The following is a 116,790-nucleotide window of genomic DNA, read 5'->3' as shown; positions in this document are numbered from 1 at the left end:
AGAACCTGGATTCGTCCGAAAAATGACGTTTTGCCTTTCGTGCTCCCAGGTTCGTCGTTGAATACATCATCGCAGGCGCTGCTGTCTGTGATGCAGCGTCGAGGGCAACCGCAGCCATGGTCTCTGAGCTGATAGTCCATGCTGCTGCAAACGTCGTCGAACTGTTCGTGCAGATGGTTGTTGTCTTTCAAACGTCCCCATCTGTTGACTCAGGGATCGAGACGTGGCTTCACGATCCGTTACAGCCATGCGGATAAGATGCCTGTCATCTCGACTGCTAGTGATACGAGGCCGTTGGGATCCAGCACGGTGTTCCGTATTACCCTCCTGGACCCACCGATTCCATATTCTGACAACAGTCATTGGATCTCGACCAACGCGGGCAGCAATGTCGCGAAACGATCAAAGTCGGAAACGTAATGGTACGCATTTCTGCTCCTTACACGAGGCATCACAAAATCGTTTCACCAGGCAAAGACAGTCAACAGATATTTGTGTATGAGAAATGAGTTGCAAACTTTCCTCATGTCGGCACGTTGTAGGTGTCGCCACCGGCGCCAACCTTGTGTGAATGCTCTGAAAAGCTAATCATTTGCATATCACAGCATCTTGTTCCTGTCGGTTAAATTTCGCGTCTGTAGCACGTCATCTTCGTGGTGTAGCAATTTTAATGACCAGTAGTGTAAAATCTTCAGCTGACCAGATACGTCATCTAAAGCCTGAAAACCTTCAGTGAGACTGTGCTGTTGATCCATACGAATGCAGATTGAGAGCAGTCCCCTTGCAGTCGCCGACAACGTGGAAACCGTCCTTGGCAGGCAGGTCGTCTTTCCCCTCCCTCCCCCCCTCCACAATACACCTCGCTCGTTAGGAAGCTGGACTGTGGCTTAAACGCGAGCCAGCCTGCACCCGAGCACACTGGCCGCTCTGCGCAAAGTTGTCCGAGGTCACCACAGCGGCAACGGTAGCTGAGCACCACGCACCACCAGTTGCTGCCGTCGACACGTTGCGAGGAGGTGGGCCAAGTGAGTAGTAGTATACAGCTCAGCAGAGCCTCCAAAAATAACTTAACTGGTTTAAACAACCGGTTACTGAGTATTTGTAGTTAGCGAAATAACAGGTTATCAATAAAAAAATGTATTCGCAATTGGGAATACGATTAGACTGCAGCTGTACTAATTGTTAGAAACATGAAAATTTTTGCCGAACCGGGACTCCAACTTGGATTTTTCTCATAACGTGTGTGGTCGCCCTAATCACTTCGACTGTTCGAGTGCACCTCCCAGACTGACTCAAATCTCCATGTGTCACCATGTGTACACGCCCTGCAGTCGCACATTTATTGTGATCCCCGCACGTGGAGAGATGTATTATTTACGCTGTACGGCTAGGCATATAATATAATAACACTATATAATACTAAGAAAGCATGACTTGAGAAAATTGCATGCTACACCGTAAAACACAGTCTCTGGAAAGAGAGTCATTTCAATAACTGCCAATATCGCGAGCGCATCATTGCCACCGCCCATACGTCGTACTTCCCTCCTTACGCTTCAGTATCGCTCCTTCTTCCCACGAATAATGAATACACTAACCACGTGATGTTCGTGAGCGCCATCTGTTTAACTAATAATGCACTTCTAATTAGGTCTCGTTCTATCTGGCTATAGATAAATCACAGTGACATTAAAGATATTCTTACTTCCGTGGAAATTACTAATGGAATAACCGGATATTTCCGAGGTTACTGATAATCCGGATACTGGATAATTGATGTCAATTCCAGATTCATTTGTCGAAGACAATACAAGGATGCGCTTTTACTACCGACGGCGTACTGACATGATGAAATCCAGAACCAGCCAAGTGTGGAAATACTTCACTATTTTAGCCGTGTTCGCGTAAACCTTGCACAGGAATAAAAGGCTCTACTGTCTCATTACCACTGTTACTTGTGTAGTACTTCACTATGCCAAACAGCAGAAATTAAGCTTCGAATCTTGTTTACATAACATATTGATCAAACTTTAAACAGCGCTTATTAAGAATTTCACTTCTAATGTCGCATTCAAATTTTTCGTGGGCTGTATTTTTGAAACTAACTTCGTGGGGCTCCTTACATGACTACACTTTACATTAGATCACAATCCCCATCTTATATGCTACACCGGTAACTTCTGGAACATCCTTAACTGAAAAGTTCTGCCGGCCGGTGAGGCCGAGCAGTTCTAGGCGCTTCAGTCTGTAACCGCGCGACCGCTACGGTCGCAGGTTCGAATCCTGCCTCGGGCATGGATGTGTGTGATGTCCTTAGGTTAGTTAGGTGTAAGCGGTTCTAAGTTCTAGGGGACTGATGACCTCAGATGTTAAGTCCCATAGTGCTCAGAACCATTTGAACCATATTGAAAAGTTCTGGTAACCTCGTCAGCTCAAGATCGCTACATGTAAGTAGGCGGCACAACTTGACACTATGGCACAGTTCAGCAGGTATTTCTCCTAGTTACTAATATCCGCAGTAACTGCTGTTTGTTCTGTGACTGATACACTGATAAATGAAAGCATCAGCGATAACTTACACCAGATGTGGTGGTATGCTATTGGTAGATTTGGTAATACAAACAAGTTATTTTTGTCAGTTATTTATAACTGTTATCAAACCGTTACCGAAAAATAACTGCGATAATTGATATCTGTTGAGCCCATCTCTGCAACTGAGTCGGCTAAGAAGATCCCTGACAGCTCCCATCACTGCTAGCTTTTAATAGCCAAGCGCAAACGGCTTCAGGCAAAACAGTAGTCACCTATAGAGCTGCGACAATACTGCAGTTTTGCTGTAGTGAATGGTTGAGATAGGCGCTTCGAAAAATGGTTCAAATGGCTCTGAGCACTAAGGGACTTAACTTCTGAGGTCATCAGTCCCCTAGAACTTAGAACTACTTAAACCTAACTAACCTAACGACATCACACACATCCATGCCCGAGGCAGGATTCGAACCTGCGACCTCAGCGGTCGCGCGGTTCCAGACTGTAGTGCCTAGAACCGCTTGGCCACCCTGGCCGGCAGGCCTGCAGAGGACGGCGCCTAGATCACTTGTAGCAGGCTCTAATAAAAAATGTAATTAGATTATAAAAATGAGTAATAAAGAGATAATACTTAATTACGTAAATGATGGTATTCTGTATTTAAATGTGTTGAATTTGATGTTGTGATACCTATTGATACAGTTCTACAATACCATCATTTAGTCCCCAATTGCAGCGTAATTAAACAGGCTGCCTACAGAGTATTTTTTAATACAGAACTATTCTCTGTTGTTATAACTTTTGTTATACAGTTATGACAGTACCTTGTATTTCTCAGTTTGTCTAAGAGGCGATGACTTTTGAATTCTTCGTCAGATCCAGTGCAGAAATTTTGTCGCCGTGCAATTACATATATTTCATTTCCCCGTTGCGGAATTCTTTTTCTCTAAGGCTCTTCTGGACACAACTTGAAATAATTTCTGATACGCATTTTCTCTTCCGTAACTCACTTATTATATCATTTCATGGAAGTTTAAACTTCAGAACAGAGTGCACAATTGTAATTATATATAACACGATCGACATTACCTTACATCACCATAGTGCTCCTCTAAAGGGCCCCACACGCGCTTCTGCATGCTTGACAATCACACTTGCGCAAGCGTGCTTGCTCAAGCGTGCACAAATTCCTCGCGCCTCCACACGGCTCAAGCACGCACGTGCAACCATCAGTTTGTTTACCACTGAACAGGTCCGTAAACTTCGTCTGCTGCAGCCCCTGATTTGTAAGTGTTGTCACGTTTCCTTGTTTCTCGTCTGCAATTCATTCGTAATGTAATTCATTTTTTAATAACAGTATCTTTAGTTGCTGGTGCCTCTATTTCTTTGTACTTTGTGAGAAGCACCTCATATGCCGCGTCTCTTTTCATTTTATCGTGATATTCTTTGCTTTTAATATTCCATAAACATGGGTGTCTTTCGTAGCACCTAATAAATTCCTCCAACACCGGTCCTTCATCAGAACGAAGAAGGAAACGACACAAAATCTAAATAAACGCGCGCTCTTCGCAGTTTGTGTCCGAATGACAGATGGAAGCTTCTTCAAGCCTCCCTACTCTAGGCACACACGAGCAAGCATGGACACGTTTGGAGGCTTGCACAAGCACGCACAATCGAAATTCGGTTAAACGTCAAGCTGCCTGTGCAAGCCTGATGCTTGCGCTAATTTACCCTACACACGGTCAAGCAAGCTTGCACAAACACGCTTGCGCAAGCGTGATTGTCAAGCATGCAGTAGCATGTGTGGGGGCCTTAACTGGCAGTCCGTAGCTCGTGGTCGTGCGGTAGAGTTCTCGCTTCCCGCGCCCGGGTTCGATTCCCGGCGGGGTCAGGGATTTTCTCTACCTCGCGATGACTGGGTGTTATGTGCTGTCCTTAGGTTAGTTAGGTTTAAGTAGTTCTAAGTTCTAGGGGACTGATGACCATATATGTTAAGTCCCATAGTGCTCAGAGCCATTTGAACCATTTTTGAACCTTAACTGGCAGCTAGCGACTGCAAGTCCGTGACGTCTGCCAGGGCTCAACAGCCACAACATGAGCTCAGCTCAGAGATGTTGTTGTTGTTGTTGTGGCCTTCAGTCCCGAGACTGGTTTGATGCAGCTCTCCATGCTACTCAATCCTGTGCAAGCTTCTTCATCTCCCAGTACCTACTGCAACCTACATCCTTCTGAATCTGCTTAGTGTATTCATCTCTTGGTCTCCCTCTACAATTTTTACCCTCCACGCTGCCCTCCAATACTAAATTGGTGATCCCTCGATGGCTCAGAACATGTGCTACCAACCGATCCCTTCTTCTGGTCACGTTGTGCCACAAACTTCTCTTCTCCCCAATCCTATTCAATACTTCCTCATTAGTTATGTGATATACCCATCTACTTTTCAGAATTCTTCTGTAGCACCACATTTCGAAAGCTTCTATTCTCTTCTTGTCTAAACTATTTATCATCCATGGTTCAAATGGCTCTGAGCACTATGGGACTTAACATCTGAGGTCATCAGTCCCCTAGAGCTTAGAACTACTTAAACCTAACTAACCTAAGGACATCACACACATCCATGCCCGAGGCAGGATTCGAACCTGCGACCGTAGCAGTCGCGCGGTTCCGGACTGAGTGCCTTAACCGCTAGACCACCGCGGCCGGCTATCATCCATGTTTCACTTCCATACATGGCTACACTCCATACAAATACTTTCAGAAAAGACTTCCTGACACTTAAATCTATACTCGACGTTAACAAATTTCTCTTCTTCAGAAACACTTTCCTTGCCATTGAGAGTCTACATTTTATATCCTCTCTACTTCGAATATCATCAGTTATTTTGCTCCCCAAATAGCAAAACTCCTTTACTACTTTAAGTGTCTCCTTTCCTAATCTAATTCCCTCAACATCACCCGACTACATTCCATTATCCTCGTTTTGCTTTTGTTGATGTTCATCTTATATACTCCCTTCAAGACATTGTCCATTCCATTCAACTGCTCTTCCAAGTCCCTTGCTGTCTCCGACAGAATTACAATATCATCGGCGAACCTCAAAGTTTTTATTTCTTCTCCATGGATTTTAATACCTACTCCGAATTTCTCTTTTGTTTCCTTTACTGCTTGCTCAATATACAGATTGAATAACATCGGGGAGAGGCTACAACCCTGGCTCACTCCATTCCCAACCACTGCTTCCCTTTCATGCCCCTCAACTCTTATAACTGCCATCTGGTTTCTGTACAAATTGTAAATAGTCTTTCGCTCCCTGTATTTTACCCCTGCCACCTTCAGAATCTGAAAGAGAGTATTCCAGTCAACATTGTCAAAAGCTTTCTCTAAGTCTACAAATGCTAGAAACGAAGGTTTGCCCTTCCTTAATCTTTCTTCTAAGATAAGTCGTAAGGTCAGTATTGCCTTACGTGTTCCAGTATTTCTACGGAATCCAAACTGATCTTCCCCGAGTTCGGCTTCTACTAGTTTTTCCATTCGTCTGTAAAGAATTCGTGTTAGTATTTTGCAGCTATGGCTTATTAAACTGATTGTTCGTTAATTTTTACATCTGTCAACACGTGCTTTCTTTGGGATTGGAATTATTATATTCTTCTTGAAGTCTGAGGGTATTTCGCCTGTTTCATACATCTTGCTTACCAGATGGTAGAGTTTTGTCAGGACTGGCTCTCCCAAGGCCATCAGTAGTTCCAATGGAATGTTGTTTACTCCGGGGGCCTTGTTTCGACTCAGGTCTTTCAGTGGTCTGTCAATCTCTTCACGCAGTATCGTATCTCCCATTTCATCTTCATCTACATCCTCTTCCATTTCCATAATATTGTCCTCAAGTACATCGCCCTTGTATAGACCCTCTGTAGACTCCTTCCACCTTTCTGCTTTCCCTTCTTTGCTTAGAACTGGGTTTCCATCTGAGCTCTTGATGTTCATACAAGTGGTTCTCTTATCTCCAAAGGTCTCTTTAATTTTCCTGTAGGCAGTATCTATCTTACCCCTAGTGAGATAAGCCTCTACATCCTTACATTTGTCCTCTAGCCATCCCTGCTTAGCCATTTTGCACTTCCTGTCGATCTCATTTTTGAGACGTTTGTATTCCTTTTTGCCTGCTTCATTTACTGCATTTTTATATTTTCTCCTTTCATCAATTAAATTCAATATTTCTTCTGTTACCCAAGGATTTCTACTAGCCATCGTCTTTTTACCTACTTGATCCTCTGCTGCCGTCACTACTTCATCCCTCAGAGATATACCTACCTTATTCAAAGACTGCTTGTAACTCGTTCTTAAACCGTGACAGCACGGTTTTCTCTGGCGTCCTCACCCTCAAGTTGAATGTATCTATATACTATTTCCGATTATTTAATAGTATTTAAATGAGAAAATAAAATAATTAAAGAAAGAATTACGTAGATAATTTTTCCTTCAGGTCCAGATAATTATTTCTTGGCATTGCGACCTAAAGTCCCACTTCACATTGCCACTATCAGGGACCTTTTTTCACCGATTGTATTGCTAGCTGCAACGCTACCCTCGACAACAACAGTTTCACTTGTTTGTACCTCAGGAACTGCACCTTTTTGCTCTTTGCAATGGTCGGTTGGAGAGTTTAGAGTCTATGTCAAGAGACTGAATTTACAACACCAATATGCACGCAATAACACGTCAGAGCACTAAAAAGTTCTGCTTGAGCCGAAAGACTGTTTATCATTCTAAAAACATTATTCAAGAAATAACAACGACTGGTCATAAAAAAACTCATCTTAAAGAGTTCAGCTCAGACAGTCGTTGATAAGCTTTTTCGCTTTTACGAAGATGTTCATACGTGTTTCCATTAAAAAAGAATAAAATGGAAATAAGAATTTGTGCTGTTATGTCTAGAGTTGAAATGAGACCGTGCCTTACGAAAGTGTGTGTTTGTGTGTGTGTGTGTGTGTGTGAGAGAGAGAGAGAGAGAGAGAGAGAGAGAGAGAGAGACAGTTGGAAACCTTTGTCACCCATTCACACTGAAACTCCAGGACAGATTTGGAAGAAATTTACGCCCAATTAACACAAAGGCTATCTTATGATAGGTAGGTCAGGACGCGAGAATACCTACACTTTATTCATCCACTATTTGGGAATGAGAGCACATTGTGACTTACAGTAAATTGCACACAATACAAAGCTTTACGAAACTTTTTCTCGCTGACAACCGCCATAAATGATGAAAGGAAAACAGTTTATCGCTTGCTATATTTTCGCTGTCCACGCCCGAACGATGACATTTTAATTTGTTACTTCTTTGCTACTAACTGTATTCTAGAGACATTTTGCAGACAGCATTCAAATATACCTCTGAAAGTACCGGCAAAATTATATTGTACGACACGTAATTCCGGAGATATGCTGTCTTAAAAACCGAGATGCCTGAAAAAATGCCGCATCATGTGTGCCATTTGAATTTATTACTTGTTTGACACCAACTCTATTCGCAACACATTCCGCAGCCAGGATCCACATATGTCACTAAATGTACCTACAGAAACATATTACTGAACGACACATAGTTCAGGAGATATGAGGCCAAATGTGTGGAAAACTGTCGTATCGTGTATGACGTTTTAATTTATACTTCTTTACTACCAACTCTATTCAGAATACATTTCACTGACGGTAGGCACATTTATATCTTTGTACGACTGGCACTTCACGAGATACGAAGTCACAGACATTGAGTTGCGTGAAAGTGATACTGTAGGGCGAAATTGTTAGAAATACAAGTCAAATACGTGCACGAATACGTGATAAATGTTCAAATGTGTGTGAAATCTTATGGGACTTCACTGCTAAGGTCATCAGTCCCTAAGCTTACACACTACTTAAGCTAAATTATCCTAAGGACAAACACACACACCCATGCCCGAGGGAGGACTCGAACCTCCGCCGGGACCGCAGCACAGTCTATGACTGCAGCGCCTCACACCGCTCGGCTAACCCCGTGCGGCGAATAGGTGATAAACATTAGATACACCTGAAATGTATTTGACATGTATGTACGCGGTCAAAGCCACGAGTAAAAGGCTCATTCTAAGCCCCTGGAAGGATATCAACCATATTTGGTTCACTTATTAGCTATGATATGAAAAAAGACAGTGAGAGGGTAGAGGTGGACAAATGGAGGGGGCGATGGAAGTGGATAGGGAAAGGGGGCTTGAGGAGGTGGACAGGAAGAGTGGGGTGATGGAGGTGGGCAACGAGGGGGTTGGAGAAGGTGGATAGGGAGAGGCTGTTGGAGGAAATGGGCTAATGGAAGACTGGAGTAAATACGTGGTTGGTAACTTTTTTTTAGAAGCATCTGCTCAATTGCAGGTATGGAGATAATTCTTTTACATAGAAGTAAGACATCAACCAGTCACCGTTACTAACTATTTAGCAGGAACACATTGCGCCATTGCAGGTTACGGTTTGCGCTGCGCTCAGGATGTTGGCTGCTTTTCGTTATGACGGAAGTTTTTCGGGCTGGTGATGCCTGGCAGAAAAAAAATATGTAAAAAAAAAGAACTACTTTGTTGTAATTGGCCCTAATAATACTGTTTTAATTGGCTGTCAGCTTCATTTTCAGAAAATTACTATCCCAAAAAATTTTGAGCCACAACAAAAATAGCCAATATCACATGTAAAGCATAAAGTAAACGTGACTTGAAAGTGAATGGATGCTGCATTTATTTTTCCCTAAAACTTTCGTTTATAGCACATGAATGAAAGAATCTGCTGTCTATTTACTGGCTGACTAGTTTCGGTTTTTGCCCATTTTTGCAAGTCATGTATTTCTATTTAAGATATCTTTGGCGTGGAGACTTTTTTTTGTCATCACAATTAAATGTACCTCATATCTCCATAATACAGTATAATGTTCTCTACGTGACAACGTAATTTTAGCCGGCCGCGGTGGTCTCGCGGTTCTAGGTGCTCAGTCCGGAACCGCGCGACTGCTACGGTCGCAAGTTCGAATGCTGCCTCGGGCATGGATGTGTGTGATGTCCTTAGGTTAGCTAGGTTTAAGTAGTTCTAAGTTCTAGGGGACTGATGACCACAGATGTTAAGTCCCATAATGCTCAGATCCATTTGAACCATTTTTGAACGATATTTTATATATAACAGAGAATTTGTTGTCACTGGATTTCACTGCGTGGCATACAGGCTGACTTATCATAAATCTTAAATAAATATACGCATCTACGATATACGAGCCAGCTCGAAAGAGAGTGTAATTCAATAAGAACAAATGCTCCGTTATACGTTCTAAGAGAGCAAAAGCGATGCACCACGAAGGAGTTATTCAAACTGGTCACAAATTGATATTCACACAGGTATCGACGTAAAATAGAAAATTGTAAGATTCGGCGAGCGATAGATGAATGTGTGACACTGCAGCGTAGTTTCACCGCGCAGCTAGTAGGAATAGTAAATAGGGGACACGTCGATACTAGGGCGTAAAGCCTTTCTGAACTTCGTTCCGTGTGCTCAGACAGTAACTTTATTTAATTTGTTTAATCGTACAGATCGGACCCTCCGTGCGGAAGACCTTTCGCCGGGTGTGGGTCTTTCAATCTGACGACACTTCGGCAACCTGCAGTCGATGAGGATAATAGGATGAGGACAGCACAACACCCAGTCCCCGGGCGGAGATAATTCCCCGACCCAGCCGGGACTGGAGCTCGGGCCCAGAGGATTGACAATCCGTCACGCTGACCATTCAGCTACCGGGTGGACATAGACAGTAACTGTGCTTTGCAGACATGATTGTGAACAATATACGCAGATATCAGCACTTGAGAACGCCCGTTAGAGTAATGAGCGAATCGCTCGACATTCGACTAGGAGCAGTGGCGCTATTTGAAGTCGTTGTCAGGAGTGGGTGAACCATGGGGGACACACTGTCAAGAAGGATGCGGTCGACCTAGAGAGATGAAAGAACGAGAAGACCGGGCAATCGTGACAGAGGCATGCAGAGACCGGATTCATCATCATCATCATCGGAGCGCCTGGTCACAGTCCGTGCGTCTTCCCCCGTCGGAGGTTCGAGTCCTCCCTCAGGCATAGGTATGTGTGTTGTCCACAGCGTATGTTAGTTTAAGTTAGTTTAAGTAGTGTGTAGGCTTAGGGACCGATGGCCTAAATAGTTTGGTCCCATAAGACCTTACCACAAATTTCAAATTTCATCAGTACTGGCGCTTCAAGAGCTATTACAGGGGTGTCAGCTCACGGCACCCCTTGTGCCGACTGCTATCGACCTCTGTACACCAACGGTGTCGGAAACATTCGGCCTCGAATCTTCTTGATTGGAATAGAATAGTCTTCAGTGATGAGTTTCACTTCGAGCACAGTCCCCGTGCCGAGCGAAGACGTGTCTGGAGACACCCAGGCAACTGTGGGTCCTGATTGTCGCCCTCTACACGGCCCAACAACCGGGAGTGATGGTTGGGGTGCCATAGCATTTCATAGCAAGACCCCTTTGGTTGCGATATACAACACACTTAGAGCACAGCGACACGTCTACGATATTCTACGCCTCATTTTGTTGTCCTCGGGATTTTGATGGCATAACGAGCCAATTGGACAGAATTTGACATGACAATACTCAGGAGGACATCCAATAACAGTGTCAATCAATGGCAAGTCAAATAATAGCGTGCATAAGGGCCAGAGGTGGACAAGTGCGTTGTTGGCTTGCTCAGTTTCTGAAGCTTTGCTGGCCGCTGTGGCCGAGCGGTTCTAGGCGCAGTCCGGAACCGCACTGCAGCTACGGTCGCAGGTTCGAATCCAGCCTCGGGCATGGATGTGTGTAATGTTCTTAGGTTAATTAGGTTTAAGTAGTTCTAACTCTATGGAACTGATGACCTCAGATGTTAAGTTCCATAGTGCTCAGAGCCATTTGAACCATTTGTGACGCTCTTTCTTTTGAATAAGTCATTCAATTTTTCTGAAATTGTAATAATTTTTTTGACTGTACATAGACATCTCGTTTACAGATTCCCGTCCCGTTCGAATAATTCCTTCACTATTCATAGCTTTTTTTTCTTTTTTGTCTTGGGGTATACGTAAAATTTGGTTGTCGCGTCGTTCACTCCATGTTGGATAACGACGATAAGAGATACATTTCAGTGTGATGATATAAATAGAACTGTCCACACCAAACATACACTGAATACAAAAATTGGACTTGCGATAATGGACAAAGCTCGAAACTCAGTAAATGGACAGCAGTTGTCAAACATTTGAAAACGTCTTTTGTTCAGTACTCCCCTAGTTACTCTCACATCACATCAGACAGATACGGACGACACGGAATTGCTAGTAAGGTCTCCCGATCTGAATCCTATAAAACAGGGCCGTTGAAGCCAGTGCTTCGTATATCAATTTCGACGCAGCTTAAGTCTCTTACTGAAACTCCATCACGAAATTACTTTAATTTCGGAATTACACTACTGGCCATTAAAATTGCTACACCAAGAAGAAATGAAGACGATAAACGGGTATTCATTGGACAAATATATTATACTAGAACTGACATGTGATTACATTTACACGCAATTTGGGTGCATAGATCCTGACAAATCAGTACACAGAATAACCACTTCTGGCCGTAATAACGGCCTTGATACGCCTGGCCATTGAGTCAAACAGAGCTTGGATGGCTGCCCATGCAGCTTCAACACGATACCACAGTTCATCAAGAGTAGTGACTGGCGTATTGTGACGAGCCAGTTCCTCGGTCACCATTGACCAGACGTTTTGAATAGGTGAGAGATCTGGAGAATGTGCTGGCCAAACATACACTAAATACAAAAATTGGACTTGTGATAATGGACAAAGCTCGAAACTCAGTAAATGGCCAGCAGTTGTCAAACATTTGAAAACGTCTTTTGTTCTGTACTCCCCTAGTTTCTCTCACATCACATCAGGCTAATCAACGTGGTCGAACTGTTCGTGCAGATGGTTGTTGTCTTGCAAACGTCCCCATTTGTTGACTCAGGGATCGAGACGTGGCTGCACGATCCGTTACAGCCATGCGGATAAGATGCCTGTCATCTCGACTGCTAGTGATACGAGGCCGTTGGGATCCAGCACGGCGTTCCGTATTACCCACCTGAACCCACTGATTCCATATTCTGCTAACAGTCTCTGGATCTCGACCAACGCGAGCAGCAATGTCGCGATGCGATAAACCGCAATGGCGATAGGCTACAATCCGACCTTTATCAAAGTCGGAAACGTGATGGTACGCATTTCTCCTGCTTACACGAGGCATCACAACAACGTTTCACCAGGCAACGCCGGTCAACTGCTGTTTATGTATGAGAAATCGGTTGGAAACTTTCCTTATGTCAGCACATTGTAGGTGTCGCCACCGGCGCCAACTTTGTGTGAATGCTCTGTGAAGCAAATAATTTTCATATCACAGCATCTTCATCCTGTCGGTTAAATTTCGCGTCTGTAGCACGTCATCTTCGTGGTGTAGCAATTTTAACGGCCAGTAGTGCATATCTCTGAATTGCAACCAAAAGCCGTAACGACGCAGGCATTAGGAGTGCATCGCTGGTGCCAATCCGTGCCATGGCGCATGTTTTAACTTCATTATTCCGTTATTATCAGTCGCATGGATGATCTAAGGAGCGCGGTAGGAATTCTGGTTTATACTCCTGGAACTGGTATTTTATTGCATGAACAATATCATAGACTGCTGTAACAATTAAGCTTTCGATATTTGAGCCAGTGTAGACGGAAAATTGATTACTGTATGGGTACGCAACTTTATAGGAATGATGTTCAGACGGGATTTGCGTTGTTAGTAGTGTTAGTGTCATAGCTTGCCGTTAGGCGCCGGACTGGTACGATGACGTAGGGTTGAAACACAACCGACACTGTACGTTCCAGTTGCAGACAGTCAACATCGGTCTGAAGAGAGCCAGGCAGGGGTTTACTCGTTAGGCTGCTTTATCAAATCAACAACAACAGTGCTGGTGCTCTTCGCGAGTATCGATGTATTAAAGGAATGCAGGTTCGAATCCTGCCTCGGGCATGGATGTGTGTGATGTCCTTAGGTTAGTTAGGTTTAAGTAGTTCTAAGTTCTAGGGGACTAATGACCACAGCAGTTGAGTCCCATAGTGCTCAGAGCCATTTGAACCATTTTTTTGTGGCATCACTATTCCACAGTTCAAGCTTTTCGATCCATTTTCAATTAGTATGTAATATCATGCTCAAAAGTATCCGAACTCCCAGAATTGCATTACGCATGATTTTCATGCAGCCCACAAAAGATAACTTAAGGATCCTGTAATCACTTAACTCATGATGTAAACGAATGACACAACACTACAAATATCAGGAAACCGCTTATTAGAAATGAGACAGTTGGTAATGCTTGTATACTTAAATTTTAACAATAAACGACGTTTCTAACATGTATCACTTTCAGTGGTATTAAAGACAACTAGTGGCATTAACCCTACCACATAAATCGTTCCGTAATCCATACTCAAAACTAAATTTATTTGCGAATAACACATTTCTTTAGAATGAAGAACAAAAGTTCTATGAATACTCAAAGTATTCTTGCTTTCTGGGACCACAATTAACGATGACAGGTACTGCGAGACTCTGAAAAAACTCAAACGGGCAATTCAGAACCGAATAAGAGGAATGTTGAGCAAGGGCGTTCACATTCTCCATGACAACGCTCGCCTACACATTTCTCGGCAAACCGTTGCTCTCCTACAACAGTTTCAGTGGAACATAATCACCCACTCACCCTATAGTCCGGATTTGGCGCCCAGTGACTATCACCTGTTCCCTAGGTTAAAAGAACATTTGGCCGGAAAGAGATTCACCTCCGACAACAGAAATGGTGATTATATCGAAAAATAGGTAAAAGTTCAAGCTGTAAACTGATGTAAACCATTGTAGAAATAAACAGGTCTATGTACTTACAAACAATAGGAGACCTTACTTGTGGGATTACCCTCGTATTTCCTTTGAGATACAAAATGTGAGGTGTTTCTAGTGTATAAAGATACCCACAGAGGCATCAAGTGTAAAAGATTGGATTCAAAATCAAATAGAAGTTGAACACTTTGACATTTACAGCAAAAATGTTAAAAACCGTATAGCCTATAATTAATAATCATGGAATATGAGATTTAAAAAATATACGAATTTCTTTCAACGATAAGTAGTGCTGGATTACAGTATGTAGATGTAGAGAATAGCACCCATACTCATCACAAAAACTGTCAATGATATCTGTCGGCCTATTTTATTCCCAACCTTCTGGCAACAGAACCTTGTTTTTCAGCATTATCTCTGTTCAATGCGACGGCCGTACCCCACCTCACGGTTAGGGCCTGTAGGCCCACATGGTCCTCTCTGCCGGTCGACGTCGGAGCCAAAGCTTTGCTGCATCGGTAGCCTCTCCGTCAATCACATACTGCTTCACGCGGAGTGTATCCTTCATTCGGCCAAACAGAGGGAAGTCGGAAGGTGTGAGGAACCAGGCTGTATGGGGTTGATGGCAAAGAACAGTCCAATAAGCTTTTTCGAGTTGTCGGATGTGCAGGCTTGTGTGAGGCCTTGCGCAGTCATGGAGAAGAAGTTCGTATGTATTTTTGTGGTGACGAACACACTGAAGTCGTTTGTCCAGTTTCCTAAGAGCTGGTAGCCACTCTGGAGGTCGGACGGGTCTGCACGACCTTGTCGCGAAGCTGCCAGTCTCATTGCCCAGCAACTCACCGTGCTTTTTTCACTGCTAGGTTTCTGTAAACATTCTACAAGTCCCATGAATATCTACTATGCTCTGTTTTCCCGCCAAAAGAATACAATGACACCTCTCCGCCTGGAGCACACCAATTTCATGAAAATATAGAGGCTGAAGTGGGAATACACCATCATGTCCCTCAACAAATTCCGCATTTTCTTCAATCGAAACCGGGCGAGAAATAATGAGTTGCATTATTTATTGGACGCCCCTCGCACTTTTTGACGATCATTTCTACGGTACTCTTAATTCTGAAGATAGCCACAGTCATTAACCTTTTCTCCAAATGCCTTAGCCCCACAGAAACATTAGTAGTTTCAAAAGACCTTACCTTTTCCCCACTCCCAAATTCCACCATGCTGGACTTGCTGAAGAGTTTCTCTCCTCCAACCGCTCCCTACAATGGAAACACTTTTTCGCCATCAACTCTACCAATCAGACTCAACCTAAGGTCAATGTTGAATCCTGCTTGACTGAGTTCACTCCTTCTTCCAACCGTGATTCATTCCAAAAACCCCCTCCCCCCCTCCGTCCACGTCCAAATCACCCCCTGTTAACTTTCCAGAATTTATTAACAAGGAACAGCAACGAATTGTCTTGCAGTCGTTCAGAGGGCATTGTAATGTCCCTTTCTAAAACGTTTGTTTTCCATAGGTGTGTATCAATGTTTGTGTCGATAGAAATTTCAACAATTTTGTATGTACATGCCTGAGTAATAACACAAGGCGGAGCTTTCAATTCTTTTTAGAGTGCACCTAGGAGAAGCCTGGCTGTTTGCATTTGTCTTTCTGTATTCATCCGCTACAATGTAAGAATCATGGTTAGAAGCTGAAAAAGATTTCATAATATTTTAAGTTATTTGAGCTATTACTCTGTTGCTTATTTTATTAATCCACTATGTCACACGTTTAAATGAATATTCGTTGTATTTTGAATTGCATTTTTCAGTATTTCTAGCAAGAAAGACGCAACGCTTCAATCTGAACCGATCCGCCATTGGGTGATTTCATTAGTGACTTACAATGTTCATTTTTACGTACTGTGTGGCGGAGCTTGCAGTCACATAGAGAAGAAGTCCAAGTTTTTCAAATCAAACATACAGCATAGAGCGATTACCATATCGCAATATGCGGAGTACATTTTTTAAAAATTCAGTCAGTCCACATCCTTCGTTGTGCCATTCCTAACAACAGTGTGGCATTACAATCTTCATTCTGGTAAATACATCCTGAAAAACTTGAATTGGTGGAGATGGAAGTCAATTCACAACAGAGACCTGCATGTTCCAGCATGACATTTTTCTAGCTAGTCTCTAAGCTTAGTACCTCAGTGAGAGTCAACTCAGCGACAGCACCAAGAAAAGAGCAGTAAAGGATGTCTGCACTGGATGTGATACTGAAGTTAAAGGGACCTGTGAAAAATTCCTAGTAATAAAAACACAGGATACGTTTCTCTCTTGCAAGCACATTGGCTGAAACTGCATTTGTAATAAATTTACTCAATAAATACTGCAATGATGCTGATGTACAACAGTCCATTTATCACTCATCGTGTCGTGTAGTATAAACAATGGAACCGAAGTGTGGGAGCGAGAACGCAAGTAAGCAATTACAAGCCTTTACTGTCACAGAAAAAAAATTATTGCTATAATTTCAGGTGCAAAACCAAGGATTTCGTATCGTGATTTTTTCCTTAAGAGCGGGATATTAATCGTTACAGCTATGTATAAGTGTAAATCGATCATGAGGGTATAACACTCAAAGTGTCAATTCTGACCTGCCCAAACAAGACAGGAAACTAAGATCAGTTTAATCGCGTGAGGCATAGAAAACATATAAACCAACTGTAAACAGGACAGAGGCTGAATATTACACTACCAAGTTCAATCACATCTCTCCTCACTGCAAAATTTTAAGCCAGAAAGACTAGTGATTACCAGCCGATAGTAACATTTCATATAGGCTACAGACGTGTGCAGTAGACTTACTTACTGTAATTACTCAACATTCAGTTTGGTTCTCAATCTTTTTTAAAATTAATAATCTTGAATGTCTCAGTTGTAAACGGGTAATGTTTATCCTTTCAAATCTAGTCTTTCATATAAGAAGTTAATAAAATAACGATTTCAGAAAAATTAGCTTTGTATTATACGATGTTGCGTAAATTTAATAATGGGTTCGTTTGCAAAATAACTTTCTGCTACCCGTCACGATTTGCTCGTTATTACCCGGAAATGTGTCCCTTCTTGTGATTTTTATCGCGTATGCCATTTATTTGAGACGGTGTGTATGTGTGAGCCGCTGCATCATTCAGCTGCTTTTGCTGTAATATATAAACCGTAAATATATAAATAGCGGATGACAATAGGCTTTGAGACTATCTGAAGAGCAATCATTAAACATAATATTCCATGTTTATAGGTCACAGAAAAGATAACTAAACAATGCAGCACCTCACATCGGAAACATATCTAATAAATTTGATAATACACGAAAAATGCACTTAAAAATAGGAATCAAATTCCGGAAATCGCCGTAAACAATACAGAGAAGAATGAAATCGCAGTTGGCAGCATAAAAAAGGTAGGTTATTTTTATTCGCTTGCTAACAGAGCACCAAGTTTGATACATGGATAATATGGACATGGAGAAGTCAAGACGATGGCAACCAACTTCTACCTAACTCGATTCGACCACGAAATTCGACAGCAGTTGACAAGAGTGCTAGGTTCACATGGCCGACTTGCGTAAGTCATTTTGACATTACTTCCGAGGATACGGGAGTGTGTGAGAAGCTAGTATTAGGCGACACACATAACGCGTACAAGTCTGGTGTAGACGACGCGCCGTACAGCGGCAGAGCGGGTGAAGCTGCAGTGTCAGCAGACGGTTTGTCTGCAGGGGAGAAATAGGAACAGTTCCATTCTGCCGTGGATCCACGCACGTGCAGCAGACGGTTTGTCTGCAGGGGAGAAATAGGAACAGTTCCATTCTGCCGTGGATCCACGCACGTGCAGCAGACGGTTTGTCTGCAGGGGAGAAATAGGAACAGTTCCATTCTGCCGTGGATCCACGCACGTGCAGCAGACGGTTTGTCTGCAGGGGAGAAATAGGAACAGTTCCATTCTGCCGTGGATCCACGCACGTGCATCAGACGATGTATATGCGTGCATCCGCAGAACGCAGCATATGGAGCCGGCTTTTTGCTTCTTGTTTTCACGAGTGGTCAGCACAGGAGAAATACGTGAGCTCTGGCTATTGAGCGAGATATTCTACACATTTTTCCAATGAGTAATTTTTTTTATAAATACAGTAATAAAACAATTGAAAATTCTGTTTTGTTTGTATTACCGTTAAGAAAATCTGTATACCATATCTAATAATATCTTCTTACCGTAGAAATGGAATGAAACAAAGTATAAGCACGCTTGTCGAGGCATACAGCGAGGAAAGGTGCCAATCAACCTATTAACATGAGACTTCTGAAACCGGATTTGGTAAACAGATTCCCCAATAACGCTTGTGGTTGGCCTTGTAAACATTCCAAAATCGGTCCTGGAAATCCGGTTCTAGCTGCCGGTTTTCCAATTCCACACACGATTTTCGCTCCCGTGTAAATCCAAAACTGGTTTTGAAACCTGCGTGGATTCTCATGTTACGTCTTGTTAAAAATATTCGGCTAATATGGACGGAGTGACTTTTTGTGCAGTGAAGGAGAAATAGGAATGTTAGACTGAGCGTGAAGTTGTCTACCTCTAATATTTAACTGGAGAGAAGTGGCGATTGTGCTGAATATACCAGAACCTGGAACAGCTACTTTCCAGATACCGTGTTCAACTGGGCTGGCAAATACAATTCAAGCATTAACACGTAAACACGACAGCGAGAAACAGTTTCTGAAATTCGATTTCCGTCTTTTGGAAGATGTGTCACATGCAAAGGTAGTGTATATGATCATCTGGCTACGCTTACCATATAGTAAGGTACGTCTACGAATGTTTAATTCTGAGTTTATATGTTTTACATAAATGTGGATATAATGTTACTTTAGATGTGTGCACGTATCGCCTTGTGAAAGTACCGCATCTGTTTGATTTGATTGCATATTTTGCAATATTTCAGCATGTCAGGAAGTACAATGCAGAGAGAATAGCCGCAAAGATTCAGTGCAGCTGATTGGTGCAATAATTTACCAACAGCCGAATGATTTGTAGAAGTTTATTTTATTTTATGAACTTCTATGTGCTGCTACCAGTTTCGGCATTACATTAATGCCATCTTCAGGCCCCACTCGTCATAGTAAAAAAATCGCTAAACACGTTCCAGTTATATGGCTCGTTCCGTGTATAGCGATTTTTTGACTAAGACGAGTGGGGCCTGAAGATGGCATTAATGTAATGCCGAAACTGGTAGCAGCACATAGAAGTTCATAAAATAAAATAAACTTCTACAAATCACACGGCTGTTGGTAAATTATTTGCATCGAGAAGTTTATGCCAGCCGTCGTCCCACGATCCATAATGGATCAACGAAGACCAGTGCAGCTGTGTCGGCCGCGACCAGTGAGGACTGTAAAAGCCGTTTTGCATCTTTGCGGTCGCACTATTGTCAAATAGAGCTTCCGCCATTACTTTGTCACTTGCTCGAACCATGTCATGTACGATCGACAGGTCACATCCAGTCCAACAAACTTCATAAATTCCTGTGGAACTTTGGGCCTCAGCCCCTTCATTACAGTAACTCTGAGTGTATGTCCCTGCCTTCGCCCCTCGTCCCCACTCCTGGCATTACGTCGTGGTCCTGCTCAAGCGGATACTGTCACGGCAAATGCTACACAGATAATTGCGTCCTCCGTCTCTAAAATGCACTGAAACGTAAACATAGACAACTATTATTTGATTGTACCAGCACCTCATAAAACAATTTGGTCCATGATTCATCTACATCTACATTTATACTCCGCAAGCCACCCAACGGGTTGTGGCAGAGGGCACTTTACGTGCCACTGTCATTACCTCCCTTTTCTGTTCCAGTCGCGTAAGGTTCGCGGGAAGAACGACTGCCGGAAAGCCTCCGTGCGCGCTCGAATCTCTCTAATTTTACATTCGTGATCTCCTTGGTAGGTATAAGTAGGGGGAAGCAATATATTCGATACCTCATCCAGAAACGCACCCTCTCGAAACCTGGACAGCAAGCTACACCGCGATGCAGAGCGCCTCTCTTGCAGATTCTGCCACTTGAGTTTGCTAAACATCTCCGTAACGCTATCACGCTTACCAAATAACCCTGTGACGAAACGCGCACTGATGAGCAATACTCAAGTATAGGTTGAACGAGTGTTTTGTAAGCTACCTCCTTAGTTGATGGACTACATTTTTTAAGGACTCTCCCAATGAATCTCAACCTGGTACCCGCCTTACCAACAATTAATTTTATATGATCATTCAACTTCAAATCGTTCCGCACGCATACTCCCAAATATTTTACAGAAATAACTGCAACCAGTGTTTGTTCCGCTATCATATAATCATACAATAAAGGATCCTTCTTTCTATGTATTCGCAACACATTACATTTGTCTATATTAACGGTCAGTTGCCACTCCCTGCACCAAGTTCCTATCCGCTGCAGATCTTCCTGCATTTCGCTACAATTTTCTAATGCTGAAACTTCTCTGTATACTACAGCATAGTCCGCGAAAAGCCGCATGGAACTTCCGACACAATCAATTAGGTCACTTATATGTATTGTGAAAAGCAATGCTCCCATAACACTCCCCTGTGGCACGCCAGAGGTTACTTTAACGTCTGTAGACATTTCTCCATTGAGAACAACATGCTGTGTTCTGTTTGCTAAAAACTCTTCAATCCAGCCACACAACTGGTCTGATATTCCGTAGGCTCTTACTTTGTTTATCAGGCGACAGTGCGGAACTGTATCGAACGCCTTCCGGAAGTCAAGGAAAATAGCATCTACCTGGGAGCCTGTATCTAATATTTTCTGGGTCTCATGAACAAATAAAGCGAGTAGGGTCTCACACGATCGCTGTTTCCGGAATCCATGTTGATTCCTGCAGAGTAGATTCTAGGTTTCCAGAAACGACATGATACGCGAGCAAAAAACATGTTCTAAAATTCTACAACGTCAGAGATAAAGGCCTACAGTTTTGTGCATCTGCTCGACGACCCTTCCTGAAGACTGGGACTACCTGTGCTCTTTTCCAATCACTTGGAACCTTCCGTTCCTCTAGAGACTTGCGGTACACTGCTGTTAGAAGGGGGGCAAGTTCTTTCGCGTACTCTGTGTAGAATCGAATTGGTATCCCGTCAGGTCCAGTGTACTTTCCTCTGTTGAATGATTCCAGTTGCTTTTCTATTCCTCGGACACTTACTTCGATGTGAGCCATTTTTTCGTTTGTGCGAGGATTTAGAGAAGGAACTGCAGTGCAGTCTTCCTCTGTGAAACAGCTTTGGAAAAAAAGGTGCTTAGTATTTCAGCTTTACGCGTGTCATCCTCTGTTTCAATGCCATCATCATCCCGGAGTGCCTGGATATGCTGTTTCGAGCCACTTACTGATTTAACGTAACACCAGAACTTCCTTGGATTTTCTGTATAACAAAAACGTAATTTCATTATGGTTGCACAAGATAACAATATGTAATTGCTTTACAAATACGAAGCTAAAACTCCCAGAAGTTTCAATATGAATAAATATCACATTTACAAAAGCATCAAATGTCACACCCCACATTATAACCGACGTAAACAGGCCTGTGGTTCATAAGATATACTGTTGAGGCACTGGCGCAGACTTAACGTGTTATGTGTGTTATGTAATAGGGCCAACAAAAACATACTAGTTCGGACTTGTTCGCCTGGTGCTGGTGTAGACTTGTGTACGATAAGAGTGTGGTGTAAAATCGGCTTAGCGCTACCCGTGGCTAGGTCGTGACCGCTGTTTATCTGACGTGTGATGCAATCATATCTCCTCTCGCCTTGCTGAGAGATTTAGGGCACCTCTTTATCAATAGAACATTGGCTCAGTATACGCGGTGACTTTAAGGTAATATGTCTGTATGATTATTTGAAATTTGTCTCCTATTGTTGTGTGGGGTAACAGATTTCTTATTAATGTGTAAGTTATTAACGCTGTGTTCTTCGCTACTGATAAGGTTAATTGTTCTGTATAGCTTTTTTTGGATATCAGATAATTCTTGTAATCTTCGAATGCTGTTCTGTTCTTTAGAAAGCAATTCTTCTTTATGCCCTTAGACTCCCTGTTTTCCTCACAGCCGACACTGCCTACAGAGATATCTCTGCCCGTAATTTCGTGAATACCGTCGTCACTTTACTTGGGCATGTTTCATTACCTGTAGTACTCTCTGAAGGCAGTTATACAGAACCATTGAACCATATTTTTCACACTTTTGTAGATGTAGATTGTTCATAATGATCTGCGCAGTTAATTTATTTGAGCACAGTTCACTTGTTGTTGTCGTTATGGCTGGTTTGATGCCGCTGTCGACGCTAATCGTCTTCTGCACGCCTCTTCATCTCTGCATAGCTACAGTAACTTACACTAAGGTTATAAGTCGCGGGATACCTCCTGATGCAGTGCCGGACCTTCTTTTGTTCGGCGTAGTGCAGGAGCTCGATCTGGCAGGGACTCAACAAGTCGTTGGAAGTCCCCTGCAGAAATATTGAGCCATGCTGCCTACGTAGCCGTTCAGAATTGCAAAAGGGTTGCCGGAGCAGGATTTTGTGCACGAAATGTTCTCTCGATTATGTCCCATAAATGTTCGATTGAATTCATGTAGGACCATGTGGGTGGACAGATCATTTAGCTGAAATTGTCCAAAATGTTCTTCAGACCAATCGCAAACAACTGTGGCCCGATTACACGGTGCATTGTCATCCGTAAAAATTCCATCGTGGTTGGGGAGTTGAAGTCCATGAATGGCTGCAAATGGTTCCCAGGAGCTGTACAGAACCATTTCCAGTTACAGATCGGTTCAGCTTAACCAGCCAGTCCATTCCATGTAAACACAGTCCACACCGTTAAGGAGCCACCACCAGCTTGGACAGTGCGTTGTTCACGGGTCCATGGCTTCATGGCGTCTGCGCCACACTACAGTACTACCATCAGCTATTAACAACTAAAATCTGGCTCATCTGACCAGGAGACTCGTCTAGGGTCCAACAGATATGGCCATGAGTCCAGGAGAAGCGCTGCGGCGATCTCGTGCTGTTAGCAAAGGGACTCGCGTCGGTCGTCTGCTGCCCCCATTAAGGCGAAATTTCGCCTCACTCTTTCAGCGGATATCTTCATCGTACTTCCCATATTGATTTCTGCGGTTATTTCACGCAGTGTTGCTTGTCTGTTAGCACTGACAACTTTACGCAGACGTCTCTGCTCCCGGTCGTTGTCCACAGTGACAGGTATTGCTTGAAATTCTGTATTTTTGACATTGTAGCTCTCGGAATATGGAATTTACCAACAATATACGAAATACAATGTCTTGCTCCAACTACCATTATGCACTCAAGCTCTATTAATCCCCGTCGTGTGGCCATGATAACGTCGGAAACTTTTTCAGGCAGCAGTAGCCGGCCGAGACACAAGCAGCAATAGGGAAGTGACCGATATTGTGACTTTTACGAGTTCCCAATAAGGAGCGAATTTTATAATAGCACCAGTTTAGTTTCTTGAGTTTCTGTGTGTTAATGAAATGTCTTATAGCCACAGTTCTCGCGTTTTCGTTTGCTTCGGAAAGTAAAATGATTTTGTGACATATTACAAGTTCCTAATCGATGCGAGATGCATACAACAGTTTCCACAACGAAACTTTGTCTCGAAACCAGGCAGAAAACACAAAGGTCGTATCAGAAGTATGTTAGCGGCAAGAAACAATCAATGCCTTCTCTGCGCGATAGCAATGGAGATACTATCGAAGACAGTGCTGCAAAAGCAGAGTTACTAAACACTGCCTTCCGAAATGCCTTCACAAAAGAAGACGAAGTAAATATTCCAGAATTTGAATCAAGAATAGCTGCCAACATGAGTAACGTAGAAGTAAAAGCCCCGGGGTAGTGAAGCAACTTTAATCACTTAATAAAAGCAAATCTTCAGGGTTCCTTTCGAAGAATCCTGATGCATTAGCTCCATACTTAACAATCATATACAACCATTCGCTCGACGAAAAATCCATAACTAAAGACTGGAAAGTTTCGCAGGTCACACCAGTATACAAGAAAGGTGGTAGGAGTAATCCACTAAATTATAGGCCCATATTATTAACGTCGATATGCACCAGGATTTTGGGACAAATATTGTATTCGAGCATTATGAATTACTTCGAAGAAAACCGTCTATTGACACACAGTCAACATGGGTTTAGAAAACATCGTTCTTGTGAAACACAACTAGCTCCTTATTCGTATGAAGTATTGAGTGCTATTGACAAGGGATTTCAGATCGATTCCGAATTTTTCGATTTCCGGAAGGCTTTTGACACTGTACCACAGAAGCGGCTCGTAGTGAGATTGCATGCTGATGATAGTCTCAGTTATGTGACTGGATTTGTGATTTCCTGCCAGAGAAGTCACAATTGACGGAAAGTCATCGAGTAAAACAGAAGTGATTTCTGACGTTCCCCCAAGGTAGTGTTATAGGCCCTATACATAAACGATTTGGGAGACAATCTGAGCAGCCGTCGTAGGTTGTTTGCAGATGACGCTGTCGTTTATTGACTAATAGTCATCAGAAAATCAAAACAATTTAGAAAAGATATATGATTGGTGCGAAAAGTGGCAGTTGACCCTAAATAACGAAAAGTGTGAGGTCATCCACATGAGTGCTAAAAGGAATCCGTTAAATTTCGGCTACACGATAAATCAGTCAGATCTAAAAGCAGTAAATTCAACTATACCTAGTATTTACAATTACTAACAACTTAAATTGGAAGGAACTCATAGAAAATATTATGGGGAAGGCTAACCAAAGACCGCGTTTTATTCTCAGGACACTTAGAAAATTTAACAGATCTACTAAGGCCTAAACTACCCTTGCCCGTCCTCTTTTAGAATACTGCTGCGCGGTGTCGGATCCTTACCAGATTGGATTGACGGAGCACACAGAAAAAGTTCAAAGAAGGGCAGCACGTTTTGTATTATCGCGAAATATGGGAGAGAGTTTCACTGAAATCATACAGGTTTTGGGCTGGACATCATTAAAAGAAAGGCAAAATAAGGGAAATCAGAGCTCGTACGAAAAGATATAGGTGTTCGTTTTTTGCGGGCGCTACACGATATTGGAATAATAGAGAATTGTGAAGGTGGTTCGATGAACCCTCTGCCAGGCACTTAAATGTGATTTGCAGAGTATCCAAGTAGATGTAGATGTAGATGTAGATGTAGATATGAATCATCTGAGTTCAAACGACTGCTCCGCCAATGCTCTGCCCTTGTATACCTCGTGTGCGCGCTGCTACAGCCATCTGTATATGTACATATCGCAATCCCACTTCTTTTGTCGCCTCAGAGTATATCCATGTGAATCTGCTAACGATAGTCAAGCCCAGGTCTCCCTCCACAAATTTTAGCCAGCAGACTTCCTTCCATTAACAAACTGATGATTTCGTGGTGCCTCAGGATTTGTCCTATCAAGAGATCCATTCTCTTAGTCAAGCGATGCCATAATTTTTTTCTCTCAGTTAAATTACTTCTTACAGGAGGCCAGAGATCAGGCAAAAATCTCTAGAAAAGACATCCTAATACTTAAGTTTATATTCGATGTTAGCAAATCAAAACAATTTAGAAAAGATATATGATTGGTGCGAAAAGTGGCAGTTGACCCTAAATAACGAAAAGTGTGAGGTCATCCACATGAGTGCTAAAAGGAATCCGTTAAATTTCGGCTACACGATAAATCAGTCAGATCTAAAAGCAGTAAATTCAACTATACCTAGTATTTACAATTACTAACAACTTAAATTAGAAGGAACTCATAGAAAATATTATGGGGAAGGCTAACCAAAGACCGCGTTTTATTCTCAGGACACTTAGAAAATTTAACAGATCTACTAAGGCCTAAACTACCCTTGCCCGTCCTCTTTTAGAATACTGCTGCGCGGTGTCGGATCCTTACCAGATTGGATTGACGGAGCACACAGAAAAAGTTCAAAGAAGGGCAGCACGTTTTGTATTATCGCGAAGTAAGTTTTGCCTACTGCTTTGTCTAGCATTACTGTTTTCCAGCTTACTTACAACTAACATGTGTAAAAATTTACACGTATTGTGCCGTTTATTTACATGTCATTCTTTGTTTCCTTGACCTAAGTACTAGGAAGTCATGATGCAAGTTTTGTTTACCTTACTTGTCTCTAAGGTGGCTTTGTTGTATCGTATTTACATTGTCCTATAACAGAATGTGTTGTGAATCAACGACATCCATACATTACCCAGAGCTACTCAGAGACCTACAGTACAGTACGATGGAGCAGTACCAGTACAGTTTCGCAGAACTCACTTGTGTATGGGGAAATATGAGGTTGCAATGCTCACGCTGCCGAAAAGTTGTAGAGGAAGCGATTTCCTAATGGGAACCACCCCTCACAAAGAATGTATTTCTCTCGATCAACGAATGCAGAAGCAGATTCATTGGAAAGAAGAAACGAGGGACCCGCTTTTGAAGAGGAGGTTATGGAATGTGTTACACAGCGGACTCCACTAAAAGTACTCGTCATATTGCACGTGAAATCGATGATAGCGTGTGGCGAGTTCTCCACGAACAACGATTACATCCGTATCACCCACAACAAGTACATGCAATGCTTGTGAATGAATTTGCACCAAGGATCGCATTGTGTCAGTGATTGCTGCAACAATGGATTGATCGACCAGACTTCCCTTGATCGTGCTGTGTACTTCAAATAGTTCAAATGGCTCTGAGCACTATGGGACTTTACATCTGTGGTCATCAGTCCCCTAGAACTTAGAACCACTTAAACCTAACTAACCTAAGGACATCACACACATCCATGCCCGAGGCAGGATTCGAACCTGCGACCGTAGCAGTCGCGCGGTTCCGGACTGCGCGCCTAGAACCGCGAGACCACCGCGGCCGGCGTGCTGTGTACTGACGAGGCATCATTTGATCTTGATGGTATTTCGAACAGCAGGAATGGCCATGTGCGGGATGAGTCAAACCATCAAGCACCTTTTTCTGTGAATATCTGGGCCTGCATTGTAGGCGACAAACTCATTGCCCATATCTTTTTCCTGGCCGTCTGAATGGCCACCTGTACTTGAAGTTCGTGCAAAGAGTTCTACTTCAGTTGTTGGAGAACGTACCCTTCGCCGTTCGTGAGAGGATAAGGATACAACATGGTAGTGCAGCGCCTCACTTCAGTGTGGATGTCCGCAACCATTCCAGTGCTGTATTTCCTGGTCGCTGGAATGGAAGGAGAGGTCCTACTCCATGGCCTGCGAGGTCCCCTGACCCGACTTCCCTTGATTACTTCCTATGGGGATATGTAAAGTAATCGGCATATAAGATCCCAGTGGATATGGAGATGGAATTAGTTACTAGAGCTGTAGCTGCCTGCGATAATATTCGAAACACACCAGGAATATTTCTCAGGGTGCTTCAGAATCTTGTTCGTCGATGTCATGCTTGCATTGAGGTTGATGGCCGTCAGTTTCAACACATTTTGTAAGATACAGTACAAATGCTGTGTTCATAGTGTCAATGATGGCATTTGGAGGTAACTGTAACTAATGTAAATAAAAAAGTATACTGTAGTATCATTTTATTTTAAGCTGACTTCTCCGATCCCAAGTTCCCTACCTCAAATTGTTCTGTGGAGCGTCCTTTATGTTCTGTTAAATTTTTGCACGCTCTTACGGAAACAGCCTGTATATCTTGCCCAAAATCTGATCCCGTACATTTCATAGCAGCTTACTCACTTTGCTATTTTCTTATTCATTACTGCATCTACAACTTCATTACCAATATTTTATTTTGTGTTGACAACTCCATACCCTTATCCTCAGTAGTCCCAGTCCTTCTGTCACCGAACTACACTAATTCCCACAACATCTAAATTCAGCCTATCCATATCTGTTTTTGTGCTTTCTAATCTACATACCCTATGAAGGAATGTAACATTCCACGATCCGCCCGGTAGAATCCCAGTTTTGTTTTTTCTGATGACGACGTCCTTCCAATTAGTCCTCACCCGAGGATACGAATAGAGAACTATTTCACATCAGGAATATTTTACCCACGAGGATGTCGTCATCGTTAACCCGGACTGTGTAACTGGAAGACCTCAGGAAATATAACGGCTGTAGTTTCATATAGTTGACATTGCGTTAGTTTGGCTCTGAGCACTATGGCAATTAACATCTGTGGGCATGAGTCCCCTACAACTTAGAACTACTTAAACCTAACTAACCTAAGGACATCACACACATCCATGCCCGAGGCAGGATTCGAACCTGCGACCGTAGCAGTCGCGTGGTTCCGGACTGAGAGCCTAGAACCGCTAGACCACCGCCACTGCGTCAGTTTAGTGAGACCTATACATATGTAGGCAGCAATTTGATCCAGTTCGCCGAAGAAAAAGGAAAGATATGGAAATTTCGTCAATAGTATGTCTTACTCACGGACAAGGTCTCAATGTACCGGGTGATCAAAATGTCAGCATAAATTTGAAAACTTAATAAACCACGGAATAATGTAGATAGAGAGGTCAAAATTAACACGCATGCTTGGAATGACATGGGGTTTTACTAGAACAAAAAAAAAGTTCACAAAATCTTCGACAGATGGCGCTGGAGAGCAGGTTACAATTATGTTAAGTATTTAATATATAAATTAGTTATAGGCATGCCACCATTTAACGTCTGAATGACATTTCCCGCTACATGTAATCTTTCTTGGTCGACTTGAATGCTTCGATAGGGGTTTGTTTTCAATTTCCACCCTTGGTATTCACATACGCGTAGGGAATCCAAGGTCGAAATTTTGTGATTCTTTCGTTAGAAGAACAAATATAGGCTCTGTGAGCAGTGACACTGTGTGTCTAAACATTTCCAGCTACAACAACGAGATATGTTGGTCGTTTGGGCACGCAGTGCGGCAATTGTGGTTGTAGTTGAGAGTCAGCCGGTCGTTAAGATAAACTGACGTGACAAAAGTCATGGGAAACGATATGCACTTATACAGATGGTGGTAGTATCACGAACACAAAGTATAAAAGGGCGGCACTTTGACGGAGCTGTCATTTGTACTCAGGCGATTCATGTGAAAAGATTTCTAACTTGATTATGGCTGCACGATGGTAATTAACATTTTTTGAACGCGGAAAGGTAGTTGTAGGTAGACGCATGGGACATTCCCTTGCGGAGATCATTGGGGAATTCAGTATTTCGAGATCCACAGTGTCAAGAGGGTGCCGAGAATACAAAATTTCAGGCATTACCTCTCACAACGGACAACGCAGTGGCCAACGGCCTTCGTTTAACATCCAACAGTAGCTGCGTTTGTTTATAGTTGTCAGTGCTAACAGATAAGCAACACTGCGTGAAATAACTGCAAAAATCAATGTGGGGCGTACGATGGACGTATCCCAGCTAAATCTGGCGTTAATAGGCTATGGCAACAGACAACCGGCGCTATTGCCTTTGCTGACAGCACGACACGATGTACATAGCCTCTCCTGGGGTAGTGACAATATCAGTTGGATCCCAGACTACTTGAAAACCCCCTGGTCTGATGAGTTGCGATTTCAGTTGATAAGAGCTGGTGTCATCTTCGAGTGTGGCGCGGACCCCTAAAGCCATGGACACAAGTTGTCAACGAGGCACTGTGTCAGGTGGTGATGGATGCATAATGGTGTGGGCTGGGTTTACGATGAATGGACTAGGTACTCTGGTCCAACTGAACCGATCATTGACTGGAAACGGTATAGTTCGGCTCCTTGGGAACCATTTGCAGCCATTCATCACTTCATGTTCTCAAATAACGATCTCATGTAAACGAGCCAGCGTTGTTCGTAACTCGTTTGAAAAACATTCTGGACAATTCGAGCGTAAGATTTTGCCACACAGACCGCCTGATACGATTCCCATCGTACATCTAAGGGACATAATTGAGAGAACATTTCGTGCACAAAATCCTGAACCGGCAACAGTTTCGAAATTATGGACGGATGTAGGGATAGCATAGCTCAATATTTCTGCAGGTTACTTCCAACGACTTGTTTATGCCACGTGGACCTGTTGTACTACGCCAGGCAAAAGGAGGTCCGACACGATATTGGGAGGTATCTCATGACTTTTGTCACCTCAGTGTAAAGGTGCCGTAATATGTGTTCAGCTGCGTGCCCGAATAATTTTTAACGTTATTGCTAGCGTATGAAATGTCGTCGCAGAATGAGTAATTTCAAAACGCAATGTGTTATTAGAATCTCGTGGCACGTTTTCATAAATTTAATTTCGTAATTGTCATTTACAAAATCATTAATAAATCAGTAGTTTGCGTCTTTGTCTGTTGTACTTATTAATTGAGACGAAGAAAGCGAAAGTGGGGATCTTGTTCCGATGGCTTCCCATGTATTTTAACACATCAGTAACTCCTATTTAGTAAACATACACTCAGTGAATGGAATGGACAGTGTCTTGAAAGGAGGATATAAGATGAACATCAACAAAAGCAAAACGAGGATAATGGAATGTAGTCGAATTAAGTCGGGTGATGCTGAGGGAATTACATTAGGAAATGAGACACTTAAAGCAGTAAATGAGTATTGCTATTTGGGGAGCAAAATAACTGATTATAGTCGAAGTAGAGAGGATATAAAGTGTAGACTAGCAATGGCAAGGAGAGTGTTTCTGAAGAAGAGAAATTTGTTAACGTCGAGTATAGATTTAAGCGCCAGGAAGTCGTTTCTGAAAGTATTTGTATGGAACGTAGCCATGTATGGAAGTGAAACATGGACGATAAATAGTTTGGACAAGAAGAGGATAGATGCTTTCGAAATGTGGTGCTACAGAAGAATGCTGTAGATGGGTAGATCACATAACTAATAAGGAGGTATTGAATAGAATTGGGGAGAAGAGGAGTTTGTGGCACAACTTGACTAGAAGAAGGGATCGTTTGGTAAGATATGTTCTGAGGCATCAAGGGATCGCCAATCTAGTATTGGAGGGCAGCGTGGAGGGTAAATATCGTAGAGGGAGACCAAGTGATGAATACACTAAGTAGATTCAGAAGGATGTAGGTTGTAGTAGGTACTGGGAGATGAAGAAGTCTCAGGACGGAAGACCTCACCAACAACAACAACAACTCTCAGTGACGAAAATTAGTTCCAATACCGCGAGGTAATAAACTGTGTTTTGTTCAACTAACACTTGTTTATTACTAACTAACTTTCATTTTACCTGTAACAGGTCTATGCCAGAGACCGGTAAAAATAAACAACTATTAGTGTGACAAACTGTTGTCTGATTTTGACAATTAAATGTCAAGTTATTGTAGCAAGTAGCGGCAGAGGACTCCAATACGATTCCTTTCCGTCACTTGCTGTTGTGTCTCGGTCACATAATCTGGATGAGTTGGAACGCTGTGCTCCATCTGTGCATTCAGGTACGCAGCTGCCATGAGACCGTGCACAGTGCTGGCAGTTGTTCTGGTGCTGGCAGCTGGTGCGTCGCAAGCGGCAAGGATTCTGGGCATCATCCCGACGCCTTCCATAAGCCACCAAACGCCCTTCCGCCTCATTGGGCTCGAACTTGCCAGGCGGGGACACCAAGTTACGGTCATCACTACAGATCCCCTAAGGGTGAGTACTGGAACTAACCCGTTAATACTCTCTCAGTTAGTCTGGAAACGTAGTCCAGTGGAAAGTGCTGTGACTCACAGAGGTTTTTTGTTACATTTCCTGGAATTATCTCGCTAGAGGTTCGGGACCAACCTCGAACATGGGTGTGTGTGTGTGTGTGTGTGTGTTTTGTTCTTAGCATAAATTAGTTTACGTAGTGTGTATGTCTAGGGACCGATGACCTCAGCAGTTTGGTCCCTTAGGAATTAACACACGTTTGAACATTTGGATGATGACGATGATTATGATGATGATTGGTTTGTGGGGCGCTCAACCGCGGGGTCATCAGTACCCGTACAAATTCCCAATCTGTACACAGTCCAATCTAGACACTTTCATGAATGGCGATGAATTGATGCAGACAACACAAACACCCAGTCCCCAGGCAGAGAAAATCCCCAACCCAGCCGGGAATCGAACCCGGGACCCCGTGATACAGATGTAGCAATGCTAGCCACTATACTACGAGCTGCGGACTGAACATTTGGAGTTATCTCGCGAAAGTCGAGAGTACGGTGATATGTCGACAGTCGTTTTTCTCGTACAACGTTTGCAAATGGAAATAAAAGTGAAGTGTGACGTTACGAGTAGCCGTTCGGAGAGCCAGAGCTGGTGGAGGTGGCATCAACTGTGTCGGTGGTCAGCGCTAGGGCCAAGCAGGGCTGCCTGCACGTAAACAGAGTGATCGGAGGGTACGAAGTTTTCCTCGACGAATCCATGCAGGTATGGATGACGTAGTTAATGAATAAGCAATGACGACTACAGTGAACGAAAAATAAAATGGATATTGCATTTTCAAAGAAACTGGGTTACAAATCTTACAAGCATGACACAATAAAACTAAATGCATCATAAAAATCAGTGCTGATACGAACTCACTGTAACTTTAAGTATGGTTCTACGACATGATTAAGAAAGTTACAACAGTTAGGAATTATGAATATTAGTATGGAAAATAGAAATTATTAACAATTAAATCATTGAAGCGATCACATCACTTGTAGTGTCAAATGAAAGTTGATGATGTTTGGAAACACTACAATAAACTATATTTCAAAAGATACAGACGCTTTTATAAAATACAGATATCCAAATGCCCCACAGTCAGTGTGAAGGCCGTATGAGTTATCCATTTCCTCTCCTAATCCTCCCAGATAATGACTATAAATGATTATACATGTTAATGGTCCTAACTATAGTTCATATTAAACTGTTAAAGTAAAATATTTGCATGAAAGAACAGTGGTGGATGGAGGGATGCTCTTTTCTCTACATGGTCAAGTGCCTTTCCTAATTTTAACCTAACTATTTTCATATTGTAAAGCAGAATGTGAGAATGTTTAGACATTTTGCTAGTAACTTATGTAATACTGTGAGGGTAATAATGCTGGGTTTAATCTAATAGCATGTCGACATATACGTGCAGATAGTGTTAATTATGAATCTTCATCATTGTTTTAACATTGTTGTGTCACAAATACTTTAGTAGGCACGGCTGAGTAAAATTGATCTTGTGCGGCTAGTGCAAGGGGCTGCAGAAAAGGGTCAGTTTGGGCTGGCCTTGCAAATTTACATGTGCTGATGTGAAAGTGCTGCGCCGAAGGCATCGCGTAATTATCCTATAGTCCAGCACAGTATAGGAACTACAGTAGTGATATTGTTAATGCAATGGAAAAGAAGGGCTGCTGTGGCATAGGTGACTTGGTTTGCACCGATTCTGGTCCAAGCTCCGGCTATGGCCAGTGCAGGTAAACTTATTGCTCACTATGTCTGCTCCTGCAGGCAGACACTGCTGCTGCCGCGAGCCATCTCATCCAAGCTGGGTTCATGACGTTATTCTAGACACCCTGTTGTGCACTGCCAAGCAGTGACTAGTCTGCATTGCAAAGTGTCACCTTATGCTGCAGTCAGCACATTAGCGGAATCGCTGCCATCTTTACTCCTCAGCTGCATGATGCTAGTAGAGGGGGAGAGCTACGACACTCTAAACTGCAGCAAAATTTATTCAATATGGCGTTAGTAGATGTGGCACCACCAGATGATGTCGTAGGTTTTCCCCACTTGCCTCATCCCTCTCCCCACTTACCCATCCCCTGAACCCTCCCATTCCCACCTCCTATCCTCCCCTCCCCTCCCCCACCTAGGACTTGGCAAGAAAAGCTCAATCCATCCTAAATCGTTGGTGTCGAAGGACATAGGGTGGTTTTTTCTTAATTTGTGGAATTACGAGCATTATGTAGGAAGAATTTTCCACTAGTACCTGAAATTGCCGTAACCAGAAACTAAATGTCTGAATTAGATAGTGGCACTGTTAGAGATCATCAATCTAATAAATCAAAAGTACAGCTGCAGATCCAATAACATGTGGCGAAACATGGTAACACAACCTCCTCTACAAAAATCTAAACATGTTGCAAAGAAACAGCACTGTCTATTAAGATACTACGAAAAAGATACTAAAAATAACCCCTGAACTCCACCTATAAAGATCTTGAAGACAGTACACCAACACAGCTAACATGCACCACTAATGGCATTTATAATAATACTTGCACAGCTGCGATCAGATTCATGGTGCTACAAAACACCGCTACCGCATTGCGGCGAGGGCCGTGACTGCTGACAGTTCTGAACAGAAACACCATTACTGGATTGCACTGAGACCGCTAACAGGTTACTGCAGGGCCGCCGAAGGTCTGGTGGCCAAAGAGGCGATTACCACTGGCCTGGCAGGTAGGTAACATTATTCTTAGGTGCTGCATTGTTTGGTGGACAGCACACTGATAGCAGTAATAGCCTGAAATAATAATAGTTCTGCCTGCAGCCAAACAGAAAGGGTTGTAGCAACCTGTTCTCATCCACAATCCAGATTGACTGAGCTAGTTCACAATACCGTCTCCAGAATGTGCTCGAAATTGTGATGTTGGTTTTCCCCCTCCCCCTAATCAAGGTCAGTTGCCAGTTCAAACCTGTCGGGCTATTTATATAACAGTGTGGAATTTTGGCTGAGACTGAGTGGGAGCCGACTGGTGTAGTTCACAGTACGACCCCCTGCCCCTTCTTTTCACCGCCTCCCACTGGAAATTAGTGGAAAAGTTCAATCTGTGCTGTGGAGGGACATAGGGTTCTTTTTTCTCCTTATTGGGGGGAAGGGCAAGTGTTATCCTGTTGGAAGAACACAATGCCACCTTCTGCCCCAATATTTTCTGATCGCAGGTAGACTCTTTCACAGTATTGGTACCTGAGGGGATCCAAAATTGTGCTGTCACGGTTTTTTCCTCCTTCCAAAATTAGCAGGAAAAACTGAGCCGTTAGCGTGGAAAGTGGAAGTGTTATTCTGTCGGCGGATCCCTAATCACATGCAGATCACAGAAAATGATATACATCTAAATGCACTGCTGATGATGCAAACATACAGCAAATATCACAGAAATATTTCATCTAAACTTCACTTACAGATCATAGACACGCATCCTGTAGATTGCAACTAGCACACTACAAGGCATCTGGCTCAGAACTGTCACTGAAGTAACCGATATGTAAAAGCTCATTGTGTCAGGTACGTATGTGGCTGCTGTGTCGATGGAATTGCCGATGGATGCTGCTTCCCGATCTCTGCTGACAGCTTCGAACAGAAACATTGTTACTGCACCGCTCCAGGAGCGCTGGCAGGTTACCACACGTCGTATTTCTTACGACAGATTTCTCTCGCGCGCTGGGCATTGAGGGCAGGTCTGTCGCGTGAGCTGCAGCAGCAGTTCCACACGATACCACTCAGCCTCTCCTTCGCACATAACTGCCGCAAGGCAGAAGAGTCTGCGGGAAACATTTGTGCAGGAGGTATAGACATACGCCCTGGGGAGTTACCTGCGAAGCCTTTAAGCTGGAAGGTGGCGCTGAAATCCCGAGTGCTGCAAGTTCTGGGTGGCGCATCTGACAGGAGCCACGGCATCACTAGTCGATAGCCGCGCCGTACGGCCCAGCTGAAGTTTCTTGCGGACCTTGTGAATGTCCTCTCGGGTGTCTGTCGTGAATTGAGGTCATATCTGACGCAAGTGTCGTTGAATATCATTCCACGTTGACCATCGTTCTGCGTCGAACATTATCTGCTACAAACTAGCACACAGTATCATTCAATGCCGACCATCATTCAATTTTCACTCCATCTCTCTGACGTCGCATTTTAAACAATAGTCACCCTAAGTTTGGCCGTGAATATGCTTTCATATATCGGTAATATATATACTTATCCTGATTGTTCTTCATTTTTTGCGATAGTACATATAATCAGTGTTATTTCTTTGCAACAGGTGAGTTTAATCAATGTCTGGAAGGCTGTATTTATTTTCGTTATTCTTTCTCTCTCTCTACAGGTGGCGAGTCGACTGTGCCTGAAGCATTTGTATTACAGGCCTGTGAGCTGCTGCATAAAGTCTTATTAACAAATAGAGCACTATTCAGCAGCAAGAACACCTCGCACTTGTACTCATTACAGTAATATTAGCAGACGCTATACGATAAGATTCTACCACGAATCCGTCTCTCATAAATCGTCAGAGCTACGACAAAAATTCGGTATGAAATCTCGATACTACACTCCTGGAAATGGGAAAAAGAACACATTGACACCGGTGTGTCAGACCCACCATACTTACTCCGGACACTGCGAGAGGGCTGTACAATCAATGATCACACGCACTGCACAGCGGACACACCAGGAACCGCGGTGTTGGCCGTCGAATGGCGCTAGCTGCGCAGCATTTGTGCACCGCCGCTGTCAATGTCAGCCAGTTTGCCGTGGCATACGGAGCTCCATCGCAGTCTTTAACACTGGTAGCATGCCGCGACAGCGTGGACGTGAACCGTATGTGCAGTTGACGGACTTTGAGCGAGGGCGTATAGTGGGCATGCGGGAGGCCGGGTGGACGTACCGCCGAATTGCTCAACACGTGGGGCGTGAGGTCTCCACAGTACATCGATGTTGTCGCCAGTGGTCGGAGGAAGGTGCACGTGACCGTCGACCTGGGACCGGACCGCAGCGACGCACGGATGCACGCCAAGACCGTAGGATCCTACGCAGTGCCGTAGAGGACCGCACCGCCACTTCCCAGCAAATTAGGGACACTGTTGCTCCTGGGGTATCGGCGAGGACCATTCGCAACCGTCTCCATGAAGCTGGGCTACGGTCCCGCACACCGTTAGGGCGTCTTCCGCTCACGCCCCAACATCGTGCAGCCCGCCTCCAGTGGTGTCGCGACAGGCGTGAATGGAGGGACGAATGGAGACGTGTCGTCTTCAGCGATGAGAGTCGCTTCTGCCTTGGTGCCAATGATGGACGTATGCGTGTTTGGCGCCATGCAGGTGAGCACCACAATCAGGACTGCATACTACCGAGGCACACAGGGCCAACACCCGGCATCATGGTGTGGGGAGCGATCTCCTACATTGGCCGTACACCTCTGGTGATCGTCGAGGGGACACTGAATAGTGCACGGTACATCCAAACCGTCATCGAACCCATCGTTCTACCATTCCTAGACCGGCAAGGGAACTTGATTTTCCAACAGGACAATGCACGTCCGCATGTATCCCGTGCCACCCAACGTGCTCTAGAAGGTGTAAGTCAACTACCCTGGCCAGCAAGATCTCCGGATCTGTCCCCCATTGAGCATGTTTGGGACTGGATGAAGCGTCGTCTCACGCGGTCTGCACGTCCAGCACGAACGCTGGTCCAACTGAGGCGCCAGGTGGAAATGGCATGGCAAGCCGTTCCATAGGACTACATCGAGCATCTCTACGATCGTCTCCATGGGAGAATAGCAGCCTGCATTGCTGCGGAAGGTGGATATACACTGTACTAATGCCGACATTGTGCATGCTCTGTTGCCTGTGTCTATGTGGCTGTGGTTCTGTCAGTGTGATCATGTGATGTATCTTACCCCAGGAATGTGTCAATAAAGTTCCCCTTCCTGGGACAATGAATTCACGGTGTTCTTATTTCAATTTCCAGGAGTGTATATGGTCTCATGCGATATCTCCATTTAAACTTAGAGTGTAATCGAGATGTGACATAGCAGTAAGCGTGTGGAGGAGAACTCTTGGACGCTTCCCTAAAAGACTATGAGTAGTAGTGATATATTAGAGTCAATCACTACGCAATATGCCTCCTGACTGACTGAGATCTGTGCTAAAGATTGAGAAAACAATCTCATTGTAGAACCTGTACTGTGTCGTGGTGAGATGCTATGCTAACCTGTCAGTAAGACTGCAGCCTTGCTTTTATGGTTCGCAACACCTCGTCCGCAGTACGAATAGAAAGTTAAATTTTAATCCAGGATTGTTTATTGCGTTTGCGTCCTCTTGACGCGCAATTAACGCATCTGCTATAGCACAAGAGCAAGGCCTGCACCGCCAGTACTTGCATAAAACGGCAAACTATTATGAATGCAATTAACTGTTCCTGTCAGTAAAATTAAGGCACGTTGGAAGTGGTAAATAGGTATTACGTGTCCGAACCAGGATATTCTCTGATAAATGTTAGTTAAGTAAACCTTGTGTCCATGGCACTTGTTAAATAAGTCTTAATCGCGAACTCTAATTCTATCATACAGGACGTCGCTACAGTAATCATCATGTCAACAAATCTTACTGAAATTATTTTCCCGCAGTATTGTGCAACCTATGGCACTCCTAAAAGGCACATCTGAAGTTTCCAATAGGTTAAGATATTTCTTAATTCCTTTGTGCGACGTAACTTCTGTTAGTGCTGGTCTTTATCACAAATAAATTCTGTCGATCGATAGGATAAATGTTAGTGTCCGATTTCACTCGTCGGCTTTGAGCAATGACGTCATACCAAAGTCAAAGACGATACGTATAGCCAATCGATGAAAGCAACGGATCATACTCGCAAAGAAACAAATGTAGCACACGATAAAATTACAATGACATTCACGCAGTTATTTACTTAGTCATGAATTATATCAAAACGAACTGTAGATAACGAAAATAATTAAGAACAAGAATTTTAAAAAAAATTCATCTCTGGTAAGAAGGGGTCTAGTTTAGCAGGCGATACAACCCGTCGGCTTTGACCAATGACATCAGAATTCGCCTGAGAGCATGTATTACAATGATGAAAGAGCTGAGAAGAATATTCAGAAACAAAGGAACGCGAGAGAGAAAAACTGTACTTCACTTATATAAGAGCCAGTAGAAAATGGCTCTGAGCACTATGGGACTCAACTGCTGTGGTCATCAGTCCCCTAGAACTTAGAACTACTTAAACCTAACTAACCTAAGGACATCACACACATCCATGCCCCAGGCAGGATTCGAACCTACGACCGTAGCAGTCTCACGGTTTCGGACTGCGCGCCTAGAACCGCGAGGCCACCGCGGCCGGCAAGAGCCAGTAGTTTCCACGTTATCGATATCGCGTGTTTGTATCTTAGTATTTCTCCGCAAAATACAATGGACAGAAATGAATGAAATATATTACTAGCAAAGAATACATCACGTTACATGTATGTCAGTTGTACCTCGAAACTCTTTCGAACTGTATTGCTTAAGTGCAGTACGGGATACAAGTTCAGCGTACGTCGAATTCTTAGCTTCAACTAGCATTGCTGTCCTGTTGTTCACTTGAACTATGCATCCCCTGCTTCACTAAACCGTAAATGAAATACCCCATACAAATTAAAAACTCATTCGAAGTGTGTTGCCTAAGCACAGTACGGAATACGAGTTTGTCGTAAGTCGATATCTTCGTTTTCACTAGCATTACTGTCGTGTTCTTCACTTGAACGATGTTTCCTCCGGTTCAGTAAACCCTACATGGAACACGGTATACAAATTCTAGATGTGTTTTTTTATTTCGTCTCCGCTATTAATAACAGTCTTTTCTTACGTACATATCAGTGCTACTGATGACAGAAGGACCTACGTATGTAATATATGTATATCATACTTCCGTTGACCTCTATATATGTGCACTGGTAACAAAAAGGCGGAAATAGACGTAAGTTACATTTGCAACCTGAACATTAATTCAACTACACGGAGACAAGAAGACGACTCATGTACAAATTTGTATCCCGTGCGTCACTGGTACAGTTTTGTTCTTGCCTTGGAGGCTAAAAGTATCCCATTCGTTACATGAGCTAAATAGCTGTACGCAAGATTTGTATCTTGCTCTCCAATTGACATATATAGTGTCAGTTGAAGGCCAAGTGAAGGACGGGATAAAAATTGTAGTTGTGTCGGGGGTTTCGCAAGCACACATTCGAAAATATCGTATTGATACTAGTGCTGGGAAACGAAAGAAGACATCTGAGAAATTTCTGTTACGTACTTCGCAACACGAAAATACACATATTGGTGGAATAAAACAGTGAAATACGTCAAAATAGCGAAATACAGTGAAAGAAGCAAATGGAAAAGTGAACTTACCACAACGAAATATCGAGGAATAACCGAAGCTCGCCTAGACAGACAGGAACGAAAATCACATACCCATGGAGACAAAGTATTCCGCGGACATATTGCCCGTTTAAATGTTTTATTAGACATGTTGGCAAAATGTACCGTCCCAAACAATTCAGCTAATTTCACAATTGGGGGGGGGGGGGGTGTGTTGGAGAATGAGAGTGTGTGTGTGTCTGCGTGTATGTGTGGGAGACGGAGGGAAGAAGAGAGAGAGAGAGAAAGAGAGAGAGAGGTTTCGTAATGTTGTGTTTGTTGAGAGTGTGGGTATGTGATTTTCGTTACTGTCTGCCTAGGCCAGCTTCGGTTATTCCTCGATATTTCCTTGTTGTAAGTTCACTTTTCCATTTGCTTCTTTCACTGTATTTCGCTATTTTGACGTATTTCACTGTTTTATTCCACCAATATGTGTATTTTCGTGTTGCGAAGTACGTAACAGAAATTTCTCAGATGTCTTCTTTCGTTACCCAACACTAGTATCAGTACGACATTTTCGGATGTGTACTTCCGTAACCCCTCACACAACTACAATTTTTATCCCGTTCTTCACTTCGCCTTCACACTGACACTATATATGTCAATTGGAGAGCAAGATACAAATGTTGCATTCAGCTATATAGCTCATGTAACGAATGGGATACTATTAGCCTCCAAGGCAAGAACAAAACTGTACCAGTCACGTACGGGGTACAAATTGTTCATGTGTCGTCTTCTTGTCTCAGTGTAGTTGAATTGATGTACAGGTTACAAATGTAACTTACGTCTATTTCCACCTTTTTGTTACCAGTGCACATATATAGAGGTCAACGGAAGTCTGGTATACATATATTACATACGTAGGTCCTTCTGTCATCAGTAGCATTGATATGTACGTGTGAACTTCTCTTTTTCTGTTATTTCTTAATTTCGTTACCTTTAATTCTTGTCGGTATACCTTGTGGATAAGCAAGTAATCACGTGAACTGTGTTTGTAATTTTATTGTATGCTACATTCGTTTGTTTACGAATATTATCAGTCGCTTTCAAATATTGTCTCCGTGTAGCGTCTCTGCCTTAGGTATGACGTCATTGTTCAAACGAATATTATCAGTCGCTTTCAAAGATTACCTCTATGTAGCGTCTCTGCTTTAGGTACGACGTCATTGATCAAATCCGACGATTGGACCCTAGAATTGACCCGATCAATGATATATTGTACAACGGAGAGCATTAAATTAATTCATTAAACTCTGCGCACATTAACACACTTTATAATTATCAATTGTAGTTACTTACCGTTACTATCGGTTAAAGAGAATTCTCAAATAGTAATTTCAAAACTTGTTATCTTATTACTTGAATTCCGACAGATGCACTCAGAGTTATAATTTTACTATGAATCAGCGATATTTACTCCTATTGCGGCGCCTCGGTTTCTTTCGTCTATTACCTGCACCTACTTGTGAACTCGTCGCAGCAGATCGCCGGTAGGAAAGCCGATCTGAAACCTATCGTACTGCAACTCGGGAAAAGGTCTTAATTTTGAATGGAAGGTGGAAATACTGGCAAAACTTCGGTATATTCTGAAACTTGATAATGTACACGTTCACTGCCAAGTCCGTGCTAATCTTAACACAGTTGTGCACAAATCTTTTCATTCACGTTAGCAAGTTGATGGCAACGTGTTTCCCGATATCTGAACAGCTACTAAGCAGGGATTGTTCTTCTATGAAAATGCTCGCCATACTATTACGTTTATCGGTGTCTAATGCACCCAAGTTTGTAGCCACCGATCTGCTGAATATGCCATGCGGAATTACTGTCTTTTCTCATAGACTGGCCGGCCAGTGTGGCCGAGCGGTTCTAGGCGCTACAGTGTGGAACCGTACGACCGCTACGGTCGTAGATTCGAATCCTGCCTCGGACATGGGTGTTTGTGATGTCCTTAGGTTAGTTAGGTTTAAGTAGTTCTAAGTTCAAGGGGACTGATGACCTCAGAAGTTAAGTCCCATAGTGCTCAGAGCCAGTTATCATAGACAAAATTAGTTAAAAAATCCGTACTTTGTGAAAAAACACACCGGAATAAATAGGCCTTCACTTTAAAACAATTTTGAAACATGTAGCACAACTAAAACCGGAAAATTATAACTTCCTTCGGAGCTCTTAATACACACGAACGTACCATTGAAAGACTGGGCTCCGACTGCCTTAGACTGCTGTAAGCATTCTCTTTCTCCAAGAGAAAAGACCGCGAAGAATACTCCATTCTGATTGGTGAGTATTCTTTAAGGCCAATAGAAAAACATTATTCTCCCGCGTTAGCCCGCTTTTTATGACTAACCGTTCAGCAAGTAAAACACTTTCGAACTGTGCTTTTTCCCGAACTAAATATGTAACATTATTATATTTTGTTTATACTTAACGTTATTAACTACTTTCATTTGCGCTCGAATTAACTTTCCTTTTACCATAAACTTACTTAAACATATTATGGTACAAAATACCCCGTCGTCTACATTCACACTGTTTTAAAAATTTCTCACGCTGGTTCGTACAGCGTTCATCAGTAGAACAACGATCTACATTCAGACCATGTTTGCGCATCATTCATACTACTAAAAGCATATACCAAAGTGCAGAAACATATATAAAAAAAGCCTTCAAAAAATAAATATAACAATTCACGAAATCATTCTCTTGACCTGTCTCCTGAATGCCTCTGTGCACTGTTGGCCTCTGGTGGTCAAAATTCTTAACTATATAATAAGCTCCCGTTTAGTCCTGTCCGCTACTGTCCTCCAGCAGTCTAGCAGTCTAATTTTCATTAGAGCTACGTACTCGGCTGAAACTGCCCCAGACCATCTGTCACTGTGCACGCTTGAGCCATTTTCTAGATTTATAGGCTCTAGACAGAAGCGATATACGGCGCCATGCCTCACTATGATCTCTGATCTCTTTTATATTTTTACGCTTATTGTGTTTATTTCTTCAAACGGTTCAAATACCCTTCTACTTAGCGAAGATATTTTTATGTTGCTGTCATGGACTGTGCGGCTGGTCCCGGCGGAGGTCCGAGTCCTCCCTCAGACATGGGTGTGTGTGTTTCTCCTTAGGATAATTTAGGGACTGATGACCTTAGCAGTTAAGTCCCATAAGATTTCACACACATTTGAACATTTATTATGTTACTCAATTGAGATTCTTATTGAAACTATTTCCAGTATTTAATTAAATTGTTCTGTAACTTGATATAATTACGACAAATAACTTACCTTGTTTTGTTACCTCTGACACTACTGAAAAACACTTATCCTTGCGATTGTCACTTTTGAATACCTTTCCTTGTAAAACTACTCGTGTAAATAACTTTAATAGGGATTCTATCCTTTCCACTAAATGAATGTTCGTAATGAAAAATTTTATTTTTACTTCCTTATTTACTTTTAGTTCAATAGATTCAATACAAGCTTGAATTTTATCGTAAACGAGTGACTCAAAATTAATCACACATGAAACGGAAATAGGAAGGACAAAAAATTGAAAACAAGAAACCAATATGCTACCATCACTTGTAACCTGAATTAAATTATTGGGCAAAACTCAACCTCTTCAATTGTTGGCCCAAAGATTCCCACTAACAATCCCCATTTGAAATGTCACTCATCGTTCTAACAAACAATGGAAATGATCAAAATTCTCAACAGCACATCAAATCAAACCAGCTCATCGACGACATTCCCAACAAATTAACTGTTCGCGATATCAGTCAGATTACCAATCATCCTTCTTTCCCCGGCGACTGTTACACACGATATCTAAATGATGACTTTCCAACACACCATCTCCAATAGAGCTGACCATAGGGGAAGCAATTTTTTGACACTCGTATTACGATTCCATTACTGTTAACAATTATTCATTCTTCTGCGGCGTTCATTGCGTCGTGTAGTGACCAGCTAGGTGGGATGGAATTTCCGGCGCAGCCAGCGCATGGAGAGTCTTTGCTCCAACTTGCTCCTACTTTCAAGAGAGAACGTTTTCTCACTTTTCTGCAACATAACGACATACCATGGCGTAAGACACATAGCAGTAATAAAGTTACAACGATCTTCACGGTTTTAACGTCTTTCCAACCTCTAAATAAATATGTTGAAACGATCAAGAATCCGTGACGGCACGCAAAATCTTTTGTCCCGTTACAAAACCTTGGAAAAAATATGTGGGTTTTATTGTTGCTTATACATAGGAAGTCACTGACATGTGTTCAGATGTACGGCACTTACAAAAATCAATTATTACGCAGGTAGGGTGATCGGTCGAGAGGAGCTGTAAAGAGTAGGTATTGGTGACACCACATATGCCGATTACGTAACATCAGAGCACAACTTCTGCCGAAGAAACAGCTACGTAATTATGGACACCGATAAGACAATTTGAACAGACTATTGTAAGTGGATGATCTCGTATTGTAGAGTAAAGATATATAATAAATTTCTATGTCAAATCACAAGCCCAAGCGTGAACAAAGTTATCGTTACAGACCTCATAGATTTTATAAAGTCTCCAGACACGTGACTCTGAGGAGCTTTTAAATACTTCTTGGCTAAAGACCACTGTGTTACCAGACTGGAGGCTGCAATATACAGCTACAGTATACAACTATAGAATGTATCGTGTGTTTGACCCAGTTCAAGAATGCCATGTGGTGTTAACTAACAGATAACTTCCAAGATAGCAGCAGGTTGTCTACTGGAGGTAGTAAGAATACTCGAAAAATGCCTCAAACCGTCCTGAGACACAAGACCGATGAGAGTTTATTAATGATATTCTTTCTGCATATAGCTTTAACTATCTTTTAAATGAACATTATTGACACTGACTCCAACAAAGACGGCGTGAGTGTTATTCAGAATTAAATTAAAGCATGAGAAACATACTTCTCTCAATGCCTGACGCTGTTCTCCACGATACCGTTAGATGAAGACATAGCCGAATTCTGACTGGTACTCATAAACAATATTTCCCACAACAGAAGATCAGTGTGGTAGGTCACGGTTACTGTTGTAATCGAATCATTAGGGGATGCCGAAATCGCGCCCACCCACCAGTCTATATCTCATCGCTACTGGGTGTAGTTGGTCATGTCCATCACTGCTGAATCTTCCAGAGTCAATGACAGCTCTATTTGACATCCAGCGAGCTTCTATCGTCAGAGTGCACTGGTTTTAAAAATATTTGAAACATTATTGCTTATAAACCAGATTTCTCTTTTCCAAGCACTGCTGGATATTGCTCGTAAGTAAATTAGTGTGTTGTAGAACCGTATTTTTTCCCCTCTCTCAGTCCGAAACGGTTGGGGTAATGGCCTGTTCGTCAGACATTTTACTGCCGGGGGTCTGTTGCACGCTGTTGAATTAAGACTGGGAGACATGCTTGTTATTTACGGTTTCTAACGTCGTAAAAGGCATAGCCTTTCTCAGAGATTTTCACTGGTGTGTTAAGAATACTGGAAAAAAGCCTAGTGGGATTAATTACGACAACGCAAAGGAGAGGCCTAACTGGTGGTTGTACAGATGGCTAAAGGATGTAATATATCGAGCAGGCGTACATTAGGTGGTTGAAAGTGTGGTATTCCTAGATGACCGAAAGTGCTTCCATCTTTACCCAGATGTTTTGTGTCATCAGTACGAGTAGTTGCCATCCTATGTTTAGCACACGTATACAAAAATGACACATGTGAGAGAGAAGTAGTACATGCTAAGAGAGGTAGATGTGAGATGGAGGAGGAGGAGGAGGAGGAGATTAGTGTTTAACGTCCCGTCGACAACGAGGTCATTAGAGACGGAGCGCAAGCTCGGGTGAGGGAAGGATGGGGAAGGAAATCGGCCGTGCCCTTTCAAAGGATCCATTCCGGCATTTACCTAAAGTGATTTAGGGAAATCACGGAAAACCTAAATCAGGATGGCAGGAGACGGGATTGAACCGTCGTCTTCCCGAACGCGAGTCCAGTGTGCTAACCACTGCGCCAACTCGCTCGGTGGTAGATGTGAGATCTAAAACACAACATGCAGGGGAGATATGGATGATGCGTAAAGAGTCACACATGCTCCTGACAATCAGGTCGGATAATCGGTTATGGAACTACATCCCTATAGTTTATCATTATTTGTTGAGCAGACTTAAACTATTAACTATTAAAGTTTTTCGTATATGTATCCTTAAAATCATTCTGGAACTTGTCTACTGGGGAGTGAATATTGATACCATCATTTGGTACTGGTTATGACTCCTAAAATTGTAATACATGAGTGTTACATTTTTAGCTGGATGTGTACATGACGTGGAAGACTAGTTTTAATGGGTTGTTTGGTAATGCCAGCATGTAACATCTCGATACTCTACTTTTTTTTTAAAAAAAAGACAATCAAGATGCAATGGTTTATAAAACCATGCGCCAGACATGTCGCATTCCATGCTGCACATTCAGATGACTGTCTATTCGTCATAAGTAAACCAGTATGAAAAATTCTAGTGGAAGTAAACCTGAGAAAGCAAAGAACAACTACACATATGCTCAGGAAGATCTGGCTGGTTACAATATAAAATAAATTATGCCTTCCTCCTATCTACCGGAGCCGTTGTTTGTCAAGCAGAAGTATTAAAATTAATGAATATGTAAACATAAGACCGTTCTGCAGTTTGTCTATTGGAGATGAGTAATAGTAGCTCAGATGGAATGTCTTTCCTGATTGTGACTTTTAAAATTCGAACAGATCTTATGTTTTTAACTGAATGTCTGCATGTTGTATAACACTGTCGTTTTAATGGATTAGTAGGTAATGGTAAGTTGTAATACTTTGATACTCTACTTAAAAAAAGGCGATCAGGACCTTCAACGCTTTACAAAAAAATTTATTGTATACCTTTCGTTTTAACCTGAAAATCATTTACACAAAACATCTAGACTGATAGCCGAACTAATGGTGGAATTCGGAGTTACACAGCAGGATGAATGAAATGATCACATTTGCCCATGTTACTTCTTATAGAATCAAGACTAGGAGACCAGCTTTCATAAGAAAGCTACTGATGACAGAAACGTCGTCTTTCCAGATTCGTCAGATTTCACTACATAGTGCTAATGTCATTATAGTGGTACCTACGATTCGTCTTCGAATCGGTAATTATTTATTACGTAGATAAAATGTTCCATGGTGTGTTACAACAAAATATGAAATTTCATCAACAATCTGAGACCCTTACTATGTTGTTTTAATGGCTGTAGGCTAGAGTTATCGCAAGACTTACTTCCATAAAAGTCTATTTTTTACTGATCCAGTGCTTACATACGCATAATTGAGAAGAAATATTAGACATAGGACAAGTCATTCGCTTAGTAAGGAGTGTGTTACAACGACAAGGGAATCACTGTTACGAAGTCGGTCAGCGACCTTATAAAACCCCGTTGGTTGGTGATAAGTCTTTATCTTCTTCGTAGGAATTAGTGTCTGAGGCTGTCTTGTGATACATCTATTGTAATGTAACATTACATACGTTGCCAGAAAGCTTTTCTTTTAATGAGTCCCATCACGACTGTAAACATGAACAAAGTTACTGCGTATGGGTCTCATAACGTTTATCTTCTAGTACAATAGACTTTATAAAATATCGTTGTGCAGACAGACTCTGCAACCGTTCCTCCCAGAAGTATTAAGCTTCGGTATTACCTGATTTGAGATTTTGTTATCGATAATATTGTGATGCCAGAGCTCTAACGATATGTGAGAGGCAGATTCACGGAAGAATCTTAATGTGCAAAATATGCTGATGTTATTGTAACGAGTGCAAGCATGGAGTGGTTTTGCTACTAAAAATTGCGCTGTTTATTAATAAGACTGCATGCAACAAAGCACAGATGTGTAACATAAACGCTTCAGGCGCTATTGGCTCATCAGCTGTGGAGAGAAAGAACAACGAAAATAAGTACAACGTTCCAGACATTGATTAAATTCGCCTGCTGAAGTGCGAGGGAACATATTATATGTACTATAAAAATATTATTATATGTACTATAAAAATAAAGAACAAGCTGGACGTGTATATAAATTAGCTATGTCGCTCTGCCGCCACAATGAAACCATATCCCTGAGGTCGTCAGGAATCGCCTCCACCCACTCTGGCATCTCCGACTCTAAAGTCGGGGATTCAAGGCTCCTATTAAGGTGACAATTGTTTAAAGAGTGACGTCAGAGGGGGTGGAGTGAAAACTGAATGATGGTCAGCAGTGAATGATGCCATGTGGTGGTTCGTGGCAGATGATGTTCTATGTGGAATGATGGTCTTCGACAGCTGAGTTGCACTAGTATGACCACACTTGGCGATAGGCCTACAGGTGGACAGACGCTATATCCGCCAAGCGACTGGAGCTAGGTGGTACGCGTTAGTTACATCCTAGCCCCTATCAGACGCCGCCCTCAACTTGCAGCACTCGGGATTTCCGCGCCTTCATCGAGCTTACGCTTCGCAGGTGGCTCCACTGGCCATATAGCCCATGCACAGGTGTTTCTTATGTCTTGCGGCAGTGATGCGAGCCGGAAAGGTTGTGTGGTATTTGACAGAGTTGTCACTGCAGCTCACGAGAAAGACCCGGCTGCCATGATCAGCGAGCGAGAGAAATACGTCGGAAAAAATTACAAGACAGCAGGTTTAGGCTTATCACACGACAATTCGTTTGCACTGAAAAGGATAAACTGGATAAATTTAAAGATATTTTCAAGAGATGTGAAATGCAACACTGCATAAAAGATGTTTATTTTGATGATCTATGGGTATTCCACGATCAATTTGCATTGCGTACTTGCAAAATGTGGCGACCTGATAGCAGTCCCTGCGCAGTGCAGTATCGGTGTTTCTGCTCGGAGCTGTCAGTGGACGGCATCTGTACAATACTCCGAGATCGTGGAGCAGCCTCCAGCGGCAATTCGGTCGAAACAGCACCCATTGGATGTAAATACCTGACATAACGAACTGTTACAAATCGACTACATCGAGCTCAGCTCTGAGCCAGACGCCCTGTAGCGTGCCATTTGCAGTACATAGGGTGTGTGTTTATGATATCTAGATGACGTTTAGTCGAGGTTTCTCACGAGATTTTTGCAATATATTTGGATTTGTAGCTGTGCATATAGGTGTATGTGATTTCTTTTAATGATTAGTACATAATTAGGGCATCCCCCAACAGGCTAACACTTGCATCTTCCACACCACCAGCTCAGCTTTTCCCACCAATTTTCTACGGACGGAAAATCCATGAATTCGAGGCCCCTTAGGCGGCGGTATTGTAAAAGAGAGGTACTTCCCCCCCCCCCCCCCCCCCACACACACACACACATGGGTGCGATCAGAAAAAAGTGGGTGTGGGGCGCGGCGGAAAGTGGAAGGTGTGGGATGATATTGTGAAGCCTTCTTCTAACAGGATAACACCTGTACTAATGATCAAACAAATAAAATTCCAACCTATGTCGTTTCATACCAGTTCCCAGGTGGTGGAGAGCTGGCAAGTGGATGGTGTTTTCGAAAATTGGAAGTTTGTGGTAAGTTCCTATGGGACCAAACTGCTGTGGTAATCGGTCCTTAGGCTTGCACACTACTTAATCTAACTTAAACCAACTTATACTAAGGACAATACACACATCGATGCCCGAGGGAAGACTCGAACCTCCGACGGGAGGAACCGCCTGAACCGTGGCAAGGCACCTTGTTTTGTTGTGGGGAAGAGGAGGGGGCGGTATTACGAAGTAAGCCAGTAAGTCTAGAGATGTGGAAAAGGACAGATTTCTACAACCCCGTCTTTTGTCTGGAGGGAGAACCATTGTTAGTTCAGCATGTTATTACTATCGATGTGCTGTCTGTCACACACTGTAGCACCCAAGAATAATATTAGCTAGCAGCTAAGCCGGCGGCAATCGTCTTTTACACCGCTATGACCCCGGCGATTATCGCAGGCCGCGTGCAGTCTTGCAGTGACTTGGTAGTGGTCCCGGTTCAGTGCAGTAACGGTGTTTCTAATCGAGTGTAGTAACGGTGTTCTATGGCATCACGCATCTGCACAGAACTGTTAGCGGAGACCGCAAGTGTACAGACTCCATTTTTGGTGCGTCTTAGCTGTGTTGGCTTACTGTTTTCAAGGTCTTTGCAGGTGGAGTTTAGACGAAGTTTTTAATAACGTTTTTCACAATATATTTGGATCTTTATAGACGATATTTGCGGTACCCTTTTTGCAGTATGTTTGGATCTTTATAGGCGAGGATTGTTTTACACATTTATTGAATGTGTTATTGGATCTGTAGCTGTGCTTTTGAGTTTTTTTTTAGAGTGATGAACTGTAGCAGTGTAATTACGTAATTAGGGAGTGTAGTTGCTGGTCATTGCGATACTTGCACCTTCCTGAGCTTTTCATAGTAATTGTTGGCGGTGTTGGGGAATTGGAATTTGTGGTAAGGTCTTAAGGGACCAAACTGCTGAGGTCATAGATCCCTAAGCTTACACACTACTTAATCTAACTTACGCTAAGGACGACACTCACACCCATGCCGGAAGGAGGACTCAAAACTCCGACGGGGGCAGCAGCGCGGACCTTGACAATACGCCCCAGACGGCGCGGCTACGTCACGCGGCCAGCGGTGTTGGAAAACTCTTCCTCCATAACAACCCAAATAAAGAAAGATGGCTCTGAGCACTATGGGACTTAACATATATGGTCATCAGTCCCCTAGAACTTTGAACTACTTAAACCTAACTAACCTAAGGACAACACACAACACCCAGCCATCACGAGGCAGAGTAAATCCCTGACCCCGCCGGGAATCGAACCCGGGAACCAGGGCGCGGGAAGCGAGAACGCTACCGCGCGACCACGAGATTCGGGCAAATAAAGAAAGAATCCTCCTCCCGCTACATCGTTTCACACCAACAGCTTAGCTCGGACTGAGTTTTTCCTGCCAATTTATAGATGGAGGATGGGAGGGGGGGGAGGAGGGATGGGTGGGAATGGAAATGGGAGAGGTGTGGGGGCAAATGGAGGGAGAGGAGAGGATCAAACGCCGGAGATCATGCAGTGACGTCTTCTGTGCGTCGTTGCCGTATCTTGAAAAAATTTGGCGACGATGGAGATTGTCCTAGCTTCGGCTCTCGCCTCTATTTGATGCTTCAAGCTGTTAGGCCATCTCCTTGCAGGCCATGTACAGCTTACACCCTGACGGCATTGACTTCTTCAAGTATCACGATGACATATACAGCTGACGAACAATAAATGAATATTTTAACAATAATGTTTTCCTATCAACACCTTGGACGCCTGCCAGGCCTCCACTCAGTGCTCTACTGTATTCCCACCTCACCGCTCCACCATATCCCGCGGCAGTAGGTGTCGCACACCTGCCCCCCCCCCCCCCCCCCTGACCCCGCCCTCCCATCCCGCCGAATTTTCAGTGGCTAATGTGGACTCAGTAGTGTGGGGTGCGTGGAAAACTGTTTAGAGCAAGCAGTGGTGCATCATTGTTGGAAGTTTTGTCTTCTATGAGTGCATTGCTGGATGAACGTGGTGGCAGTCAAGATAGTCCAGGTCGCAAAGGAACCATCCTAGTTAAATATTTGGGCTTTTTATGGTTCGTCCAGAGAAATTTGTTAACAGCGAGTATAGATTTAAGTGTCAGGAAGTCGTTTCTGAAAGTATTTGTATGGAGTGTAGCCATGTATGGAAGTGAAACATGGACGATAAATAGTTTGGACAAGACAAGAATAGAAGCCTTTGAAAAGTGGTGCTACAGAAGAATGCTGAAGATTAGATGGGTAGATCACATAACTAATGAGTAGTTATTGAATAAAATTGGGGAGAAGAAGAGTTTGTGTCACAACTTGACAAGAAGAAAGGACCGATTGATAGGACATGTCCTAAGGCATCAAGGGATCACAAATTTAGCATTGGAGGGCAGTGTGGAGGGTAAAAATCGTAGAGGGAGACCAAGAGATGAATACACTAAACAGATACAGAAGGATGTAGGTTGCAGTAGGTAATGGGAGATGAAGAAGCTTGCACAGGATAGAGTAGCATGGAGAGCTGCACCAAACTGAAGACCACAACAACAAGAACAACATGGTTCTTCCAAGGAAGTGGTCCAATCCGACATGTCGAAACCTAACCTGAAATTTTTCATACAGGAAGAATACACCAAAAGAAGTACACTGGCAAAATTTTAGCTGCTAAGTCGCACTGCAAGTATTTAAAAAAATGTTAAAGCTACTCATACTTGCAGCAGGGAGAGGTCTCTTATAAAAGAGGTTTGTACTGGTCTTCCTGAGTAGTGAACAATTTGAAGATGCAGCAGTGACAAGAGCGTGAAGTCCAAAGTGTACACACATGAATTTTAAGCGTTGGAACGTACCAAACGTACCTCGAATCATTAATTTTTTTAATAACTTGCATTTCATATCGACAGCTAAACTATTGCAGATATAGTTGTAACTGAGGTGACTAGTACAAGAAACAAAATCAGGGCAATGTATGATGTTCTATTACAGACGACTTCCATTAATAGGGACTTTAATTTGTTTACACGAAATCTTGTATAGCAATTCCTGTAGCACAGTTCTTATATAACCTTTGAACAATGTATAGTTTGCTAACGACGGACCAGTTCCTCCTTTATTCCCTGTAGTCCTAATGAAAATGCGAAGTGTCTATTGGACGACGAAAACAAATTTTTTTCTTACAACAGGCACACATGATAAAAGGAGAAAGTAACACATTCAGGAACTTCAGAGTAATTGCTGGTTTAATTTAGACACAAATGGGATAGAGGAAAACTATGGTCGTGTACGAGGCATTCCTGATCAAATTCATAAAATGTAGTGATTCAAACTGACAAGGCACAAATATCTGAAGTTTAACAATACAGTTCCGTTTTTAAACCTGAAGTGACGAAAAGCTGTAGGAAATTGTATTGTTGGGAAATTTTCTAAAATATGCTTTGCACTGTAGAATAATTCTCTACTGAAAGGCATAATCTCACTATTGGTTCCGGTTGGTATCCGAAATATATTAACGGTCTTTCCGTCGTCCTCCTGAGGAAGGAGGTATTGTTATGTTCCAGGCTACGAGTCCCACAAGAGCACTGAATTATTTTCTGCTTCTGGTAAGCAAACGTTTCAGCTGTAATATCAAAACTATTTTCTCCCACTTTTTCAGATTTTGTTCCGTCGATTAACAGTTTTTCTTCTAATTTTCCTTTAGGTCCTGAAGAAATATATAAAGCTGCGGAAACAGTAATCCACTGACCTTATCACTGGCATTGTTGTATACAAATGTGTCATAGCATTCATGAACTACAAGCTCTACGTCTTTTTTCCCTCGAAATAATTAAGTATGTTTATCGCCCAGTTCTTGCACGAAACCTGGCGGTTTTTATACATAGCATTTTTAGGAGCAACAAGAAGCTTCGTCTTACATCTGCATCGAATTTCTCTGTTATAAGAATATTACCCATTAATGACATTTCCTCTGTATGTTTACTTGAATTAAAATAGTTCGCGTAAATCTTTATTCCATTTACACAATTCAATTTCAGATTTTACGGAACGAAACCAGCTTAGTAGATTGCTTAGCTATAAGCGTTTTCTCTCTCCTTCATTTGGCTAAAACATTTAGAGCCTTTTTACATTGTTGTTTCAAGCTCTAACGGTAATATTTTATTTGGACGAGCGAGGTACTATAGTTTTGTTCTGGACCTTAATTAGCACAACAATCATTTTTCAAACCACAGTTCACAGAATCGTCGGAGCTATTTCCTGTTTCTTCTAATGTTTCCAAACCTTCTAACGAAATGCTGACATCGTTAGAATGAATGTTTAAGAAATTAATTAATAAATAACACTTATCTAGGTCTTCAAGAGAAGTAGGTGGCTTAGATTGTGCATCATGTTCTTCATATTTCATCTTTGGATGGCTGGAAACATTAATCGAATTACATATTACAGTGAAACTCTAGAATCTGCACAAAGACAGAGCTATTAGCAAACATATACAGAGAAAACACAAAAAAATTAATGTTTTATCTCCATTGTTTACTCTTACCAACATCGCACTGGCAACTGATAATTATTATTGATATTATAAGGGTTGAAAATTCGAGCGGATAGTAACTGTGGCAATTGGGTCAGAGGAACTATCTACGGACACTAACATTCGCCTTCTAAATTACGATTGCATTCTGCCATGTAATCAGTTTACCGATTTCCCGGCAGCCAATGCTATGAACCTGCCGTGTTACCCAAGCGCTGTCTGCTACAGCTATAGTAGCGATGTACATTTCTCCACACGTCTGGCGAAGTATGAATTTGGCAATTTTCAACAGTTTTAAAAAATAATTGCATTTTGTCTGGGCAGTTAAGATTTGGCGTAGTCGTCGTGAATAAAAAATTTCAGAGAGCGTTTCGACATGTCGGATTGAACTGTTCCCTTGTTAGATCAGTTTTCTGTAAGTGTAGGCCCATATTTTAACCTTTCACTAGACACAATATTTGATAGTGGTTTTCGGTGACTGAGCGTGAGCGCCTATTTGAACTTTAATTTTGTTTGTGGGACTAGAGGTATTTGAAAACTTGAACTGTTCTGCTGCAGTTAATAATGAGAGTCTTATGTAATAGAGTTGTTTGCTGATTTTCGCAATCAATATTTAGAATAATCAACTTTAATATTAAGTCACAATTAATAGTGAGGAACTGTATTTCCAGGCTCTGAGTGTTTGTTTTAGAATGTCATCATTGATGAGCTGCTAAACAAAATTTGCACATATGTGTTTAATTTTCGTTCTTGTGCTCTTTATGTTTGTTTTAATTTGAATCCATATTTGTGTGAGACCATCATTCTCAAATGTGTGGGTTATTTTCAACAAACCTTTATTTAACTTAAACAATAATTATTTAGTTTAGACGCCGTTATTATTATGCCATTTACTCAAACTGGTCCACTGTAGCGGGATCTGTACATATGTAACCTTGAGTGAGAAATACACCGGCCGCGCGGGATTAGCCGAGCGGTCTAGGCGCTGCAGTCGTGGACTGTGCGGCTGTGCTGGAGGTTCGAGTCCTCTCTCGGGCATGGGTGTGTGTGTCTGTCCTTAGGATGATTTAGGTTAAGTAGTGTGTAAACTTAAGAACTTATGACCTTATCAGTTAAGTCCCAAAAGATTTCACACACATTTGAACGTTTTTGAGAAATACACAGTTGCATTGTACATCTAAGGTGTCATCGTGGTGGCTTTCCGGGTGTACTGCTAGCTATACATATGTGCCAAAACAGAAAGACCGGAACTTTACTACTCACTGTATACAATTATCTATTCCATTGCACCTTGCTTCCATATGCCTGGTGATATGCTAAACTGCGAGGTTCAAGTACCAGCCCACTGAAATGAACATTCCATAACTGGGCGTTAAGGGCCACTGTCTGGTGTACAATTTCATCTATCGATAGAAGAAGGGCCTCTAACACCCATATATAACATAATCAAGGAATATTTACTTCTCTCGGCTAGTACTTGTACGTCACTGCAGCAAGGTGCAGTAGAATAGATACTTGCATACAGCGAGTACCGAAGTTGCAAATCCATCTGCTATAGAGCAGATTGTTTACATGGCATAAGATAACTATTCTGTGTATTAAAAAGTGGTTACGTGTGATTCTAGTAACTATAAGTCTATCTTTGATATTGTCACAGTGCGGCCGCGGTGGTCTAGCGGTTCTAGGCGCTCAGTCCCGAACCGCGCGACTGCTACCGTCGCAGGTTCGAATCCTGCCTCAGGCATGGATATGTGTGATGTCCTTAGGTTAGTTAGGTTTAAGTAGTTCTAAGTTCTAGGGGACTGATGACCACAGATGTTAAGTCCCATGGTGCTGAGCCATCTGAACCATTTGAAGCCATTTGTCACAGTGCCCTCCCAAGATAATGTTCACTCAGTTTTATATTACTGGCTTTCACTTTAAATACAATAGTTTATGTTTTCATAGGTGATATGCCCACCATGAAAATTCCTTGACTCCAAACGAAAAGTTAGTTGCCATAAGTATGTGATGGTGGTTAACATGTAAGGTAGATGTAACTGCCACATCGATATTTTCTTCTTTGACTATGCATACGCCATTGGTCAAACAAGATAATTCTAGTGATTTTAGCAATTTCTACTTTATAATACGACATTATTATAGGAGAAAATTCACTTCATTTCACAGTTTCATTATGTAGCGCCTGGGGTATAAAATAGTTTTGCAATATGTGTCAGTAATATTCACTCGTGTTCTGCTTAGGGATTTGTTGTCAATGCTATAAATGTTTAATGGTTGTAGAGAGTAGTTACAGACATCCACTACAACTGGTTATAATTCAACTGTAAACTGGTTACCAATAATATGTACTGTAATGACATTAACATTATGGAAACAGAAAATACGAGAGTGAGTCAAATGAAAACCTTAAATATTTTTAAAAATATTATTTATTATGCAGAAGTGGTGCAAAGCTGTATCAATGCATGTCCTCCAGCGCTTACAAAGTGCATAAATTCCTTTAGAAAAATATTCTTTTGGTAGTCCGCCCAACCACTCATGCACCGCGTGGCATACCTCTTCAGCAGAACGGAACTTCTTTCCTCCCATTGCACCTTTGAGTGGTTCAAACATATACAAATCACTTGGGGCAAGGTCTGGGTTGCTCGCTCTCTTCATTTCCGGTTGGTGGAAGTGAACCCAGGTTTCGTCCCCAGTAACGATTCTTGCAAGGAAGCCATCCCTTCTCGTTCAAACCGAAGAAGTTCTTCACAAGCATCAACACGTCGTTCTCTCATTTCAGGAGTCACCTGCCTTGGCACCCATCTTGCAGACACGTTGTGAAACTGGAGCACATCATGCACAGTGTGGTTTGTTGACCCATGACTAATCTGTAAACATACTGCAATGTCTTTCAGTGTCACTCGGCGGTTTTCCTTCACTATGGCTTCAACTGCTGCAGTGTTCTGTGGAGTCACAACTTGTTGTGCCTGACCTGGACGAGTAGCATCTTCCATTGAAGTCACACCATTTGCGAACTTTCTACTCCATTCGTAGACTTGCTGCTGTGACAAACATGCATCACCGTACTGAACCTTCATTCGTCGATGAATTTCAATAGATCTCACACCTTCACTACGCAAAAACCGAATAACGGAACGCTATTCTTCCCTGGTGCAAGTCGCAAGTGGGGCGGCCATCTTTATATTGATACTGCGACGGTATGGGTGCATCTGCACTATTATGACACCTACAGGCCATTCTGCACGCTGCTTGCTGCACGCTTACCAACTTACAGGATAACGGCGCGAAATTTCGATTTGCTATTACAGATTTAAGGTTTTCATTCGACTCACCCTCGTATTATTGGATTAATATTTTGCTTGGTTTACGATATGGTAATTCCATTTATGCTGTCTTACAAGCACAAGAGTTTAAACCTGATCAGATGCCCGGAATAGAATTACAATGAAATCGAGACCATTAGCTGCTTTCAGGCGTTGATAAATATCAACAGGGACACAGAGGATAGTTCGACTGCAGGGTCTTATCTCTGGTATGCTCCCCGTGAGACGCATATTTCCAACTTTGTCCACAGACTACATTCGTAATGCCTCTGCTCGCTATACTCATAACTCGCGGCAGACAATCTACCGATTCCCGTATGAGTTCGAGCAATGTGACTGTATCCGGTAAGCCTTATCTGTATGACAAAGGTGTATGAAGATACCATCTTCATATAGATGCCAGATAGGTTTGACAACTTGTAACATATACGTTGCCAGAACTGCTGTTATGTCATCAGTGTGGGATCCGTACCAGATCGGGTTGACGGAGGAGATAGAGAAGATCCAAAGAAGAGCGGCGCGTTTCGTCACAGGGTTATTTGGTAAGCGTGATAGCGTTACGGAGATGTTTAGCAAACTCAAGTGGCAGACTCTGCAAGAGAGGCGCTCAGCATCACGGTGTAGCTTGCTGTCCACGTTTCGAGAGTGTGCGTTTCTGGATGAGGTATCGAATATATTGCTTCCCTCTACTTATACCTCCCGAGGAGACGACGAATGTAAAATTAGAGAGATTCGAGCGCGCACGGAAGCTTTCCGGCAATCGTTCTTTCCGCGAACCATACGTGACTGGAACAGGAAAGGGTGGTAATGACAGTGGCGCGTAATGTGCCCTCCACCACACACAGTTGAGTGGCTTGCGGAGTATGTAGATGTAGATGTATGTTGTCTATACATTGATGTAAATTAATTTTTGGGATTTTTTGCCTTGTGCACAGGTGTATCTAGAGATGTTATTTATGTAACCATGCTGCACCCAGAGGCTATTTTATTTGTAAGTGCTGATCATATACAAAGATGTGATAGTATTATGAGTTTTCATTTCTTTCCTTATCTTATTTTTTAAAATTGCAACAAATGTATTGAAATTTAACTTGTTTTTTAATCTACATCTTGTTCTTATAGAAAAAAAAACGCCACCCGAACCGCCGTGAAGGTACAACGGTACCGACCGGCCGTCCTGTCAGCCTTAGCCAGGCGTCACCGGGTGCGGACATGAAGGGTCATGTGGTCAGCACACCGCTCTCCCGGCCGTTGTCTGTTTTCGTCTCCTTCTCAGTCAAGTAGCTCCTCAATTGACCTCACAGGGGCTGAGTGCACCCCGCTTGCCAACAGCACTCGACAGACCTGTACACTGACTGAGCCAAGTGTTGGCCAAGACTGCGCTTAACTTCGGTGATCTGACGTGAACTGGTGTTATCACTGTGGCAAGGCCGTTGGCGCTGATCTTATAGATAACGTGGTTAATTTCCAAGACCGTCGGATTTTCTAATTGCTCTACTGTATTACCATAAACGACAATTTATCATCTTATGTGTTACTTTTGGCTTCGCAGTCTCTGTGCAACGATTTACTCTTCATCTTCATCGTAATTTGGTTTAAGAATATCATATGAAACACAAATAAATGTTCAAAACCACCTCATAGATTAAAACAGTGTGCTGGACTCGGACTGGACCGTCGGAAAAAGACGGTAACTTGAAAATCACTATTTTGAGATTACAATGAAATGAACACCCTTAGCTGCATACAGGCGTTGACATACGTCAACGGGGACAGATGAAGATGTGTGCCCTCACCGGGACTCGAACCCGGGCTCTCGTGCTTACATGGCAGACGCTCTATCCATCTGAGCCACCGAGGACACAGAGGGATTTATCCCTGCAGTCGCGCTATCCTCTGTGTTCTCGGTGGCTCAGATGTCCGAAAGAACAGGTACCATCTTAGTAAATATATATAGTTTAAGCTCACCGGCCACTTGACCATCTTCTTCTTCTTCTGTGCGAATGCACAAATAGTTGCTGAACTCTTACGGGAATCGGCAACGCGCCGCGAGTAATGGGTATAATGGGCGGGGGCACTACAAATGTAGTGCTGGACAATACGTTGAGAATGTGGGTTTCGCGGGAGGCGTGCCAGAGATAAATCCCTGCAGTCGCGCTATCCATTGTGTCATCGGTGGCTAAGGTTGAGCCGGCACGGTAGCTCAGCGTGTTCTATCAGAGGGTTATCTACCCTCTGTAATAATAATAATAATAATAATAAAACTAAGTGAATGGATCCATATCGAACTTCAAAGGGCGTTAGGTGACGCCCACAACGAGCAATTGAAACGAACAGTAACAAACAAAAAGAAAAAAAAAAGAAAAAAAAAGATGGATACAGCGTCTGCCATTTAAGGAAGAGATCCGGGGTTCGAGTTCCGGTCAGGGCACACATTTTCATCTGTCCCCGTTCACGTATGACAACGCCTGTAAGCAGCTAAGGGTGTTCATTTCACTTTAATTTCATTCTATAGAGCTGCTTGGTCACCGATGTTATCTGTTCTTTCGGACATGTCCGAAAGAACAGATACCATCTTAGTAAATACACTATTTTGAGGTTGTGATAAATAGGTAAATGAAATTGTCAATGAGTACACAATAGCGACTGCTAGAGTTAGATATGTTGAAGCTAGTGATGACACTGTACAATACACAGGCAGTTGAGAAAGTTTGAAAGTGTCTGAAAAAATGAAAATTACAAGATAAAATGCCTTTTTCAGTGGAGTTGTGTATGTCACTGACATACTAGTGAGGTTTGTATCTGAGAATATTGCTCCTTATTGCATTATTAAGAATTATTATTCACTTTTGAGAGCCTTTGGTATGATTTTGGTATGCCGTAATTTTTACAGTTTTAATTTTTTCCTGTTTAATTTTGCTCTACAAATACTTCAGATAAGATGTCTGATGGTGGTACCATAGCACGAAGATAAGCGCCAACGTTACAATGTTCCCATGGAACAATTTTGCAAGATCTTGCTCTTTATTTTGCAGGAAAAAATAGAAAATTATACTGAAATAGATGTATCCGTGACGTACGATTTCTGGAGAGCGACGTATGACTTCAATTCACTGTCGGATTCCGTTCCACACGATATGCTGCGCCTTTTACCTCATATGGGGCAAGGGATATGTGAAATCCAACTGGACTCCTCAGAGATGAAAGATTTTATCCGGTAAGTGTGACTCTGCTCAACTATCATTATCTGTCAAACATGACATCAGTAACTCATACTGCTAGACAGGTTATACAAAGTCTTTTATTTTCGATTTCAGGTCGGCGCCTAGTTTTGACGTCGTTATTATCGAGCGACTAATGTACCAGTGTTACTACGGCCTCGTACACAAGGTGGGATCACCACCTCTCATAGGCTTTCTCTCGCTTACTGCGCCCGGTCCGCTGCACGTAATGCAAGGAAATCCCAACAACCCCGCCTATTGTCCTGATATGTCACTCCCCTACAACGACCACATGTCGTTCTGGGAAAGAATGTACAACGCATACATAATGGTTCTCTTTCTACACTCGTGGAACTATGTAATTATGCCAGAACAAGAGCGGATAATGAGGAAACATTTTGGCCCTGACGGTCCATCTGTGTACGAAACGGAACGAAACTGCAGCGTCCTTCTTATAAATAATCACTACAGCATGAATTACCCACGGCCATTGCTTCCCAACATGATAGAGCTGACAGGACTACATCTTGAGAAACAGCGACGGCCTCTGCCCAAGGTTAGTGCTCAGTATTGAAACCTACAGCCCTAAAGCCCGTTAAAGATTAATTGATTGTGCGCGCATACCGCGTGCAGCTACAGCGTTGCCAACGTAGCGTCAGTTTTGTTGTCGCTTCCACAACGAAGTGACAGAAGTCATGGGATAGCAATATACACATATCACGTACAGAAGGTATAAAAGGGCAGTGCATTGTTGCAGTTGTGATTTGTACTTAGTTGATTCACGCGTTACCGACGTGATTAGGGCCGCACAGCGGGAAATAACAAACTTTGAACGCAGAATTGTAGTTAGAGTAAGCCGCATGGAACATTCCATTTCGAGAGTCGTTAGGGTTAAAAAAATTGGCTCTGAGCACTATGGGACTTAACTTCCGAGGTCATCAGTCCCCTAGAACTTAGAACTACTTAAACCTAACTAACCTAAGGACATCACACACATCCATGCCCGAGGCAGGATTCGAACCTGCGACCGTAGCGGTCGCGTGGTTCCAGACTGTAGCGCCTAGAACCGCTCGGCTACCACGGCCGGCGTTAGGGCTCAAAATAGTTCAAATGGCTCTGATGACTATGGGACTTAACTTCTGAGGTCATCAGTCTCCTAGAACTTAGAACTACTTAAACCTAACTAACCTAAGGACATCACACACATCCATGCCCGAGGCAGGATTCGAACCTGCGACCGTAGCGGTCGCGTGGTTCCAGACTGTAGCGCCTAGAACCGCTCGGCCACCTAGGCCGGCGTTATGGTTCAAAATTGTTCAAATGGCTCTGAGGACTATGGGACTTAACTTCTGAGGTCATCATTCCCCTAGAACTTAGAACGACTTAAACCTAACTAACCCAAGGACATCACACACATCCATGCCCGAGGTAGGCTTCGAACCTGCGACCGTAGCGGTCACGCGGTTCCAGACTGTAGCGCCTAGAACCGCTCGGCCATCCCGGCCAGCAGTCGTTAGGGCATTCAATATTCCGCGATCCATAGTGTCAAATTTCAGGCATTACCTCTCACCACGGAGAACGCAGTGGCCGAAGGCCTGCACTTAGCGAGTGAGAGAAACAGCGTTTGTGTAGTGTTGTGCTAACAGACAAGCAGCATTGCGCGAAATAACAGCAAAGGTCAATGTGGAAGATACAACGAACGTGTCCGTTAGGACAGTGGCTTTACTGGGCTATGGCAGCAGACGACCGGCACGAGTGCCTTGGCTAACAGCACATCAACTGCAGCTCCTCTCCCGAGCTCGTGACCATATCGGTTGGATACTAGACCGCTGGAAAACCCTGGCCGCGTCAGATGAGGCCCTATTGCAGTTGTTAAGAGGTGACGGCAGGGTTCGAATATGGAGCAGACTTCACGAAGCCATGGACCCAAGTTGTCAACAACGCACTGTGGAAGCTGGTATCGGCTTTATAATGGTGTGGGCTGTGTTTACGTGGAACAGATTGAGTGGTTCAACTGAACCGATCATTAAATTGAAATAGTTATGTTCGGCTACTAGGAGACCATTTGCAGCCGTTCATGACTTCATATTCCTAAACAATGACGAAATTTTTATGGACAACAATGCGCTATGTCACCGATCTACCATTGTTCGAGATAGGTTTGACGATCATTCTGGACAGTTTATTACGGTATAAGTGTATATTTGTATTTTTATAATTATATATTTTATAATTTTGGTTGGGGTGGCTTTAAATATTGTGGGCTAGCATGAGACTTTAACTAACTTATATCGCGATAGCACTCGTACGGACATCGGCTGCCCCGAAGTACGTACGGTATAATACTTTTTTAAAAACAGCGCGCGACTCAACGCCTTCTAATAAATACTTTGCATGAGCGCTGCTATTTAGAAAAGAAAATATGCGTATCCCTACGCAAACTGTAATTGTTAATATGAGTCTCAGGGGCGACTGGTTATTTATGTACCAAATTACATAAAGATTAACTGAGATACTGCGGAATGTAATGATTTTCAATATTTCTTGTTCATTATTTGCAAGGCAAAACTGGAGAAAATTTCGTCTGCCGTTAGGCGGCCAAAATGAAACATACTGAACTCATTCAGTGCTGCGAATTTTGGTAACTGAAATTAATTTTAACTTCGAAATTAATGAAAGATTAAAATTGGAAGTTTCTCGCATTTACATTTAATAAAATGAATCGTCAGCGTAATGGCTGACCAAATCCTGCTAGGGGAGATGAGCTCCCTGCACTATGAAGTCCTGTAAAAACATTGTTAATTATAATTAAAGGTTGCGATCATGAGAGGTGACAACTAAGTCAGCCATACACACTTTCTAATAACAATTCCTATTATATGTTTAAAAAATACAGATTAAACTTACGTTAATTATCAGACAGCAATACAACGGCGGCCTAACGCTAGACGAAACAAAACAGGAGAGATAGTTCAATCAAAGCATTGTCTCTGATCTTCATGGTCTATGTTACACAGAGATTATATAAAAAAACTGTGTTTTGTTAATTACATCGATATTTGTGTTTTGATAATAATAACTTACGTTCTTTACTATTTGTTATACATCGCGCACACGTACACAGTCTTGAAATAATTTATAATTCACACCTCTCAGAACAAAAACTTCCTCTCCCTTTCTCCAAATGTCTAATTATGTGACGTACCGTCACAAGTTCGAGCGATTGGTTTGGCCACCCAGATCACCCCACATGAATCCCGTCGAACATGTATGGAATATAATCGAGAGGTTGCAGAAAAGCCTGCACAGGCAACACTTCAGGAAGTACGAACGGCCATAGAGGCAGCAGGGCTCGGTATTTTTGCAGGGTACTTAACAACGACTTGTTAAATCCAAGAAACGTCGAGTTGCTGCATTACGTTGGGCAAACGGAGATCCGACTCGATATTGGGAGGTATCCCATGATTATTGTCTTCTCGGTAAAAGGACGCAAGCTGGGTAGCCGCGGTCCGCGCGGCTTCCCCGTGGGAGGTTCGAGTCCTCCCTCGAGCATGGGTGTGTATGTTGTCCGAGCGTAAGTTAGTTTATGTTAGATTAAGTAGTGTCCCATAATATCTTACCACAAATTTTACAAGATCTCCAGGGGAAGAAGATACAAAGGAAGGAAACGGCGACTGTCTTCTTACTAGCTATATACACAAAATGTTTGCTATGACTGTCTTCGTAGCAGTTGCGTACACAAAATGTTTGCTGCATTGTCTTGAACGGGTGAGACCCACTATACTCATAATCACGTAAAACTTCTTTAGTAGACGTGCAGCTTGCAAGGATCACGTTTTCTGTTCGACGCATCAGCAATTACTCCCCTCTTGTGCGTCACAGTATCCTGCAATTTCTGGAGAACTTTTTCAGGTCTGACCTGGTCAGTTTCTCAACTTCACTGACAGTAAATTATTTACTTTCGAGGGCGACAAAGTACGACGAGAGCGAAAATTTATCAGCGTGGCACACACATGTCGCTATTAACGAATTTCGATTTTGCTTGTCTATTAAACGTTCACCAGTAACTTTAGACAAATGTAGTCATACTGTGCGTATTATTTTGTTTTGTAATCGTTTCTAAAGCAATCGTTTGGTGTTTGTTTTAATCAGCTTGTGTGGCGTAAAGGTATGCTTACATGGGCCATAAAAATTGTATATTCAGACAATGTTATCTGGCAACATCGCGGCCAAACGAATTGAAGTCACATGAAACACAACAGAAACGGCGGCTATTCCCCAGCAATGTTTGCTGCAATAAATTTACGAGCCGGAAAGGCTTTCGAGGAAGTACAACATGTTCCAAAAGCCGCGCGCGAAAATGGGAGTTTTCATGGGATCGTATCTCAGATATTATTGATCACAGAGAAAAGGGTAGCACTTGGCCTAGCGATCTTTTGTATACCTATCAGGAAACTAGACACACTGTACCTATCATACAGTACAAGGTTAAAATTTAAACATTAGACACTTCATCTGGTCAAAGCAAATTGAGCAAATCGATTGGTTGTTTTGCGCTATATGTGGTCAAGAGTGGACCTTAGGCAGCTTGTCCAAGGGCAATTCCTGAGAAAACTCAGAAAAACCATAGTTTTTGAATACGAAAAGTACCAGTTGTGGACACGATCTGTTGTATAATGTCTATTCATGGAAGAATGCTGAAATTTTTACCGTATTTTCTGAAGATCATGATCTCGGGGACTCACAAAGACCGGTTTTTATCCAGTTTTGCACAGTCGTCTACACTTATCTAAATAACTGACCCTAGTAAATGGCTCAATTTTTATCTATGCATTCTTTAGACATTCATCTAGAAACGTGTTTTCCCATTTTCTAAAATCTATGTCCACTCTCAATTTCCAGCCTAAACACCAGGATTTTAGGGTTTCAAAAGTACCAATTGTGGGAATAGTCACCCCTATAATTTATTTTCATGGAAAACCATCAAAATTGTTACCATTTCTTATTATGACCATTTTCTCGCGGAACAATGAAATTTTTTTCGAAATCATTATCCGTTAGTGAGATTCAGACGTTGAAAGTTACTGTACATTTGCAAGTGAAACGTGGTTTAAGTATTTTAACTGACGAAGTGAACACCGTGGCGCCGGCCGAAGTGTCCGAGCGGTTCTAGGTGCTACAGTCTGGAACAGCGCAACCGCTACGGTCGCAGGTTCGAATCCTGCCTCGGGCATGTATGTGTGTGATGTCCTTAGGTTAGTTAGGTTTAAGTAGTTCTACGTTCTAGGGGACTGATGACCTCATAAGTTAAGTCCCGTAGTGCTCAGAGCCATTTGAACCATTTGAACAGATGGCAAGGGTTCTAGGTCATCATAAGGGCTCTGACATCACCAAACTATGTTTTTAGTCAACATTTTTACTTTATGACAATAAATAGGAATAAATACAATGGGTAGTGTACGTCTATACGGATTTGCTCAAAGTCGTACATCACTGACAAAAAACGGCCTAAAAAGTTTCTTACGATGCCTAAAAAGAACTTAAAATGACTGCCAAAAATTATGTAACTCTGGAAAGTCTGCGAATTCAGTAACGTAGGCTGGCCGGTGTGGCCGAGCCGTTCTAGGCGCTTCAGTATGGAACCGCGTGACCACTACGGTCACAGGTTCGAATCCTGCCTCGGGCATGGATGTATGTGATGTCCTTAGGTTAGTAAGGTTTAATTACTTCTAAGTCTAGAGGAGCGATGATCTCAGATGTTAAGTCCCATAGTGCTCAGAGCCATTTGAACCATTTGATGAAGGAGAGAGGAGACAGTGTCGGTGGAGGAGAAAGAAAGAGGAAACAGTGATGGTGGGAGAGAGAAAGTAGCAGAGAAAGAGAGATGGATGAAAATAGTAGTGAAATCCAAAGGGGGAGGAGATATTGATGGTCAGTGAGAGACAGTAGCAGTAAAAGAGGAAGAGAAATGAGTGGAGGTAGGGACCTAAAGAAAGAGGAAACAGTGAAAATGAAAAATAGAGGTGAGTGGAGACCGTACGTGGACTTCGGGGGTCTGAACCCTCCCAGACTGACGAACTTTAAAGTGTAGGTATAATGGAGAGCGCATTTTGAACAGAAATTTTTAAAAATTGGGTGTAGCGAAAAATATGTTGGGCCCTCCCCCAGAATTTTTGACCTCTGAGATATGGTGGAGGAATGGGAAAGACAAGCAAAAGGAGACAGGGTAAGTGAGAGGGGAGACAGTGGCAAGGGGATGTGTAATGCGTTGTTCTCTGGGAACGTTTCAGCAAGTTTCTTCCTTGTCATCTTCAGGCAAGTAAGAAACTTGCTGAAACGTTGCTGGAGAACAACGCACTGACTCGGGTGTCAATCCGAGAAGATTGTATCATCAAGATTCGCCGAGAAAGCCTGCATTGTCATATAACGCACCTCTACGCGGAGGACATGCATTGCAGCGTGAAGTCGCCGCAAAATCGGATCAAGAAGGGAAGTTTGCTCAGCAGACTCGCATTCTTGCATCATTGTCGGGACGTACTGCGACAGTTCACGCATCTGTGACATCCTATCCGTACGGCAAGAACCAAACGCATCCTGCAACGTGCCAGCTCACTGGTGAGGGAGCGCATACACATCACACGGTCTGAACTTGGCAAAATAGGACGCGTCTTACCCGCATGCCATCTGAAATTGGCCTCGACACTCTCGCCTTTCTCGTGGGAATGTGTAGGTGGCAATACCTCCGCCTCCAGTGAACTGTGCAAACGGAAGGCCACCACGAAACAACAAAACAAATTCCAAAGACTACCAGGGGCGCAACTGCAGGAGGCCGACACCGAGGATTCGATGACCATTGTCAACCCAACCAGCGAGGAAGTGGATGAGGCGACAACGTTCGTACTATCCAAAGGATTAAACTTTGCACCGGTTCCGAGCACATTACCAAAACTAGAGATCATCAGCAGCGTCGGACAGGCCATACGCAGGCTTCCGTCTGAAGCCGCTGAAGAAGTGCGAAAGGAGACCTGACGAATAATCCTAGACAAAGCGAGAATGGCTAAAGCCAACATCTCGGCGGCTGAACGCAGAGCGATACGCAACCTCAGAGAAGATGAGGATACTGTCATTCTACCAGCAGACAGGAGGAACGCGACGGCGCTGCTAAGAGCAGCTGACTACAGAGACAATATTAATTCTCTGCTGCAGGACCTAGACCCAGAAACAAGTGGAGAAGGACCCTACAAAAAGCGGTGACTAGAAAGATCATAGGTCTTCACAACGGCTCAGGTGTGCACCAGGACCTGGTAAGAAGGCTTTAGCACACAGCTCCGGTTCCACCACGGTTATACGGCCTCCCCAAGATACACGAGAGGGAGGCACCGCTACGCCCAATAGTAGATACGATCAATTCTCCTAACTGTGGTATAGCCAAACACCTGACACAACTACTCAAGCCTCGCGTGGGTAAATGTCCCCACCACATCAAGAATCCCACGAAGTTTCTTAAGACACTCAAGGAGTGGCGTCTTGACAAAAAAGGTATTATGATCAGCATTGATGTTACATCCTTTTTCGCGAGGGTACCGCTAGAGGTCCCCCATGAACCATGGATCTTGCCGTTGGTGGGGAGGCTTGCGTGCCTCAATGACACAGATAGCCGTACCGTAGGTGCAACCACAACGGAGGGGCATCTGTTGAGAGGCCAGACAAACATGTGGTTCTTGAAGAGGGGCAGCAGCCTTTTCAGTTGATGACGTCCTCTTGGGGAAAATATTCTGGAGGTAAAATAGTCCCCCATTCGGATCTCCGGGCGGGGACTACTCAGGAGGACGTCGTTATCAGGAGAAAGAAAACTGGCGTTCTACGGATCGGAGCGTGGAATGTCAGATCCCTTAATCGGGCAAGTAGGTTAGAAAATTTAAAAAGGGAAATGGATAGGTTGAAGTTAGATATAGTGGGAATTAGTGAAGTTCGGTGGCAGGAGGAACAAGACTTCTGGTCAGGTGACTACAGGGCTATAACCACAAAATCAAATAGGGGTAATGCAGGAGTAGGTTTAATAACGAATAGGAAAATAGGAATGCGGGTAAGCTACTACAAACAGCATAGTGAACGCATCATTGTGGCCAAGATAGATACGAAGCCCACACCTACTACAGTAGTACAAGTTTATATGCCAACTAGCTCTGTAGATGACGAAGAAATTGATGAAATGTATGATCAAATCAAAGAAATTATTCAGGTAGTGAAGGGAGACGAAAATTTAATAGTCATGGGTGACTGGAATTCGACAGGAGGAAAAGGAAGAGAAGGAATCGTAGTAGGTGAATATGGATTGGGGCTAAGAAATGAAAGAGGAAGCCGCCTGGTAGAATTACGCACAGAGCATAACTTAATCATAGCTAACACTTGGTTCAAGAATCATGAAAGAAGGTTGTATACAAGGAAGAACCCTGGAGATACTAGAAGGTTTCAAATAGATTTAGGAACCAGGTTTTAAATTGTAAGACATTTCCATGGGCAGATGTGGACTCTGACCACAATCTATTGGTTATGAACTGTAGATTAAAAATATGATTCAAATGGCTCTGAGCACTATGGGACTCAACTGCTGTGGTCATCAGTCCCCTAGAACTTAGAACTACTTAAAGCTAACTAACCTAAGGACATCACACACATCCATGCCCGAGGCAGGATTCGAACCTGCGACCGTAGCAGTCGCACGGTTCCGGACTGCGCGCCTAGAACCGCGAGACCACCGCGGCCGGCTGTAGATTAAAAGTGAAGAAACTGCAAAAAGGTGGGAATTTAAGGAGTTGAGACCTGGATAAATTGAAAGAAACAGAGGTTGTAAGGAGTTTCAGGGAGAGCATAAGGGAACAATTGACAGGAATGGGGAAAAGAAATACAGTAGAAGAAGAATGGGTAGCTTTGAGGAATGAAATAGTGAAGGCAGCAGGGGATCAAATAGGTAAAAAGGCGAGGGCTAGTAGAAATCCTTGGGTAACAGAAGAGATACTGAATTTAATTGATGAAAGGAGAAAATACAAAAATGCAGTAAGTGAAGCAGGCAAAAAGGAATACAAACGTCTCAAAAATGAGATCGACAGGAAGTGCGAAATGGCTAAGCAGGGATGGCTAGAGGACAAATGTAATGATGTAGAGGCTTCTCTCACTAGGGGTAAGATAGATACTGCCTACAGGAAAATTAAAGAGACCTTTGCAGAAAAGAGAACCACTTGTATGAATATCAAGAGCTCAGTTGGAAACCCAGTTCTAAGCAAAGAAGAGAAAGCAGAAAGATGGAAGGAGTATATAGAGGGTCTATACAGGGGCGATGTTCTTGAGGACAATATTATGGAAACGGAAGAGGATGTAGATCAAGATGAAATGGGAGATACGATACTGCGTGAAGAGTTCGACAGAGCACTGAAAGATCTACGTCGAAACAAGGCCACAGGAGTAGCCAACATTCTATTAGAACTATTGACAGCCTTGGGAGAGCCAGTCCTGACAAAACTGTATCATCTTGTTAGCAAGATTTATGAGACAGGGGAAATTCCAACAGACTTCAAGAAGAATATAATAATTCCAATCCCCAAGAAAGCAGGTGTTGACAGATGTGAAAATTACCGAACTAGTTTAATAAGCCAAAGGCTATTTACAATTTGTACAGAAATCAGATGGCACTTATAAGAGTCGAGTGGCATGAAAGGGAAGCATTGGTTGGGAAGGGAGTGAGACAAGGTTGTATCCTCTCCCCGATGTTATTTAATATGTATATTGAACAAGCAGTAAAGGAAACAAAAGAAAAATTTGGAGTAGGTATTAAAATTCGTGGAGAAGAAATAAAACTTTGAGGTTCGTCGATGACATTGTAATTCTGTCAGAGACAGCAAAGAACTTGGAAGAGCAGTTGAACGGAATGGACAGTGTCTTGAAAGGAGGGTATAAGAGGAACATAAACAAAAGCAAATCGAGGATAATGGAATGTAGTCGAATTAAGTCGGGTGATGCTGAGGGAATTAGACTAGGAAATGAGACAAAGTAGTAAAGGAGTTTTGCTATTTGGGGAGCAAAATAACTGATGATGGTCGAAGTAGAGAGGATATAAAATGTAGACTGGCAATGGCAAGAAAAGCGTTTCTGAAAAAGAGAAATTTGTTAACAATGAGTATTGATTTAAGTGACAGGAAGTCATTTCTGAAAGTATTTGTATGGAGTGTAGCCATGTATGGAAGTGAAACATGGACGATATATAGTTTAGACAAGAAGAGAATAGAAGATTTCGAAATGTGGTGCTACAGAAGAATGCTGAAGATTAGATGGGTAGTTCACATAACTAATGGGGAGGTATTGAATGGAATTGGGGAGAAGAGGAACTTGTGGCACAACTTGACTAGAACAAGGGATCGGTTGGTAGGACATGTTCTGAGACATCGAGGGATCACCAATTTAGTATTGGAGTGCAGCGTGGAGAGTAAAAATCGTAGAGGGAAACCAAGAAATGAATACACTAAGCAGTTCAGAAGAATGTAGGCTCCAGTAGGTATTGCGAGATGAAGCAGCTTGCACAGGATAGAGTAGCATGGAGAGCTGCATCAAATCAGTCTCAGGGCTGAAGACCACAACAACAACAATAACAGCTAGAGGACTCCTTGAAACTACTGGAGACTCATTTCGACGAAGACACCGTGGAATTATTCGAGGTGTAGACACTTGGGAGAAGCGACACTTGAGAAACTTGAATGTGGCGACACTTGTGAGAAATCCGGGATGCTAAGGGACCGCCACAGGGTGTGTCGCAAATGCTGTGCCACTACCTTCTCGGCCACTACCTGCTGCCACTTAGTGTGACAGCGCTCTGCTTGTACCGGCCAGGGCAGCTGCCGAGGAACATTCACACTCCTGCGGTGCAGCCAGGTTACATCATTCCATAATTTTTTTGGGCAAGGAAGAGTAGCCTTAGTTAAATTAGACATCGGAGCTGATTTTGCCCCCACGATATCAAGTCAACCATTAGTTGCAACACTTATCCGTAAGACCTTTTTCATTGGAATTTTTGTTCTGATTAATTTTACATAGGGCATAATTTTCGCTCAACCTCATACTTAAAGATGTATTTTACAGAACCTATAGAAACCAAAAATGTTTTCCATCTTTCAACTCCTCACCCAAAATTTGAACCATTTTTTGAAGATTTCTTTTAGCGGCCCGAAAGTAAAGATTTCTGATGGAGCCAGGTCAGGGCTTTATGGGGGATGAAACAAGACTTCCTATCCAATTTTCACAATCTCTCCAGTGGTGTGTCGACTCGTGTGTGGTCTTGCATTGTTAAACAGAAGAACATCCGCCATAGATTTTGTTTTGTGGCCACGCTGAAGACGTACTTTAAGCTGTTTGAGGGTTCTGACCTATTGGAGAGAATCTATTATGCATCCCCGCACCAAAAACTCAACCACAATAAAGCACTCTGCATCCAAGAATACTATAGTCATAACTTTCCTTGTTGATCACACTGTTTTGAACTTTTTGTCTTCGGCGAGTTTTTGTGGCGGCATTCCACTGTCTGCCTCTTTGATTCTGGTTCACGAAAATGAATCCATCTTTCGTTTCTGCTCACTTTTTTCCACAAATTCCTCTCTCTTGAAGAGTTGGGAGGCAATTGTTTTTCTTGTCTCTTTAACCTGGTTGGTTAACGTTCTTGGAATCCAGGTTACTGAAAGCTTTGAGTATCGCTGTTGTTGAATAATCGTCATCACACTGCCTTTATTGAGGGAGGTAATGCGACACATATCATCTCCAATCACCCGATGGTCGCCACTAATGATTTCATCGACCCGCAGAATGTTGTTTGCTGTTAATGGAGTCACCGGCCTGCCATTCTGCGTTTCGTCAGCCAACAGTTATTGTCGTTAAGCTTCATTACAGCGATGAACCTATCGTCTAACAGTGCTGATATCCACCATTGTGAGTGGATCTTCAAAAATTCTATCACAAAACGCTTTCTAATAAGAACATCGATGTCCGTAATTTTGTAAACGACTGCAGTACTGGCATCTGTTGACGCAGAAAGTTACTATGCAGTACTTTGGATAAGAAGCTTTGCAGGATACCGCCAAATTCAAATTTCTGACTTAACAAACCCTGTTTAAGGAGAAACAAAGAAAGCAACACTTTTTAACTGACCCACTTACCACAAACAACTGAGAGTTGCATTTTTAGAGCGATCATCAACTGAAGAAACTGGGTGGCGTTCTGTGGTGTTCAGGGAAGAGTCTCGCTTCTGGTTGTGGCGGCCAGACCGACGCGAGCGTGCCTGTAGAAGACCGGGTGAAAGGTCACAGGGAGCAAATATTCCTGAGAGCTCTTGGACGTGATAACACGACCGATTTGGTAATAGTTGTAGGGAAATCGAACGGTCGTCAATATATGTCACGAATAGTAAACCTTCTTATCATATTCTTCGTGACCAGTGAACCAAAAAGTATTGTCAGGCAGGGTAATGCAATGTCTACATTGAAGTTCACATCAAAAATTCCATCAGTGATACACAGTACCTTGACGGGCCCATTCTGCCCCTTATTTATCAGCCACAGAATGTCTAGCATGTTACTGGAAGACGTGTACTTTCATACCAACCTACAACCAGCAACATTCATGAACAGGCAGAGCAGAACATGTTTCGGTCGTGGCTGAAACATGGACATTCGGGAGCTACTGGTTACATGCAACAAGGAGTACAACAGTGTATTCATACGCACGTAGCGTCATACATCATACTGATGTTGATGATAAGCGTCCGTTCTAAATGCAATGGAAGTCTAGTTACACTACTGGCCCTTAAAATTGCTCAACCAAGAAGAAATGCAGATGATAAACGGGTATTCATTGGACGTTTTCAGTTGGTGAGAAATCTGGAGAATGTTCTGGCCAGGGCAGCAGTCGAACATTTTCGGTATCCAGAGAGGCCCGTACAGGACCTGCAACATGCGGTCGTGCATTATCCTGCTGAAATGTAGGGTTTCGCAGGAATCGAATGAAGGGTAGAGCCACGGGTCGTAACACATCTGAAATGTAACGTCCACTGCTCAAAGTGCCGTCAATGCGAACAAGAGGAGACCGAGACGTGTAACCAATGGCACCCCATAACATCATGCCAGGTGATACGCCAGTATGGCGATGACGAATACAGGCTTCCAATGTGGGTTCACTGCGCTGTCGCCAAATAAGGATGCGACCATCATGATGCTGTCAACAGAACCTGGATTCACCCGAAAAAAATGACGTTTTGCAATTTGTGCACCCAGGTTCGTCGTTGAGTACACCATCGCAGGCGCTGCCGTCTGTGATGCAGCGTCAAGGGTAACCGCAGCCATGGTCTCCAAGCTGAGACGTGGCTGCACGATCCGTTACAGCCATGCAGATAAGAGTCCTGTCATCTCGACTGCTAGTGATACGAGGCCGTTGGGATGTAGCACAGCGTTCCATATTACTCTCCTGAATCCACCGATTCCATATTCTGCTAACAGTCATTGGATCTCGACCAACGCGAACAGCAATGTCGCGATACGATAAACCGCAATCGCGATACGCTACAATCCGACCTTTATCAAAGTCGGAAACGTGATGGTACGCGTTTCTCCTCCTTACACGAGGCATCACAACAACGTTTCACCAGGCAATGCCGGTCAACTGCTTTTTGTGTATGAGAAATCGGATGGAAACTTTCCTGATGTCAGCATGTTGTAGGTGTCGCCACCGGCGCCAACCTTGTGTGAATGCTCTGAAAAGCTAATCATTTGCGTATCACAGCATCTACTTCCGGTTCCTTAAATTTCGCGTCTGTAGCATGTCATCTACGTGGTGAAGCAATTTTAATGGCCAGTAGTGTATTTAATACTGGTTGTGTGATGAATATCCTAGTGTAATACTTTCCACTTCTGTCAATACGTAGAAAATCTGTTAACGTAATTAAAAGGGGCGATCAAAAAGTTTCCGTTGGAAGGCCATACAGTCCAGAATCGGTATTCCAATTAGGAGAAACTGTTGTGAGCATTGAAGCAATCATTCCACAGACGCACCAGGGTGAAGATACCCGTTTGGTAAAACAGCGTGTCCTGCTCCGTGAAGTCCTGCCGAAAATCTTCGTCCGATAAGAATCGTCGATGATTCATTACTTTTTTTAAGTGATCGAAGGACCAGTAATCGCATGGGGAGAGATCTGTATACTTGGGCAGCTACTCGAGTGTCTTCTACTTGAATTGGCGTTGGCGTAACTTCTGCGTTACGCTATTTGCAATATGGTGGTGATCGTTATCACGTAGTAGCGGGAACTCTTGTCGGAGAGAACTTGGCGCATGCTGCCCCATATACATTACTCATTCTTAGATAGTTGTACACCAGGGTTTGTACTTGGACAGACAAGAAAGTGTAACAGCACGTTTGTCCTGGTTGGACGCATTTGGTAATAACGTCACCATAGTTCACGTTTCCGCATTACCGCAGGCACCTCAGAAAGACTCGAATGCCACACTAATTCCTTTGCCTGCATGTCGTTGCTTGTACACCCGCTTCCGAGTCGCTGTAGGTTTGAGAATTACATGTGTCATGTAACTGATTTTAGAACTATAGTAGCAATAAACTCGAACTGGTTCGAGGACATCGCAGTTTACAGATGTATAATGGAGGTACGCACTCACCATTTTCAATATGTCGCTTAGAACTATGAATGTGGAGACAGGTGTGGAGACCATGGCTGTACGAGCGCGTAGATAGTGCAGAGGGCTGAACCTCGCCAATTTTCACGCATGTGTTCGGGTTTGTCAACGGTTCTGTTACTTTTCTTCTTGCCGTTCTGCATCATACTTGCGGGGTGGCGGTTCTTTTCCTTTCTGTCCTGCCTTACACCCCCTTCTTCGGTTTGCCGGTTCTATCTGTGAGCTTACAAACTGTGTCACATTTATGGTTGATAGCAAGTGTGGTCAGGCTTTGAATGGGCGTCTTTTTCTATCTGGAACATGTCCTGCAGTCGACCACGTAGGAAACCTATCCAGACAAGAAACTGGAAAGATTCCTCATTTAAACACAGCTTGTGATTTTCCAGAGCTTCCTTCGTTTTAAAGACTCCCAATTTTCATGTTACTTTGTTCTCCGAAATTCGGCTGATAAACTTGAAATAACTTTTATTGCTAGTGTTCCGATAGAATACGTGCCATTTACATGTCAGATTTAATGTGGCGTCTTTGTGTAACAGATCTCTTTTTTTATTGACTCATCACTTCTCCGACTGGTTTTCATGCGGCCGCCTCTGATTTCTCACCTGTGCGAACCTTGTCATCTTGGAGTAGCTCCCTCTAGCACCATGGAAGTTATTCCACCCTGTCTTAACAGATGCCATATTAACGTGTCCCTTCTTCTTGACTGTGTTTTCCATGTGTTTCTTGCTTCGTCAGTTCTGCAGATAACCTCCTCATTCAATAACAGGCCACCACATTTTCAACATTCTTCTGTAGCAACTCATTTGAAACGCTTCGATTCTTCGTTGGTCTGGGTTTCCGGCAGTCAGTGATTCACCACCATGCAACGCTGTGCTCCAAACGTACATTCTCAGAAAATTTTTCCTCTATTTGAGGCTTATGTTTGATACTAATAGATTTCATTTTGCCAGGAAGCCTTCTTTGCCTGTGCTAGTCTGCTTTTGATATCCTCCTTGCTCCGTCCGTCATTGGTTTTTTTGCTGCCTAGGTAGCAGAATTCTTTAACTTCAGCTACTTCCTGACCATCAGTCTTGATGTTAAGTTTCTCGCTATTCTCACTTCTCGTTACTCTCGTCTTACTTCGGCTTAGTCTCAATTCGTATTATGTACTCATTACTGTGCTCATTCCATTCAACAGTTTCTGTAATTCATCCTTACTGTCACTGAGGATAGCTAAGTCATCAGCTAATTTATCATTGATAACCTTTCACCCTGAATATTAACCTCACTCTAGAAACTTTATTTCCGGCGCACATTCTTCTACGTACATATCGATAAGTAGGGGCAAAAACAGCATCCTTATCTTACAGTCATTTTAATCCGAGAATTTCGTTTTTTGGAATGATGACATTATTCGCAAAGTAGCCGTTCATTTACTAATGTCGTGTTAGTTCTATCCAGTATGCAGCGAATTTTAAATGTTGTGCGTAAATGTTGAAGTGCGAATGTGACGGCAATCGTGTATAGGAGTGTGCGCGCGTGCGCGCTCTCGTGTGTGTGTGTGTGTGTGTGTGTGTGTGTGTGTGTGTGAAAGAGAGAGAGAGAGAAGTGCATCTTAGTGCAAACTCTAGAATGTAGTCACATAACGAGATTTGCGTGATGCTATTACACTGGTTGACAATTGCTAAGGAACAACTGACATTTTGCTAAGGAGCGACTGCCAGTTGCTACGGAACGACTCCCTATTCCTACGGAACAATCAACAATTACTACGCAACACCGGACCACTGATACTAAAAGTAAACTGCCGAGAAGCCTATGCGCGAACGCTCTATATACACATTCGAGAGTCCAAGCGGTTTGGTGTTATTGTGGAACTGATTGGTGCGACATGCCGTGTGGTGCGGCAACATGTCTGCAAAATATCGTATTAGTGCTTCCGATCGTGGACAAGCTGTTAGACGGCTGGAAACCAGTCAAAGTGTCACTACAGTGGCCACAGTAATGGTTGTGTCCAAAAGTGTCATCTCGCGATTAAAAAAGGCCGCTGAAGGTGGAAATGCTATGCGAAAGCATGCCGGCGGTCGTAGACTGAACACCACACCGCAAGAGGATCGATGCTTAAACCTAGTGGCGAAAACGATCAGACATCTGACCCCTGGGCACGTCACTGCAGGCCTTGCAACCTCTACCGGTGCGTATGTCTCTGCCAGAAACACACCTCGGTGATTGAATCTGGCCACTTTGTATACTCGGAAGCCTGAACTGCTGCTTCCCATCTCAACGACGCCATCGACAAGAAAGAGTTCGTCAGTAGGGAACATGATGGTTGGGGTCAACAACAGTGGTCCAGTGCGATGTTCTCCGACGAATCTCACTTCACTGTGGCAAGTGACTTTGGCCATCAGTTAGTGTGGAGGGAGAGGGGAACACGTTACAAAGCGGTTCTAGGCGCTTCAGTCTGGAACCGTGCGAGCACTACGGTCGCAGGTTCGAATCCTGCCTCAGGCATGGATATACGTGATGTCCTTAGGTTAATTAGGTTTAAGTACTTCTAAGTTCTGAGAACTGATGACCTCATGTGTTAAGTCCCATAGTGCTCAGAGCCATTTGAACCATTTGTCTCTCTTCCTCAGCAATTGTCAGGTAGTGTATATACCGTTGTGTGCTTCAGGATATCCAGAAGTTTCTCGACGAAGCGGAAGACGGCGTGATATACTTCAGCCTGGGCAGCAACGTAAGAGGGAACACGATACCAGAGGAGAAGCGGCTGGCGTTCCTGGAGGCCTTCGCACAGCTGCCGCAGCGCGTGCTCTGGAAGTGGGAGGCAGGCAGTATGCCCGGTCAGCCGGACAACGTCATGACGGCCAAGTGGTGGCCCCAACAGGACGTCCTGGGTAAGCCGCAACGTCCTCCAATGCATACTTCAGTAACTGATGAGCCACTGGCCGCTGGAATTGTATCATATGCCTCTGCGATGTTTGTAAGGTGTCAGGCAAATCCAACACCTTCCATGAAAACCCTGACATGATAGCAAATCTGGCAGTATGTCACATAGCTCCGAATAAATCCTGACATTAAATTAACCAAAGTAATACGATCGACGAGTGAGCAAATGGAATACCACAGACTAACACAAGAATGCCTAAATGCATGTCATACCTTCCCATCGTGAAACGGACGCAGTTCCGAGGGGAGAAACGAGAACAGAAGCCGAGAGCAGAATCGTGTAGGCTAGGAGGCCCTACGATAAGGGACGGACACCCACGTCGCCAGCCGACCATCAGCCCATGTTAAAAGAGAGCCCTCCAGAAGAACAGTATAGATCTTACGATAACACTAAAAGGGCCACACCAGCTGCAAGTTTTAGCGTGAGACTATACGCGTCTCTGTTACGTTGCAACGTTAAAAACATTGCCCCACCACGAAAAGTATAACGTTTCTCATTGGACAGACAGATTTTTTGTAGGCAGAGCTTAAGGTTAACATTGAGACCCTGATTGGTCAGTTGAAAACACAGCCAGATAGCTTTTTTTAAACCAACTTCGGTAAATTGCAGTAAGGAGAAGTTAGAGAGAGTTGCTTCCGAGACGGCGTGGTGTGTGGAGCTGTGCCGCCCACTGCCCCCTGACGCTGCCTAACCAACGACCAGGTAATGAACACACGTGATGCCGCCTGAGAGCGCATAAGCATTCACTCAGAACTGCACAAGTCTCTTCTGTTACACCCCTTTTTACGTAATACTAGTGTCGATCGTCAATTAAACTTCGTGGTATTCACATTTGCTATTAGAAGCTAAAATCTGAAACGCGATGATTTTTCTGTTATATAATTATTGATAAGCTACATCAGCCACTGTAATTTACGACAAGTTTTATAAAACTTAACTTAAACCTACATTACAGTTGTGATATGGCATAGGTCATCCTTCGATCTATTATAGAACTTGGAAACCCATTCAGGGAATATTCGTTCACATTTTTCTTGAACACAGTTGGTTTTTATCATCCTGTATTAAAATATTTCCTTTTATCAATAGTGCAATTCATAAACAATGTTTTACGAGTAGAATAAAAATTACAATGGTAAACTTAACTTCTTTTTCGACGTTATTTTACCAGCTAACTAAAAATAGGAAAGCCTTGAACCCCTTCCACTAAATTTAGTTAGTATTAAGATTCTTTTACAGGGAGCGCAGTGGAGCTGACGCTGAAATCATTAAGTATTTGATTATATCATCGCTAGTCTCACTGAACTCTTCTGAAGTCTACATGTCATGTGTGGTCTGGCGTCTCCTTACCAGCAGCAGGTCCCAGGTTCAAACTGGTGAATTCCCTAAAAAACACGCTCAGAACATCGTTGCCCGAAAGTGGTAAGGAGACACGACTTAGAACAAACAGACACCACGCAAAATGTTAAATGTTTTCAGATCGCAAGAAGGGGCAGAGGGTAGTGAATAAGGAAGCAAGGAATATTATAAAAAACATGTGATTAAGAAGCAAGGCAGGAAAGCAAAAAAAAAAGGTTATCTTCTCGCTGCCTAGTATGCTGGCGTAACTGTACGATCTGTTACAAAAATTTAGAAAGGGATAATCTCCACAGATGTAATCCCTTTGTGCTCCTGGTTCATTCGAGTCGTTCAGTGTTACGTTGGGTTACTAGGTTTCCACCAAAATTCCAACACAATTGGCAATCTATTTTTGTGTGAGTTGTTAACCTTTTCTCATTCGAAGAAGCATCACCGTTTGTGAGTAACGGCCACATTTCTCTTGGTAACTGGTTTAATTGTACTTTCTTTGTCACAGTGTAATTTGCCACACTCCTCTCATAGCACCTATTGAGACAGAATTCCGAAACCGAGTGCGTCCTTAAACAAGTAATTGGCAATCGCAGAGCTCAATAGCTTACGGAAAACCTCATAGTGTCGATTTGCAGTAACATAAAAGAAGAAATTTCGTATTTGTTTTCATACTAGTAAGCTCTTGTTTTGCTAGCTGTCGATAGCTCTTAAAAAATTACAGTCTCTGGAGCGAAATAAAAAAAAAATGAAAGTATAAGTACTGATATATACATAAGTATTGATATATAGAAAAGAAAGTTCTGTGTGTTTAAGAACTGGCAAAACAATCTCCTCCTTGTGTGCTATCATTCGCCAAACGTTCGTTTCGATGTCTCGAGCGGTTTAGGAGATATGAAAGATGTTGCGAGTGTTTCATTCCCGCGCGCTACGTGGGATCCATTTTCTCGAGATCGGAAGCAAATGGAGACAGCCTCCCAAGTCTAAACAAAAATTCAACGTGTAAGCAAAATTTCATACGCAGCAACATATGGTGTAATAAGCACCAAACGCAAAATCATAGCCACCCCTAATTTTCGTTGTAAACTTTTGAGCTTTGCGTAGTGTCTTACTAAAATGTGTACATCACAATAAGAATGGTGATTAGCGAGATCATGGGCACTTCGCATCGAAACTGACATATAACGCTACAAGTAAGGCAAAAATAAAAATTTTGCAGTGAATAGTTTGTGTAAAATAAAGCCCAAACGCTTTGGTCATGTTGTGTCCCTGACCAGATCTTCCACTTCCACAAGTGTCTCTTCCAACCGACCCATCCGAGCGCCCTATTTGAACCGTTCACAGCTTCTATCTGCGAACGTTGGATCATGTTCAGATGGGTCGATTGGCAGGGCGTTAACCACGAAAGTTAAAGATCAAGGTCTGAGTACCAGTCAGAAGCTCAATATTGTTATACCTGTTGCGCCATCATCAGCAGACGCTCTGTAGCCAATTACATTTTCAATCTGCATAACTAAAATTTTGTCTCAGCGACTGATGTTACCTTTCATTACCTTCACAGCACATAAGAACATGCGGCTGTTCATCACGCAAGGCGGACTGCAGAGCGTGAACGAAGCAGGCTACTTTGGTGTGCCGATGATCGCGATTCCTTTCATGGGGGACCAGAAGCACAACGTGGCCAAGATTGTGCAAGCTGGCATAGGGTACCGCCTGATGTTCAAGGATGTCACCGTGGAATCGGTGCTGAAGGCCGTGCGCACCGTTCTAGGCGATAAAAGGTGAGAAAATGATTTCTTACTACAAGACATGTATGTAATTATTTACTATTTTACTTCTTCAGTTCAATCATTAATCAACATGTCATGTCATTGTAGCGCAGCCTGCCCAAAATTTTCCGCTTCGACGTTTAAAATTGTTTTTCTTTTTAGAGGCGCTGTTCAATATTTTTCCACGTGTTTATTTGAAGTCATACGAATTTGGTCTGAAGAATTTGTCCCCTTTTTTATCGAGCACACCTCTTATCAGTATAACTATTATGAATCTAAGTATATCTTTACTGCACATAGTAGAAATTGTCCAACAAATGAAATACGTGATTTAGTGAAGCAGATTTGAACAATTAGACTTTATGCAATCGTTCTATTTGCTTCTAACAGAAAAGAGTAACGGTAAGGGTCTGCATTTCAGTTCTGGAATAGGTATGCTCATTCCTGTGTACACTATTCTGTCGGAAGTGCCTGGGCACCTATATGTAATGCAGAATTGGCCACTAGATGTCATAAGAGGCGAACGTGCCAACATAAAAGGGGGCGGGGAGTGGTGTCTGTAGAGAAGCTGTAACAGCGGCGTGGGTGGGTTAGGAGAGATTAGTGATTTTGTACGTTCACTAGTCGTTCGAGGTTACCCGAGTAGCAAATCAATCAGGGACATTTCACCCATTGTTTATCCTTCAGAGCTGGCCGTCGGCGACGTGATTGTGAAGTAGAAATGCGATGGAAGAACCACGCCAAAACCAAGACCACGCAGTGAGCGTCGAACACTGGAGACGGTGGAAAAAATTCAGAGAAAGAAATCACTTACAAGTTTCAAAGAGTTACCAACAATCCACTTATCACAATGACTGTGGCCACCGATGTGGCCGAGCGGTTCTAGGTGCTACAGTGTGGAACCGCGCGACCGCTACGGTCGCAGGTTCGAATCCTGCCTCGGGCATGGATGTGTGTGATGTCTTAGGTTAGTTAGGTTTAAGTAGTTCTAAGTTCAAGGGGACTGATGACCTCAGAAGTTAAGTCCCATAGTGCTCAGAGCCATTTGAACCATCCATATCCTCCCTGTTGGCTACTCGTAATTTTTAGATTCCCATTGGAGGTCGAACGCAAATGTGCATCGGCACTGAAGGTTTCGATTCATTGGTCATCGAGACGCCTCAGTTATATGAAGCGTGATGGCTATTCTTTTGGACATGTTCAAAGAACAGATACCATGCGGGGTTCCAACTGTGATACACATTCCGTAAGTTGAAAGGGGAGGGGGCGGAAAAGAACGGAAAGGGAAGGAAGTAATGGTATCAGTTGCACCGAGACTTTGTGCAGATTTCACACAATAATTTTCTTCTATTTTTAGTTTTCGGTGTAAACTGTTTCTGTGTTTCAGGTTGTGCAGATCAGTTTCGATATTAGTGGGGTGGTGGTTTTTATTTATTACTTGGTCTGAAAACACTCTTCAGAGCTCTCAAGTGCTTGTTCTGTGTAGGTTTTTCGGACGTTTCTGCTCGTTTCTCCTATGTATTGCACTCGACAGGAGTTAAATGTGAGTTGGTATATTCCTGCGTCGCTCTGGTTTCAGCCCCTCCAATAAACAAGTTTTCACATCACAGAAAGGATGAGCTCTCGGACCCCTGTTTATTCAGTTCGCTTTCCTTGTTTTTGTGAGTACTTTCGCCTCTCAAAATACGAGGGTCACTCCAAAATAAATGCACACTATTTTTTTAAATCCATCTTTTATTCTACATTTTTGAAAGTTTTACAGTGTGTAGATATATCCTTTAGGAACAATATTTTCATTTCTCCACATAATTTCCATCCCTCTCAACTGCCTTACACATTCTTGGAACCGGCGCCTGCATATCCGCACGGTAAAATTCTGGACCAACCTGTTGGAGCCACTGTTTGGCAGCGTGAACAAGGGAGTCATCATCTTCAAACCTTGTTCCACGAAGAGAGTCTTTCCGTTTCCCAAAGAGATGATAGAGACATGGAGCCAGGTCAGGACTGTAAGGCGGGTGTTTCAGTGTTGTCCATCCGAGTTTTGTGATCGCTTCCATGGTTTTTTGACTGACATGTGGCCGTGCATTGTCGTGCAACAGCAAAACATCCTGCTTTTGCCGGTGTGGTCGAACATGACTCCATCGAGCTTGAAGTTTTTTCAGTGTTGTCACATATGCATCAGAATTTATTGTGGTTCCACTTGGCATGATGTCCACAAGCAAGAGGCCTTCGGAATCGAAAAACACCCTAGCCTTTATTTTTCCAGCAGAAGGTGTGGCTTTGACTTTTTTTTGTCATGTGTGAATGCCACTCCATTGATTTCCTCTTCATCTCTGGTGAAAAATGATGGAGCCATGTTTCATCACCTGTCACAATTCTTCCAAGAAATTCATCTTCACCATTCTCGTACTGTTCCAAAAGTTCGCTGTATACATTTTCTTGTTTTTTTGCGCTCCACTGTCAACATCCTGGGAACCCACCTGGCACAAACCTTTTCTAATGCCAACACTTTCAATATTCTGTAAACACTTCGTCCCCCTATCCCAGTGACAATTCGTTCACTGTGACGCGTCTGTCAGCAATCACCAATTCGTTAACTCTGTGCACATTGTCTGGAGTGTGTGCAGCACGAGGCCTGCCGCTGCGAGGACAGTCCTCAAATATTGCCGTGTCCGCTTTCATCACGTAACCTGCTTGCCCACCGAGTAACTGTACTGCGATCGACAGCAGCATCCCCATACACCTTTTTCAACCTCTTGTGGATGTTTCCCACTGTTTGGTTTTCACAGCACAAGGAATTCTATGACAGCACGTTGCTTCTGACGAACGTGAAGTGTAGCAGCCATCTTGAAGACATGGTGTGACGGCGCCACTCATGGGAACAGGTTGAACTAAGTTTGATAACAAGCAGGAAGAATGTATCTACACACTGTAAAACTTTCACACATGCAGAATGAAAACTGTATTTTTACAAAAATAGTGTGCATTTCTTTTGGAGTGACCCTCGTACTAGCACTTTTTTTTATCGCCTTGTTATAAAATCGCGGGCGACAGTTTCAACTGATGTCACGATGGGTGGCAGCAGGTGAGGCGGCCGTACCACGTCGCGGTTTCGCTGTCTTTCTACCTCATCGCTGTTGTCTCGTCGTGCTCGGTTGATGATTCCATTCCGACGCGACTTTCTTCTGGCCAGTATGTTGTTGTTGTGGTCTTCAGTCCTGAGACTGGTTTGATGCAGCTCTCCATGCTATTCTATCCTGTGCAAGCTTCTTCATCTCCCAGTACTTACTGGAGCCTACATTCTTCTGAACTGCTTAGTGTATTCATTTCTTGGTCTCCCTCTACGATTTTTACTCTCCACGCTGCCCTCCAATACTAAATTGGTGACCCCTCGATGTCTCAGAACATGTCCTACCAATCGATCCCTTGTTCTAGTCAAGTTGTGCCACAAGTTCCTCTTCTCCCCAATTCCATTCAATACCTCCTCATTAGTTATGTGATCTACCCATATAATCTTCAGCATTCTTCTGTAGCACCACATTTCGAAAGCTTCTATTCTCTTCTTGTCTAAACTATTTATCGTCCATGTTTCACTTCCATACATGGCTACACTCCATACAAATACTTTCAGAAATGACTTCCTGACACTTAAACTTATACTCAATGTTAACAAATTTCTCTTCTTCAGAAACACTTTCCTTGCCATTGCCACACTACATTTTATATCTTCTCTATTCGACCATCATCAATTATTTTGCTCTCCAAATAGCAAAACTCCTTTACTACTTAAAGTGTCTCATTTCCTAATCTAATTCCCTCAGCATCACCCGATTTCATTCGACTACATTCCATTATCGTCGTTTTGCTTTTGTTGATGTTCATCTTATACCCTCCTTTCAAGACACTGCCCATTCCGTTCAGCTGCTCTCCCAAGTCCTTTGCTGCGTCTGACAGAGTCACAGTGTCATCGGCGAACCTCAAAGTTTTTATTTCTTCTCTGTGGATTTGAAGACCTACTCCAAATTTTTCTTTTGCTTGCTTTATTGCTTGCTCAATATACAGATTGAATAAAATCGGGGATAGGCTAGATCCCTGTCTCACTCCATTCCCAACCACTGCTTCCCTTTCATGCCCCTCAACTATTATAACTGCCTTCTGGTTTCTGTACAAATTGTAAATAGCCTTTTGCTCCCTGTATTTTACCCCTGCCACCTTCAGAATTTGAAAGAGAGTATTCCAATCAACATGGTCAAAAACTTTCTCTGAGTTTACACATGTTAGAAACGTAGGTTTGCCATTCCGTAATCTTTCTTCTAACATGGGAACCTCCCCATCGCACTCCCGATAGGCCTTGAAAAACTGAACCCAAATCAACCGAGAAAACAGAAAGAAGGTGTGTGGAACTATGAATAAAATAAGCAAAATATACAAAATGAGTAGTCCATGTGCAAGATAGGCAACAACAAGGCTACAGTCATCTCAGAAGCGCCGTGGTCCCGTGGTTAGCGTGAGCAGCTGCGGAACGAGAGGTCCTTCATTCAAGCCTTCCTCGGGTGAAAGGTTTAATTTTTTATTGTCAGTTTATGTGACAAACTCTTATGTTTTCATCACGTTTTTGGGAGTGATTACCACATCCACAAGAAAACCTAAATCGGACAAGGTAGATGAATCTTTTTACCCATACGCAAAAGTGTACAAGTTAGGCGGGTCGACAACATATTCCTGTCATGTGACGCACATGCCGTCACCAGTGCCGTATAGAATATATCAGACGTCTTTTTCTGTGGAGGAATCGTTGACCTATGACCTTGCGATCAAATGTTTTCGATTCCCATTGGGGAGGCACGTCCTTTCGTCTACTAATCGCACAGTTTTGCGGTGCTGTCGCAAAACACAAACACTAAACTTATTACAGGGAACAGAGACGTCAATGAAACAACAGACAGGTCATAACTTTGCGAAAATAAAGACAGAAAACATTTCACTCGAGGGAAGACTTGATCCAAGGACCTCTCCTTCCGGAGCTGCTCACGCTAACCACAGGACCACGGCGCTCCTGAACTCACACTTTCCTTGATGTTGCCTATCCTGCGCACGCACTACTCAGTTTGTACATTTTACTTATTTTTTCATAGTTCCACACAACTTCTTCCTGTTTTCTCGATTGCTCTGTGTTCAGTTTTTCAAGGCCTATCCACTGTGCCAACTTTAATTAAATCTGAGGGGAGTGCGACGGGGAGGTTCCCTTGTAAGATAAGTCGTAGGATCAGTATTGCCTCACGTGTTCCAATATTTCTGCGGAATCCAAACTGATCTTCCCCGAGGTCGGCTTCTGTCATTTTTTTCCAATCGTCTGTAAAGAATTCGCGTTAGTATTTTGCAGCTGTGACTTATTAAACTGATAGCTCGGTAATTTTCACGTCTGCCATCACCTGATTTATTTGGTATTGGAATTATTATATTATTCTTGAAATCGGAGGGCATTTCGCCTGTCTCATACATCTTGCTCACCAGATGGTAGAGTTTTGTCAGGACTGGCCCTCCCAAGGAGTTGTAATGGAATGTTGTCTACTCCGGGGACATTGTTTCGACTCAGGTCTTTCAGTGCTCAGGAGTGAAAAAGTTGTGTTACGTGTTAATTGGCAGGTACCAGGAGAACATGAGACAGTTCTCGGCGGTGTTCCGCGAGCACCAGGAGACGTCGCTGGACCGCGCCGTGTGGTGGGTGGAGTACGTTCTGCGGCACCGGGGAGCCCCCCACCTGCGCAGCGCGGCTCTGGACCTGCACTGGTGGCAGCTCTGGCTGCTCGACGTCATCGCATTTGTTGTCATCGTGCCGGCAGCTGGGCTCTACCTGCTGTACAGGGCCGCCCGCTACGTCACCACGACAGGTGCCACTCTGAAGAAGAAGCGACACTGACACTCCGGACTACTGCCTGACCACGGTGGTACTGCACTCGGTCTCCAGTGGCCGTTATCGGAAACACGCGGTAGCAGTACAAAAGACAAATACAGTGGTTACTGAGGAATGAGCATAGGACTGTGAACGATTACAAAACAGCTGTGCACATAGTAAGGTCCCCGCAGGATACGGTGGTCGATGCGCAGTGTGCAGTTTTTCCCCAAAGCTCCGGGCCAGCTTCATGATGACGTACTGGCAGAGTGGCCGAGCGGTTCTAGGCGCTCCAGTCTGCAACCGCGCGACCGCTACGGTCGCAGGTTCCAATCCTGCCTCGGGTATGGATGTGTCTGATGTCCTTAGGTTAATTAGGTTTAAGTAGTTCTAAGTTCCATAGTGCTCGGAGCCATTTGAACCATTTTGAACCATGATGACGTGCACATGATTTCCTTAATAGTCATAGGTATTGTGACACTTGCATTCAAGTAATATAGGGGTTGCTATGGCTTTACGTTTGGTGCACATGCATAATATGTCGCTGTGTATGAAATTTATATGTTTACTGACTTTTTCTTTAGTTGAGTGGAGGGCTCTATTTGTCACCAATCTCGAGAAAATTGTTCTGATGTAGTACACTCAGACGCGCGGGATTAGCCGAGCGGTCTCAGGCGCTACAGTCATGGATTGTGCGGCTGGTCCGGGCGGCGGTTCGAGTCCTCCCTCGGGCATGGGTCTGTGTGTTTGTGTTTAGAAGAATTTAGGTTAAGTAGTGTGTAAGCTTAGGGACTGATGACCTTAGCAGTTAAGTCCCATAATATTTCACACACATTTGAACACATTTTTTAGCACACTCATTTGCGATCTTGAGCGCCGGCAGTGAAGCCAGAGTAAAATACCCACAACGTTCCCCACGTTCCATAAATGGTTTTGAGATATCGACATGAAATTTTAGCAAACGATAGCACGCAAAGAGGAGAGTGTTATATGGTTATTACGCAGAACTTCATTGTCAGTCGTGTTATTCAACTAACGACAGACGTTTTCGATGAAATAATGTAATTTGTAAGGGCCTTCGATAGATGGTGAAACGATAAATGCTGTGCGTTTTGGAACGACATAAATGAAGACTTTACTCGATTATTTTTGCGCCGAAGATGTGGTTTTTCATAAGCTACTGACCTTGCTTTTATCAGTTCCTCATTCAATACACTTAATAAACCACTGTTTCGAAATTCTCTCGCAGTTAAGTCGGCACAACCTGTCAGTGAGGTGACACAGTGTAAACGCCGGCCGTTGTGACCGAGCGATTCTAGGCATGTTCACTTAAAACTTCCGTTCTGATAGGCCGTTGTCGAAGTATAAAACTCAGTCGTGACGTTTCGTCTCCGACTACGGGAGACATCCTCGGAGGTACAACGGCGAACTGCGAAGGGAACTCGTGGAACCGCTACGGTCGAATCCTGCCTCGGGTACGGATGTGTGTGATGTCCTTAGGTTAGTTAGGTTTAAGTAGTTCTAAGTTCTAGGGGACTGATGACCTCAGAAGTTAAGTCCCACAGTGCTCAGAGCCATTTGAACCCTTTTTGAACTGCGTAGGCTTCAGTTTGGAACGGCACTTCCCCTCCAGCACTCGGCACTTCCCCTCCAGCACTCGGCACTTCCCCTCCAGCACTCGGCACTTCCCCTCCAGCACTCGGCACTTCCCCTCCAGCACTCGGCACTTCCCCTACAGCACTCGGCACTTCCCCTCCAGCACTCGGCACTTCCCCTCCAGCACTCGGCACTTCCCCTCCAGCACTCGGCACTTCCCCTCCAGCACTCGGCACTTCCCCTCCAGCACTCGGCACTTCCCCTCCAGCACTCGGCACTTCCCCTCCAGCACTCGGCACTTCCCCTCCAGCACTCGGCACTTCCCCTACAGCGCCTGAATGAAACTCCCACAGTACTGCTCTGCCCACGCATGCCCTGGCGATTACGCATCTACCGGCCACGTTTGTGCGCACGCACTCTATCAAGTGTTCCAGCGTTTCGTGAAATATCACGATAAATACTCGCGATACGAGAAGCCTGTGAAGCGCTGTCACTGCCAGGTGCCGGCTAACATACATAGCTGTCCAGCGGTATTTCCCTGTAGAAAACGACATCGATTATGTATATTCCGAACACTATAAGTTGTTATTGTCGTGACCGCTGGTTCATATCTGCTATTCAGGACTCTGCCAACTGTTGAACAAAAAAACACTGAAAGACCGGAACGAAGAATAAAATGCTTCTGACTGCCTGGGGACTGTGTAGGGCACACCTGTCCAAAAAGTATTTGTCTAGTTGTAATTTTTTTAAACAACTAATTATATGTCACGTGAAAGGAAGGGAACACAAAATGTGAACATCCAGTCATATGCAACGAACCTTGGTAAGTCATTTTTATTGATGGACAAGGATATAATTACATCCATTGCGATAACAAATTTGACAAAATGTAGAATTTATTCAAGGGCTACTTCCAAAAGTATTCGTCCACTCATTTTTTTTTTAAATTTACAAACTGAAAATATCATTTGAATTACAAAAATTTATGTTTAGTGGGGTTTCCCTTTGCAGCCATTACTCCTTGTAGTCGTCTGGGTATCGACTAGACCAAGTTTGCCGTCAGAAAGGCTGGAATTTTGTCCCGTTCGTCTTGAAGTGCTTCTTTTAGGTCTCTCTTGCTGGTAATGTGTCTTCTCCTGATGTTATCTTCCAGTACTTTTCAAAGGTGTTCAATAGGGTTAATGTCTGGGCTCTGAGTGGGGTCGTTAAGTTGTTTTGGGGTGTTGTACAGGAGCCACAGCCTGTGTTGTTTTGCGGTATTGTACAGGAGCCACAACCTTGTATTTAGAGCCGTATGCTTTGGGTCTTTATCTTCTTGAAAAATGTAATTTCCTTGCAGACCTAATTTTACGGCGCTATGACTCAGAATGTCCTTTAAAATGTTGAAATTGTACCTTCTATGACATGTAATTTTCCAACACCTGCAGCACTCATACAGTCCCACACCATCAGGGAGCCACCACTGTGTTTAACCGTTGCCACAAGATTGCGTGGCAACATCTCCGCATTCTTCTTACGCCACACCACCGGCCGCCATCCGACCTGAATACGTTATATTTACTCTCATCAGAAAATATTTATTCCAGAACTCTTGTCCCGCGTCCGGTCATCCTGATTTAGGTTTTCCGTGATTTCCCTAAATCGCTCCAGGCAAATGCCCGGATGGTTTCTTTGAAAGGGCACGGCCAACTTCCTTCCCGGTACTTCCCTAATCCGATGAGACCGATGACCTCGCTCTCTGGTCTCCTCCCCCACAACAGCCCAACCCTAGAAGTCTTCCTTTTTGAATCTACATTCCAACGCAAAATGAAGACGTTTCTTTCGATTCCGTTCACTGAGCCAACATTTCTTGCGTGCTACCCGACCGTGCTACCCATACGTTTTAAAGGTATTTCTGCTTGTGTTGGCACTAACCTTTTTTCCCCTAGACTCTAACTCCCCAGCCAACTTAGGAGCGCTGATTTTAGGTTTCTTCTTCATTTCCCTCGTGATAAATCTCAAGCCTGCATCAGTCAAAGTGTGAGGGAGTCCGGTACGTGGTTGGTTTCTTAATAATTTTGTTGCGCAAAATCGATCTATTATCCATTGAGCCGTCGATCTAGCTCTACCGACTACTTAAGCAATCTCGTAAGAAGATTTGCACCCATTATGTAAGCGCAGAATAAGTTTCCTTTCGATCAGTGTCGTCTCACTACCCTTACGGCCCATGGTACTAATTGTATTGTATCGGCGCAATTCAGAAACACAACAGGCGATAGAGTGGGGCCGCGCATAATTGACTCTAGTGTGTGCCGTGGGTCAGCGTTATAGTTTAATAACTGCAGAATTCCGGCATGTTCATATGGTGGACGAATACTTTATGAACTAGCTCTTGTATTACATGTTCTATTTTGTTAACCTTGCTGTCGATTTGGATATATTTCTTTCCTTGCTTTTCAACAAAACTGACTCACAGAGTTACTTCTTTACATGTCTGGCTCTTTTAGATTTTGTATACATTTCTTTTCATGTTACACAGATTTTGTTTTCTAAAAGATATGCCGAGAGACGAATACTTTTTGGACTCACTGCACACACTTCTCAGTCCACCATATGGCGTGTGGTGAAAGGTACCTTGTGCCTTAGTCTGCATCTTTACTTTTACACTAGATACACCAAATAGCTGCTTATAATGAGTAATCTTTATTTACAATTACGACAGACTGTTTAGGCTTTATCGTCATTTTCAAGTACCTGCAATTACAATTTTGGTGAGAATAGGTATGGATCTCAATGTCATTCATGTTGAAGTAGTTGTCTTGTACTCACGTCTAGGTTGATGTGACGTCCGCACTGCGTCGTTAGTGGACTGTTTTGTAACTGTCACTGCTTTAATAAGATCGTAAATGTTGTAGTCAAGATGTTAAAATGAAATGTTAGTTTAGACGTAACAGCAGTTTGACAGTTCCACTATTACGACGTTATATGTTTACAAAGATTGTGCAGACGAACAGTGATATTATTTTACTAACTAAAATTTGTTACGATTATCTTTGGTCGTTGCATATGTTACTTCCTATTTATCCATTTTTGTGTTCTAAAAGTTCAATATTTGATTTATGACATTGTCAATATTGGCACTGGATTGTGCTGATAAAACCTCAGAGCTGCCAGTATATATGACCTTGCGTCCATAGTGTGATTCAACTTCATTACCAATATGCTAAATTGAGTAACTATTAAGAAAGTGTTACTACTTATTAAAAATTTGTAACTGCATTTCACAAGACTTTAATTATCCCAACATGTCTCTCAAACTTGGTCCATTCTAAAAATATCAACTCTTGCGGTGCAAAGTGAAAAGTTATGATTAGAGAAACGTGTGGCATCTCTTATTGCTGCCTCCTGCCACTTCCACGATCGGCGAAGGGTTAAAGTTCGTTTTCCGTGCACAGCCAGTATTCTTCACCCCGTCGAGATAAGTGAAAACGAGACGACACAACACTATTTGTCATTGTAGTCAATATTTGTTGACCAATAAGATTAAATTCTAATTATTGACATCAGCTAGCTGCGTTGTTTAGCGGCTGCCTCCAAAGACATTTTCAAATGTAGATAGTCTTACATGAAGCATCGTTATCAATTTATTCTTATTAGAAGCTAGCCACTTGTTACTTATTTGTGACTATTCTAATATGTCAATAGTTTATTTTCACTGAGTATCATACTGATAGTTTTTAGAGAACTTTTGTTGATGGTATTTTATATTTTCAGATGTATCCATGCAAGATTCTCATATTCATTGATAACCATTCTGGCCATAATAGATCGTATTATTTAATGATTACAACAAATTATCAATTATAATATCCTACTGTTGTTCATACAAAGATTACTCTTTTGAAGTATATATCTCAAAGACCTTTCATTATGAGTCAGTACAACTTGATACTATGAAATTACAGTATTTCTATATAGCATTATTTTTTTGTCGTTGAGTTTCAAATTTGCTCATTATCTACCATTTTTACAGCTAATGTAATCATAGTATCTGAAATGCCATACCAGTATGCAAATACATACAATATTTATTTAACATTATCAATATTTGTGGCTATTCTTCTTCATTTTCTGATTCAATGTTGTTTAGTTTGTTATTAAGAATAATGTTCACTCATCTTTTAAGACAGAATTTTGTATTTGTATTGTTGTTAATTTACTGAACATAAGAGATTCTTGTGATATTTGTCATTACTAGTTAGTGTGAGTTGAACTCGAGAGCCTATGACAAATTCTATGGTTTGGTTCTAGTATAGTCTAGGACTGCATCAATTTCCTCAAAAAGTAAATGTAAAAGTGACTATTTCTTTGAGATATGAAAAAAATCTTTGTGTAGATTGTAGTGGGCAGTCAAATAAAAATGGCCCAAATCACTTTCAAATGTATATAGTCTTGTATGAAGTAACATTGTGTTTTCTGTTTATGTGGATCAAAGAGCAGATGAAATATGGACTCAGTAAAGGAAATTATATTCCTTGAATAAAAGCTCAAAACTGTTCCTTACCTAGAATTTTGTGAATATATTTCAATGCAAGCAAAGCTATTGAATAATGTTAGTTCTGCAGAGAAATGTATGTACAAATGCAAGAGGGCAATTAAAGTCTGCATGTACCATACATGTGATACTTACTATTTAACACGATCAAAGAATGCATTAAAAATTTTAATTGTCATAATTAAATCTTCTGCCCTATCTCATTGCCCCATATTACGTCCTGCATTTTGAACCTTTATGTCCTCCGTTTGCGTGTAATGTCCTATGTTTTTTACATTTCATTAAAACAATCTGGTAATCATAGCGTTTGTGGCTATTTTGGGACAGCTATAGCTTACACGCTACTGAATTTGAGATAGATGCATGTACAGTTCGTCTTATTGTAAAGTATGTGATTTTCGGGCTAAAGTTCATTTCAGGCACACGTATCCTTCCTGGTCGCGCGACTTATATAAAAGTTAATATGTAACTTGTTTTGTGTTACCTCTGAACCACAAGTTACAGCGTCTTTTAATCCTGTGTTCCTTAATTATCCGAGTTGCAGCTAATTTCGCTTAATCAGCATAAGATTAACAACATTTTGTCGCCTTATTTTAGGGCGTTGTCAAGGATCTAATCGTATGGTATGTTAAGGTGCTGCTGGAATCAAGGAGGTATTTATGAGTCACCAAAAAGCTGGAAATGGAAAGAAAGCAGTAAGAAATTCTCTGCGTTGGATGTGACTGCAGAAAGTTGGTTCTGATTTATGTCACCATACACCGTTTCTCTTCGTTTTAAACATTCCATTATTTCCTGTTTACTGTTCCCTCGAAATTAAAATTAAGAATACCCAGACGTTTTAGTATATATGTCTTTAATACTTCCGTTCATATAATTATATTATTACTATAAACTCATTTCATCGTTTGATGTCTCTATTACGTCTCTATTGTTCAGTTTTTAACATCTTTTTGGAAAGTTACAATTGGAAAGTATGAATTAGTTTGCATTTATATTTCTTTGTGGTTCATGTTTCACTTGTATGTATTGTTTAGCTAGTCTTAAAAAAGTGTTGGGACATCAGTGCTTTTATTATGAGGAATGCCAGTAGAGATGGGAGGTTACACACAAATTGATACGTCTTTTACACCGAAATTAGAAGAATTCCTTTAGACGGTTCTTCTGATTCTTCCAGCAACTATTCAGTAAAACTTTATTTCTTGAACGTTATTAGTGTCATAATCCAAGTTATTTACCAACAAAACTTTCCTCGCCGTTAAGACTGTTGCTGACTACAATTATAAAGGTTTTATTGTATGGGGTGTTTCAAAATTAAGGGTTTCAGAGGGGATTTATACATCATCATCATCATCATCATCATCAGTGTTCTGCCAAAAGGCATGTTTTCACATGGTAGTTCTCCAGGCTGTCCGGTCTTGTGCCATCCTCTTCAGGTCTGCATAATTTCCTCTTACCTTTATGTCGTCTATCATCTTGTGTCTCCTTCTTTCTCTCAGTCTTGTCCCACAAACAAGTCCTTCCAAAGAATCTGCTAGCAAGCACTCCCTTCTCAATGAATGTCCCAACCAGTTCTTTTTCCTTTCTCTTACAACCTTCAGCAGACACTTTCTCTCACCAACCCTTTCCATTACTCTTTCATTACTCACTCTTTCCATCCAGCTTATTCTCTCCATTCAAATGGTAGCCCTGCGCCTGCTACACGGACGTCTGAGTCACAGCTCTTGTACAAGATAAGTAATTTAAGTAGTAATAAACTGTTTTTTAACACTTTAAACTAATTTATTACGTTAATTATAGTGCTCTGCAAGCGTACCATTAAAGGTGTTTGTCTTACTCGCGTATTTTCACAGTAATCACGTAAAGTTCGTTTTGTTTACATATCGCGGCCAGGCCGAACTTTTGAGTTTTCAGATTAAACTTCATACCGCAATCTTAAGTGCATTTACTGATAGTTTAGTGTGCTAAATACGTTTGCTGCCCCTTTATACCTGTAGAGTATCGTCATCTCTTAAGTAATTTCCAGTAAAAAACTTCTGAACCACTGTTTACATAGTCGCGAGTAGGCCTAATTTTTCGTACACGTATTTTCATTGTTTTCCGGTAACTTAATTGTCTTTCTGTCACTAAAATCGATTTGTACCATGAGTGTAAAGTGCCTGACGTGCCGTAGGATCGTTAGCTCCGGGGTCTGGTGTGATGGATGTAGTAACTTTTTTCATTGGGGCGACTGTAGTGGCGTGGGAATTGGGAAAATGAGCGAGACTCATCAGTGGTTCTGTAGGCTATGCAGTAGAGATAAGAAGATTGTGGAACAGGAGGGGAAAATTGCTGCCCTTCAGGCTGAGTTAGATGAGGCTAGGCGAGAACTGGGCAGGTTAAGGGGGGAGAAGGGTAAACAGGGGTGGGAAGTGGCAACAGGCATGAGGAACAGGCCAAGAAATTCTTCTGACAGCTTTGTTATTAATGTACAAAATAGGTTTGACCTGTTGCCTCAGTCAGAAACTGATGAGCCTCTCACAGAAGTAGATGTAGACAGGGCTCAACAAGCTTTCAGCAGCAAATTGATTAAGAATGTAGGGAAGTCTGCAAAGAGAAAGAAAGTCTTGTTGCTAGGTAGTTCGCATGCTAGGGGTGTGGGCCAACTTCTGCAGGATGAATTAGGGTTGGATTACCAGGTCACAAGTTTTTTCAAACCTAGTGCTGAACTTGGGCAGGTTACAGAGGATTTAGGTTCACTATGTAAAGGTTTTACTAAGGAAGACACCGTGGTTATTGTGGGTGGGCCGGGCAACAGTATTGATAGAGATCCGGGGTACAGCATAAAGTGTGACCTGGCAAAGATTGCATCGGCATCGAATCATACCAGTGTTGGGTTTGTGTCGGTTCTGGAGCGCCACGACCGACCTCATGTGACCTCTTCTGCCAGGAGAGTTAATTTGGAGTTGGAACGGCTACTTGGATCTGGTGCAGGGTCACACATTGGTGTGGTTCCTGTTGATTCACTCTGTAGGTGGGACTATACTAGACATGGCCTACACCTCAACAGGAAAGGGAAGGGTAAACTGGCTGGGCTGATAGCAGGAAATTTAAAGGGGGGAGGAACTACATCTCATGGTGGAAACTCTTTTTTAGTGTAAGATCAGTGTCCAGTGGGAAACTCAGCCAGGGAAGTACTAAAGATGTTAAAAAAGTTCAAGATACTCACAAAAGTAAAGTGAAAAATAATGTTATTATATTTCATCAAAATATTGGGGGATTGAAGAATAAAAGTACTAAAGATGTTAAAAAAGTTCAAGATACTCACAAAAGTAAAGTGAAAAATACTGTTAGTATATTTCATCAAAATATTGGGGGATTGAAGAATAAAATTGATGAGCTTCTGCTTTGTTTAGAAGATACAGAAACCAAGAATGTAATAGATATACTATGCCTGTCTGAGCATCACATTGTCACTGATATGCAAAAGGTTAGCATCAATGGGTACAAATTAGCTGCACATGTAAGTAGAGATAATATGTTGAGAGGAGGAGTTGCCATATATGTCAAAAGCTTCCACAGTGCAAAAAATTTAGAAACTAAAAAATTTTGTGTATAGCAACATATGGAAGCATGTGCCACTGAACTTAAACTAAATGATGGCACTTTCATAATTGTAACAGTGTATAGGTCCCCCTCAGGGAATTTCCAGCTATTTCTAGAAAACTTGGATGCTTTGTTGTGCTATCTGTCAGACAGGTGGTAGCAAATTATCATTTGTGGGGATTTCAATGTTGATTCCCTGAAAGAGTGTAATAGGAAGAATGACCTTTTAGTATTACTCAGTTCTTTCAATTTTTGCTCCGTCATTGATTTTCCTACTCGGATAATAAAAAACAGCAGTACATTGATAGATAACTTTTTTATAGACCAAGATAAGTTTAAGGACATAAATGCTTATCCTGTTGAGTATGGTCTTTCAGATCATAGTGCACAGCTTGTTACAGTACATGACATAGCTCCATGCAGTATAATAAATCAGACTTTCAAAGCAGTGCGTTCAATTAAGAATATAAATATTGCAAACTTTAGGGAAAGCCTACAGCAGCTAGACTGGGATGAAGTGTATAAGGAACCCGATGCAAACTTGAAATATAACTTATTTCACAATACATTTTTAAGGGTATTTGAAAATTGTTTTCCCAAGAAAATAGTTAAACATAATTCCAAGAAAACATATAAAAAACCTTGGCTAACTAAAGGAACAAGAATATCTTGCAACCGTAAAAGAGAACTGTATCTAACAGCAAGAGGGAGTACTGACCCCGAAATTGTTCAATATTATAAAAACTATTGTGCGGTACTAAGAAAAGTTATTAAAAAGTCCAGAAGCATGTGTATCATGTCTGAGATCAGTAACTCTGATAATAAAATTAAAGCAATTTGGAATATTATTGAAAGGGAAACAGGGCAACCAAGAGCACAGAAAGACTTTAGTGCAATAAAACTGAATGACAAGTAAACTAACAAACAATCAGAAATTGAAAATATTTTGAATAATCATTTTTTAAATGTTGTGGAGAAAATAGGATCTAGATCTTCACTAGAAGAGGCAAGGCTATTAATAGAAGAGGCCATACCTGCGCAGTTTGAAACAACTGTAATTCCACCAACCTCTCCCTCTGAAATCAGTAAAATAATAAACTCACTGAAAAGTAAAAGCTCTAACGGAATTGATGGCATTTCCAGCAAAGTACGTAAAGCTTGTTCCCCACAGATAAGTAGGATTCTCAGCCACGTATGTAATAGCTCTTTGGAGCAGGGTGTTTTCCCTGATAGACTGAAATATGCCATTGTAAAACCATTGCATAAAAAGGGGGATACGTCGGATGTCAACAACTACCGCCCAATCTCTCTTCTGACAGCTCTATCAAAAATTTTTGAGAAAGTAATGTATTCAAGAGTAGCCTCCCATATTTGTAAAAATAAAGTACTAACAAAATGTCAGTTTGGTTTTCAGAAAGGCTTTTCAACAGAAAATGCTATATATGCTTTCACTGATCAAATATTAAATGCTCTGAATAACCGGACATCACCCATTGGTATTTTTTGTGATCTCTCAAAGGCCTTTGATTGTGTAAATCATGGAATTCTTTTAGATAAGCTAAATCATTATGGTTTGAGTGGGGCAGTGCACAAATGGTTTAATTCATACTTAACTGGAAGAATGCAGAAAGTTGAAATAAGTGGTTCGTGTAATGTTAAAACAACAGCTGATTCCTCAAACTGGGGTGCTATCAAGCACAGGGTCCCACAGGGTTCGGTCTTAGGTCCTTTACTGTTCTTGATATACATTAATGACTTACCATTCCACATTGATGAAGATGCAAAGTTAGTTCTTTTTGCTGATGATACAAGTATAGTAATAACATCCAAAAACCAAGAACTAAGTGATGTAATTGTAAATGATGTTTTTCACAAAATTATTAAGTGGTTCTCAGCAAACGGACTCTCTTTAAATTTTGATAAAACACAGTATATACAGTTCCGTACAGTAAATGGCACAACTCCAGTAATAAATATAGAATTTGAACAGAAGTCTGTAGCTAAGGTAGAATTTTAAAAATTTTTAGGTGTGTCCATTGATGAGAGGTTAAACTGGAAGCAACACATTGATGGTCTGCTGAAACGTCTGAGTTCAGCTACGTATGCTATTAGGGTTATTGCAAATTTTGGTGATAAGAATCTCAGTAAATTAGCTTACTATGCCTACTTTCATTCACTGCTTTCGTATGGCATCATATTCTGGGGTAATTCATCGTTGAGTAGAAAAGTATTCATTGCACAAAAACGTGTAATCAGAATAATTGCTGGAGCCCACCCACGGTCATCCTGCAGACATCTATTTAAGGATCTAGGGATCCTCACAGTAACCTCACAGTATATATATTCCCTTATGAAATTTGTTGATAATAATCCAACCCAATTCAAAAGTAATAGCAGTGTGCATACCTATAACACCAGGAGAAAGGATGATCTTCACTATGCAGGGTTAAATCTGACTTTGGCACAGAAAGGGGTAAATTATGCTGCCACAAAAGTCTTTGGGCACCTACCAAACAGCATCAAAAGCCTGACAGATAGCCAACTAACATTTAAAAATAAATTAAAAGAATTTCTAGATGACAACTCCTTCTACTCATTGGCTGAATTTTTAGATGTAAACTAAGTAAAAAAAAAAAAAACCTTAATCATTAGTGTCATGCAATATTTTGTGTAATGTAATTTCTTGTACAGACATCTTTTATTAACCTGACACGTTCCACATCATTATGAAGTGTCGTATTCATGATCTATGGAACAAGTATTAATCTAATCTAATCTAATCTAATCTCCTCCACATCCATATCTCAAATGCTTCTAACCTTTTTTCATCCTCTCGTCTCATCGTTCATATAGTGCCATACTCAAAACAAAACATTTTCCAAGCCTTTTCGTTAGTTCTTTATCTAATTTGCCACATAAGAGTCTCCTCTTTCTGTTGAATGCCTCCTTCGCTATGGCAATTCGAGTTTTCACCTCCTGGTGACATCTCAAGTCTTCAGTTATTGCGCTTCCAAGATATTTAAATGCACTTACTTGGCTAGTGGTAGCTTGTCTTATTTTAACATTGGACAGTCTGCGTCTTGTACTGATGACCATACTCTTTGTATTTGCTTTGTTTATTTGCATCCCATATTCCACACAAGCTTCATTCAGATCATTCAGCATGTTATTCACTGTCCGCTCACTTTCTGCCACTAGTATCAAGTCATCAGCAAATCTTATACATATTATTCTCTTTCCACCAATACATATTCCTCTTTTCCCATCTAAGCTTTTCGCAATAATCTCTTCAAGGTATACGTTAAACAACAGCGGGGAAAGGCAACAACTTTGTCTAACACCTCGTCCAATGTTGCTTCCTTCTGACATTTCATTTTCAATCCTTACCCTTATCTTCTGGTGTAAATATAGATTCTGCATCAGTCGTCTCTGTTTCCAATCTACTTCTTTCCTCTTCAAAATATCCAACACCTTGTTCCACTGAACTTAATACATAAAGTTTTATAAGGAACGCATATCCGATAATGTACCCTTTGGATGTAAAATATGTTTGAAGATCGGATCACTTTCGAATTTCCCGCTTCACGAAAAACTCACAAACCGACAAGATGGTACAGTCGTTAGTTGCTGTTGTAATTAAATCGGAAACCATTTTCGTCCGAATGCAACTGATACCTGCGAGAAACTGGTACATTCGCGACAAGGCGAGCTGACTGGTGATCCTCCACGGACGCTCCGCCTTCTCCACTTTGAAGACGGCATCCTTCGTCAAGTAAAGGAGAACATAACTACGAGTATTGAAAACAATGCCTATGCCATGGCCTCCTGTAGAGCACACGGGTCATAGCCGCCTCAGTGTGCGTACAGTGACACGGGGATTCGAAAGCAGTCGGACCTTCAAACATATTTTATCCAAACGGTACATTTCCAGGCGTGGGTTCCTTATCAAAACTTTATCTATTAAGTTTTCAACCCTAGAAGCCTATACTGGGAATTGAGGAACACTCTGTATAATGGTTGAAGAACGGTCATTGTTCACCTATAACTGCTAAGTTTAACATTTTAATTTGCTACTAACCAATCTCAATTTAAGGGTAATTGTAAAGAAGCTTAAAACGGACCGTGCTGAATTTCTCCCAGTAGCAGATTTTGATTTCACAAATTTGCAGAGATAGCATTTTCTAACTGACTGCCTTTATTGTCTCTGATGTTTCGTTGTGAACTTAAAAATAAAATTATTTTTCAGTTTGGTAGGCTTACTCGTTCAATCTCTGCTTCTGATTTATCGAAGTCCACGCACGTTTATAGATATGCAGGTGATGTAAGAGTTTTTTGAGGAGTTTATGTTGCTGCTGTTCGTTTGATACGCATGTCTCTAGGTCCGAAGAGGCAGTTGACCATGAACCAAGCAGCAAAAACGGGTTTCGCTTCTTAGCCTTTTTATTCCCCGCACACGCTGCAGATTTTCTTATATGTCCGGTGAGAGACTTCCTCGTACGAAAACAGCGGATACTCTCGCTAGGCACTGGCGATGCCTGTCATAATCCATTCAGTGTGATCTTCCATCGAAAGAGCCGTCTGGTAACATACAGCTGTGATCACGTACGTAACGGAAACTGTCCTCTGTTGGTTGCATATGAAAAGTTGGTGGAAAATCGACGCTAGTGAGAGTTCTAAACACACGTGGAACGTTTCAAATATACATTTAGGCTCTACACGATGTGTAGGGATAAAAAGAAGCAGCACGTGTAGTGAGGTCCAAAAACAATACGACTGCGAAGCTGAATGGGCAAGAATCACTGACGTTGGTAGACTTATGACTTAACAGTGTGTTTCTGCAGGTCAACAGATACAGAAAAATGATGCCGCCCAATGATTCGAAAAAAAAGTGTTCAATCTTATGGGACTGAACTGCTAAAGTCATCAGTCCCTAAGCTTACACATTACTTAACCTAAATTATCCTGAGGACAAACACACCATGCCTGAGGGAGGACTCGAACCTCCGCCAGGACCGAATAATTCGAAGATAGCATAATTTCAACAGCATGGAATTAGTTTAACGATACAGTAATGGTAAGTGGGTTACCTTAATTTGCCTAGTATCGACTGAAAAAAGTAAGCGTACGTTCTCAAGTGCTTAGGGAAGACAATTTGTGAAATAATGCTAAACAAAGACTTTTTTTTTTTTTTAGAAGTACATCACAGCGACAGCGATTAGTGAGCACTACGCTATTAGTTGGGGCTATGAGAAACTACTCGTGTGATACACGGCTTGATATTTCAAACACCATATCTTTTACTTTGTAGACGCAGGTTAAAAATATGTTCTGTCTTCCGAGAGTTCCTAAGGGCCATGGATTCTATACCACTCTATAGACTGACCATCGACATAGATCCATGCAGAGTATATTTATAGATTTTGGATTGGTTCGATGAATTTTTGAGTGATAGAGTACTCTGTATGTCGAATGTTCTACAGACGCGAAAGTAACACCTGGTTTGCCTCAAATGCGCCCTACATAGGCTGCCTGACAAAAACGTGAAACGTCCAAAAGACAAGGTCAGATGTCAATGTATGTTCATAGACGTACACACCATGGGCGATCACGTAAATGATTAAAGCTTCAATTTTCTACAGTCGCAGGTTCGAATCCTGCCTCGGGCATGGATGTGTGTGATGTCCGTAGGTTCATCTACATCTACATTTATACTCCGCAAGCCACCCTATGGTGGGTGGTGGAGGGCAGTTTACGTACCACTGTCATTACCTCCCCTTTCTGTTCCAGTCGCGTATGGTTCGCGGGAAGAACGACTGTCTAAAAGCCTACGTGCGCGCTCGAATCTCTCTAATTTTACTTTCGTGATCTCCTCGGGAGGTATAAGTAGGGGGAAGGTTAGATAGGTTTAAGTAGTTGTAACTGATAGGGGACTGATGACCTCAAGAGTTAAGTTCCATAGTGCTCAGAGCCATTTGAACCTTTTTTTTTTTCAATTTTCTGTGACAGGAAGAAAGGCCACCAGAGTGTTTTAGTGTTATCTGTGTTTAGTGTTGTTACCAAGCCTGGTAGTATACATAAGGGGACTGAACAGCTTCACAAGCTGAATGATAACTGCGAATGACACGGAGATTCCGAGTACACGTGTGAGACAGCGTTAACAGCAGCTGATACAGTTTGAAAGGGGCGTAACTGTGAGACTCTGATTAACTGGTCAACTCGCGAAGTGAAATAACCAGGATGGTGGGGCATTCATATATGACAGTGGCCCAGTGTTGGACTGCATGGGAAAGTATGGACAGGCGTCCTCGTCATCAAAGATCTAGTCAAAGGGCTCTGGGTAAGTCTTGGACCAAACATTGTTCATCTGATGTAAATAAACCAGCACTTAGCCAAGCACCCTTATGTGAACAAACTGGTGCCATTACGACCTTAATGAAAACAAATTGCGAACTTGTGCGCTTAGTTTTGTTTATTTAAGATCTAATTAATTACCCACAACCGTCATCGTAATCAATGTAATTTATGATCCAAGGCACTTGCAATTTTTTTTCACATGTCTAGTTTATGACAAAATGGTTTTAGTCTAATCTTAACTAGTATAACTTATGATCCAAAATGGCCGCCTCCACACACCACTGCTGTAGTACATTCCTATAGGTGCTCCACCGCCAGCCCCCGCATCCCCCCGCCCCCCCCCCCCCCGCTTCTACTCACATACACACCACCCATCTTCGGGGTTCTCATCTTCATGAGGTGGATCTACCATTCGATCTCCGTATGTTGGTCGATCACTATAAAGCGCCTGCACCAAATTCAGGTGATATCTGCAATTTCGTTTTCGCAGCTATTTACAATTTTGGAGCTATTTGTTACAATTTCACCGATTTTCTCCCAGTATTGCAAAGACACACGTAAATGCGACACTCTAAATGCTAAACAATTAGCACCACAGTGATTATTTAAACAAATACACTGATATCCCAATAGTTTAATATTTAACAATTAGCATAGTGCAACAAATACACTCTTGCCATGTAGCAAGTCTATGTTTCAGTAAGGAATTCGCCCCTTTATTGTTAGTGTGTTTAAAACAATAACGTCACTACCAAGTCGTCTAAGATCACTGTGGACCTATAAACAACAGCGGGAAATGTAAGTAGGAATATTCCTATAGACGCACACACACACACACACACACACACACACACACACACACACACACACTATTTTGTGTGCAGTGTATTCGTATGGTACCATCCAGTGCTGACTGGTGGCCTAACTTGTCTTCACAAGAGCCACGACTGTTGTCGTCTTAAAGCCTGCCACTGCAGCTCGTGTCAAGCCTGGTGCTTGCTCCATACGCGCATAAACGCATTAAGAGCCTTAAGAGGCCAGACCTCACATAGGTTTGATCGGAGGCCCATCTCTCCCCATCCCAAACTTTGAGGTGCCAGGAACAATAATTGAGATTAACGGACAAACTTCATGTTAGAAGTGATGAAGAAATTGTGTCAATAACTGAAAATGAAAATATTAAGAACGACCACTTAATCCTCAATTAAATGGAAGTACAGAGGAGGATGATCAGACGACTGGAAGGATGCTTAGCCGGCCGATGTGGCCGTGAGGTTCTAGGCGTTTCAGTGTGGAACCGCGTGACCACTACGGTCGCAGGTTCGAATCCTGCCTCGGGCATGGATGAGTGTGATGTCCTTAGGTTAGTTAGGTTTAAGTAGTTCTACGTTCTAGGGGACTGATGACCACAGATGTTAAGTCCTATAGTGCTCAGAGCCATTTGAACCATTTTTGAAGGGTGCTTAGTTGTTATGTTAATTCCTACCATACGTGTTGAGACATGTATTTATCTTTTGTGGTAAGACTTATAATTCGAAAGTACACACCAGTATGATGTTGTCGCTATTCGAGGTTGTGTATGTAATAATGGCAGCACCACTGATGTGATTAAGCAGAAGGGGAGCAACATCAGAGTGTCAGTCCAAGAATTTGCAAGTATGGTGAGAGAGGCGTGGAAGAAGGTTTAACAAGTGAACAGCAAGGCATTGGAAGGGAAAGAGGAGATAGCAAAGCGCAACGGAACTTTACCTCAATATAAGGTGGACCAATGGGAAGACGAAGAAGTTTATGACATGGCACCAGGGCCCATAGCAAATGACTGAAACTGTGTCGCCTGTGAATGTGAAACTACAGTTGCCAATTAAATAAAAAATTGTATATGTGGGATATTTATGTCCATTCAAGGGTGCACCAGAAGCAATCCAAGTGAGAGTGTTAGTGAAACCAAGGAAGGAAGCAAAAAGGAAGGAGTGGAAGAATGGGCAACAGCAGAAGGACGTCCATGCATCGTGCACACTGTACACATTAAGGCCAAGAAGGCACTTAATACGTTTTGTGTTTCGTTATGGTTCTTGTTCTTTGGTTACTTTCTTTTTATGTGTTGTGTAGATTATTAAATTAATTTTGCGTATGATCGTATATGTATGTTAAGATAAGGATTATCTTTAATTATTCGGTGAGAGGTGATGTTCAGAGACTGCAGACTTCTGGAGGGGGGGGGGGGGAGGGGAGGGACGTGTAATGGTCCTTGTTCTCAGGCTGCCGTTTGGAGATTGCGAGGGAAGGGGAATGCTAGTTTTGGCAGTGCTGTACCTCTTCGCCTGGGTAGAGTGGGGGCGCTGGAAGATCATCACCAGGACGGAGAAGTTTGTTTTTCAGGAAGAAGGAAGTGGTATTATGTAGTCACAAACGGTCGGTAAGTTTGGTATTCAGTGTATAGGAACTATGGAACAAGATAAGGAGGTTGGAGAGGTATTTTCGAGTTTGCAACAGCTAGCAAGTAGTAATGGAGTACTCAGGGAGATGCTGGAAGAAGACTGAGCCGTGTGGCCCGATCAGCGATATTCCCGCCGCCGGTATGGGTCATCTTTCCGGCGATGTGCGCAGAGCGCGCTCTGGCGCCACCTACCGGGCGGATCGGGAGCGAGAGGAAAAGCTGAGGAAGAGAGTGTGATTTTTGCTTTGGACACCGAGCAGCAACGGCGTTTTGGGAACTATGGCGGACAGCTAAGGTCCGGTGTCAGCCAGCAAGCAGGGCACGTCTGAAAGGGGCTGTTACCCGGGTGACGGCGCCGTGGCAAATATCGCCGGCGTGGAAAGAGACGTTACTGGGAAGCCGTTGGTATTTTTTTCCGCTTGCTTCATGTCTCCTGGCATCAGGATCTGCGGCAGGTGACTTCGTCGAACAAGGAAAAGGGTAAGGACCTTGCTTGTCCTGTAAATTGTGGTCGGAATCCATTACTGGGCTCTGTGCGGTTGACAGTATTTTTTTGGGCGGCCGTCGCTACTCCTACTGAGTCTGGCCTTCAGTGTGTTGATTTTAATTGGTTTAATACGTAATGTTTTAAGGTGTATGTAGTGTGATCATTTCCATTTACGAGGGCCTGGAGTGCTGAGACATTTCGTTGTACATCCCTACTGTCAAGGTTTAACCGCCATTGAAAGCAGTTTGCTGGCCCTTGTTTAAGCACCGCCTGGTTAATGTATTTATATCATATGACGGAGTTGAGATGGCCAGTCGCGATTGATATATATATATCAATCGCGATTGATATATTTATATTTATCTCTGAATAGTAATAACATTACTGTTACGTTTCTGTTTGAACTAATAGTGTGCCTGAGAGAAACATGTACAATTTTGAAATCAGTTGTTTCCTAAATTCTTGCCAGTTAATAGAGACTATTTGTTATTGTGTGTTTAATTGCCTGAAACGGATTCTAGTGATGGTGGTACTAGAATTCCTTCAATAACAGTAGATCGATATTGTAGTTAATGTCATGTATTAATTGTACAGATGACGTGTGGTGACGAGTTATCGTGTTTCTAGTTATTTAAGGCAGACATCAGTCTGTTGTAGATACCCACTAGTTCTGGGATTTTCTCGTGCCCATTCGTGACCGTTGCTGCTCCGGTCTGGGGGTCCATGTCGAGCCTGTACTGGAAACAGCTGAGCGGGCGGGCGTCCGTTTTCTGAGCGTAGATGCTGCACCTCACGAGCGTGTTTGCTCACATGAAATTTTATATGCTAAATTATGTGGTGCTATGGTATCTGATTGTTGCTTGAACTCTGAATTATTTTGGTAATAACAATCACTGTCGTAATGAAAGAGTACATTAGTTAAATTTTAGTAAATTGTTCTTCAGCTTGATCACAATTTCTGGTATATAAAATTTAACTCATTTCAGTAAATGTCTAATAGGCCATAAGTGCCGCGTTTTTATGAATGTTTAAAACTGAAGTAATTTATTTTCACTTCAATGGTAATTTTTAAAGATGTGTGGTAGTTTTAAACATGTGATGGTTTTATTTGTCAAGTTCTCTTATGTAAAGGTAACAAATAAAATGATCGGTGCAACTGTCGATGGCGATTGCTGGATTTGTTACTTTGGTCCAGTCCTACCACCCTACAGCCTATTGTGCTGAGGTTGTGTCGTTGCATAAAAGGTGGAATTACGTGTTGTCTCGACACTTCAGAGACAAGAAGTTGCCCTTGCCGTATGCACGATTGAAGGAGCCGATGTAGAATGTAGTAGAAGTTGCGCCACACGAGTCACAGAGTGTCATAAAGGTGATGGATAGATGCTGGACGCAGGATACTCGAGACGATAGGTGGGACAGCAGATACAAACGACATAAGCGAGCTGGATATGAGAACAGAAGCTGCGAGAGAATTGGCAGAAAGATACAGGGCGATTGGGGAATGGCATTCCACGCCGATTGTTGGTATGGAGAGTGTTTTGTTGAGCAGTACATGCATGCGTTGAAAGGTAACTAAAAATGTAATGGGTTATCCCACAGCATCAGCTAAGATTCAGAACTGGGATTTAGAGGAATTTGAAGCAAGTATTAGATGCAGGAATAACTCTGGCGAGACTGTTGAAGTCACTAGCAGATAGTATCTGGGATGCAAGAGTGGAGCTGACGAGCTTGAAGGAAGTCATTCATCAGGCACCCTACTGCTAGTAACAGAACCCCAGCCATAACGTGCCTTTCTACTACCGTTGGGCAACTGTAGAAGTGAAAACAGATGGCGCACTCTTGTATGTGTCAATACTAGAGACGGACAAGATCGCATCGTGCAAGTGTTACGCGGTGCACACCTATCTGGTAAGGCTAGAAACAATGGACAAGCTTGTGCTAGAAAAACTGATCAAAGAACTGGGGATCGACATGTGGTAATGACTGAAGTGAGCTACTGCAGTGCCAAAGTGGGGTGGTCATCTTGTGTCCCACTAAAGAGATCCATATGGGAGGAAGCACACGCATCATTCAGTTGTTTAAGGACAAAAGTCGTCCATGCTGAAAGGAGGTAGCGGATCCAAAGCCATACTTACACCGCGTAGGTCGACATTGGATGAATTCCGTGTACAATGGCATAGTAGTGGCGGCAAGCTGCTAGGAACAAGGGAAGCTCATGTGAGCAAGACGCTTGGAGTTAATAGGTGGTGGGTTGTTAATTAATGAAGCTATGTGTAACATTACGGGACCAACATTTCATTTACCAGCTACAATGACGAGAGTTACCATTTTAAACATGACAAAACCATAGCTGTATTGTCTTCGTGGGCCCTTGCAGATGTTGCCTAAACAAAACTTTACTTTATGAAATGACACCTGGGAACCAAGTCTAGTAATGCACTAAGCCAGAGGATAGTGGCACAGGAGGGGCAAATCATTGTGGAGCGACTAACGTGGCTCATTGAACAGTATCATGATGGCAGATGACAGATAACCATGACATTGAGTGTTGCAATTCCTAGCGCCATAGTGACTTTCATGTTACTCTGCATAGCTATTACTTACCTGAGACGATGAGCCGTTCAGAAGCCCAATCTCTGGGTAGTCTATGTACTAGAGGACTTGATCTCCCGAGTGAGAGATGGAGCAAGGATTTATCGAGCTTAAGGAAGAGGGAAAACAGCCATAAAATTTAGTGCAGTAAATGTGTAATGTTTAAATTTGCCAGTTTTGTATACTCTTGGGAATGTTTACTTATCTTATAGATCAAGAGTGAAAGTAGTCACATTGAAGAAGCAGCCCTGAGCAAGACCCAATGGGACAGGTCTCCCACTTCGAGGGGGGCAGTATAGTGGTATTTGTAAGAAAGCCACGGTGAAGCACTGCAGTAGCTATCTGGGATGGAAAGCACAGTGTGGCGAAAAAGAGTCGTAATAACACATATGCAAAGGACTGCGAAATTGGCTATCTGTGCTCAGTAAAACCTGCTCTCTGTGGTGCTCACAGCTGGAGCAGACAGGGCGATATCACCACACCAGGGGAAGACTCTAATTGTGAGATACTTGACTGAGAGCCGGGTAAAAGTGCAACAAATGCGACACAAGCCGTATAAAAAGATGTGAATTTTGAGGCAGATTTATTTAGAGTCCAGTAGCACAACGACGACGCCACATCCATGCTAGACAACTGAACACCGCCAGCTGCAGCCACGAGTTCAAGCCCGGGTGAGGCCAGCCCTCTCCTACCCTGAGTCTCCTTGCAGAACTTGGTGCCACAGCGCCTCTGACCTGACACCTGTGCTTGCTATTTCCAGGCTCCTGCCAGGGAGCCTATATCTCTGACGTCGATCAGTTGTAGAATTTTAGAACATGTTTTTTACTCGCGTATCATGTCGTTTTTGGAAACCCAGAATCTACACTGTAGGAATCAACATGGATTCCGGAAACAGCGATCGTGGGAGACCCTACTCGCTTTATTTGTTCATGAGACCCAGAAATTATTAGATACAGGCTCCCAGGTAGATGCTATTTTCCTAGACTTCCGGAAGGCATTTGATACAGTTCCGCACTGTCGCCTGATAAACAAAGTAAGAGCCTACGGAATATCAGACCAGTTGTGTGGCTGGATTGAAGAGTTTTTAGCAAACAGAATACAGCATGTTGTTCTCAATGGAGAGACGTCTACAGACGTTAAAGTAACCTCTAGCGTGCCACAGGGGAGTATTATGGGACCATTGCTTTTCACAATACATGTAAGTGACCTAATTGTCGGAAGTTCCATGCGGCTTTTCGCGGATGATGCTGTAGTATACAGAGAAGTTGCAGCATTAAAAAATTGTAGCGAAATGCAGAAAGATATGCAGTGGATAGACACTTGGTGTAGGGAGTGGCAACTGACCCTTAACATAGACAAATGTAATGTGTTGCGAATACATAGAAAGAAGGATCCTTTATTGTATGATTATATGATAGCGGAACAAACACTGGTAGCAGTTACTTCTGTTAAATATGTGGGATTATGCGTGCGGAACGATTTGAAATGGAATGATCATATAAAATTAATTGTTGGTAAGGCGGGTACCAGTTTGAGATTCATTGGGAGTGTCCTTAGAAAATGTAGTCCATCAACAAAGGAGGTGGCTTACAAAACACTCGTTCGACCAATACTTGAGTACTGATCATCAGTGTGGGATCCGTACCAGATCGGGTTGACGGAGGAGACAGAGAAGATCCAAAGAAGAGCGGCGCGTTTCGTCACAGGGTTATTTGGTAAGCGTGATAGCGTTACGGAGATGTTTAGCAAACTCAAGTGGGAGACTCTGCAAGAGAGGCGCTCTGCATCGCGGTGTAGCTTGCTGTCCAGGTTTCGAGAGGGTGCGTTTCTGGATGAGGTATCGAATGTACTGCTTCTCCCTACTTATACCTCCCGAGGAGATCACGAGTGTAAAATTAGAGAGATTAGAGCGCGCACGGAGGCTTTCAGACAGTCGTTCTTCCCGCGAACCATACGCGACTGGAACAGAAAAGGGAGGTAATGACGGTGGCACGTAAAGTGCCCTCCGCCACACACCGTTGGGTGTCTTGCGGAGTATGAATGTAGACTGTAGGTGTAGAATCGACACCCCCGGAGGTGTCAGCAGAATGCCCCGTTCCATGCATGGCAGTCTCCTCTCGCCTCCACGCTAGACGCGTGTGGGGCCCGAGTCGCCAGGTACGGGCATTCTGCAATGGAACACTGTTGCACCAGAAGGAGGAGAGCGTCAGAGACGTCAAGGCTATGGCCTGCTGCCGGGCTGCCAGCCGTTGCTCGGCCCGACATCAGCAAGGCAGGCCGCCTACGGCTGCATCTCGTCACCAGTGCGAAGCCAGCCACCTGTGAGCCAATGCCGGCCAGTGTCAATGGAGCTGAACGTGTCGGCCTTACATTGCTGACGATGTGATTTGTATTTGGAGCTGAATAAAACATTTCTCTCGACCATCAGTGTGTTACTGGGTCCACCAATCCATTGCTCCATGCACACCACTGGGGCTCTTCACACTACTTTCACTGATAAATCGTAGTATTGGGCTACGCCAAATGACCATTGTCGGTGAGTATGGGAAGAGGTCCCATTCTCACAACGTTTTGGAGGGGCACAGTGATAGTATTCTTGATGCTATCAGATATAATCATCTGGTAGTAATTTAGAGAACTCTTATAGCAGAACAGTATGTTGTGAACATCATACATCCTCATGTGTTAAATCTCATGTGATATCGTTGAGACGCCCTGCTAAACTTGCAGGAGAGGACAGGTAGTTTCAATTGTGGAAAGGGGCCAAAATAAGCGGCTGTCAGTTACACTCGAATATACAACTTTATGTATCTGACCAAACATTACAAGAGCCAAGAAAATTTTAAAAAAGAAACGTAGCATTAACTTACCGGCCGAATACGCCGTACAATCTCATGCCTTAAGGGCAAGACCACTTTAATTTAAATCAGCTGAAAGTCAATAACTTAAAACTCAAACCCAAATCAGAAATTTAAAAGGCAGAAGGCCTTAGCTTAAATCAGTCCTTTCAGTTAGGCTAACGGCCCAAATAATCTCGCATCTTAAGAGCAAAACAACTTTGATTTTAGAAAAATCGGCTTAAGACCAATCTCTTAAGACTCAAACGAAAATTAAATTTTTAAAAGGCAAAAGGCCTTATCTTAAAACAGTTCTTTAAATAGGCTGAAGGTCCAAACAATCTTATGCCTTAAGGGCAAAACAAGCATAATTTAAAAATCAGCTAGAAGCCATACAAATACAAAAAACGAGAACAAATAAGAAAAGTCAGTACACCCAACGGCGCTCACAAGTTTCCGAGGGTCGGCCGGGAATTCAAACACTATCGCTCGCTTAGGTGAGACAGGCAGTCGGCCCAACCATTCCCGATCCGAACCAACAACCCGATCGACAGCCAATCAGTGGACCCACCGACAAGATAACTTTTGCTCCACCCGACCAGCACACTAGAGGGAGTTCAATGGGACAACATTGAATGTATTCGCGCCCACAACCAATTATACATTGAGCTGTCAAACTACACACCATGCTCGACAGCGACAACACGATGAGGAAAATACACTGCCTGAATTTACGTCAACGGCCAGGGAAGGTAACCGGAACGTTAACTGTCACAAGGGAGAAGATTCTGCTGGTGCACTTCAATTCAAAATAACTAAGTACAGTTAAACTCCACCGGACTGTAGCTAAAATTTGCCAAGTTTAAAACATACTTTGTTGACCGCGGGAATGTCCCAACAGCCGAAAACGAAATCCAAACGACACAATGTGAACAGTCGTGACTTGCTGGTAGATTAAGTCAAAACTCAGCTTTCGTGTCCAGGATCGGTCAGCCACGGACCTCGTAGCATTGGTAACAGCACCACACACTCCGAGCGCGCGTGCACGCCGCCAGCGGCCTCGGCCAACTACGCGCCGTGGAGATGTCCTCGCTGCTCCACGCCAACCGACCAACTGCCAAGCCCGGAAGCGGTGAAAGGACCAAGTATACGTCGGACGATGAGGCGACCAACCGAACGACCAACCTACGGTCGTCCCGCTCCAATTTCCCTCCGTTCGGCAGTTCATGTGTGTCGCCAGCGGTCGGCGAGCACTGGCTGTCGGCGCCTCACCAACGCTCTGTCCCCGACTTCACTGCTGCTGCGTCCCGATTGCGCTGCTGGTCCGTCCCGAACTGACTGCCAGACACAAGACGACCCAGAAGTACTATCGGTCGCTCCAGAGATGGTACGACAGTGCACTTATCGATACGCGCCGCCGCTGCCGCTGCCGCTCACGGGCAAGTAAGGCAGGGAGTTAGTGACGCCAGTAAATGGAATAAGAAAACGAGGCAGGAGTACCGTAATACAAAGTGACTAACAATAAATGGAATAAACGCGAGCCGGGCACGGCTCAACCGTGGTGCCATTTCTCAAGAGGGCAATGCTAATCCACAGATTGCACATGTATCTATGACCTGTCTCTGTGATGTTGAGGTACTTATAGGCGGGAACATCTTCAGATCTGTCTGCAATAAAATATGTATGGGACGATGCTGGATGTTAACCCTATCCCAATGGCAGTATCAAGGATATCAAAGACCAGTTACAACAGTTTTAGGCCACCGTGTCTGCATAACGCCCTTCCCAATGAGAATCAGTGAATATGAGGCCTGTCAGATAAGCATCCGACCTTTGCCTGGGAAAAAAAATCTGGCTTACCTGGAGCGTTGGGCACCTAATCACCTTCAAAGTAGTTCCCCTCGGTCTCCATACACTTTTCCCAGCGGTTCTGGCGTTGTTGGAAGCGTGCCGAAAAAGCCTCTTTCGGAATATAGTTTAGCTCTGCTGTCATTGTTGCCATAATGTCCTCTCCTGTTTGAAATCGCGTTCCTTTCAATGGCCTCTGGAGTTTGGCGAACAGCCAGAAGCATCAGGGGCCCATATCAGGAGAATAAGGCACAGAACTCAGGTTTTACTCTAGAAAAGTCTGACTCAAGTGCGAGGAATGAGCTGGAGCGTTGTCGTGAGGGGGGAGCCTATTTCGTATTGACCGCAAGTTCGGCGTATTGAAGCACACAGCATCAATAGGCGATGGTGAACACGGCTGTAGTACACTTTGTTTCGTCCTGTGGTGCATACTTATGGTGTAGTGTGGAGTCAAAGAAAACAGTTAGCATCACTTTGACATTGCTGCACACTTGACGGGCCAACTTTGGTCTTGGTTACGAGGAATGCTTCCACTGTGACAATTGGGATTTTGTTTCTGGGTTTTATCCGTACATCAAGGAATCGTCACCAGTAATTTCGGTGTTTATGAAGTCGGGTCACTGTTTGTGGAGTGCAGCATGTCCTGTGAGACATCAACGTGAAGTTGCGTTTGCTCCTCCGTCAGTAGCTTTGGCACGAATTTCGCCAACTCTCTGTCGGCGCCAAATCTTCGTTCACAATAGAGTGCCCAAAAACGTGCTGATTCCCGACTCTTCTGTAATTTCTATGATAATCACTCGACGCTTCCGCATCACCACAGCGTTCACTTTGGCAATGGCCTACTCATTTCGACATATTGACGGCCGAGCGGAGTGTGGTTCGCTCACCACTGATGTGCAGCCATTTTTAAACCTGTTGTACCACTCCTTAATCTGTGTGACGCCCATATCATCGTCACCGAAAGTCTTTCTAAATCTATCGAATGGTTTCCACCTGGTTCTCGTCCCACTTCTGGCAAAATTTGATGCAGTAGCGCTGGTCCGGCCGTTCCATCATTTTCCTTGTAGTGAATAACTGACTCGATCACGACAAGCTGCCTCACTCAGTTGCTGCTTGTCAGCAACTGACAATATCGACAAGCGGGAAGAAATTCCCACACGTTAATGAAGATTCAAATCTACCTGGTATTCGCAAAAACAAATAAAAAAAATTAAGTCGGATACTTTTGTAACAAATCTCGTATAACCAGGGGGTGCGACGTCACGTTGATAAATGGTCTCATGCTATCAAGTTTTTGTAAATTTGACTATTTTGAAATTACTGAAATTTCACATACCTTCCCAGTGCATGACGCTTTATTTCGTTCCTTCTCCATTTCTAAATGCTTTTTTTTCTTGCCAGGCAGTGTATATAACCGGACGGTTTACCACATAGGATCATAGGATCATTGTTCAAAATGGGCGAGAATTAAATAGGAATGAGCTTACTGACCAATATATATAAATTTCATGCAAGAATACGGAACAAGAATTTAAAGATTATAGCTGAGGCTTTATCTGGCGAAGAGCAGGTCGACAACGGATGGACATAAGTAAACAAATAATCGAGAAACAACGAATGTCTAACAGAGAAGAGCAGGTCGACAACGGATGGATATAAGTAAGCAAATAATCGAGAAACAACGAATGTCTAACAGAGAAACCTATTTAGCCTTCAGTGATTTTATTATGGCATTCGATAATGCTGAGAGAAAGAAACTGTGTTGAATTTGAGGAAAAGAGAATATGGACAAAATCTAATCAACGTTTTAAATAGTCAATACAAAAACATACGGAAATTTTAGAGATAAATGGTATACTAACACAGCCTATAGCCACAAACAAAAGAGTTAGACAAGGGTGCACTATTTCAACCATATTTTTTAAGCTTTATTAATATGATGCAACTACGAAATGGAAGGAGATTTTGAATGCGGGTATTAAGATTAACACAAATTACTGCTTGAATTGTCTTTTCTATACAGACAACGGCACATTGCCGGCGGGTAATGAAGATTACCTACAAAGGGGAATATATTTATTAGGTAAGATTTGTGAAGAGTGCCATTTGAATATTTCAGAAAAAAAGACAAATCTGTAGCTTTTAAAGGAAAACATCCCGCACGGACAAACACAGTGATTAACAGCAGGACAATAGAACAGGTCACACTTTTAGCTAAATAGGCTATGATGTCGCACGTGAATATGATGAAGACAAAGAGAAGAAATTATTAAAGTCTGGGAATATAAGTGGAACAATAAACAGATGTCCAAAAAGTAAAATGAGGAATGAAACAAGATTAAAATTTTGTAAGACAATGGCAGTTCCACTGCTTGTTTACGAAAGTGAATCGTGGTTTATAAATAAGGTCAAGAAAGTCGCAAACAGCGGAGACGAGGTTTCTGAGAGCAGTGAAATGATGCACAAGGGCTAGCAGA

At 42.8% G+C, this 116,790-nt stretch overlaps 1 protein-coding gene across 4 annotated transcripts; it reads left to right on the top strand.

Moving 5' to 3' along the window:
* Nucleotides 1–904: 904 nt before the first annotated feature.
* LOC126341237 (UDP-glycosyltransferase UGT5-like) lies at nucleotides 905–89,597 on the top strand. Of its 4 annotated transcripts, none has more exons than XM_050001760.1 (7): nucleotides 996–1,025; nucleotides 32,022–32,217; nucleotides 61,203–61,384; nucleotides 61,485–61,944; nucleotides 78,762–78,984; nucleotides 81,946–82,165; nucleotides 87,800–89,597. In XM_050001760.1, exons 2-7 carry the CDS (start codon nucleotides 32,035–32,037, stop codon nucleotides 88,071–88,073), a joined length of 1,542 nt encoding a protein of 513 aa, XP_049857717.1. In that variant the 5' UTR covers nucleotides 996–1,025; nucleotides 32,022–32,034; the 3' UTR covers nucleotides 88,074–89,597. The 4 variants fall into 4 exon arrangements, with proteins under 4 accessions (XP_049857715.1, XP_049857717.1, XP_049857714.1 ...); XM_050001757.1 differs by lacking the exon at nucleotides 996–1,025 and adding an exon at nucleotides 10,579–10,659; XM_050001759.1 differs by lacking the exon at nucleotides 996–1,025 and adding an exon at nucleotides 10,579–10,659 and having other exon boundaries at nucleotides 61,485–61,557; nucleotides 87,800–89,502.
* The last annotated feature ends 27,193 nt before the right edge of the window (nucleotides 89,598–116,790 follow it).

The sequence above is a fragment of the Schistocerca gregaria genome, chromosome 1 (genome assembly GCF_023897955.1).
Source record: "Schistocerca gregaria isolate iqSchGreg1 chromosome 1, iqSchGreg1.2, whole genome shotgun sequence".
Taxonomy (NCBI): Eukaryota; Metazoa; Arthropoda; class Insecta; order Orthoptera; family Acrididae; genus Schistocerca; species Schistocerca gregaria.
Note: the sequence above shows the minus strand (reverse complement) of the source record. Positions and strands in the feature narration are given on the sequence as shown.

Coding starts and splice junctions, on each gene's coding strand:
- LOC126341237 (XM_050001760.1), top strand. CDS start 32,035: ATGAGACCGTGCACAGTGCTGGCAGTTGTTCTGGTGCTGGCAGCTGGT. Junction 61,385..61,484: donor GAGATGAAAGATTTTATCCG/GTAAGTGTGACT, acceptor TTTCGATTTCAG/GTCGGCGCCTAGTTTTGACG. Junction 61,945..78,761: donor AGCGACGGCCTCTGCCCAAG/GTTAGTGCTCAG, acceptor TGTGTGCTTCAG/GATATCCAGAAGTTTCTCGA.